The sequence below is a fragment of the Phascolarctos cinereus genome, unplaced genomic scaffold (genome assembly GCF_003287225.1).
Source record: "Phascolarctos cinereus isolate Bilbo 61053 unplaced genomic scaffold, phaCin_HiC Scaffold_4;HRSCAF=312, whole genome shotgun sequence".
Classification (NCBI taxonomy): domain Eukaryota; kingdom Metazoa; phylum Chordata; class Mammalia; order Diprotodontia; family Phascolarctidae; genus Phascolarctos; species Phascolarctos cinereus.
In genome coordinates this window covers 450,625,322-450,769,500 of record NW_027555847.1, presented here as the reverse complement: position 1 = coordinate 450,769,500, position 144,179 = coordinate 450,625,322, and positions in this window count along the sequence as shown.

Sequence of the window (144,179 nt, the reverse complement as noted above, 5' to 3'; positions counted from 1 at the left end):
TAGATCTCAAATCATCAAAACTTTGGTACTGGTTAAAATTAAAGAAGTAGATCAGAAGACCAAATTAGTTATATAGCATAGAGAAACATACAGGCACAGTAGTATTTAATAAACCTGAAGACACTAGCCACAGGGGTAAAGATTCAGCAAAATTTCCTGAGGAAACTAGATAGCAATCTGCCAGGAACTAAGGATATACCAACATCTGCCTCATATATCAAGATAAAATCTAATTGAATATATGATAACATAAAAAGTGACATTGTAAGCAAATTAGAGAATCAGAGGTGGTATGTAGGAGAAGAGTTCATGACCAAACAAGGGACAGAGAAGATTACAAAAGATAAAAAAGACAAGTTTAATTATATAAAAGTTTTAAAAGTCTTTGTATAAATAAAACTATTTCATTTAAAATCAAAAAGCAAATAATTAACTGGAAGAAAAAGTTGGTACATCAGATTTCTCTGATAAACATGTCATTTCCAAGATACATAAAGAACTAATGTAAATTTATAAAGACAAAAGTTATTTCCCAACTGATAGGTGGTTAAAGTTTCTGAACAGAGAATTTTCAAAAGAAGAAATAGAAGCTACCAAATAACCAAATCACTAGTACTTAAAGAAATGAAAATTTTAAAAGCTCTGAAGTTCCAACTCACACTGATTAGATTGACAAAGATGACCAAAAAAGGAAAATGGTAATTGTTGGGGATGCTGCAGGAAAATTAATTAATCCAGACATTTTAGAAAGCAAAAGCCATGCCCCCAAAGTCATCAAACTGTGTGTAACCCTCAACACAGTTATACTACTATTCACCTTATGCCCCAAAGAGATGAAAAAGGAATATATACAAAAGTATTTATAGCAACTCTTCTTGTTTTAGCAAAGAGCTAGAAACTAATTAGTGGATGGCTAAAAAAAAATAATATGTTATGTGAATTCAGTAAAATATTATTATATATAATATAACATATAATATATAATATATTATATATAATATATTATATATTAAATATTATATATTATATAACATATAATATATTATATATATTATATATTATATATTATATTATATATTATATATTATATATTATATATTATATATTATATATTATATGAATCATTTCAGCACAATCTGGGAAAACCTATTTGAACTGAAACAAAGTGAAATGGATATGAGCAGAACAAAGGGAGCATTTTATACAATTCTGACAATATTTTAAACAAAAACTATTTTGAAAGAATTAGAACTCCAATTAAGGCAATGACAAACTACAAATCCAAAGGTCTAATGATGAAGAAAAGTATTTACTTATGCATGGAAATCTGGTGAACCTAAAATGTAGAATAAGACACGTATTTTTGGACACAGCAATAATTTGCTTTGCGTATTGTTATGAGGATTTTGTTGGGGAGATTTTGGGGGATTGTTTTATTTTTTTCAATTGAGGGTGGGATGGAAAAGGTAAGGAATAGAGATGGGATAGTAAAAAGAAAAGTGCAAAAGACAGAAAAGAGTCATGAAGCAGAAAAATGTGCACAGGAAAGAAAGTAAAAAAAAAAGAAACAAAGTGAGACAGTTTTTAAAGTTACATATAGAATTTATTATACATGAAAGGAAAATCAAGGTGTATGTAATAAAGATCCACAGTTTCACATACAATCTGCTTTTTCTTCTGTTGTACTATCAATACAGAAATGCCCACTTTATTTGATGTCCATTAAGTACAGAATAAAAATAAAAGGAAAGAAAAATATAGTTGTGTAGGTAAGATCAAACCTCTTTTCCTTATTTCTGGGATGTCTCCAGATGTTGTCTTTAGTGGTGGTGGTAGAATTGAGTGGGGTGTTGAATGGGCAGTGTCTCTCCAATTCCACAGCTTCTGGGGTTGAAATTTCTGCTTGCCCAGAAGTGGATGTAATTATGTAATTCAGATGGTGGCAGACTAGCACATCTTTACTCTCATGCAAAAAGTAATGGGTCCCAGATCTCTAATAAATGCATACACACACACACACACACATACACACACACACACACAACACACACACACACACACGGGTTCCACATCCTTTCTGAAAGACAGCTCTGTCATAGGCACTCTGGTTCTTAAGCCTTCTCTCTGGAGCTTTGTCTCAGGGCTGACTAACAGGGGGAAAGGATGTTAGCTTAATCAGCACAATGGTTTCCTGTAGGACCTTAGTGTTTCCCCAGAGTGCAATGAACATAAGCTATTAAGACATGTCCTTGCAATTAGCATTTCTCATCTCATCCCAAAAAAGCAACCTCTTGAATATGCTAGTGTCTTCTTCTCTCTTATCTCTTCCTGTACAAAATAAAAGGCACAGATCAGCATCTTCCTTCTCAGATACAAATAACAGCCTACTCAGCTGAGCACAATTCATGTACATGCTCAGCCAGACAAGGAGCAGCCTATTCTGCTATTTTAAGAGGACATATCATGGTTTATAGGGGAAAAGTACAGGATTCAGAATCAGAAGAGCTGGCTGTAGCACCAGCTCCCCCTCTTACTAACTACTTGAACACAAGCCAGTTCCTAAGTCTCTTTAGCCTCAGTTACCTCTTCTATAAAATTATGAAAAGAATGACTTCACAAGATGATTATGAGAAAAGAGCTCTGTGAACTGTAAATTACTGCATAAATGAAATATATTAGGATTGAGAAGGAACATAGTGACAGTGGAAAGAACACTGAATTGGCTGGTAAAGGATGTGAGCAACTATCTCAGTTCTGCCATTTACTATCTATGTGATTTTGACTCTGGAAGAGAGAGTGAGGCTGATGACTTTGCACAATTCTGCTTCACTTAAATCTAATTCACATACATCTCCATGATGTCATTGGTTCTCTTCAAAAAGAAAGGACAACAACATGAGAAAATCTTGTGAAAAACATTTAATCACTTTAGATCTCAATTTTCTCATTTGTAAAATGAGAAAGATGGCCTAAATTAGTGGTGTTAAACTCAAAGAAACATGGACCACTACCTTTCATAAGAATCCCTGCAGGCTGTATATTGCTTTAGAAAACCACATATTAATATTATCTATGTTCTATTGTATTTTTATTTATTTTGAAAAATATTTACCAATTATATTTTAATATGGTTTGAGCTGCACTCAATAGGGTTGCAGATGGCCTATTGGCCAAGTGTATGGCACCTCTGAACTGAATGATCTTAATGGTCCTTCACAGGTCTAGCTCTATGACCCTATTAAGGTGTATTAAATTAGGCAGCCATTTGTCACAATAAATTTTCTTCTGTCTTTACCAACCCACCAAATGAATTTATTTTGTATGGAAATATTCATTTGAATGAGCATTATTTAACCAAACTCCTTCTCATTCTGTGTGACACATACTCAAATTCATAAACAGAGCTGTCCTGCTAATATCAAGAGATCTCACCAGGTTTGCAGCATTCACTGTTCCTCTGCATATTGATAAGAGTAAGTCTGTCTTTTCAAGTTACCATGCTTCATTTAGACAGTGCCAAAAATAGAGCTCCCCAAAACACTTTGGATAATGAATTCTCCCAGGGATTTAGAAACTGCTTCTAATCAATGCTTCCTCACAGTGTGGGGGAGGAAAAAAAAGACATTCCTTTTAACATCCTCCCCTTTGCTCTCCCTTCTTATATAGAGATGGTGACCACTCTTACTGTCTCCATTATGCTTGAATCTAAACATTTCCCAGGTGGAAGATATATTGCTGTGCAATGCTGGAACACTGTGCTGTCAAGATAGATACTGTGCTTTAATAAACTCAGCAGGGAAAGTGCTTTGACTGAATGTTTTTAATATTTTGTGCAAAGATTAAAACAATTTTGCTGATGCTGGAAGGAAATCCTATACCAGTACTGCAGCTAATGCTTTTTTCTGGAACTGGACTTCAAAAGAAAAAAAGAAAAGAAAATAGATAAATGACAAACCAGGTTGAATATGGAACTGTAGTGATAAGAGAGGATCTACACTGTTAGATGCTTTAAAAATGATAATATGGGGCTGCTGCATGATTTAGTGAAGGGAGGGGCTAGTATGGAGGGGGATAACCCTTGCTTTCTGTTTATTTTATTTTATTTTTTGATTTCTGTTTATTTTTAAAGTGTAGGTGTATGAAAGGGGAAAGGGAGGGAGGGAAAAAAAACAGAGAATGAAAAAGCAAGAAAAAATCCTCCTTCCATCTTCTCTGTCTGTGTCTTTATTTCTATCTGTGTGTGTCTCCCTCTCCATCTCTCTCTTTCTCTCTTTCCCTTTCTTCCATCGAGTGTCTTTGGGATTTTATATAGATATAGATATAGATATAGATATAGATATAGATATAGATATAGATATAGATATAGATATAGATATAGATATAGATAGATATAGATATAGATATAGATATAGATATAGATATAGATAGATATAGATATATAGTGTGTGTGCATGTGTGTGTACATGTATATGTATATGTATATATGTAACATATGTATGTATGTATGATTGTGAATCTGGCTTTATTTTCAAATAGAATGACAAAATGTCAGCAAAGATGTGAGTTCAGGTCCAGTTCTATCACTCATTACCCATATAACTATATATTACATGATATCTATATTTTAAGACATGATTTCTTATGGATCTTACAACTCTATGATTTTATGTATTCCTTTTATGTTTAAATACCAAGTTGAAAGGCAAAGGGGAGGAAACATTTCTGATTATAAGTATAAGTCATGTTGATATTAGTAATAATGCCATAACATTCTACTCCAATGCCTTATCATGTTGTAAATATGACCCTGGGCTAGTAGGGCTTAGAAACTCAAGTTTTGCCAGGGTCTACCATGCTAGAAAGTTTTCAAGTACATTCCCACCAATGAACTGTGTCTGCTATTTAAGGATCAGGATGTCAATCAATCAATAAGCATTTATTAAGTGCCTACCATGTACCAGACTTTGTGCTGGACAATAGAGATATACCAAGTGAGACAATGCTTTTCTTCAAGGAGCTTCCTTTCTCCTAGTAGGATACAGCATATTCCCAGGTAAGTAAATACAATATGTACCCTAACAAATTCATAGTAATAATTATTAGATATAATAAAACTAGGAGAATCAGTTAGCCTAGTACAAAGGATCTCATCAGTTGGCAATGAAGTCTTTGGTTACAGAGATCTGTGATAGAAATAAAAACAAGAAACAGACATCATAATATATTAACTTGAGAGCTCTGCTTCAGAGTCAGGAAGACCTGGGCCACTGCTACATAACTAATTGCCTTTGTGACTCTAAGGAAGTCTCTTAAATTTCAGTACTCTAGGCAAGATTCAAAGCTGCAGAGCAGTTGCTGGTCAATGCAATATCAGCATTTGTTGTAAAGAAAATATGTGCAATCTATTATGGTGGGCACTGAGAGTACTGGACTGAAAATCAGTTCCTATCCTAAAGTAGTTCAATAAATTGGGTACTAGATGAAAAAGTCTAAATGTAGTTATTCCAGTATATTTGCTCATGAGATTAGATAACTATAGAAATGAAGCAGATCCATGCCATTTCACATCTGTTTGATGTCCTACTTCCAACTTCATCTACTAATGCTCTTGGAATGTTTTCTCTTAACTTGTTCTCACACTGAAAGGTCTTTAGGTTTGCTTTTATCTTCCACTGCTTTTTAATTTTTTTTTACTTAATGCTGCTCACAATCTTCTATATTCCTCCACTCTAGTCTCTTGTTAATAATAAAATGTCTCTTCACTCAGAAAAATGATTAAGAATTTACTGGCTGAGGTTAGTTCCATGTAATACTAAATTCTTAAGGGCAGTCACTGTCTCACTTTTGAATCTGTATTGCCAGTAATTAGTAGTGTCTGACATAGAGAAGGCATTTTAAGTGTGTTTATTGATTAATTGGTTTCAATACTCCTTTGGCCTTCTTATTGTAACAACTATTTAGCATCAGCTAAACTTCTCTAAGAAATTACTATAATCAAAGTAAATGATAGTACTTTTGTCCATCCTATAATTTTTTATTTAATAGATTGTTTAAACAGGCAAGTTGGAGTTGTTATATTCAGGCCAAGTATCTTCTCATCTTCAAATTCAGAATTGATTTTGACCTTTGCTATACTTAATTATAAGACTACATGTAGACAGCTGATTCTAAGATAGCACTCCCACTGATAACTAGTCATTTCTTGTCCAGTAAGATAAATTAATTTCATTTTTGTGATATTACTTGGTTCTTAACATGTCTAATGTTTTCTAATCATATTCTTCCAGGAAATATATGTAATATAGAAGCATAAGGCTTCTAAATAATCAACATGGTTTTGGCTACTCATTTCTTGATCCCAGACAATATTTTCAATGTAATTTTCATCATTCCTCCATGTTGTCACCATCACATTGAAGATATCAAAGCATGTATTTACTTTGGAGAATCTTGTCAACTTCTTCACACACTTTCCCAATTTCTCATCCTTTAGAGCAGATTTTGGCATATAGGTAAACTTCAAGTAATTTTATGTGGCTTACTTGTTTATACATATAGGGATTAATGTGTTTAGATACATATAGGTGACTAATAACAATTGGTTTGGAATACCACAGGACTGATGGTGAGTGGAGCCATATTGGGGTAGATTAATATAGTCTTTCCAGTAGCAATATGATGCACTGATTTGACTATGATTCTATTACTGGAAAATTAAGAAGGATAGAGGTACTCCCTTACAAGGACAAAAGGATCTATTTTCCACCCTGTCTTACTTGAGTAGAATGGTGAGGTTATGGTAAGAATTCTACCTAGAGGGGGCAGAGCCAAAATGGCTGAGTAAAAGCAGTGACTTGCTTGAGCTCTTCCCCAAACCCCCTCAAATACCTGTAAAAAAAAATGGCTCTAAACAAATTCTAAAGCAGCAGAACTCACAAAAAGACAGAGTGAAACAAATTTCCAGCACAAGACAACCTGCATGGTTGATTGGAAATGTATATTGCTCCAGGCTGGTAGAGGAACGCAGTTTGGTGTGGGTGCACAGGCCTCAGCGAATCTGGAGCAGGCCTCAGAGGACTGAATTGTGCACAGCTATGGTGGTGTCCAGACTTCTCAACCCATGAATGCCAAAGACAACTTAGAAGGTCAGTAGGAAAAGTCTGTGTATACGGTAAGAGAGAAGCATGTGCAGGCCCAGCCCCAGTACCTGAGCTTGGCTCCAGGGCAGAAGCTGTCTCCTGAGCTTCCTGTACACAGACTGAAGGGAAATTGAGTGGCTGATCAGAGGGGGATTGCAGAGATCTCTTTGCTGGTGCAGGATTCTCTTCCTTTCCCCGTGCTTGGATCTGGGTCACATTTCTGGGTGGCCGTCCTGGGGCAAGGAGGAGTGCTGGCATGGTGGAGCTTGTAGGGGTGATAAAGACAAAATCCTCCTCACAGTTCCAAGACAGAAAAGAGTACTTGTGTTCATTCATAGACCAGAGCACAGACCAGGAAAGGAGTAAACACTCCTCCCTTGGGTATAGCACCTTGGAAGAACTGAAAATTTACAGGTCCCTAGAAGCTGAAAACAGCTGCACAAAACCCCAAAGCTTGGGACAGTACATTCTCCACACTGGAAACAGGCCTCTACCTTAACAAAGAGTTTATAACTCAAGTAATTCACTGGGATCATGAGCAAACAGCACAAAAAGAGTCAGACCATAGAATCTTACCTTGGTGACAAAGAAGATAAAAACATACAACCAGAAGAAGACAACAAAATCAAAGCTCCTACATCCAAAGCCTCCAAGAAAAATATGAATTGGTCCCAGGCCATGGAAGAGCTCAAAAAGGATTTTGAGAAGCAAGCAAGAGAAGTAGAGAGAAAACTGGAAAGAGAAATTCAAGAAAATCATGAAAAACAAGTCAACAGCTTGCTAAAAGAGACCAAAAAAAATACTGAAGAAAATAACATCTTAAAAAATAGCCTAACCCAAATGGCAAAAAAGGTCAAAAAAGCTAATGAGGAGAAGAATGCCTTCAAAAGCAAAATTGGCCAAATGGAAAAGGAAGTCCAAAAGTTCACTGAAGAAAATACTTCCTTAAAAATTAGAATACAGCCATTGGAAGGTAGTGACTTTATGAGAAATCAAGACACTGCAAAACAAATTCAAAAGAATTAAAATAGAAGAGAATGTGAAATATCTCATTGGAAAAACAACTGACCTGGAAAATGGATCCAGGAGAGAGAAATTAAAAATTATTGGACTATCTGAAAGCCATGATCAAAAAAGGAGCCTGGACATCATCTTTCGAGAAGTTATCAAAGAAAGCTGACCTGATATTTTAGAACCAGAGGGCACAATAGAAATTGAAAGAATCCACTGATCACCCCCTGAAAGAGATCCCCAAAGGAAAACTCCTAGGAATATTTGTAGCCAAATTCGAGAGTTCCCAGGTCAATGAGAAAATATTGCAAGCAGCCAGAAAGAAACAATTCAAGTATTGTGGAAACACAATCAGGATAACACAAGATTTAGCAGGGTCTACATTAAAGGACCGCAGGGCTTAGAATATAATATTCCAAAAGGCAATGGAGATAGAATTACAACCAAGAATCACCTACGCAGCAAAACTGAGTATAATCCTTCAGGGGAAAAAATGGATATTCAGTGAAATAGAAAACTTTCAAGCATTCTTGATGAAAAGACCAAAGCTGAATAGAAAATTTGACTTTCAGATACAAAACTCAAGAGAAACAGGAAGAGGTAAACAGGAAAGAGAAATCATAAGAGATTTATTAAGGTTGAACTGTTTATATTCTTCATGGAAAGATGATATTTGTAACTCATGAGTCCTTTGTCAGTATTACAGTAGTTGGAGGGAAAAATTATATGTATGGATGGGTAGATAGATAGATAGATAGAAACACAGGGTGAGTTAAAGATGAAGGAATGATATCTGGAGAATAAAATTAAGGGATGAGAGAGGATTATACTGGGAGAAGGAGAAAGGTAGAGGTAGAATGGGGTAAATTATCTCACATAAAACAGACAAGAAAAGGCTTTTGTAGTGGAGGGGAAATAGGGGAAGGTGAGAGGGAATGAGTGAATCTTATTCTCATAGGATTTGGCTTAAGGAGGGAATAACATACATACTCAATGGGGTATGGATATCTATCTTACCTTCAGAAAACAGGGGGGAAGGGGACAAGAGAGTTGGAGGATGATAGAGGGGAGGGCAGATTGAGGGAGGGGGTGATCAGAAGCAAACACTTCTAAGGAGGGACAGAGTCAAAAGAGAGAATAGAATAAATGGGGTACAGGATAGGATTAAGGAAAACATACTTAGTTTTTCACAACATGACTATTATGGAAGTGTTTTGCATGACTACACATGTATAACCTGTATCGACTTGCTTACCTTCTCAATGAGGGTGGATGGGGAGGGAGGAAGGGAGAAAATTCGGAACCCAAAGTTTTAAAAATAAAAATTTTTTAAAAATTGTTTTCACATGCAACTGGAAAATAAGACATACAGTCAATGGGGTAAAGAAATCTATCCTGCCCTACAGGAAAATTGAAGGGGATGGGGATAAGAGAAGGGCAGGGAAGAGATAGAAGGGAGGGCAGATTAGAAGAAGAGGTATTCAGAATGCATACCATCTTGTAATGGGGAGAGGGATGATATGGGGAGAAATTTGGAACTCAAATTCTTGTGGAAGTGAATGTTGAAAACTAAAAATAAATAAAGTAATTAATATATATGTATGTATGTATGTATGTATGTATATATATATATATATATATATATATAATTTTTAAAAATAAATAATAAAACATCAAAAAAAAAAGCACACTCTACCTAGAGAAGATGGTCTTTACCCTTTAATCAGAACTAAGCTTTCCCAGTTGGGTGGGGTCCTGCCAAAATTTCAACCCAGACTTATCATCAGCCCTGTCCTTCAGAGACTGCCTTGACCTGGTAACTAAATGAAGAAATAGAAAGGGGAAAAAAAACCCTGGATTCCCCAATATTAGTAACTGGTTATTAATAATTATTTTTCTCAGTACCTTGCACATAAGAGATACTTTATAAGTGGTTGTTGAAATGGAGTTGAATTATTTGGGTACACAATAAAACCAATGCCGCTAAATCATTTATTGATGTTTTCGTATTTAGTATAATTGAAAATGTATTTCCAGTGCCCCCACCAATGTGTTGATCCTTTATAATCAGAGGACACAATTAGTTCAAAATAAATGTCCTTAGTGAAATGACATAGTAAGAAAAGTAGCAGCAAAAGATTTCCACCATAAACCTGAGACATATTTTCCCATAAATTTACATGGTATCAGGTGAAAGAGTAGGTACCCATATGAAACATGTGAAGGGGTACATGTGTAGGGAACATACATGACTAGGACAGATATCTTGAAGGACATCTCATGCCTCTGATACTGAAGGCTCCCTGATGTCTTCTAGTGAAGCCTTGCTTCCTTTATATCTGTACTTTGCTGATCTTTAGGATGCTTCTCAGTTGGACATGTAGTTTTCACAAGATGATGCTGAACTAAAGTCTCTGACAATTGTTGTTCTGTTGGACGCAACTCCACCAGACAATAAACTGCCCATATCACCTAGAGCAGTGGTGTCAAACTCAAATAGAAATGGAGACCACTAAACTATACATAAGGTTCCCAATGAGGGGCATAGTGACTTAGAAAAACACTCTTTAACATTATCTATGTTCTATTGGATTTTTATTTTTTCTAGTTTGGTACATTCTAGAGTGTTGCCAGATGCAATGTGGGCTGGGTTGTTACCACACTTTTTCATTGTAAAGTCCATACACAATTTTCCAGCTCTCAGAAAAAGCAGAAAGTCCTGACCTAAGGATTGGCAAAATGTCTCCCCTTTCTTCTTCCTCAGCCTTGGATATGGAGGCCACACCTTTCCCCAATAGGATATTCTTACCCCATGGTCAAGGTCTTTTACACAAAAAGCAGGGTTCTCTTGGATAGCTAACCCCTCTCAAACTTAATTTTATTTGGACTCATTTTTCTGGTTGGGGAATTAAAGGTTACCTCTGTCAGAAACCTTAATCTAAATCATGGTGAACATTCCTTACACTTCCCAATTTTCAGTCTCTGAAGTCTAATTTAAAAGATAATAATTATTTTCCTAAAAACTTCCAAACAGGTTTCTGGTTTTCAAACTCCAGGGATCTACCATCCTCCTACATATATAAAAGAGTAGAGATTGTTTAGAGACAAGCTAAACTAGATCACTGCCTCTTCTGCATGACTAGACTTAATGCCTGTCCTTTTCATATGCAGATATATTCAATTAAAGTCTGAAAGATGCTGTAGATCACCCTTTCAGACAATATGATAATGTTTTAGTTATTCTAGTAGTACATCTACTTAAAGAATGTTATTGGATTCGATAGCCTCACATTAGAATTCCAGAGGTTAAGTTAAATTTTGCAGTTTAAGAACTATGTGGTCCTTAGGGCCCTCAGACATCATTATTGCCAGTTTACTACTAAAGCAGTAGATGGAGTTGCAGGACAGAGGCAGAGAACCACTTTGCATTTTTATCTGTTTCAAGAATTTTCATAGCCAAAATTCATCTCCTCTTAAATATCCAACTTATTGAAGATGAACTTCCCTATACAGAACTCAAGGAGTCCTCTGGTAAATAATGTGGTCTCTCACTTGGTCCATACACAATTTCTCTGGTTTGTATGCACTGTCAGAGTTGGCCCTTCAATGCATCTCCTTTGATAATGTTAGGATTCTCAAAGTAGGACTTTTATGGAGGAGGACACATGCTAGTCCACATATTGCTGGAAAAAATAATTCATAATTCTCTAATTCATAAACCCAGACTCTCAAGCCATATGGTGTACTGGATCAAGTGATAGACTTGGAGTCAAACACACCTGGGTTTGAATCCTCTCTTATATACTTAGTATCTGTGTGACCTAAGACAAGTCATTTAACCTCTCATGACTTCAGTTTCTTTGTCTGTAACATGAAGATAATGTTAACATCATCTCACTGGATTATTGTAAATCATAGACTTTGATCAGGAAAAGACCCAGTCCAACCTCCTCGTTATTAAAAAGGTATTGTTGATCCTGACAAATTGAGAAAAATAAAGAAAATATAAACTTGTGCCCCCCAAAAATAATTTCCTCACAAGAAGATATACTATTATCCCATCATGGTCCACTAAATCTTAGTGGCCTCATCCATGTTTAAATTAGCTCCCCAATATCTTCTTGCCTGTCACCTACATGTACCTCCTCCCTTTTCCTACCTTTCTTAATTTTCTAGTAATAAAATCATGATTAAATCAATACTGCCATTGCTAGTGGAAAGGTAGTGTTAATCTAGTTCCTAAAGGCACCACTCACTAACAGCCCTGTGACATCCAAACCAAAGTACCCTTCCTTTGTCATTATTAGATGTATTCTTTCCTCCCATAAGAATATATGTTCCTTGATGGCATGGACTATCTTTGCATTTGTATTTATTTAAATATTTGTGTGTGTGTGTGCGTGTGTGTGTGTGTGTGTGTGTGTGCTTGTATGTGTCTGTGTGGTGTTTAGCACATTAAAATGCTGAACAAATGTTCTTTTTCATTCATTCATTCCATTTTACAGATGAGGAAACTTATTCCAAGAGATGAGATGTTCATTTGCCATTATCACACAATCAGTGATTCTATAGCCGTTAGCAGAATTTGAACCAAAATCCTCTCTGTTCCAAATCCATCACTCATTTAATTGTACCGTACTGCCTCCCATCAATAAAAATGGAAGGAATCTTAGATATTATGCATAACAACTACTTAATTTTACAGATAGTGAGGAAACTGCAGCCCAGAGAGGAGAGCTGACTTGTTTGAGTCCACCTGTGAGAATAATTTTGATACCTCTACTCAATTTGATCAATACCTACTCAACTGATTGTCATTTAAAGGGTATCAGTGATTGTATTAGTGAATTTTGTAGGATAAGATTAATTTTGAGTAAGTTCTGATAGTTAATGTTGCTTGGACATGAGTTATAATTAATTAACCCACTATGTAATGATGATAATATCCATATATTGGTTATTACAACTGATGGATTTGTATCATGAAGATTTATAGTTCTGTTGTTGTTTTTTTTAATTTAGACCAGTACTAATCTGTGTTAGGGAAAGGGATGAAGATTTATTGCACTACCTTCCTCACTCCTTTGTACCCTAGAAGCTGCTGTATACCCAAAAACCACAGCTTCCCTGTTCTTTTTCACCTGATGTTTATAACAAACAAGGAAAAAGCCCCAGAGTTCTGTTGCCTAGTCAGTGACTAAACACTCATGATTGATTACATGTGGAAAGCTTGATGACTAAATTTTGGTGATTGACGGACATCTCTCTTGACCAAATGGAAGTGCCTTCCTGATGCCAAACATGGAGGTCCACTTCCTCTCCTTGACCAATCATGTGGATTTCCCCATTCTGGAACTGACCAATCAAATAATTGTACCACTTCCATCTATCTCTGGCACTCCCTCAGTTGTTACAAAAAAAAAAAGCCCAGTACTGGGCTAGAGGGATCCATGTCAGCAGAGGTAAGTTTCAGATCAAATTACTTACTGGTTTCCCTAATAAACTGAAAATACTCAATGTACCTTGATGTCCTTTTTTTGCACACTAGATTGAAATTTTGGGTTCACACATCTAGGTCTCCTGAATTCTATTCTGGTGCTCTTTCTGTGATACTACACTAATACAGAACTATTTTTCAAATGACAGATATCAACTTAGCTGAGTTTAAAATCAACTTTATTTTTTATTATACTATCATCATACAGAATAAATAATTTAAAATGTCAAACTTTTGGAATCAAAGTAGCTACTTATTGATTGGAGAATGGCTAAACAAAATGTGTTACATAAATGTAATGAAATATTATTGTGCTCTAAGAAATGATAAATATGATGAGTACAGAGAAGCAAGGAAACTTTCATAAACTGATGTAGAGTAAAGTAAGCAGAGCCAAGAAAGCAATATACAAAATAACTTCAACAATGTAAATGGAAAGAACAACCACATACCAACTGAAAAGGAATAATACAAAATTACAAAAAAAAAAGATTTTTCCAAAGTAGAAATATGAGAAGCCATTTTCCTACCCACTGTGTTGTAGAGGGTGGAGGGGGGAAAGTTCCACATGTGTGGAACACTGCCAATAATGTTAGAATTTTTTTTATACGTACAGATTGATTTTCCTCTTTTTTCCCTCTTCTTCCTCTTTCATTTTTTTAAATAATTCTTTAGAATTATTTCCAAACCTCTCTAAATGATCAAATGATCCTGTCTTCTGCAACAGATTGCCCCCTCATTCTCACCTACTGTCCAATTAAGCTTCATTCCCTATCTACTGACTGCTTCCCTACAGCTTACAAACACATCTGTATCTCCATCATCTTCCAAAAACCCTCACTTGATCTGTTCATCTCTGTTACTTATTGCAAAGTCATCTACAATTAAGACATTAATTTCTTTTCCTTTTCCTAGCTTTCTGCAATCTGGCTTCTGATTTTATTATTCAACTAAAACTACTCTCTCCAAAATTACTAATGATTTCTTAATCATTAAGTCTAATGACCTTTTCTCACTTATCCTTCTTGATCTCTCTACAGCTTTTGAAACTATTCATCATCTTTTTCTCCTTATTACTCTATTTTCTCTGAGTTTTCATGGCAATATTCTCTCCTTATTCTTCTCCACTCTGTCTGATCATTCCTTGTCAGCTTCCTCTATTTGATCTTCATCCCGATAACACCTGCTTACTGTGTGTATCCCCAAAGGCTCCATCATGAGCCCTCTTCTCTTCTTGCTCTCTATTATTTTGCTTGATGATCTCATCAGCTTTTATGGATTCAATTATTATCTCTATGCAGATGATCCTCTGATTTATTAATTCAATCCTAACTGGTTTTTGCCTTTTCTGGCATTCCCAGAGCTTAGGAAAATGTCTGACATAGTAAGCTCTTAATAAATGCTTGTGGACTTGCCTTTAAACATTAAGATCTAAATTTTTATGATAAAGGAAGTGATCAATGTTGGGCAACTCTCATTGCTTAGCTAATACAAAAGGAAGATTTTTATTGAGTCACAGTGAAAGCTGTGATTGTACCTGGTCTAATCAATATAATAGCCAGGTCTGAGAAGCTCTAAATAATGCTGACACACACTTTAAAGAGGTCATCATGCATTATACAGATGGCTATATATAGCTGATATACCTGGCAGAATTATGTTACCAGTGGTAAAACAGGATTTCTTGAGTGTGTCTATCTTGCTATTTTTCTGATAAATCATGCTGCTTCTTGTTCAGTTACAGAATCACGATTGGGGTACTATTGCAGATGGATATATAGTCTTCAAATCCAATATTTTTATTCCTCAATATTATATTATAATTTTAATCTTTTCCATTAAAAAGGCCAAGTAATTGCAGGTGATTTTAAAGCCCTGATTTAGCTACCTTTCAGATAATGCTTTAAATGTTTACCATTATGCTGCTGGGAGGCAGCAACTGGGAGGGAGAAGAATATATTTTACATATCTTCTTCAATGACGTGCAATTAAATAAGCTGGCATATTCTCAATACACTTCATTATGTACAATAGCCAAAAAAAAGTGTTCTGAAAGAAAATCACATGCGAATATTCAGTAATATGTTATCTCATGTTTATATATCACTTTAATAGATTTACATATAACTATCAAATAATAGTTCGTGTTCTGCTCAGAATTGGAAGTTTAGTGTGCCTTTAATGTAATACAAACCAATTTCTAAGACATTTCTCTGAGTATTTGTCTTATCTGATTGTATGCATGCATAGCTAACATTTGATGAATATTAATCTTGATTTGAAAGAGGAAAAATAGATTATTTTCAAACCTAGTTCTTCCTGATTACTTTTCAAGACGCTTATCTAAAATAATTTTCTTTACCAGAGTATGCCAAATATTAATCTCTTTGGGCACAGGTTAACTGGGTGAGCTTCTTCATTTACTGTTAGTGGGAATTTTATATTACTATTTATAAGCTGTCTAAGGCATTTATAGATTGTAAAAACTGCAAGATGGGATTTGAGTAGTAATTTTACTATGGACTAGAGCAAGTGTCAAGCACCTTGAGGACACAGGAAATTGGGTGGAGCTATCAGTTAGGCTGGGATTAGCTAGGAAATATTCATCATCAGTTTTTGGTAGGGGAGCAGAAACACAGACCTGTGCTTTGTTTGGTATAGGGAACTCCTCATTGGGAAACTCTCTGCACAATGCAGATCAGGAAGTTACCTACAATCTGGAGTCTCAAAGAGTCGTTTTTGCAACACTATGATTGATTATCATAACACAGCTAGTGTGTGTCAGAGGCATCTCCTGACTCCAAAGTCAGCCATCTATCCACTACTCCAAACTGCTTCTAATACAATTATGAAAATAGCAAATCTTAAAACTAGGAGGAATTTCAAAGGTATTTAATACAACTTCTACATGAAGTATAAACCCTCCCCACACAAGATGGAAAACAAGTGGTTAACTAACCTTTATTTGAAGACATCCTTTGAAAAGAAAATCACAGCCTCTTAAGTGCATCCTAAGACAGCCATTTTCTTTCTTTCTTTCCTTCTTTTTTCTTCCTTTTCTTCCTTTCTTTTTTCTCCCTTCCCTCCTTCCATCCCTTTTCCCTCCCATCCTTTTCCTTAACTTCTTCATCTTTCCTTCTTTCCTTCCTTCCTCCCTTCCTTCCTTCCTTCCTTCCTTTCTCTCTCCACCTTCCCTCCCTTCTTTCCTTTGTTACCTCCTTTCCTTCATTCTTTAACTTCCTTCTTTCTTTCCTTCCTACATACTTTCATTCCTTCTATTATTCTTTCCTTCCATTTCTGGACAGCACTAATTATTAGGAACTACTTCCTTAACCACATCTTATGAACTTAATCATATCTTGAACTAAAAATCCACTTTCCTATGTCTTCTATCACTAATCCTAATTCTACTCTTTCAAGCCCAGCAAAACAAGTCTAATTACTCTTTAAGCATATCTTTAAAATTTAAAAACATTTGTCATAACACATCCTACTACCACCTCTTCCATTTTCTAGGTGAAACATCTAGAAAATTCAATTAAATATTTTTTAAGCATTTGTTAAGTCAGACTTAAAGTCAGGAAACCTGGATTTAAGTCCTATTTCAGACACTTTCTAGATCAGGCCTGAATAACAGAGCCCACCAAAGGATTTCAGGTGGCCCCCCAAAAATGTAGGGTTGCCACTATGCATGCACTGTCCTGTTTGTCACGTCACCCAGGCAACCAACCATCATCAGTCTGTCTCTAGTCTAATCTATCTGCAGCCAAAAAAAGTTTACAAGTTTTGCAGGTCTGTTCTATATGAATAACCATTGAGGAGTAATTTAAAATCCATTTTAATTTATCCATTTGTGTCAATTTCCTCATTTGTAATCAAAATCCTGGACATTTTCCACCATCCCCCAGGAACTGGCCATCCAAAGCCCACTTTGAAGATTGTACTATCTTATAAATACTTCAAACAGAAAACAATAACACCATGCAATTTCTGTCAATAATAAAGGAAAGAAAATTTTATGACAAATCTCCTTATGCTTCATTATATTTTTTTCCTTCCAGTTAATATTCTGCTTGACTTTTTCATGACCTGCTGATGTCAATGCAAGTCTAGAACATTTTTTTCCTTTCTCTTTTTTTAAAAGCCTGCATACAATGTTTGAAAGATTAGAAACAGTTTTATTATTTTTAAATAAGCCATTTTATTATTTATTGTATGATTTGGATCTCACCATGTCTACTGTTTAACAATTCTTTTTTTTAACATTCTTTTTAAATTTTAAATTGTCTCTCTCCTTTTAGCCCCTCCATCAATAATTGAGAAGGCAAGAAATAAGATACCCATTAAACATATGAAATAAAGCAAAATGTATTTCTATATTACCTATTGCCAAAATGCAAGAAAAAATTTCAAGTGAAAAATAGTGTGCTTTAATTTGCACTCAGTAAGTGGATAGCATTTTTCATTATGAGTACATCAGAATTAACTTGGCTCCCTGTATTATTCAAAGTAGCTAATTCTTCCACAGTTATCCTAATTACAACATTGATGTTACTCTGTACAGTGTTCTCCTGGTTCTGCTTACTTCACTTTGCATCAGTTTAATATATGTATTCCCAGGTTTTTCTGAAACCATCACCCTCATCATTTCTTACTACACAATAGTATTCCACAACAATCATACACCATTTCCCAATTGCAGGGTCCAAATATAAAGCAAGGACTAGATTTAGGGACCAATTTTGAGAGGATAAAATATCCTTAGCTCTGTTTGGATTCAGATAATTCAGTTTTCCAACCATGCAGTATCAAATCCACCTCATAGCCAGACTCAGGAATAGCCAGGTGAGTAACATTCCCTTTCAAAGGAACATAATGGGGAAACTAAGCCAGGAGGATCCCATCTTAGACTGAGGCTAAAATTGTCCTCTCAGCTTTTCCCAATGCTGACTTACCACCAGTATCACCTTCTCTGAGTAGCTTGTGGCATGTCTCTCAGGGGCTAGATTATTGATTATTGATGGATTATAACCCATCAGACAACTCAAAATAAAATCTTATGAGCTTCCACCTCAAACAACAAGTTTTACTAATCACAGCTTAGGAAAAACTTTTCCAGGATTTACATCTCAAACTTAAATTTGTCCTGGTGTAAAAAGACAATTATTAGAGATTTCTATACACTTGCAAATTCTCAACAAGCTATACATAACTCAAACAAGCTTTTTGGATAATTTACACATTAAAATAATAATGAACAATAGCTACATTATTTTAGTGGCAACCAAATTATGAAAAGTTGCTTGACATAACTGATACAGAAAGTTCACCAATTTAAAACTTGAAACAAACCCATTACCAATCACATGACTTCAGTTTGGTCAAATGCACTTCCAAATTACTTTCGACATCTCATCATTAACAGTCAAAACTACAAATTTAAAAGAGCATGCTTACCCAAGTTTGGAGGCTAGCTTCATTACCTTGAGCAGGATGTGCTGAACCTGGGTGATGCTTCCAGGCAAAGGTTGCCCTAGAGCCCAAGGCCATTGCCAGAAGGGGTCCATACCATAGCTTCTGCCCCTCCCCACTCCTTCCTTTCCCAGGTGGGGGAGGGTAAAATCAAAGGTGAGGGATAAAGGGTAAAACTCTCTTCTCCTATTAGAGGGGTTAGAAGATACCCTCTTGACTCAAAGGAAGGGAGTGACCAAGTTGTACAGGTGTTTCAAAACTCTTTAATGATCAATTACAAAACTTCCAGCATATGCCAAGATATTTTTAGTTATTCTAACTTTACCTGTAATCTCCATGAAGGAGGATTCAGATGTGCAGAGGGAAGGGAGTAAGTAAGCCTCAGGGAATCAAAAAGCAATTGCAGTTTTCCCCAATTCACTAGCAAGGAGGGAATTAACAGAATTGAACATACACTTCCAGATAGGGTGTCCGTTCTTGTCCTCTATGCTGCAGAAGGTGTACCCAGGTCCACAGCCTTGGACCGACCCAGTGGACTGAGAGCCTGAGGGTGTCAGGCCAAGTGACAGACAGCCTCATAACTGTCTGCCTGAAAAGCTCCTCCAAGCCTTGGTGCTTGGAGAGAGACCCTAACATCAGAGCAAGAAAGGAGGGAGGTGAGGCTTACATACCTACCAGTCTTGGCTGCAGAAGGATTTAGGGTTAGGCAATTTCCCTGTACTGGCCACCAAAATGATGCAGTTCAGAGGTTCAGGGGTGCTGGTACCCAAAAATCACAACACATGGGTCCTACCCAAAAGAATTTGACCCAAGCCTTCTTTCAGCCAAAGACAAGGTTTATTAGAACATCCATCATATTGGGCAGACTCTTAAGGAGCCTGAACATTAGTAAGCTACTGGCTAGATTTTAGGAATCTGAGTTGGTCAATGATTCTTACAGTTTTCCTAATATTGAATCAGCCCTGCATTCCTAGTATAAACACTACCTGATCATAGTTTATGATTTCCATGATATGTTGCTGCAATTGTGCTGCTAGTATTTTATTCAAAAATTTTGCATCAATATTCATTAGGGAAATTGTTCTAGAGTTTTATTTCTGTTTTTCTTTTCTCTAGTTAAATACTGAAATCAAATTTATGTTATAAAAGGAATTTGGTTGGACTCCTTTAACTATTTAAAAATAATTCATATAGCATATTGTGCTCTAAATACTTAGTAGGATTCACTTGCAAATCCATCTTTTTCTGGGGCTTTTTTCTTAGAGAGCTCCTTTATGTCTTGTTCAATTTATTTTTCTAAGATAGAGTTATTAAAGTATTCTATTTCCTCTTCTGTTAATATGGGCAATATATACATATATATATATATATGTATATATATATATATATATATACACACACACATATGTAAATGTTCTTCCATTTCCCTTAGAGTGTTAGATTTAGATTTATTGGCATATAATTGGGCAAAATATCTCCTAATAATTCCTTTAATTTCAACTTCATTGGTGGTGCATTCATCCTTTTCATTTTTCATATTGGCAATTTGTTTTTTTCAATCAAATTAATCAATGGTTTATCCATTTTATTGTTTTTATTATAAAACCATCTTCTAGCTTTATTTATAAGTTCCATGGTTGTTGTTGTTGTTCTTGTTTGTGTTCTTGTTTTCTTTCAATTTTATTAATCTGTCCTTGGATTTCTATTTTGGTAATTAATTGATAATTTTTAATTTGTTGTTTTTCTAGTTCATTTAGTTGCAAGCCCAATTGATTGTTCTGTTCTTTCTCTTTTTTATGAATGTAAAATGATGCAGTAGATAAAACACTGGGCCTATAGTCAGGAAAACCTCAGTTCAAATTCAGCCTCAGACACTCAATAGCTATATGACCCTGGGCAAGTCATTTAACCATTTGCCTTACCTGTAAAATGTGCTGGGAAAGGAAATGGCAAGTCAATCCAGTATCTTTGCAGAGAAAACTCCAAATGAGGTCACAAAGAGTCAAACATGACTGAAATGATTGAACAACAACAATGAACAAAAAGCATTTAGATGTATGAAATTTGCCTGAGGTACTGCTTTGGTTACCTACCATATATTTCTGTATATTGTCTCATTATTATTATCTTTAATGAAATTATTGATTGTTTCTATGCTTTATTCTTTGACCCACTAATTCTTTAGGATTTGCTCACTCTTTAATTAATTTTAAACTATACTTCTATCATCCTTTATTGTAATAATTTGTATTACATCATGATCTGAAACGAGTACATTTAATATTTCTGGTTTTCCGTATTTGTGAGGTTTTTGTGCTCTAATATGTGGTCAGCTTTTGTGAGGGTGCCATGTGAAGCTGAGAAAATATGTATCCCATTCAATCCCATTCAGTTTTTTCCAGAGGTCTATCATATTTAACTTTTTTAAGATTTAATTCATGTCTTTAACTTCTTTCTTATTTATATTTAGACTTATCTAGTTCTGAGAGAGGTGAATTGAAGTCCCTGACCAGTATAGTTTTATGACTACTTTTTCCCTATAGCTTATTTTTTTCCTTTAAGAATTTGAATACTCAGTCATTTTATGCATATATATATATATTTAACAATATTATTACTTCATTGTCTATGCTACATTTAAATAAAATAGTTTCCCTGATAATCTCTTTTGCTTATGTCTATTTTTGCTTTTGCTGTTGCTCTATCTGAGATCACGATTGCTATGATTGCCTTTTGTACTATAGCTGAATAATAATAGATTCTGCTCTATTCCTTATTTTAACCATATGTCTTTTTGTTTCAAGTGTGTTTCTTTGAATGAAATATTGTTGGATTCTTGTTCCTAATCCATTCTGCTATCTGCTTCTATTTTATGGATGGGTGCATCCTATTCACATTCACAGTTATGTTTGCTAATTACGTATTTCCCTCAATCCTATCTTCTTTTGTTTATCCTTCACTGTCTCTTTTTCAGCTGTCCCTCCTCACAAGTCTGTTTTGCTTCTGACCACTACCTCCCTTAAGCTATTCAGTGTTACTAATTCCTTTACTTAACAACTAATCCTAGTGGATGTTGTAATGTCAGTTGGACATTCTGTCGTATTTCCTTTTGGCTATTTCTGAAAGTGGTTCATAATGGCGTTAAATTATTGAATAGTGTCTTCCTTAAAACACATGGATTTGCAGCTTACTTATATAGTGATTAGAGGAATTTATGTTAAGCTGTAGGCATGCACCCAGAGAGCACTCTATTATTGTCTCATTGTGGGGTTTTTTTTATTATTATTTCTTTGAAAAGAGTTGAAACAATGCAAGTTAAGGATGTGACTAGAATTTAACTATAGAAAATCAGAAAGGAAGTAGGGAGCTTAAGAGTTAATCCTAATTGAACAAATCTTCACTAAACATACAGCTTACACAAAGATTGAGAGGAAAGTTCACCTAGGAAGAGTTGGAGGTGGGAGAATAGAAGAATATCCTCCCTGAGTACCATAGCAAATTGGACACTAGCCCAATATTTTCTCTAGAGCATGACTTCTTACTCTGGAGACTGAACTTGGTTTTTAAAAATATATTTCAACAATTATATTTCAATAAAATTGTTTTCCTTTGCAATCCTAAGTATGTTATCTTATACATTTTAAAATATTTGTTTTGAGAAGGGATCCATAGACTTCACTAGATTGCCAAAGAGTTTCATGAAATAAAAAGTGTTAAAACTCCTATTCTAGAACAAGATAGAGAGAATAACTACTAGAGGGAATGTGGGGCTTTCCAAGGTCATGATCCATCTTTATTTTCTTTTTTAGTGGGGAGAGGGGAGAGGTGGGGAGAAAATTTGGAACTCAAAATCTTGTGGAAGTGAATGTTGAAAACTAAAACTAAATTAATAAATAATAACATTTAAATGAATTTTACTTTTAATTAATAAAAAGCCATATTCTTTCTCTCCTACCCTCTACCCCATTAAAAAAATAAAAACAAATTGTTTTCAACAAATATGAATAATCAGGCAAGACAAATTCCCTCCTTGGCCATATCCAGAAAAAAATGTCTAATATAATCTCTGTCAGAAGGTAAATAACAGGGGCAGCTGGGTGGCACAGTGGATACAGCACCGGCCCTGAAGTCAGGAGGACCTGAGTTCAAATGTGGCCTCAGACCAAACACTTGACACTTACTAGCTGTGTGACCCTGGGCAAGTCACTGACCCCCAATTGCCAGGTGAATAACACACTTTATCATTGATCCTCTGGAATCATGGATGGTCATTGTATCGATAAGAGTTCTTAGAGCTTTCAACCTTGTTTGTTTTTAGAGTGTTGTTGTTGTTATTAGATAAATTGTTCTCTTTGTTCTGTTAATTATATTCTTCATCACTTTATGCAAGTCTTCAAAATTGTTTGTTTTTTGTAATGATGTTATAATACCAAAAGTCCTTCTAAATGTTACTTTGTTCTGCACCAGTTCACTTGGGAGTAGGAGAAGGAGCTGAGGAAGCTTTTCACCACTTCCTTGCCTCTCAGAGGTAGACTGCATAAAGAATGAGTCCACACAGCACGTACAAATGGGAGGGAGGAAGTTGGCTGCTGAAATTTCCTTATTCCCTCTGAGAAACTATAGAAGAAAAGTAGAAAGAATGAGTAAATGGTAAGTACCCTCATCCTCTTTGTAAGGAATAGTAAAAACCTTTCTCTTGAGGAAAACAAAATAAGACCTGATACTTCTCATTTAATAAGATCTGGATAAAGGCTAGCAATATCACTTGAGGGTTAAATATAGATGAGGTAATTGAGACCAGATTAATAAAGGTACTTCTCTGACATAAGGAGACCAAGATCAGAATCTAGATCCTTGAATTTCTATTTGAGCACTTATCTAACTCAACACATTGCCTCTATACATGATCCTGACTCTTCTGTGGCAAAGGAGTACTTTTATTACTCTTGCCATGTGGAGTACAACCAGATATATATATACCTGGGGATCATTTCAGTGTTACGCAGTGGCAGCATTCCATATGCAACAATGTACCCAGGTGATCCTTGGGACAGCAAGCATGAGTGTCTTGTACTTTATCTTTCCTTTAAAGATTACTTGAAGATTTTTCCGTTATTTCACATAAACTATGATTTGATGAGTCATGTTATAACTAAATCTTCATTTTTAAAACAAAAGTGCCCATTTTTTAGTGAGCTATGGACATATCTGCCAATTGGAATTAAGCAGACTTTTATGATGAGTTCTAGTAGGTCACCAAAGTTCAGTTTCTAAAAGTAAATGCTGTACCTTCCCTCCCCATAATGCCTAAGAGGGAGCACTGCATTTTAAAGAAGGGAATGCCAATTCATTAAGACCTCTGAAGAATTATTTGCTATCAGGGAAAATGAAAAGTCTTATTTTTGGAGGAAGAAAAAAAGGAAAAGAAAAAAGAAACATTTCAACAGCTAAACACACTTACTAAGTTTTTTAATAAATGACTTAATTTTCTTTTTCATACAATATTAAATTCTTGAAAATAGTTAATATTTCTTCTGCCCTTATCATATGACTCTAAAATTCTCTGGAGTTCTTAGAACACAATAAGGCCTATGCCCCCCATAAGCTTCATGCATACATTTCTTTGGCATTTTCATAAATGACAGCTTTCTTTCCTGGGCTTTCGTTGTTGTTGTCGTCTTCTTTCCTCCTATCTGTAATCAGACTCTAGAAACCACCTTCTTATGTTCTACTTGACTCTCCAGGTTGTTTGTTTAATGTCTATTTGTAGAAGGGCAAGAAGACAAAAGGAAAGATTTCTTCCATGATACTAGGGTCCACTGCCATAGCCCTCTGATTCAGTGATGGCATCTCTGTCAAGATGTTTCCCTTTTGTATTGTGGGTCTCTTCTGGTGCATATACCTATTAAATACAGAACTAATTATTGTGTCTGTAATGTTTATGGAATTGAACATTTTTTAAATTTACATTTATGACTAAAGTGTCATTGGGTTCTTTTATTGGGGAAAATACCAATAAATTACTGTTTTGCTAATGGTTCCAGCACTTTTAACAACCTTCATTATAGTTCATTTTATAATTCATTGTCTACATGGTATACTGGAATGGCAGCTGGAAAACCTGAAGCTACTATGTAACTTGAGATAACATTTTTTTTCTTTAGCAGAAATCAATCAGAGCTGCATGAGTTAGAAAGTAATGCAAAGAGCACTTTGGAAGATATTCAAAGTTCAATCATGGGCCATAATACTGTGATTTATTACCTCTCCTGCTTGTCAGTTTTCTTAGTTAAATGACCTATGCATCCTTTTCTTTTTCAAGTTAATGCTGGAAAAATTTCAAATACAAATAATATTCAGAAAGCAACATAATATAAACAAGACCCAAATGAGTAATTGAAATGCTTATTGCACAAACAAAAGGGTCAGAGTTCTTTAGGTTATTTAATCCAGCCATGCAAATTAGATTGTGCCCAAGACACAAAATAAATCAGGCTAAGCCTAAAGGATATTAAATGGAAGCTGTAAAGGAAATGTAATCAACTTGCAGCACATTTCCAATATTCCTTTTTTAATTTTTCACAGAAGTTTTCCTATTGGAGGGGAAACTGAGGCTTTAGCAGTCAGAAGAAAAGCACCAGACAAGTGATATGTAGAAAAAAGAATCACAGTGAGCCAGTTCCTCCCCCAAATGTGGTCTGGATAGGGAATAGTTGTGCTGCCATGTGCTTGAACAGAGTTGAAGAGTGAGCCTGACACTGGCCAATAATACTATTCTCAAAATATAGAACAAAAGGAGTGGGCATATGCTGAAGAGATTTCAGAAATGGTAAAATGTAGGTGTAGGGATCAAGGAAGTTAACATCCCCACTTTCTTTGCATAGATAAAACCATCCTCTGAATACAGTGCTTCTAGAATATAGCTCATTTGCATTGTGCTTGAATATTTTGATAATGCTTTCATCCCAATTACTCCGTAAGGAAACACCAACAAAAAAACATTCAAAAGAAAAAGAACAAGAAAGCAAAATAGCTGTCTGATGAAGCTCTATTCATAAAGCTTCAGGAAGAAAAGAAGGAAAGAAAAAGGGAAAGAAGAAAGGAAAAGAAAACCCAATGAATGCAGAATTCCAGAGAATAGCAAGGAGATATAAGAAGGTTTTCTTAAACAAGCAGTGCAAAGAAATAGAAGAAAACAATACAATGGGCAGGGCAAGGGATCTTTTAAAAATTAGAGATGCAAAAATGGTCATGACAAAAGACAAAAATGGTCCCTACTTAACAGACGCAGATGAGATTAAGAATATACAGAAGAATTATACAAGAAAGATCTTAGCATCATCAATAACCACATAACGTGGTGATCTAGAGCCAGACATCCTAGCAAATGAAGCGGTCCTTAGAAGCATTGCTAACAATGAGGCTAATGTTCTCTTTCTTGTGGTTCCTCGTATTGGTTCTAATTCTTCCTTACGATATCACTAATGTAGAAATATGTTTAATAAGAATGTATATGTATAGCCTATATAAGATTATGTGCTGTCTTGGGGAGGGAGGTGGAGAAAAATTTAAAACTCAAAAGCTTATGGAAGTGATTGTTAATAAATTAAAATAAATTAATTTTAAAAAAACTATAAGGCTAGTAGAAGTGATAGAATTCCAGCTGAGCTATTTAAAATCCTAAAAGATTATGCTGTTACAGTGCTGCACTCAATATGCCAGAAAATTTGGAAAACTCAAAAGTGGACACTGGATTGGAAAAAATCAATTCATATCCCAATTCTAAAGAGGGTGCAATATTAAGGAATGTTCAAATTACTGAACACTCAACTCACACACCAGTGAGGTTATGCTTAATATTCTGCAAGCTAGGCTTCAATAATATGTGAATTGAGAATTACCAGAAGAGCAGGCTGATTTTTAAAGAGGCAGAGCTAGAGATCAAATTGCCAACATTCCCTGTCTTATGGAGAAAGCAAGGAAGTTCCAGAAAAACATCTATTTCTGCTTCATTGACTATTACACTAAAGCCTTTGACTGTGTGGATCACAACTAGGCAAGTCCTCACAGAGATGAGAGTGCCAAATCAAATTACTTGTCTCTTGAGGAACCTATATATGGGTCAAGAAGCAACAGTTAGAACCAAACATGGGACAACTGATTGGTTTGAGATTGGAAAAGGAGTACAACAAGGCTCTATATTGGCACCTTATTTATTTAACTTACATGCACAGTACACCATTCAAAATGCCAAGCTGGATGAATTAAAAGCCAGAATTAAGGATGCTGGCAGAAATATCAACAATCTCAGATATGAAGATGATACTACTCTTATGACAGAAAGTGAAGAAGAATTAAGGAGCCACTTGATGAGGGTGAAAGAGGAGAGTCTGAAAGTTGGCTTGAAGGTTAACATAAAAAAAACTAAGATCTCAGCAACTGGTCCCATCACTTCTTGGTAAATAGAGGGAGGAGAAATGGAAGCAGCATATGGTAACTGCAGCCATGAAATTAAAAGACCTTTGCTCCTTGGAATTCAACCTATGGCAAATCTGGACAGCATACTAAAAAGCAGAGACATCACCTTGCTGACAAAGGTCTGTATAATCAAAGCTATGGTTTTTCCTGTAGCAATATGTGGCTGTGAGAGTTCGTCTATAAATAAAGTTGAGTGCCAAAGAATTGATGCTTTCAAATTTTGGTGCCAGAGAAGATTTTTGAGAGTCCCTTGGATAGTAAAGAGATTAAATCAGTCAATACTTAAATTGACTCAGACAATTCTCTGGAAGGTCAAATACTGAAGCTGAAGCTTAAATACTTTGGCCACATAAGGAAAAGACAGTAATGTTAGGAAAGATTGAAGGTAAAATGAAAAGGGGATGGCAGATGACGAGATGGATAGATGGTGCCTTGGAAACCACAAACATGACCTTGGACAGACTTTGAGAGATAGTAACAAATAGAAGGGCCTGACGCACTACGGTCCATGGGGTCACAAACAGTCAGACATGACTAAACAACTAAACAACAGCAACGACATTGTGCACATCATTTTCCATGTAAGGAGACTAGAGAGTCATGGAGATTAATTGACTTTATCATAGTAAAAAAAAAATCAGACTCACTATCCAATTTCAGGTCTCTCCTGATTTCCTAGATCAGCTTTATGTCCACTGCACCACCTTATATCCACATTTTATAAAAGTCCATAGTGGTAATATAGTCCTATAGTAATATAGGTAATATAGATTATTAGTATATTAGTATGCTATATTAGTATATAGTATTTAATATAATTTAGTCTATAATATAGTCCATCTAATCTCACTCTACATGGGACTGTTCTCATTAATAGTCAATTCAATTCATAACAAAACAAAATTATAAGTACCTGTTTTGTACAAAAGACTGTGCTAGGTATAAGTTGCCTATTGTATAAGATAACCAAGTGTACGTAAAACAAGTTGTTCTCTTCACAATACTTCACATACTTTGGTAAGGAGGCAACATAAATATAGTTATAACGCTAATATATGATAAATTCGTGAGATATAAACAAAATGGCATTGATGTTGTAGGTTACAAAGAAGTCTTGCTTTCTAAGTGGTAGAATATGAATTTGATTCCAAAAGTTGAGGATATTGAGATGAGCAAGAATATTATGGGCATAATGATCAGTATGAAGAAAAGTACAGAGACATAAAAGTACAGGCTGTATAAGGTAGATGGCATTTAGTCTACTTCAACTGGAACATAGTAGACTGAATACGTTTACCCTTGTTATGTAGACTCATACACAACCAGTTTTTAAGAAGGTAACATGAAGCATTAAGATATATATATATTCCTTTTGATTCCCATTGAGCAATTGTTAGAGATCTATCATAGTAACTTTATACATTTCTATTCAAGTATTTAATTTCTATCTTATTTATCTTTTCCCTAGATTTATCTAAGTATGAAAGGGATATATTGAGGCCCACAACTATTATAGTTTTGCTACCTATTAATGATCCATTTTCCCCCATAGAATTATACTCAGTTTTGTAGGATTGTGTTCTTGTTAGGAACAACTCTCTTTTATTTCCTTTTTGAGAATCATATTACAAAATTGCCCCTTGTTTATAGCAGTTGAAGCATAGTCTTCTGTGATCTGAACATAATCATTTGGTTATTGAACTCTTTCTTTCTGGAGGTTTGAAGCATTTTTTCTCTGACTTGGACTCTAGATTTTGCTTATGGATATTTACAGTTTGGAATTACCTTCAGGATGTGACCAGTACATACTTTCTATTTTTTACTTTGACCTTTGGTTATAATAGAGCTGAACAGCTTTTTGAACTGACTTCCTTGTTTGGTCATAGTTTCCAGGTGACCTGATAATTGTTGAATATTTTCTCTTCGACCTGTTTTCTAGGTCAGTTAATTTTGTTAACTGATAGCTACATTGACTAGTAGTACCTTTAGTATCAACATCTTAACTCAAATACTGCACATCTATTTTCCAAGGAATAAAATAGCTAAGTTTGGAGAGGCTTATCACCAGGTTGTTTTTAGCATAATGAATTCTGTGAACAGAACAATTCTCAAAGATATGCCATTAAGTTACAAAGTGGTTGAGGGAAGTATCTATTCTAACAAAATCACAGATTCTTGAAATTTTTAAGTACATTAAAAAAAAGATCTAGTCTGGTTGCTATAGCCAAAACCTTTACTATGTAAAGATAAACAGTCACTTGAATAAGGCAGAATCCAGATAGGCATCAAAGAACCACATTGTCAAGTGTTTACATCTCATCCATAATCGACGGACCTCCCTGATCTGTAATTTTATTTTCTTCATTGATACAGCTCGTAATAACTCTATACCTGAGTAGACACTATATATGAGTTTCCATGTTGCCAATTTTTAAAACATCATCACTTGGTGCCCAGTATTTTGAAGGAGAGGTTCTTTGAATTTATGCAGGATATGCATCAAATAATAACCATATAGTACATCACCAACCCCCTACTTGAAGTTTTTCCAGGTTGTTAATACCTGTCAAAAGCTGGGTTACAATATATAAACCTCTGAGAACCCAAATAGCATCTCTAGTCCACGATAAGACATTAAATATGAACTTCAGTGGAGGTAATGTAATAAAATTCTAAAACAAAAAGGTAATATGATGCATATTAAATGTATCTTTTAAATGTATGAGCACAAACAACATCCCTGAAATATATCTTCAAAAAATCTTTAAGCAGTAATAACCCTAAAATATTTAAATGAATTCCCATATTTCATGCAGTGGTTCCTTTGTTAATAAGGTGTGCTTTTCATGTGTTTATATGGTAATTTTTTAAACACAACACATTAGAGATTTCCTGTTACATCCTGGATGGGAATCAAACTTGTGAGCTGCAATGAAATCCATTTCTACTTAGTTTTAAATTATAATTTTTAAAACCAAATGCACTTCCTGGAAGAATTCAGTCAGCAGATGCATGACAAGTGAGAATTTCATAAAAGTCTAGAGGTCTAGACTGGTCAAAATTTATATCTAGTAGAAATGCCAGGTGATTAATGAGTCTATGTGGAAGGTGTATTTCTAAATGAAAGCAACTTCATAAACCTGGTTAAAAGAGGCTTCTCAAAGCTGGTGCTCAGGAGATATTTACTATAGCTAATAAAACAGGTTATAAAAGGAAGAATATTGGACTTGGAGTCTGAAGACTTGAGTCTGGGTCCTGCCTCTGTTCCTTAACTAGCTGTGTGACTTTGATAAGTGGCATAGTAGATAGAGTACTTTACTTGGAGTCAGGAAGAGCTAAGTTCAAGTCCTGCCTCAGACCCTTTTTAGCTGTGTGACCCTGGGAAAATCACCTTAGCAGTTTGGGGCACAGTTTCCACATAACTAGAGGATCTCTTAGGTCCCTTCAAACCCAAATATATAGTCTCTGTAAGCCTCAGTTTCTTCATCTATAAAATGGGGATAGTAATAGCATCTACCACATAGGGTAAAGCATTTTGTGGATTGTTAAGACACCATATAAATATTAGCCATTTAATGTTACTATTATTATTAAATATAATTTTAATATTAGATCAGATAAGTCCATTTATTGTAGATGAGATATAAACATTTGACAATGTGATTCTTTGATGTCCATCTGGATTCTGTCTAATTAATTTTAATATTATTATTATTATTATTATTATTATTATTAGATTGATCAGGTCCTCAGTATAACTCATCTGTCCAAATGAAAGGGATACACTAGGTAAGTTTATAAAATCTTGATTTGGAAGTATAAGGGAACTTGGAGATATTCTATCCTAATTCCTTCATTTTATAAATATTGGAATTTCTTTACATAAAGGGAAGGAAAGGGAGGGATAAGCAAGGGGAGAGAATAAATATTTATATAGTACCTATTACATGCCAGGCACTGTGCTAAGCACTTTATAAATATTATCTCATTTGATCCACACAAAAATCTTGCAAGATAAGTACTGTCTGTTACTTTACTCAGTCATAGTTGAGGAAAACTGAAACAAAGGCTAAGGGCCTCGCCCAGAGTCATACAACTAGTGTTTTACACTGGATTTGAACTCATGTCTTCCTGACTCCAGGTCCAGTGTACTATCTACTGAGCCACCCAGCTGCATTTCAAGGAAGATAAAGGGATTTGTCTAAAGCAATTTCAAAGATTCTTATCCAGCTTTAGCTGACACCAGTATACACAATGACCTTGAAGGAAAGCACAATTACCATGATACTCTTTATTCTCAGTATTCATTATTATCTCATTATTCAAGAAGTTAAAAAGTAAGCTCATAATTATTAAATACTTGGCTTCTGATCATATAGTCTTTCCATTGCAATTCTATGACATCCAATCAGGTTATCTAACAGCAATGGTTTTAAATAATTTTAAATAGGCAATGTTTTATCTACAATTACTAAAGCATTTTGTTTCCTGTAAGGAAAAATATGAGTTAAAGTATAAAGGGAGGAATCCACTTAAAGGGTGGTGTTAAGTATTTTGACTGTGCAATATAAATATTGTGTTAGGTTCAAGGATCTCAAGGAATCTAGACATCCTCACATTCAGTTAATTTAAGAACAAGCTTTACAAACATATCCAGTAGACATACTCAAGCAAGGGGGGGAAACGGCATAAAATATATAAGCTCACTTTGTCACTGCCACCTTAAGCCACCTTTTTGACCTAGTTCCAGAAACAAAGTTATACAAACCCATAATTGAAACACATCCAGGGAGCTCATAGGAATATAGATTTAGAGCTGGAAGGAACATGAGGGGCTCAACTCCAATTCTCTCATTTTATAGATAAAAAAAAACCCCTGAGTTCCAAAGGTTAAGTGATTTCCCCTGGTCACACAGCTGGTAAGCATCCAAGGCAAGATTCAAATTCAGGTTTTCTTGATTCTGTGAACTGAGGCATGAATCCTATAGGGCCCTGGATCCCTCTATCCTGAAGGAAAGGAAACTAGAGGGCTTATAGGCCAGCCCTATGGGACTCAAGTTCCTCTTTTCACATAGGAAGTAAACCATTGGGAGACTGCTCCTATAAAAGTTAAGAATGATCTTTATTAATGATATATACATCATCTTATGGATGAAACAGCCTAATGCTGGAACAGCTCAGGTCAGGCAAAGCAGGGAGTGGTTCATATATTTTTCCGTAAAGAGAGGTGGGAAATGGGCTGATCTATGGAGAGAACAGGACATATTATGGATGAGAATTCCAGGCACAAGGTGCACTGACTTCCTGGTACATTGAACAATAAACAAGATAAGCATGATGAGGAAGAGAGTCCAAGGCTTGAGTATAGACAAGATGAGCCAGATATTTAGAAAGTCCTGATCAAGGTCTTGCATCTGCAGCCCCTGCCCAAGGTTGTCCTTGTGCTGGCTGGTTCTGTGCATCTCCAAATTCAGCTAGAGTTCACTTGCAAAGGATCACTATCATGTGATCACTATCTGAACCTCAGAAATCCTTCTAGTTGGCTGGTTATTGTATAACTCCACTGCCCTGTTCCCCTGTGAAGAAGGGAAGTTCTAACATATAGTATAGTCATTACACAGCCCATGTTTAAAACTTCTAAGTCCCATGGTCTTTTCATACACCCTAGATGACTCACTGAAGAGTTCTAGGTGGCTTCCAACTATTAAATGGTTGTGGTATTTATAATAAGGTAGACAAAGTCTTTTAGAACTGTAGATTAGGAGGATGGAGCCCAGATGGTGGAGTAAAAGCCTGAGCTCTCCCACAAACCCCTCCAAATAACTTTAAAGATGACTCTAAACAAATTTTAGAGAAGCATAACCCACAAAAAGGCAGAGCAAAACAAATTTCCAGCCCAAGAAAACCTGGAAGATTGACAGGAAAGGTCTGTTGCAGCAGTCTGAGAGAGGAATATAGTCCAGCACAGGCTGCACCAGTGCAGACCAAGTCCCAGCAAACTCAGAGCAGGCCTTGGGGTGACTGAATCAAAGGCAGCAATGGCAGTTTCCAGACTTCTCAGCCTACAGAGGCCAAAGACAACTTATGAGGTCAGCAAGAAAGGTCTGGTAGACCTGGGTGAAAGGAGCACAGTCCAGCACAACCTGCACCAGCATAGCCCCAGGCATAACAAACCAGGAGCAGGCCTTGAGAGTGACTGAATCAACAGCAGCAGTGGCTGCTTCCAGAGCTCTCAGCCCAGAAATGGTAAGGGAGTTGAACAGCTGGTCAGAAGGAGATTACAGGGGTCTCTTTACTAGCACAAAGGCAGGACTCTGTTGCTTTGTCCATACTTGGATCTGGGTGACAGTCCTAGGTGGCAGTCCCAGGGTAAGAAGGAGCATTAACAGCAGAGCTTGTAGCCACAGAGGAGGGAAGACCCTCCTCACAGTTCCAAGGCAGAAAAGAGTACTTGTGGTCACTCACAGACCAGAGCACAAGCCAGGGGAGGAGTAAACACACCTCTCCTTAGATCACACAACCTTGAAAGAACTGAAAATTTACAGGTCCCTAGAAGTAACTCTGAAAACAGCTGCACAAAACCCCTGAAGCTTGGGACAGTTAGCCCTCCACACTGGAAGCAGAGCCCTTCCTTAACAAAGAGTTAAAAAAGCCAAGTAATAGCCTGGAAAAATGAACAAACAATGGAAAAAATTTCTGATTGTAGAAACTTACTTTGGTGACAAGGAAGATCAAAACTTACCTTCAGAAGAAGACAACAAAGTCAAAGCTACTACATCCAAAGCCTCCAAGAAAAATATGAATCAGTCCCAGGCCATGGAAGAGTTCAAAAAGGATTTTGAAAATCAAATAAGAGAAGTAGAGGGAAAAATGGGGAAGATAAATGGGAGTGATGCAAGAAAATCATCAAAAATGAGTCAACAGTTTGCTAAAAGAAACACAAAAAAAATACTGAAAAAAATAACGCCTTAAAAAACACTGGGACAAATTGTAAAAGAGGTCCAAAAAGCCAGTGAGGAGAAGAATGCCTTTAAAAGTAGAATTGGCCAAATGAAAAAGGAAGTCCAAATGCTGACTGAAGAAAATAGTTCCTTGAAAATTAGAATGGAACAAATGGAAGCTAATGACTTTATGAGAAATCAAGAAATTATTAAAAAAAAAAAAAGAAAAGAATGAAAAAATAGAAGACAATGTGAAATGTCTCATTGGAAAAATAACTGACCTAGAAAATAGATCCATGAGAGATAATTTAAAAATTATTGTACTACCTGAAAGCCATGATCAAAAATAAAAAGCCTAGACTTCATCCTTCAAGAAATCAACAAGGAAAACTGCCCCAATATTCTAGAACCAGAGGGTAAAATAGAAATGGAAAGAATCCACAGATCACTTCCTGAAAGAGATCACCAAATTAAAACTTTCAAGAATATTGTAACCAAATTCCAGATTTCCCAAGTCAAAGGGAAAATATTGCAAGCGTCCAATTCAAATATGGTGGAAACACAATCAGGATAGCACAAGATTTAGCAGCTTCTACATTAAAGGATCAGAAGGCTTGGAATATGATATTCCAGAGGGCAAAGGAGCTAGGATTACAACCAAGAATTACCTACCCAGCAAAACTAAGTATAATCTGTGAGGGGGAAATACTGATATTCAGTAAGATAGATGAATTTAATGCATTCTAAAAGACCAGAGCTAAATAGGAAATTTGACTTTCAAATACAAGACTCAAGAGAAGCATGAAAAGGTAAACAGGAAAGAGAAATCATAAGGGAATTATTAAAGTTAAACTGTTTACATTCCTACATGGGAAGATGATATTTGTAACTCATGAGACCTTTCTCATAATGAGGTTAGCTAGAAAGGGTACATCTAGAGAGAGGGTAGAGGTGTGAGCTGAATATGAAGGGAAGATATCTAAAAAATAAAATTAAGGAGTGAGAGAGGAATGTACTGGGAGAAAGAGAAAGGAAGAAGTGGAATGGAGTAAATTATCTCATGTAAAAAAGGCAAGAAAAAGCTTTTAAAATGGAGGGTAAGAGGGAAATGGTGAGGGAGAATGAGCGATCCTTACTCTCAACAGAACTGGTTCAAAGAGAGAATAACATGCACACTAAGTTAGGTATAGAAATCTATCTTACCCTACAGGAAAGTAGGAGGGAAGGGGATAAGAGAAGGGGGGTGATAGAAGAGAAGGCAGATTGGGAGAAGGGGTAATCAGAAGCAAAACACTTTTGATGAGGGACAGAGTAAAAAGAGAGAGAGAATAGAATAAATGATGGTGTAGGGAATAGGATGGAGAGAAATACAGTTAAGTCTTTCACAACATGACTATTATGGAAGTGCTTCACATGACTACATATGTATAACCTATACAGAATTGCTGCCTTCTCAATGAGGGGTGCATGGGGAAGGAAGAAGGGCGAGAATTTGGAACTCAATATTTTTTAGATGAATGTTAAATGAGGCAACATACCAAAACTTATGGGATGCAGCAAAAGCAGTTCTTAGGGGAAGTTTTATGCCTTTAAATGCTTACATGAATAAAATAGAGAAAGAGGAGATCAATGAATTGGGCATATAACTAAAAAAAAAAACTAGAAAAAGAACAAATTAAAAATCCTCAATTAAAAACCAAATTGGAAATACTGAAAACCAAAGGAGAAATTAATAAAATTGAAATTAAGAAAACTGTTAAACTAATAAATAAAACTAACAGCTGGTTTTATGGGAAAAAAACAATAAAATAGATAAAGCTTTGGTTACTTTATTTAACAAAAGAAAGGAAAAAACCAAATTATCAACATCAAAAATGAAAAGAGTGATGCCACCACCAAGGAAGAGGAAATTAAAACAATAATTAGGAACTCTTTTACCCAACTGTATGCCAATAATTTGACAATCTTAGTGAAATGGATAATATTTACAAAAATATAAATTGCCCAGATTAACAGAAGAGGAAGTAAAATACTTAAATAACCATCTCAGAAAAAGAAATTGAACAAGCCATTGATGAACTCCCTAGGAAAAAATCTCCAGGGCCAGATGGATTTACAAGAGAATTCTATCAAACATTTAAAGAACAATTAATTCCAATACTATATAGACTATTTGGGAAAATAGGTGAAGAAGGAGTCTTACCAAATTCTTTTATGATACAAATATGGTGCTGATACCTAAACCAGGAAGAGTCAAAACAGAGAAAGAAAATTATAGACCAATTTCCCTAATGAATATAGATGCAAAAATTTTAAATAAAATATTAGCAAATAGATTACAGCAACTTATCACAAGAATAATACACTATGACCAGGTAGGATTTATACCAGGAATGCAGGGCTGGTTCAATATTAGGAAAACTATCAGCATAATTGATCATATCAACACCAAAACTAACAGAAACCACATGATCATCTCAATAGATGCAGAAAAAGCTTTTGACAAAATACAACACCCATTCCTATTAAAAAACACTAGAGAGCATAGAATAAATGGAGTCTTCCTTAAAATAATAAATAGCATCTACCTAAAACCTTCAACAAGCATCATATGTAATGGAGACAAGCTAGGAGCATTTCCAATAAGATCAGGAGTGAAACAGGGATATCCATTATCACCACTCTTGTTCAATATCATATTGGAAACATTAGCTTTAGCAATAAAAGAAAAAGAAATTGAAGGTGTTAGAATAGGCAAAGAAGAAACAAAGCTATCACTCTTTGCAGATGATATGATGATATACTTAGAGAATCCTAGAGAATCAAGTAAAAAACTACTTGAAATAATAAACAACTTTAGCAAAGTTGCAGGCTATAAAATAAACCCACATAAATCATCAGCATTTCATATATTACCAACAAAGCCCAACAGCAAGAGATAGAAAGAGAAATTCCATTTAAATTACTGTAGACATTATAAAATATTTAGGAGTCTACCTACCAAAACAAACCCAGGAACTATGAACACAATTACAAAACACTTTTCACACAAATAAAGTCAGATCTAAATAATTGGAAAAACATCAGTTGCTCATGGGTAGGCTGAGCTAATATAATAAAAATGACAATTCTACCTAAGCTAATTTACTTATTCAGTGCCATACCAATCAAACTACCAAAAATTATTTTATAGAGTTAGAAAAAATAATAAGATTCATTTGGAAAACAAAAGGTCCAGAATATCAAGAGAACTAATAAAAAAAATGCAGGGGAAGGTGGCCTAGCCATTCCAGATCTTAAATTGTATTATAAAGCAGCAATCATCAAAACTGCTTGGTACTGGCTAAGAAATAGAGTGGTGGATCAGTGGAATAGGTTAAGTATAGAAGACACAGTAGTCAATGACTATAGTAATCTATTATTTGATAAACCCAAAGACCCCAGCTTCTGGGATAAGAACTCACTTTTGAAAAAACTGCTGGGAAAACTGGAAAAGTATGGCAGAAACTAGGCATAGACCAAATCTCACACCATATACCAAAATAAAGTCAAAATGGGTTCATGATTTAGATATAAAGGCTGATACTTAAGCAAACTGGGAGAACAAGGAAGTTTACCTATCAGATTATGGAGAACAGAAGAATTCATGACCAAACAGGAGATAGAGAACATTATGAAAAGCAAAATGGATAATTTTGATTACATTAAATTGAAAAGTTTTTGCACAAAGCCAATGCAATAAGATTAGAAGGAAAGTAGAAAATTGGGAAAGAATTTTTACAACCAGTCTCTCTGATAAGGGCCTCATTTCTAAAATATATAGAGAATTAAGTCAAATTTATAAGAATACAAGTCATTCCCCAATTGATAAATGGTCAAAGGATATGAACAGGCAGTTCTCAGATGAAGAAATTAAAGCCATCTATAGTCATATGAAAAAATGCTCTAAATCACTATTGATTAGAGAAATGCAAATCAAAACAACTCTGAGGTACCACATCACACCTATCAGATTGGCCAACATGACAAAACAGGAAAATGATAAATGTTGGAGAAGATGTGGGAAAATTGGAACACTAATGCATTGTTGGAGGAGTTGTGAAATGATCCAACCATTTTGGAGAGCAATTTGGAACTATACCCAATTGACCCACCAATAGCACTCATAGAGCTGTATCTCAAAGAGATCATAAAATTGGGGAAAGGACCCAAACAAAATATTTATAGCAGCTCTTTTTGTGGTGGCAGAGAATTGGAAATTGAGAGGATGCCTGTCAATTGGCAAATGGCTGAACAAGTTGTGGTATATGAATATAATGAAATACTATTGTGTTATAAGAAATGATGAATAGGCAGACTTCAGAAAAACCTGGAAAGACTTTTATGGACTGATACTGAGTGAAGTGAGCATAATGAGGAGAATGTTGTACATAGGAACAGCCATGTTGTGTGATGACTAACATTGATAGACTTAACCCTTCTCACCAATGCAAGGATCTAAGATGTCTCCAAAGATCTCATGATGGAAAATGCTATTCACATCCAAAGAAAGAACTATGGAGTTTGAATGTAGATTGAACTGTACTATTTTCTATTTTTTTCTTCTGTTTTGTTTTGTTTTCTCTTTCTTGTGGTTCTTCCTATTGGTTCTAATTCTTCCTTACAACATCACTAATGTGAAAATATGTGTAATAGGAATGTATATGTATAGCCTATATCAAATTACTCACTGTCTTGGGGAGGGAGGTGGGGAAGAAGGGGAAGGAAAATTTAAAACTCAAAAGCTTATGGAAGTGATTGTTGATAAATTAGAATAAATTCATAAAAACATTTTCACAGAAAAAAATGAATGTTTTAATCATTTTTACGTGTAACTAGAGAGAAATAAAATACTAAATAAATAAATTACATATTAAAAACACAACTGCTACCAAAACAAAAACCTACAGATTAAGCTAAAGGGCAAGGCTGATCAGAATTATTTCCAATGTATACTTTAGATATTTGTTAGGCACTCTAGATGTCTCTGTCTGCATATTGTTCTCCTAATCCAACAAGCCTGAATCTAGGACAGAGTCTATAAAAACCATAATCATCCTCATGGAATATTTAGAATACTAATAGCTGGGAGTGGTGGATCACACTACAACCCCAACTCCAAGAGAGGCTGAGGCTAGAGGAATCTCTTCAGTTTGGGAGTTTTTAGCTTCAGTGAACTGATGGTGAGCCCCAGGTGGAAAAGCAGACCACCAGATTATCTGAGGAGGGACTAAATAGTACAGATCAAAAACAGAGCAAGTCAGAGCTCCCTTGACAAATCAGAAAGGAAAGTGCACAAGTGAGAAGCCCTTGCACTTCCACACTGGGTGAGCTAGGGGCACTTAGTCTCTTTTAAGTTTGCATTTCCAAGTGGTTCTGTTCTGCATATATGACACAATAAATTAAGCATGCATGTTTCCAAATGTATGTGATTAAATAGACAATATGAATAACTATTCTCATAAATAAATATCCAGCATGTTGAAAAATGGCTTTCCCTTCTCATTCATTCATTTATTAATTCAACAATTATCAGGCATCTGCTTTGAGAAAAGTGTTGTGGTAAGCTTGGGGAAGATACCAAATATAGAAAATAAATAATTCCTACCTGTCGGTATTGATAAAATACTACAGGGAATAAAACTCCAAGACAGAGAGGCATAATATAAAGTTTGAAATGGTTTGTTTAAATTTTATTAAATTCCTTTATTGATAAGCATAGTACAATCAAGAGAGTTAGCCTAAAAGCAAAGAAGACCTGGGTTTAAGTGCCGTCTCTGACACATATTGTCCATATGACCCCGGATTGGCCACTTAGCTTCTCATTATTCTGGGGAGCTGAGACTATAAACTACATTTCTACAGGGGGTTTACTCAGATGAAAGTTTTCCTATACCAATTAAATCACAGGTCTAATATCTCTCCTTCATTCCTTTAAGTTACAATGTGCATAAAATAGCTGACATTTATATAGTGCTTTAAAGTTTGCAAAGTACTCCAATCATTTTATCTTATTTGAATCTCACAATAACCTTGTCAAAATGTCAGGTATTAGTTTCACTTTACAGATGCAGAAATGGAAACATAGATATTAAGTGATTTGTCAGTAGCTGTATGGCTAACAACTTCAGCAAGAGGATTTGAACTAATGTCCAATAGGCCTTACACTGTGCCCTCAATGTCACTCTCTCTATATATGGACATAAAGCCTTGTTTCTGGAACTAAATTTGAGTAAAGTTGGATTTTAAAGTAAATGATGCCTCATGTGCAATATTTTGCACAAGGATTTCACTACATTTCAAAAAACTCAACTAGATAGGATTGCTTAATTTAATGCTTGAAAGATAACCCCATTTCATATGATGAAAATCTGTTGGCAGGTTTACATTTCCCTGCCAAGGCTGGTCAGAAGGGTGGTGCATCATACACTATAGTGTCAAACCAAGGGCTAGAGGATGACAAATGGTAAATACTAGCTCTGACAAGAACAGCTTTGTCTTGATGTGCCAGTATGCCCTGTTCAGCCAAGCAACAGACTAAACAAAAGCTTTTAGGAGTTAGGCTTTTGAAACAGATTCACAAATGTTTGGCTAATGATCATCAGCAGAGCTCATCCACAACAAAATATCCACAAGGGGCTATAATAGTGTTCCAGTGGATGCTCAATAGTTGACAGGGGATAAAGGATTGAATGAAAATATATACAAGACCAAAGCCATGGTTGCTTAGTATCTGGGACATAAGTAAAACCAGTAGATAGATACATGTGATCAGGCTAACTTGGGGGAAGAAGAAAGAGAAAAAACTAGGCAACAAGGAAGTTATATTTCTGTCTTTTTTGCTTATGTGTATGACTGGAGAAATGCCACTGTATGTTGCCAATCATAAATTTTTCAAATCTAACTTTTTCAAATCCCATTTCAAAATTATGGAGATGTACAGCAATGTGTACATTGCTGTCAATGTTCATTTAAAGACAATGTGGATTGTCTTTAAAATGAATGTCATTTCTTTTCCTTTCATGTCTATCCTTTTTTTTCTGTTGGTATCGATGAACAGTTTAAGCTATAAGAGGGTGAAGACAATGGCAAGGCAATATTAATCAAAAATCCTTTATCAAGGATTTACCATACCAAGGAAAAATGAAGAAGACAGGGGATGGGCAAAAGAAGAGGATTTCTTTCTTCCCTTTAGTGGCCCATTCTCTGGAACCAGAAGGGGTGTGTCAGAATGAATACCAGATAGAAGACAAAACTGAATATGAAAATTCAATATTGGCAATAAGCAATTCAAAATGCTGTTGTCTTTTTGTACAGTAAATATTGGAAAGTTTTAGATAAATATAGGAACTGTTTAAATGAGGAATGTTCCCCACCATACCCCCTCTTCCAGAAACAAAAAACAATTGATAAAACAAGGAAGACAGACTAAGGAGTTAAAGGGAAGAAATCAAACAAGTCTGATTGCTAAAAGGGCATCATCAATAATGATTTGAAAACAATGGACAAGTAGAATGACAAATGAAGGAGCAAAGAGAAAGAAATAAAACTAGTACAAAATTATAATCTCTAATAGAATACAAGCTCCTTGAGGGTAGAGGTTATTTCATTTTTTTCCTTTGTATCCTAGAACCTATAATGGGTCTAGTACATAGTAGATGTTTAATGAATACTTTTTGATTGATTAAAGCACAGGAATCCACTCCTGAGAATTAGTGAGAGAGGCTACGGTAGGAATAATTCAAGATCACTCTAAAATGAGTAGCTTGAGGCATGTAGTAAGCATTCAATAAATAAGTGTTAGAGAGCTTAATAAAAAGAGATGAAAAAGCAGCAGCTTATAGGGAATGTTAGCAGAAAGAAATGAAAAGGTTGGATTGGGATATTTTTTGCCAATCAAAAGCATAGAGAAAACAGATGAGAATATTGCCACTCTAAAATTTAACTATTTATGAGTTTCTCTGAAATACAAAGTGAAGAAAAATGTCAAATATTCAAATATCCAGAGTACAGCATTCAATTAGAATGGGGTGGGGGTGGGGAGCAATAAGTATTTACTAAGTGCCTACTATGTGCCAGGCACTGTGAGAAGTGTTTTACATACATTATCTCAACAACAGCCAATTGCATTAGCACAATGAACCAAAAACACAATTACACAGAAAAATATTTTAGGTGGATATATAAAATTATTTAAGCACTTAAAAATCCCAAGCTATTTGTAACTACAAAATTCCACTTACTTTAATAGCCATATTTTTGGTAATGCTACATGGATGAAAATCATGGAACACCATGATCTTAAGGAACCAAAACTGCAGGTCACCAAAATAGAAATTGAAGGATGTATGTTAGGCATAAATAGCCTGTGACATGTTACCAATGATATCTTGTGTGTGAGCAGCAAATAGGAAAGTATTCTCACTTAACAGATGGTCTGTTCATCCATCAAAATGAAGGGTGACAAAGTAATTGCCCAAGCACTACACATATATCCTCCAACTATCACAAGAACAAAAAGAAGACCTCTAGTGTATTGGGTAGATCTTTTATGGAGTATTTATGAGGAAATGAATACAAGAATCACGCAGCATTAGGGATAGAGAGGTCTTCAATGTATGCCCATGGAAGAAGTACCAATCAAGAAAGATAAAGTGATGAATCTCTCAATTTGTTTAATAACATCCTAGTCATCAGTGCAGGATTTACTTAGATAATGGATCAAATCTGTTATAGATTTGTATCATGTTTATACCACATACATAGTTACAAAAATGCATATTAAATGTTTTTCAATTCTTTATGAATTGTTCTTGTCACTTCCTCCCAAACTGATAATTGTGCAATTTTTTGTAAACCAAGTGCAGAAGTCTATACTGGCACCCTTTAAATTTCGTCTTATCAATTTTGACCCATATTTGTGGTCCATCAAAAACTATTTGATTCATATTCTGTCTTTCAATGTATTAGTTAACTCTACCAGCTTTGAGTAATCCATAAATTTGATGAACATTCTATTTTTTAAAAAAATCTAAAACCAAAATGCTGAAGCGGATTGAAGAAGTAATTGCTAAATGTATTTAATAGCAGGACCAAGAAAAGAACCTTTATCTCACTTAAGACACCTCTTTAGGCTGATATTGATCTCTACTTTCATAAGTGGCTGCAGTGAAAGTACTAATTCCAACTTATAAACAGAGACAGGTAGAAGGTGACTAAGGTTTAGAATGAATGATTCCATCTTTTAGCTGTATCATCTAATAAACAATCCTAGCATCCTTTGGGGAAATGGGAAGAAATTGAAGTCCATGAGACTGGTCCAGTGACAGAGATAGGATGTATGTCCATGGTTCACTCTAGAGAGCTTCTTGCCAAGAATCAATTTTTCTTTAATGCATGAACAAATTTACCTTTACCTCAGCCAAATTTCAGTTAAATCAAGGACTAATAAATGGGTACAAATATTGTAAGTTATATTAATGGTTAACTAACTTTTGTTGTATGAGGTGGGTGGACTCTTGGGTGTTGATGGATAATCAAGTGCTTCAAATCAAGAAGTTGTGAAATTTGCCATATCTGATGTGTCTTTTCTCTGGGAATAGGTGTGGCTCACTTAAATTGCTATGCTGGGAAATGTGAGACTTCTATTTTTCTGTATTCACATTGTTCAGTTTGCTTATACTAAATGAAGTTTGAATTGGTTAATAAAATATGGGATAAAACTCAGAAAAATCTGGGTACAAATCTGTCTGCAGCACTTAATACCATATGGCCCTGAGTAAACCAATTAACTTCTATTCACCACAGGTAACACCGAAATCATAAAGGAATAGTAAATTACAATGCTGGAAGTACTTTTATACATTAACAAAAATCACAAACATTTAGTACTCTGAACTGTTGAATCAACATACCCTCATTTATTCTAGGCCAAGTCTTTGATGGAATTGATGAAACAACTTATATACATGGCTGTGTGATAGGTACTTTGCAAATATAAACCCAAAATAGTACAGTTCTTAATGCTTAGATATTAATTCCTTAGCAACTTTTTGAGATGGTGAGAATGCAGAACTATTTTCATTTGGGGAACTATCACTATGGAAAACCCTTCTACCAACTTAAATCCTTATCTTGTCTCATAGCTACACACTTGAGAATTGCCTGAAGTTGAAGCAACTAGGTGGCACAATGGAAAGAGTTTTGAGCCTGGAACCAGGAAGATCTGAGTTTAAATCCAGCCTTAGACACTTAGTAGCTGTGTGACCCTGGGCAATCACTTTAAAATGAAAGAAACTATTTGTCTCAGTTTCCTTAAATATAAAATGGAGATAATAGCGCTTACCTACCAAGGTTATGGTGAGGATCAACTGTGATATTATTCATACAGAACTTTTCAAGGGGTTGGATACATAATAGACATTTAATAAATGCTTATTTCATTTCTGAAGCTCTGAGGTTAAGTGATTTGTCCATGGTCCTGAAAATATGATGTATAAGAAGTAGGACTTATATTTCATATCTTCCTAGTGATTGGAGTAAAGAAATTATATTTTCATTTACATCCTAATATAACAAATATTTAAATGATTATATATAAAAACAATTCAAAGTGAGATGATACTATATGTCAGGAACTGTTCTAGTCAATGAGAATACAAAGACAAAATCAAAACAGTCTTTTCCCTCAAAGAACTTCTATTGGGGGTGGAGAGGGAGAATATAACATATTCACAAACAAATAAATATAAAATGAATGCAAAAAAGGAAATTTATTTGGGGAAATGAGGTTCTGACAATTGGGGAAATCTAGAAAGTCTTCTTGAAGGAGATATCACTTGAATCAAGTCTTAAAAGAAGCTGGGGGGCAACTAGGTGGCACAGTGAATAGAGCTCTGGCCTTGGAGTTGGGAGGACCTGGGTTCAAATCCAGCCTCAGACACTTAACACTTACTAGCTGTAGCAAGTCACTTAACCCCGATCATCTCACCAAAAAAAAAAAGAAGAAAAGAAGAAGCCAGTGGTTCCAAGGCATGGGGGATAGCCTGTACAAAAGAACAGAGGTAATGATAGAGTTCCATGTAGTCAGATAATCAATCAACAAAGATTTATTAAACACTTACCAAGTGCTAAGCACCTGTAATGGAAATGCAAGCAAAAAAAAAATGGTAGTCTGTCCTCAAGGAGCTTACACTCTAATGGAGGAGACAATACATAAAAGGAAGCTGAAAAGAGAAGGGTTATGAAGTAGAAGTACTGAGGAGTATAGTCTAGTGGTTAATGAAGAGATGGTCAGCCTGGCTGCCTCCCTTAATTAGTGGGAGGGGTGCTAGGAGTGCAGGGTACTTTTGAGGTATGAGTTCCAGGCCTATAGTGATTTTCTAAGATAGATATGGGAAATGAAGGGAAATTTATTACCATGGAGTACATGAAGATCATCACTATAGAAAGTTAGGATTGTGAAGGATTAGGGTAATATTCAACAGATAAGTTTCTATTTTATCTTAAAGAAGATAGAGAGTCACTGAAGCCTGATGAATCAGGTAATGGCATGACTAGATTTATGCTTTAGGAATCTAAATTTGGCATCTGTGTGGAAAATGATTTTCAGAAGCAAAAGACTGAATGAATGGAGACCCATTAGTACATGATTTAGAGGAATCCAGGCAGGAGATAAGGAATTGAGACAGGTTGGTTATGGGAATGGGTAGAGAGGAGGGGAAAGATGCAAAAAATGTTGCGTAAAAGTAGAAATGGAAAGATTTAGTAGTTGGTTGGATTTGGGAAGTGAAAAAGAATGAAAGGTCTGATTGTGAACCTAGGCTACTAGAACAATGGTGGTTTTCTTGACAGAAACAGGACAGTTAGCAGGAAGTGTGAATTTGAGAGGAAAGAATGACCAATGATAGAACAAGGGGTCAAGAGTTTCAGAACAGAGGTGATTGTGTAAAGTTGGACTGATTAACTATGTAATCAATGTAGCAAAGGGAAGAAAGTAAGGCCAGAGTGGGAGTGAAAGCCTGGGAAATCAAGAAGAGATAGAATGACTAGAGTGAGTATGGAGAACAAGTTTAGAAGAGATAAGGCACAGAGAGAGGTAGAAGAGCAGGAAGTAATTGTCAGAGAGACAGACTTCTAAGTTATGGATTATAGGGGTAAAACACTTGTGTTTTACTTGTGGGTGTTAATGAAATCAGTGGTGTGATCATTCCTATGTATAGCTGAAGTAGAGTGAAGGTGAAGATCATAAGTGTTGAGAAAATTAGTGGACTGGGAATGATGAATATTTGAGGATACATACACAAATGCAAATTCAAGGTCCCAAGTACAAGGGCAGGTGTTAGGGTGATGAGCTAACATTCCTGAAGCTATGATGATATATCTCTCCTCTCTTCTTCAGTCAAGCTCCTAGAAAGAGTTGTCTACGTGCATTGCATCCACTTCTTCATTTCATCTCTTTGCAATTTGGGTTCTAAATTCATCACTCAAGTTACCAACAATCTCTTAATTTTTCAAGACAGTCTTTTCTCAGTCTTTACCTTTCTTCACCTCTGAAGCATATGACACTAACAAGCACCTTCTCCTTCTAGGTATTCTGCTCCTCCCTCTTTTGTTTGATTTTTAAAGCCCCTTTTAAAGAAACTTGACTTTAACCAGTCTTTCTGGTCTCATTACATATTATTTCCTTTCCAGCCAAACAAGCCTCACATGTGGCCCTCCATTTCTTACACCTATGTCTTTGACTGAGTATACCTGAAAGGCACTCACCTCTACTTCATAGAGTTCCTCTCTCTTTTAAGACCCACCTCATATTTATTTTATGTACAACTAAGTTACAATTAGCATAACTATTAAATCCCATGAAGTGGTCACTTTATTAGAATTTGCACTGTATATTTCTAGGGGGCTAAAACAAAAAAGAAATTATTTCAATATAATTATAATTTCAAATTGAATTGAAACAATGGGATCACTTCACACTAATTAGTTGGGACTTCACGATTTATTTAAAAAGGAATATACACACACATATACATGCTTTAATATGAGGTACATGCTAAGGGGTTAACAAATGCCAATTGATAGATTAATTGTTGTTGATTGATTAATTGATTGATTGAAGAGGAAGATTATGAGTCATAAGAAAGAAAGCAGAATGATATGGGGAACTGATAGTTAAGTGTCACCAGGATCTAGATAAGGTGATATTCTTGGTTTAACTGAATCTCAAAGAAGAATTTACTTAGGCAAATTTACTTAGAGAAGGCAAAAAGTATGCCTATTCCTTCTCCCTGTCATGTCCTTCGGGAATCAATGTCCATTGGCCAGTGATCTGGGAAGCCAGATCTACGTGATTTCAAGGACATAGAAGATTTGTGAAAGGAAACCTAATACAAAGAGAAATTTGTTACCAATAATATAGACTTCTCTAAGGCACAATAGAACAGGAAGGAAGACAGAGATAAAAACAAAAGAGGCATAGGGTTGATATGGATGGGTATGATAAAATGGGGAGAGGCAGCCAAGGAAGAGAGCTTCTGGCCAGGAAGTGAAAGGTTCTTTATGACAGAGATTCTAGTAAATAGTTATCCTTTCTACTGATTATGGCAATGTTGGTTTGATTATTCAAGATTGGGTTGGGGTTCTGGGAATTGACTGTATTCAATCTGTGTCAGGGAAGAGAACAACGTGATGCTGATGATTAGGTCATAGTCTTGGCCAGGGGCTAGAGGCTTGATAGAATTAGCTTTTAGATTACAGCCTGACTGATTATATATAAGTTGATGTTTTGTTGATTTACTCACTCAGTGATCAATAGCAAAGGTAGCTATGCCCAGGGGTAGCTCCAAAATGGAGTCGGTTATTATTGTTTTAGAAAAATGTGGGGCATGGAGGAGATAAAAGCAGAGTCTCTGATCTTGGTTTTAGTGCTAAAGAGTAAGATGTGGCAGATCACTGTTAAAAGATTGAAGTACATGATTTACACACACACACACACACACACACACACACACACACACACACACAAGCAATTAAGAAAGCTCTAATCAGCATTAACTCTAAAGCTGAGCTGATTGACTCCCTGATTGTGAAACCAGTTTATCTGGGGTTCTTAATGTATTTCAAAGGGTCTGTAAAATTCCATGGGAAAAATACATTTTTGTCTTCACTATCACCTACCTGAAATTTAGCATTTTTTTCAACCATGAACAAATAACTAGAGTGACAAATTTCTGACTTTAGTAGACTGTCCCTGACAGTAAAAATGTTAAGAATCCCTGCTTTAGCAGATCCTGCTTCTAAAACAGATAGAATTTAATTTGCTAAGTTAATGCATCTTTTTTCAGAGCCCAACAGCAGTTAGTCTAGAAAAAACTGCATGAATTAGGTTAATGACTTTAGGTTCCGTTAGTAGCTCAAGTAAATATCCAGTCCTGCTTTATCTTTGGCACTAGGATTGTTGTAGTGTGTGTGTTTTGTTCTATGTTTTAAATTAAATGTTAATAAGATAACCATGCTTTACATTGGATAACTACAAATTGGTTATTTAGGTGTTCCTGTGGTTCAATAACTAAGCACAGATGAATATGCAATTGGATTTTAAAGCCCAGCCTAATAGCCAATACACAATTGCTGGTCTACAGAACTTCATTTAGCATGTCACTAAGTATTTTAGGAAGCTAAATTGAAAGTATTACCTGGAATTTCTTTCAACACAGTGAATTTATCCTCCTACAACTGAAGGCACATAATCTATACACTTATCTGTTAAGTACTATCTAATGTATATAAATGTAAAATGGGTACTGGAGAAAGGAGAATAGGAAGCATTTAGAAAATTAAGAGGGGTGGCCAAAGATTGATCAAAGACAAGCCTGACAGCCACAATGGAACAACCTCCATAAAATTTAGCCTTCTGATGAGCACACATAGGCAATGAAGCCTATCATTTTTAGAAATATCTTAACAGTAACAAGATGCTGTTTTGTAATTCTAGTCATCCTCAGAGAGTAAGTAGGGAACTGTTTGACCTTTTAATGAATTATTTGTGGTTTTCTCAGGTTACCTAGAAATGTTTTAACTGTCCCTAAAGCTAATCCCAGGGGAGTTTGCCCAAGTACAGAGCTATAACTGAGCCAAGGCAACCAGAGCTTTATCCCAGTGCACAGAAGTTTGGAATATTGAGGAAAGCTCTTATAGTCTTTTAGCAGCAGAAAAACAGTTGCACTTAGCAACCAGTTGTTAAATATAAGTGGTTACAATATAAAGTTGCCAGAGGAAAGCTACCTTCCCCTGGTAGTCTCACCCCAAGTTAACTCCTCTCTGGCCCAACCACACCTTGATGATATCCTCCCCAGCCTCACACTGTCCACCCCTGAACACAAAATTGCACTAAGTTCCCCTTTTGCCAACTGTACCAAACACACACAAAAAGATGCTAGTTATCATCTTTTTTAGTATCAAAGTAAAGAAGAGAAAATTGTTGAGAAATAATACAACACATCCTACAAATGTGTCAAAAGGCTCTGGTGGGAAAATATATGCTTTCTGGAATGCTACAAAAGGAGCCAATTAAATGAAAAATGAACAATTTTTGCTGGCTGCCCAATAAGGTGCTCAGATTACTGCTTGAAATTGCAACCTCTCCAACATACCAACACAGCGTTGACAAATTCCAAGAGATTTTGATATAGTCATTAAACAAAGATAAATAGCTTATGTACATGTGTTGACTCTGATTTGTGGTCACAAGATAAAGCAAGTAGCTTTGAATGACTCTTGCCTTTGCTTTTATATAAGCATTGCCCTTGGAAGCCATAAAGAAAGAAAATTGCTAGTGAAAGAATATTTATCATTACATTCACTTAGTTTTTCCTTAAGATGACTCAAGATAATAAAGTACCTGTTGTTTTAGTCTAATTATTTAAGAATATTTTGAAAGGATATATCCCAGTCCTTGAAAAACCTTACTTTTTATTTTTTTATGAGCTCATTCTTTGTTTTCAACTGCTAAGAGCATTTTTCCTCTGTTTTTCATAGCAATAAACTAAAAGACAGATGTGCTTTAAAATTTAATAAGACAGACATTTTGTTTTAACTTGTGTAATGTGTAAGTAAGGTTTAACCCTGCACCAGGTAAATAATGCAAACATACCAGTTCTGTAGCAATACATTGAAAAATGTATATGCCTAGTAGTTGGAAGGAATAAAAGTACAAAAAAGGGATGGGAGTGGAGGAAGGAAAGTAAGTGGGCAGAAAAAAAATGACCAGGATGAAGGGAAGAGAGGAAGATAAAGAAAGGATAGAAGGATAAAAAAGAGAAAGGAAAGAGGGAGGGAAAAAAGAAAAGGAAGGGAGAAAGCGAGGATAGAAATGAAGTGTTAAATGAGGTAAGCAATGAAAGAAAATAAGGATTATTAAATTCTTAAATGTTCAGAGAGTGAGGTTATAGACTCCCAATATGGGAGAATTTGCATAACCTTTGTACAAATGCAGAGGCCAGAGTTAGCCAAACAAATTCAGAGAACAGTACTGCAATAGCAGCCTGGATGGAATAGAGAGTTTATGAAGAGCTCTACATAATGTGACATAAGTCTGGAAAGGTAAGCTAAGAACCAGATTATGGAGAGCTTTGAATGCTAACTTCAGGAGTTAATATTTTACACTACAGTCAACAGGGAACAACTATAGAGCTGTGTTATTGTTACGGAGGTAGTGGTGGAGTTTAAAGCTGATCCATCATCAGATTTGTCTCTGAGGAAGATTATTTTGACAGATGGGAAAAAGATGGCATAGGGAGGGATAAGATGAGGCAGAGAAAACAATTAAGATGCCACTAAAATAATCTAGGCAAGAGATGATAAAGGCTTGAATTTGGGTAGTTGACAGTGTGTGTGGAGATAAAGGTACTTATGTGTGAGATGTAGAGGCAGCTCAAATAGGAATCAGCACTGGTTTGGATGTTAGAAATAAATGAGAAGGAAGTTAAAGTTAACTGAGGTTTTAGGCTGGTTTGAAGGGGAGGGTCCAAAATAAGGAAATCATAAAGAAGGACAAATTTAGGGGAAATTATATTAAGTTCCATTTTGGCAATGTTGAATATGAGATGTCAGAAAGACATCCAGATGCCAGTTGGCAGCACTAAACTGAAATCAGAGATAGTTAAGACTGAGTATACAGAGTTGAGAGTCATCTGTACATGTGATATTTGGACCCATGAAAGTAGAAAAGATCATTGAGAGAGAGAGTGAAAGAAAAAACAAAAGGGCCTAGGACAGAACCTTAGGGAATACCAACACTTAGAAGTCAGGAAGAAGGTGAAACAACAAAGGATACAAATGAGAGGAAGTCAGACTAGTAGGAGAAACAGGAGAGACCAATGACTTGGCAATAAATCATCTCTTCTTGCAAAGAATAATAAGAGAAGGATTTGGTGGATGCACTGGTTAGTTTTACTAATGTTGGACACCTTTAGTCTACCACCTCTTCAAAGAAGGGAGGAAGATATATTTTTTTCATTTTATAATTATACAGAAGCTCAAGTTACTACTGTTATTGTTCTTCTCATTTACATTACCATTTCCACTGGGAATATTTGTATAATATTTCTATTTCTTATACTCAATTTCCTTTCATCTAAGTTTTCCAAAGTAACTCTGTATTCTCCATATTTATCATTTCTTACATTGCCCTGAAACCATTACATATACCATGCACTATAATGTATTTAGCTATTCTCTAAGCAATGGAGACTGACTTAGTTTCCAATTCTTTGCTATTGTGAAAAATGATACTGTATACAGTAACAGCAATATGTTTTAAGAACAACTTTAAGCAACCAAGCATTTTCATTATTACAAATATATAAATTAAAAATAAATGACATATGAAGAGAGAACTATCTGCATTCAGAAAAAGAACTGATAAATAGGAATATGTATAGAATAACTTTATGTGTGTGTGTGTGTGTGTGTGTGTGTGTGTGTGTGTGTGTAATGGTAGCCATCTCTAAGGCAGGGGGGAGAAGAGTGAAGAAAAAAAGGAAAAAAAGAAATTTACATGATGATTTTATTATGTATTTAAAAGGAATAACAAGTTGTACACAACAGATTTGCAGTTTCATGTGCAATCACCTTTCTTATTATATTAAATTATGGAAATGCTGTTTTATTCCATAAATTAAAAATAAAATAAATTTTAAAATAAATTAAGAGCATTACAAAGATATATAATAGCATGAAAAAAGGGGGAAATGCTACTATAAGACTTTCGATGCATATAAAACCCTTCTTTATGTCTTTGAATGACTGTGATAGGTGTCTAACAATGGAATTTCTAGATCAATAGACCTGGACATTTTAGACACATTATTGGCACAATTACAAACTGTTTTACAGGATGTTGGTCCCCAGAGACAAAGATATTTGATAAGATCTATCAAGCATGTGGGGCAACTAGGTAGCACAGTGGATAGAGTGCTGGGCTTGGAGTAATGAAGGCTCATCTTATGGAGTTCAAATCTGGACTCAGACATTTACTAGCTGTGTGACCCTGGTCAAGTCACATAACACTACTTGCCTCAGTTTCCTCATCTGTAAAATAAGCTGGAGAAGGAAATGACAAATCATTCCAGTATTTTTGCCAGGAAAACCCCAAATAGAGTCATAAAGAGTTGGACACAACTGAAAAATGACTGAACAACAATCAAACATGTGCCTAGAAAAAAATTATCTCTGATGAGTGTATAATGTACAGTTGGAACACAGGCAAATAAATATAATATTTAGGGGAAGGGAAAACAACTAGGAGGGATCAGAAAAAATATTCTGGAGAAGCTAGCACTGGAGTTGAGTCTTAAAGAGAGTTAGGGATTTGGTGAGAACATGTTGAGAAAATAGTATACTCTAGCCATGGGTGACAGCTTATGCATAGGCATGGAGATGTGAAATGAAATGTCATATACAGGACACAACAAGTAGTATATATTCATAAGAATGTAAAGAATGTGAGGTATATATCTCTGCCTCCATCCTTCAAAGACTTCCCTGACTTCCTTTAAATCACAATTAAAATCTCACCTTCTACAGGAATCTTTTCATGATTCAAATATTTCTAGTACCTTTCCTCTGTTGATTATATCTAATGTATCCCATATGTAGTTTGTTTTGTACACACTTGTTTATATGTTGTCACTGTCATTAGACTGTGAGCTCTCCGCAAAAGTCTTTAGACTTTCTTTATTTTACTGGTGCTTGGTACAGTGCCTGGAACATAGTGGGTAATTAATAACTGTTTATTGACTAACAGCAATATGCAATAATCCTAGAAAGTAGGCTATAGCCGGACTGTGAAGAGCTTTTAAAGCCAATCAGAGAAATTTGTATTTTGTTCTAGAAGCAAGAGGAAGATACTAGAACTTTTTGAGCAATTGAGTAACATGGTTTGACTTGTGCTTTATGTCTATCAGTTCTGGCAACAAGTTCTGTCTCCTTTCTGAGAACAAACCTAGCTAAGTGTGGTGAGACTCATCATCAATAGGCTTGTCACATAATGAAGAATTTTTTGCCCATGGCTACCCATGAAACAAAAATAGAAAACAGCCGTTAGTCCTACACCACTGCAGAGTTGGAGGCAAAGTATTAGAAAAGGAAGCAGAAATCACGGTTATTAGACCATCTATCAGAATCAGCTCTCATGCTTCAGCTGTGAGATCCTTATCTGGTGACTAGTGAGTGGGCATAACATTGAAGGAAAGGAATCGTATCAAGCTTCACAATCTTATTATAAATGAAACCAGAAGGAAAAGGGACTAAATAGAATGATGTCTCATAGGATTTCCTTGAAGATGCAAAAAAAAAAAAACAGTTCATAAAATCAAGAAATTTCAGACTTAGGAGAGCACTCAGTGTCTTTCTAGTTTAATCTGAAAAAATTATTCCATCTAGGCTTTCAGAGTTGGTTTTATCATATGTCTGAAATCAACAGAAGAATTCTTTCATGGGACACTCGGTCACCTTGAATTTCAGTGCCCATGATAAGTATTTGCAAAAAGACTACCATGAAGATAATTATGGCTTAAGGGCAGATCAGGAGGCAGAGAAATTTGTGAATACCAAAATAAGACCCTTTAAGTTAAATCATAATTTAATAGGGACCTCAATTCAAAGATAATAAGAGAATATGATGGAAAACATAATTCAGGGTTAAGAAACAAAAGCAGAAAAAGCTAACATGTTGAGAATTTATCTCTATATAAATATCTATATATTATAGATCATATATATCATATAGCATATATATTATATATGATATGTATTATCTATGTAATAAAATGAACACTTCAAGAAGAAAATTAAGAGATGTTAAAAATTACATGTACCAAATAACATCACAAAAAATCGAGTTGATTAGATTTTCTTGGACAGCAAATAATTGATTACCAAAGTGGAAGTATTTTATAAATATGTTGCATGTATACAATCCAACCTGTTAGAACAAAAGTCAAAATGAATGCCAAATTATATAAAAGAATAAAAACTGAGGTAACCAAAATCTCACCTAAATAAAATTTTCATGCTGAAAATAGTGAACTATTTTTTTAAAATAGATATTCATTGTCAATTATGGACTAACACTAATTCCTAAATAATCCAACATAAAAATAATCCAATGTAAGCTATCAATTAACAAGCATTTATCAATGGACTATTCACAACCTATATACACTGTATGAATCTTGTATGTTGTTTTCACGTTGTTTCTCCCTTTGTAATATGAGTTCCTTGAGGGAAGGGACAATGTTTTTTCCTTTCTTTGTCTCCCCAGTGCTTCGGCCAGTGCATGATACACAGTAACTTCTTAATAAATATTTGTTGTTGACGTACAGGCAGTGCCAGATGCTGTAGATATTAGGATAAAAACAAACTATCTATTCCATCAAGAAGCTTAGTTTCTATGGGGCAGATAATATGTATACATGTAAACATGAAATATAAACAAAATAAATAAAAGTTATTTTTATGGGTGAGACAACATCATCGAGGGGATCAGGAAATGTTTCATGAATAAAATGTTCTTGAGTTGAATTTTAAAGGAAACAGGATTCTAAGTGGTTTAAGTAAAGAGTGAAAGCATTCTAGGTATACAAGATTGTATGAAAAAAAGGAGATAGAAGATGGAGTGTTGTGTGTATGAGAGAGAAAGAGGTGGGGTAGAGAAGAGAAGAGACAGAGAGGGATAGAGACAGAGACAGAGACACAGAGGAACAGCAAGAATGCTAGTTTGCTGGATCATACAGTGTATATTGGAGAGGAATACATAACAAAACTGTAAAGATAGCTACAAGTCCAGTTTTAAAGGGCTTTAACTGCCAGAAAAGTTTGCATTTAATGGTAGGTATATTAGGGAGCCATTAAAATTTATTGAGTAATGGGTGACGTGTCCAAACTAGTGCTTTATGAAAATCGTTTAGGTAGTTGAATGGAAGATGAATTGGAGTGGAGCAAGACAAAAGCAGAGGGATGAGTCAGTGTTATTAAAAGTCTAAATGAGAGGTAATAACAGTCTGGACCAGGATGGTAGTTCTATAAGTAGAAAGGACAGACGTAAGAAATGTTGTAGCAATAGAAATAACACTCTTTGCATTTGTCAATTGATTGGATGTGTGGGGTAAGTGAAAAGGTAAAGATGACTGCATTTGTTAATCTTGATAGCCTTAGAGATGGTGGTGCCTTCTAAAGAGGAGGGAAGATTGTAGAAGACTAATGAGTGAATCACCACCTCAGTCTGAAAACCTTTGAACTTCTTGCCTACAAGAGAGAGAAAGACAGAGGCAGAGATGTCAGCAAGGGACAACATCTCTTTACAATATCAGTTTGTTTGTAAAATCATATAGAGGGGGGAGGTGGATGGTTACTAACAGTATCTTATGAAACAGTGAGAAAAAATGGAAAAAAAATACAAGTTTATAGTAAGTTTGTCAAGGTATCCAACAAAGCCTGAGGGCATTTAAGGACAAAGATGGAAAAGGGACAAGAAACAAACAAATACATGAACAAAAAGTATAAATTTAAGTAACAAAAATGTTTCCTCCATCAATGACAGTGGAATTATCACATGTGTCATCTAATGTCACCCTTATTATTGTGCTGCATAAGGTAGTAGAAATGGTGCTTGAAAAAAAATAAAAGCAAAGAAGAGCAGCCAGGCAAGGCCAACTCTACATAGTACAGGTCCACAGTGGAGATCACATAGTTCTAAAACCATCGAGAGATAAACTCTCAAGATAACTTTAGAACAGGGGATGAGGGAGGTGGGAATCACAGGTTTCATTATTAGCAAAAATAGCAGTTGCTAACATATTAATAATTGTTGAACCATATGCCTACTATTAAATATTTATAAAATCTTAATGAGAATGATCTACATCAAAGATGTCTTTGATTAAAGCAAGAGAAGAGAACAGAAAAGCACTGGCATTCAACAACAGACCACATATTTACAGTCACACAACTGAATGAAAGGTGTACAGAACAAAAGATTACATTTTTCCTTATTATGGATTGGTTGGTTGTAAAGCATTTGATTCAGTAGAGCAAAACACCACCTTAGAAGCTTTCTTAAAACAAAGTGACTCTCAAGTATATGTCAAAATCATACAAGAATCATTATAAAATGTCAACTTCCCATCTTGGCATTTAAAGACTTTCATAGTACAGCTCCAGCCCAACTTTCCAGACTTATTTCATATTGCTCCCTTTAAGTAATTATGTTCAAGACAAGAGACTCTTCTTTACATTTTAGAACCCTTAGCTTACCTCAAGATTTAATTTGTGTAACTGCCTACAGGAAGTCTGACCATCCCTCAGTTAGTCATGTTCTCTCTCTTCTCAAATCTTATTGTATTTATTTATCTATTTAAATGTCATAGCCCTACTGCCTCTAGAATATAGTTAGTTTAAGTGAGGAGAATATTTTTCTTAGTGCCTTTATATTTTTGGTATCTGCCACAGTGCCTGAACATTATAGGCATCTAATAAATTGTCATTGATTGAATGAGTATCATAGGTAGAATTCAATTAGATCAGGGTATTAAACTAGGGTCCAAGAAGTTGCTTTTTAAAATATGTTGTTGACAATATTTTAATATAAATTGTTTCCTTTGTAAATCTATGTATTTTGTTGTATACATTTAAAAATATTACTGTTCTGAGGATTTTGTCCATAGAATACAGAAGATTTCCAAAGATATCCATGAACACAAAAAAGTTAAGAAACCCATAACACTACCTTTGGGTAGTGATGTCCTCCAAAACACTTATTTGAGGACGATGTTGTGTTAATCAATTCAATCCTTGAAACAATGTAGATGATGTTTACTTACATCCATAATCATTCAAAATACTTCAGTTTAAATCTTTTCACACGGAAAAAAAAGCATATGAACAATTTCTCTGGTTCAGAATACCATGTATGATTGGAAGGAAAACTCATAGAACTGGTTCAATGGTATCATATTTCTTGGGAAGACACTGGGCGTGGATAATGTGAAGGACTTAAAACTGAGCAGGAAGTAGCATGAAAGATTGTTTTGTGGAAATGGCAGTTCTTGTAATAACTTTCTCCCTGAATCACATATCTTTTTCTTTAATTGTATTCAAATCTTCTGTTTTTATGTTACTTAATTCTTAATATTAATATTCATTAGATTATAAATTCCTTGAGGGCAAGGACTGTCTTTTGCTTCTTTTTGTTTCTTGCAAGGCAGTTGGGGTTAAGTGACTTGTCCAGAGCCACACAGCTAATAAGTGTTATTTGTCTGAGGCCAGGTCTGAACTCAGAACCTCCTGACTCCAGGGCTGGTGTTCCATTCACTGCACCACCTAGATGCCCTCTTTTGCCTCCTTTTGAATCCCCAGCCCTTAGCATAGCACCTGACACCTAGTGGATGCTTAATCAATGTTAATTGATTGATTGATTAACATATCATACCTTTCCTACTAAGTGAGTCATCCTATGTAAGAAAGAATGGGGGGAAATGGTTCAGCAAAACTAAACAACATACCAACACATCAGCAGAGTGAGAAGATATATTTAATGTTTCTCACCCATACTTCTTGACCTCTCCAGAATAAGTAAGGACATGAATTTTCTTATCTCTTTACTGGGGTCAAGTTTGGTCCTATTATTTATAAAGCATTCAGTTTCAGTCTTGTCGCTTGCATTTACTTTGTAGTTATTGGGTACTCTGTTTTCCTGGTTCTACCTACTTTAATCTATATAAATTCATAGAAGTCTTCCTATGCATCTACGCATTCCTCATATTAATTTTTTCTTATGGTTCAGTGATATTCCATTACATGCAGGTATTAAATTTTTTTATCCATTTCCCATTTTATGGGCAAATACTTGGTTGTACTTCTTTACTACTACCAAAAAAACCTGCCTCTGAATATTTTTTTAGTGTATATCTCTTGACATTCTAAAGGATATATACTTCAAAATGGGTTTGCTGGGTCAAAGGGTATGAATATTTTAATCCTTTTCTTGGTAAAAATTCTAAATTACTTTCAAGAATGATTATGCAGTGACCTATATTTTTTAGCGTCAATTGATGTTGTGGGTCTACAGGTCATCCCACAATATCCAAAGAATTAAAGTTGCACAATAATTAAAAGACAATAAATGAATAAAACAATTAATGATTTTTAAAAAAGAACACCTGGATTAAGTATTTGCTATCTATTAAGTACTATACAATAGAGATACTACTAGGCAATAGAGATACAAAGACAAAAGTGATAAAGTCCTTATTCTTGAGGAATTTATGGTAAATACAAAACACAATACAAGGTAAATAGAATAGAAATAAATAACAGCAATGTAAAAAGGAGAAATGGTAGCCAGGGAAGGGAGTTTTCTTGTTGGAAGTTATATATAAACTGCAAGGAATACTAGGGCAGTTAAATGACCTTTCCTTTTCAGAATACATGGTAATATTGATTTACCTACTGTCCTGGAGCAAAAGGTAGAGATCCAGGCCTATGAAGAAGGGAACATACTTATGTGTGAAGTTAGATGGTGAGATGTCCTAAGATTTCTGGAACAGGTAAATGTGAAGCATGGTCTGGGAACAGATTGTATCCACTAATTAGACAATCAAGCTCAGTTCCATGGCTGAGTTGTAATTCACCCAAGGATGGTAGCATTGACTGTGATTTAAATAGTATTATTCCAGGGTAAGGGTGGGATATTGTGATGTGTTACAGTTACAGAATTGATAGTAAAATGTACCAAGTGGAAAAGTGTATGGTACAACATATTAGCAAAGAGCAATTATAGAGGAGAAATGGTACAAAGAATGATGTCAGAGAATGTATTACCTCCAAAAAGAGTAGGTTGGTCATGAAGTAAGATCAAAGAATGTTTAATGGGCAACCTGTTTTTCAGTTGCCCTAGGCAACAGAGCAGCAATGCATCAATATTTCGGTATCTATGTAATATTTAAAGATTTGGAGGACAGGTCTCAGTACAGAGTAAAATCTAAGGGATTTATAGTGATACATGGACAAAGTAACATCGGAAGTGGAGGTATGGATGAGTTATGACATTCACTGTTGGAGATAAAACTCAATTTGAGATTAGAGGTGACTGGAATATAGAAGTACCAAATATGTGGACTATTGAGGAAACTTCTAGCTCAACAATGAACAGACAAATCAATTAAAAATTATCTTTATAAATTGAAAATATAGTCCTTAAAATTTACTCTGAAGATTTGAGAACATAAATATTTCTGAAACCAGTCTGGAAATGGTTTATCAACTAATACCTCTTATAGACTTAGCACAAAGCCACTAAAGATGAGTGGCAGAGCCAAGGAGTGCTTCTTTTCCCATCAGATATAAGAAAAGAAAAATGCCATTCTCTTCTGTCCAACGGGAAGGAAAGATGGGGAAAAGTATCAGAGCCCTCAGAAGATCATCTCTAAGCTCTAATCACTATTTCTAATCTGGTTGAGTCACACATTCCTAGTCCTTCCTTTTCTACTCAGCCTAATCCTAAACTACTTTCCAACTGAATGTAAAAGGAAACATGGTATCTTCTGATTTCCATTCTTTAAGGGTTAATGTATAATATCCACCATTACTATTTTTAAGTGTCAAATCAGATTTGACTCAAGGAGTTTTTGCCCTGTTAAAACAGAAAAAACACTTCTTAATCCTATCAACTCCTTATTTCTATCAGTCTTATGACATTGGAGCCTATCTTTTGTCCTCACTGAAATTAGATACCCAAGGAGTGAATTATGATTCCCATATTCCAAAGAGTAATTCAGTATCAGCTGAGAACTATGTCACTAAAATTGCTAAGTAGGTTAGTACCTAACAAAATATGAAAACTGGAAAAAGATCATTGGATTTAGCAATAAAGAAGTCATGTGCGACCTTTGAGAGAACTATTTCACTAGAGTAGTGGCTTAGAATATATATTGCTTTTTTATTTTTTGTTTTACATAATATTTATTGAATTTTTTTTTTCTTTTCAGATTTCCTAATATGTCTACTTCCTCTTCGGCCTGTAGAGTGCCACCACTTATAGCAAAGAAGAAAAAAAAAGCAGTTCACCAAAATTAAGTGCCACGTAGGTAAAGTCTAACATTATTGCCTGTGTTCTACTCCTACAATTCCCCATATCTGCAAAGAAGGTAGTGAGAAATCTTCTTACACCTCTTCTTTGTGGCAGAGTGTGGACATTATAATTCTATTTCATTCAGTTTCAAATATTTCTAGTTGAAATTTCCATTTGCATTGTTTGGAGTCACGTATGTATTTGTTGAATTGGTATAAACCTCCAGTGAGCATGTCCACAATCAACCTTCTTGGTTTTGGCCCTCCTAGTTGGGCTCAGCTGACAAAATAATCCCCTCATAGGCCACTGAGCTGAAAGAGCTACTGACTCAATGGAGACTTAAAATGGAATGAGTCTTTTCTCTTTCGAAGATCAGGTAAGTACTATTGGAGCCTATCTCTTGAATCATAAGGGGAGGAGGCTACTACTTTTTCTCCCACACAATAGCATGGTGACTGTTCCTATGTAGCAGAGAGGCTCAACCAAGGAATCTCAAGCCAGAACCTCTGGCTACCTCATGTTTTGTATTTCTTTGCCTGATTGTATGAGACCCCCATAACAATCCTGATGTAAGCCCATTAAACCTTGGGGACAAACTTGGGAGTTTGAGAGATTCTACGTTTTGGGTCCTTTAGATAGAGCTGACTGACTGACTGGTGGCAAGTAATATTTCCAAATCGGTGAACACAGTCACTAAAAAGAGGACAAACAGAAGCCCTATGCTGACTTCATAGAAGATATGGAGCTGGAGTGAATTGTTTGGGCACTGTAGAGATGAGGTATAATATAAATATCCATTCAGGAATCCCACAAAAAGCTTTTTGTTTTGGTGGTTTTAAGTCACAAACTTCTGGGAGAAAACAGCAGGACTTATTATTGTCACTAGGGGGGTTTTTTTGTTTGTTTTTTATAGGCAATTGGGGTTAAGTGACTTGCCCAGGGTCACACAGCTAATAAATGTGAAGTATTTGATCTGAGGTCACATTTAAACTCAGGTCCTCCTGACTTCAAGGCCGGTGCTGTGTCCACTGCACCACCTAGCTGCCCCTTGTCACTAGTTTTAAATCATTGGTAATGTAACATTTGTGAAAGCTTTTAATTTCAAGCAACTCTTTCGTGTATAGGAATATATAACTGTTCCATATATGATGCATAGTATGCATCCCCTTTTGGGGAGGCCCTAAAAGATGAGTCAAACCCTGATCTTCAAGTGATTTTCCCAGAGAGGGTCCACTGAGTGAAGAGGAAGAGGGCACAGTTTCCCACCAGTATCACCTTAATCAGGATTTTCTAAATAATCCATCATGTAATCATCAAATGGAGATACTTTTGTCTCCTCTTTGACTCTCACGTGTTTATTTTTATCTTAACACTATTCCTAAAATTTCTAGAACTACATCAAATTACAGCAGAGAAAGTATATTCTTGCTTTATTGGGAAAAGATTCTAGTATTTGTATGTCTAGTATTTAAAAACCACTTGGCTGAGGTTTTAAATAAAATTTCTTTATCACACTGAGAGACACTATAGTTTAGTGAATAGAGTATACTTCTTGGAATTAAGAATATGTAGATTCAAAACTTGCCTCGGGGAAAAAAAAATCTTGCTTCAGGCACTTGCTAAATATGTGATCCTGGGCAAGTAACATACTGATTCTGAGCCTCAGTTTCCTCATCAGTAAATGAGGATGACTAGTACCTTACACAAGATTGTTGTGAGGTTCAAATGAGATAAAATATGTAAAATGCTTTGCAAACTTTAAAATCCTTTATAAATCTTAGCTATTATTATTATTAACTCATTTTTTAAAAAAGGTCCTTCTATGTCTATGCTTTATAAAGTTTTTAGCAGAACATGAAAGTTCAACTTTGCAAAAAGTTTTCTTTTCAGTTTCTACTGACAAAATATGATTTGGGGTATTTTTGTTTTTGATGTGATTATATTAATTGTTTTCATAATGTTGAACTATTTTTATATCTTTCATCTAAATTCAACTTGATAGTCATTTTTCATAAATTTCTATACTATTTCTGGTTATAATTCATCTAAATTGGATTAGAAAGCCTATTAATTCTTCTACTAATATGTTACATATTTTTAGATAATCCTCTATTTCTTTTGAATCTTCAGTTTTGCTGGCAGATTCAGGTAGTTAACTGTAAATTCACATAGTTTTCTTTACAATTTCTTCTCAGTTGTGATTTTACCTTATCTCATTTTTTGTTTCATTAATTTGATTTTCTTACCCATTCTTTTTCATCAGAATCACTAAAAGCTTACCATTTTTATTTGTCTTTCAAAAGAATCAGCTTTTAGTTTTGTTAACTGTTCTATATTCTTTTTTATTTTGAATTTTTCTATTTCATCTCTAATTTTCAAAATTTCCTTATTTGTGTCTCATTTGGGGTTATTTATTGATTTTCTCATCTCAAATAAACATTTAATCCTTTAATTATCTTTTATTCTATTTTGTTAATATAGGCACTTGGTATAATAGTTTTTCCTATATTGACTGCTTTAATTGCATCCCAGAAATTTTATATTGTCATATCATTTTGACTATCTTTTTTAGTTATTAATTATTTCTACAATTTGATCTTTAGTCCACTCATTTTTAGGATAATACTATTAAGTTTTATTTAGATCTCTGTTTTGTCCTTACTATTTGTGGTTATTCAAATTTTATTACAATATGGTTTGTAAAGGATACATCTACTATTTCTACTTTTTTTAACATTCATTTACAATTTCTCTGTTCCTAATGCATAGCATATTTTTGGAGACTTCCATATGATTCTCAAAAATATGTGTAATCTTTAATGTCTCCCTTCAGAAGATATACGATTTTCAGCTCTAAGTCTTCTAAGAGTTGTTCAATTCCATATTTTTATTTTTTAATTTATCTTTCCATTGGATTTGTCTAGCTCTGAGAAAGGAACAACAAAATATTCTATTATGATTACATATGTATGTATTTTATATGACATCAGAATACTTATTAGTATATATGTATGCCATATATGTGTATATTATCAGAATAGTATATTTTAATGATCCTTTCACAGAGCTACAGATACACACACACACACACACACACACACACACACACTGATAAAGGAAAAGTTAACCAAACTCTGTATGTGCGTATACACATAAAACATACTGTAATATATAATATATCTATGCATAAATATTAATTACATATACAATTCAGTTAATTTTTCCTTTATGAATTCAGATACTAAACCATTTGGTGATACAAACATGTTTTACTGTTGATACTGGTTCATTATCCATGGGTCCTTTAAGCATAATATAATCTTGTTTATCTTCTGAAATTATAAATTTTTTATTTTTACTTTGATAGCATGTTTAAAATGCCTATTTTTTTATTCACTTCATGCACAGTAAATCTTGTTCCAGCATCTTATTTTTAATTTCTGTATATTTTTCCTTTGTAGATGTTTCTTATATACAACAGATTGCTTTATGTTCTCATCTTATCTGCCACCCTTTTTTAATTAGATTTTTTTAGTATATTCACATTTACACTTGTGAGAAATAGGCACATATATTCCTCCTTTTTTCATTGCTTTAAAAAAAAAGGAATATTCTTATTCCCTTTATCTTTTAAGGCATTAAATCGTCCCCGCAAGTAGTTTTCTTCAAACCACTTTGATGCCACTGTTCCTACAGGTTCTCTCCATCCTTCTCTTTTGCCATTTGCCCACCTTTTCCCCTAATTTGGTGATCTTACTTAAATTATTGATTTATTTTTCATCCTTTTAAATACATTGAATTAACATACCTCTCAGTTAGGTGGTTAGGTCAAAATCTCTTCTGACTTCTTAAATTTCTTAGTTTTATTTTTACTATACCTTTTTTTCATAAGATTTGTTTTGCTATGTACTCTTTATCAATTCTCTTTTTCCCAGTCTATTCTGAAGTTTTATTCTCTAATTCATAAAGCATACCATTATTTATTCCTTTTTAATTTCTCTGAATTCCTCATGGAGTAAAACTTCTAAAATATTAGAGTTAATCTCCCTTTTTTAACCAATTTCCACATGACTGTTTTACAGATCTTGATTCCTTTTTTCTATTATGCCTCATTTTTTTTCTTTTCTTTTTTTTTTTAGGCAGTGGGGGTTGAGTGACTTGCCCAGGGTCACACAGCTAGTATGTGTCAAGTGTTTGGTCTGAGGCAGGATTTGAACTCAGGTCCTCCTGACTTCAGGGCCGGTGCTCTATCCACTGCACCACCTAGCTGCCCCTTATTATGCCTCATTTTTAAAAGTATTAATTTTGTGAGGTGAGCAATGCTGGAGAGAAGCTGTGCTACTTGGCAAAAATCACTCTCTGTCCCAAGTATGATAGGTTAGTCCTACACTTTCTTTTCTCCATGAACATTTTCCTTCACCAAGGCAAGGGCATCTTACTTATGTTTCCAAGCCCAATTCCTACTAATTCTAGGTGATAATTATCTTTCACAATTAATACTTACAAGACCAGGATGTTTGTTGCCCAAGATTATGTAACATTTTCAGGAAAAAGGCTACCCAATTTATTAACTGCCCCTAGATTAAGGCCATCAGTTTGAGCAGCAACTTGGTTTAGTAGATAGAGTTCTGGTTCTGAAATCAGGAAGACCTAGATTCAAATATGCCCTCAGACACTTCCTAGTTGTATAGACCTAGGAAAATCATTTAACATCTGTCTCAGTTTCCTCAAATGTTAAATGGGTGTAATAATGTACTTACCTAACAGGGTTGTTTTGAGGATCAAAAGGGATGTGAATGTAGAAGATAGTGTAGTGTTGAACTGATTCACCAAGGAGTCAAAATGAGTATGGGAGGAGAGGGCAAAGGTAAAGGCCTGGGAAAGAACTGAGGTTCAAAGGAATTAGAGTTCACTGAAAGGATGAAGAACAGGGTTAATGGTCATAAAATAGAATACATGGAATGATAAAAGATTATAATTTTTTTAAAAAAGAATTTTGAAACTCATGAGCACCGAAGTGGCACACTTAAAAGTGATAGTAAGATCAAGAGATTGCTAGCTTTCCTAGATAGCCTCAAATCATTTTGAATTTGAATATTCTCAACAATATTTTTGAAGCTCCACAGCATATTTTTATATTCCTCCTCTATTGCTTTCCCTTAAAAAATCTTCTGTATATATCATTTAAAAATTGAAGTTAATTTAAAATGAGAATGATGGTTAAGTGCCGCTAACATTTCCATCATTTCCCCTTCAGTCACCAGGTCCTCCTTATTAGTGAGAATTAGATCCAAACTATATAGTGACTTACCTTTTTAAGAATTTTTTATTAATGTAAGAAAAGTATTGATAAGTCACTGGCAGTAATAGAAATAGAAAGCACCACAGATGTTCAGATAACCAAAGTCTCTTATTACTATTAAGCAAATAACTACTGAAGAATTATGAATGGCAAATTATTGTAGATAAGACAAAAAATTGATGTAACAACCACAAACATAATAACTAGCATTTATATAACATTTTAAGGTTGCAAAGCATTTTACAAATATTTTATCATTACATTCTCACAAGAACCCTGGGAAGTAGATGCTATTATTTTAATTTTATAAATGAGGAAGCTGGGCTAGAGAGAGGTAAAGTCAAAGTCAAGTCAAAAACCTAGGAAGTATCTGAGTTCGTATCTGAACTCAGGCCTTTCTGACTCCAGGTTCAGCCCAGTGCTCCACACGTCCTTCTGAATTTCACCTCTAAAAAGCTGACATTTGGCCTTTTTCTAAATTCCAAATGCCCTTGAAATAACCTTCACAATTTCATTTACTCCTTGTTTAGCTAAAATTTTTCTCCTGTTCCTACACAATTGTCCCAGAAAAGGTAAAAGCAGAGCACAGAAGGAGATTCTATATGACAACCGGTAAAGAATATTTTATAGGCAATTCCTACATAGTATAGATATGCCATCAAACTTACAAAACTTTCTCAGAAGTTTCCCTTGACCCCAAAAGGCCTGCTATGCACAATATGAAATTCATTTTCCTGCACGTGGGCACATCACCTTTCTAGTCTGAGCAGTAAAAACAAAATGTGCAGGCCAGCAAGAATTTTGGCAGACTTGATTTCTTAAATATGTGTGCGTGTGTGTGTGTGTGTGTGTGTGTGTGTGTGTGTGTGTGTGTGTGTGTGTATTGAAGAGCAAATCAAATCCATTTTATTTTACTCAATTTTCACATATAGTAATTTTCACATTATCATATGTATTATACACACACACATACACACAGACATATATATGTGTATATATATGTATATATACACATATGTGTGTGTATATATATATATATATATATATATATATATATATATATATATATATATATGTACATATATATTTCCCACTACCTTGCTCTCACATTTCTTCACTCTTTATTATCCATTGAAAAGTTATATCTCAGGAAAACTTGCAATTAAAAAATTATATACTTGGCTAATGTATATAGTTACAGCTTTCTTCTCCAAAAATAATTCTACTTACATCATTGCTATTGAAGCATTTCTAGAGTAAAAATGAATTGTCCTATCACCTTTTCTTTAGGATGCAGCATATCTTTCTGTTTCTCTCACTATCTCTATCCCACTATCTCCCTATAGGTTATTAATGCATTTTCATCACATTTTATTATCTTGAAAATGGGGTTTTTAGTGTAAATATCTTATGGTCATAATCATTTGATTTTCTAGAGGTACATTTAAAATTATTTTAGTTTCTTTTCTTTTGAGCTTTTACACATTGTACTGTACTGGTCCTAGATAGTAAATGGGGAAGGAAGATTATAGGCCTGTCTATCAGTCATTATCATATCATATCATATCATTTTCTAGCCCTAACACAGAACCAGAGTCAAACAGGAAGTCAATGAAGCATTTCCCATTCCTGCAGGAAGCTTTGCTTGAGTAATGGCTTAAAGAGTGAAACAGTGAGTACTAAACCACTTTTTTTTCCCTGCAAATTCTAGAGTGAAACATCTTGAAATCATTTTTATAGTCACATATAAAAGCACTTGTTGCCAACAAGTAGGTTATGGGGCCTTAGAGAGAGACTTTTATAGACCAAAGTTTGAGTTACAATAGCAATAGCCTTAATATAATCCATGAGAGCCAAGGGAAAGAACTAATATTCTATTTTTATCCATTTGCAGAAAATTCCCATGAACTGTTCTTCATATGAACTTTACAAGTCCTTTCCATCTATTTCGAGTGTAGAGAAACTGAGAAAGCACCCAAGATGAGACTCCAAATTTAGAACATAATGACAGTGAGGCACACATGTAATGGATACATACAGCCAAGGCTACTTAAGGCTAAGATACTACAGGACCTGGAATTCCTTTACTTTCTAGTCCTCCTGAAGTCCTCATGAAGTTCTTCCTCAGATGCAGTATTTCTGCTGTACAGGTCACTCAGCTAGGCTCTCAGGTCCAGATTCTCTCTGAGCTTGATTCTCAAATACTTGTGCGCTCTCTCTCTCTCTCTCTCTCTCTCTCTCTCTCTCTCTCTCTCTCTCTCTCTCTCTCTCTCTCTCTCTCTCTCTTCCCCCTCCCCCATCTCTCTGTCTTTTTCATTGCCAAAGACCCTGTTCTTATAATCTTCTTCCTCCATAAAATAACTGCTTTTTATATCTGTGCCAGTCCAGAGTATGCATCTCAGATCCTTGTTGGTTAAAAAGTGTTGTGTTGGTCACATAGCACCTGATATTATCCTTCTGCATTGTTGGCCTCTGGTATGAGGCCAGGGGTCTCCTCCATACCTGCCTCAAAATCACAAGCTATCTTTTAAAGGTCATCTAGGGGTATTGTCATTTTAGTCTTAGAAATTGGAATTGCCCCCTTTTGATTCACTCAGAGAAAAGTATTCACATATCATAAAAGTATCAGTGCATAGACCCTTCTTTCCAGTTATTTCAATACCTCATTAATACCTTATGATTACATTCTAGGCTTTCTGAGCTGAGGCATGGGTAATTAGTTGAAAATCAACTTCCCTACACTGAGAAAGTAGAGATTCTGTCTTCTATCCTGTTCCATATCTCAAAACATCATCTCCCATCCTTTCCTACTTTATTCTACTCTCTGATGAAGTTACCTCATTCCACACTAAAATTATCACCACACATGCCATGTATCCTTCAGTTTATTTGCTGTCTGCTTCAACAGATTTCCCTGGAAATTATCCCCTCTTTCAATAATCATCAATTACTCCCTAAAGACTGAATCCTTTCCTGAGGCTCAGTCCTCACCCATTAGTTACAACATTTTAAAAATAAAAATAAACAAAAAACCCTATCTCTTGACAATACTTTCCTTTCTTTATTTCTACTTTATCATTTTATTTCTTTTCACATTCTTGGCTGAGCATCTATAAATAGCTGTCTATACATATTGCCTCCACTTCCTCTCCTTTCACTTATTTCCCAATCCCTTGCAACCTTGCCTTCTCATTCATTGTGCAACTTAAACTGTTCTCTCCAAAGTTACAAATGATTTCCTAATTGCCAATTACAAGTCCTGAGTCTTTGGAATTGAACTCAGTAGAACTAATGCTATGTAGAAACCTGAGCTGAGCTTGAGATCATAGTTCCTCCTCATCTTCCCCAAAAAACCAAGGTCATAGGAGCAATTATACCCCCAAGATGTTTGGGAAATTTTTTTTTCTTACATTCCTTTCTAAGAAACAATGCAGGTCCTTTTGGAAACAGAAACCACAAAAAGCCCTCTTTCTCATTGACCACAGTAAAGCCCAGTTACAATGCAACCTGTTGATTCACTTATACTGATGGTCAAATCATGTGTCCTGGATGCACTGTGAATTGTGCTGCCCCTATAATACCAAAATATCAAAAAGCCGTAAAGATGATATTATCCATATTCCATTGGCACAAATATGATGAATAGAGCTCTGCTACATTTCTGTATTATTTCCAGTCAAGAAGTGACTTCTGTCAGAGGTCACAGAGTTTCAGAGTAGGGAAGTGGGAATGGGAATAAATATGTCTATGGTTCCTGCTATATGCCAGGCATTGTGCTACCCACATTACAAATACCTCATTTGATCCTCACAATGACCCTTCCAGGCAGGTGCTTTATTATGCCCATGTTAAAGTTGAAGAAACTAAAGCAAACACTTTAGGTGACTTGTCAGGGTCATGTAACTGGTAAGTGTCTGAGGTCAGATGCGTACTCAGGTCTTCCTTTTACAATCCCATGGCTATATTCATTTCATCACCCAGCTGCTTCTGTGCACAGTTTAACATATGTAGTGAAGGAAGAGGAGCCTTGGGTAGCATGGGCAAGTGGTGGTGGTGATAGTAGAAAACAATTGATAAACACACAAAACACATCCAGGGATAGAAAGCAAGATGCCAAATGCTTCTAAATGTCTAGTCTTTTCAACCCCCTCTCGTGATCCCTTATCACATTTCTCCTCAGCACTTAGCACAGAGTTCACACTATATTAAATGACTAATAGGCATTGTGGCTCAATGATTAGAGAGCCAACCTGAGGCAGGAAGACCTAGATTCCAATGGGTACTCTGACACATGCTGTCTGTGGGACCAACCCTGGGCTAAGTGCTTCTCCTCTCAATATCCCTGTAATTACAAATTCTAGAGCAAATGCCTATTTACATTGAGAAGCTGTTCCTCTCTGGAAGCTCCCTCCACCAATGAAATCACAGGTCCAAAATGACTGCACTTATTGCTATAGTTTCTTTCCAAGAATCCTTATGTTTTATTCATTTGGAAGGTAGCCTAGCATGTAGAAAGTATCAGACTTAGAATTAGGAAAGGCTGCAATCAAATCCCACAGTGGGCATTTGCTCGCTCTTTGACTCTGGCCAATACTTGTCCTCTCTGAGTTCCACTGTAAATTGAGAATGAGAATACCTGCAGCATCCTTTTTACAAGGATGTTGTAAGATTTGTAAAAGGTGTCCTATACAACGTGCTTTGCAAACCATAAAGGCCTTATAAATGCATCCATTATCATCAATTTGTAAAATTAATTTTAAGATCCTAAAGGTGGGACCTTTGCCTTTTCTTTCACATACAATCCTCTCCTTTCCTACATTCTCATAAAATGTCACTTGTCCTCTACAAAGAGTGTGCTTAATACATATTGTTGACTGTTTCTCATTTCCTGGGGTTTACCAGAGGGCCAGAGCATTGGCCCTTCCACAATGACCTAATAACAAAAATAAGTATAGATCCAATTTCTGTAATGCCTTTCAAATACAAAGAATTTCACATACATTAACTAGCAAGGAGAAGAATTTTTAAAGGCAGAGAGGAAGGGACCAAATATAAACTTTGCCTGACTCCCAATTTTGCCACAGTGGATACTACTGACATCCTTTCGTGTATTTTACGCTGGATGGAAGGAAGAGTTTTCAATTAACAATGTTCCCACCTTCAATAAAGCTCACTAGGTAGAAAGCATATTTCAAATCTATAGCTATCACATTCATTTTAAACTCTAGATTAGCTGTACAAATGGTTCTGAGGAATCATTATCCCTGCAGAAATTGTTTGGTCCACAAAATTTATAATAGAGTTCCCCACATGTATAAGGCATTTCCACTTCCTCCACAGAAACCAAGGCTAAAAAAATAAAGGCACCTGCCTCAATAGGCCTAAATCCCCAGACATAGGGATTTCCAAGCAAGAAAAATGAAAGGGAATGAGGGGAAATGTGACCAAAGTGAGACAGTATTTTTTAATGTTCTTATTAAGCACATCTGTGTTTTCATTAGCCCCATCCTGAACCTCCACCTAATATGCAGAGCTAATGAGAGCAGAGTAAGTTCTGCCCCCAAATATAACCAGAGCCACAATCTGTCATGAATATCTTAGAACCTTTTCAAATGTCAGGCAGGCTTCAGTGGGGGCAAAGGAAATGTGGTCTAAGGTCAAGAGCAAAGCATAAAGATTTCTGACCTCAGGCAGGTAACTTGCCATCAGTGGCTTCAGTCATACCACCTGAAACAAAGGAATAGTGATGCCTTTGACCTGATCATAGGAGGACTCCTTTCCCCATTAAAGGAAAGAAAAGAATACTGTGATGTGTCTGGTCCTGAGTTTATGGTATGGCAACTGCTGAGTTCAAAGAAAAACTAGACCTACCATCCTGCAGTGTCATAGCTAGAAATTTTGGCCCCTCACTCCCACCCAAAGGAAAAATAAAATAAAACAATACAAAAAAGCCCCCTACTTAATTGTCAAATGAGCATACCTCTAAGTTTTCCTGTAATACAGGCAGAAGCATGGTAGTAAAATGAATGGAAGGCATGCTGAACTTTGAGTCAACACCTGGGTTTGAGACCCACCTTGGACACTGACAAAATTTGTGACAATAGGTAAGTCACTTAACATCTCTGAAGCTCAATTTGCTCATCTGTGAAATTGAAGACAGTATTATTTGTAATACCTACTTCATGTGGTTGTTAAGGTCAAACAAGGTAAGTATGTAAAAGTATATTGTAATCATAAAGTACTATATAAATATGAGCCATCATGAATACAAGAGCTAATAGAGTGATGCTTTACTGTAAAGTTAATACAAGAGCTAATAAAGTGATGCTTTACTGTAAAGTAAGCTATTAAACCTAGGAAGAGAGAAAAAGAGAAACAGTACAAAGAAGCTAGATATGAGTTACCTATCCACCTCCTTGGAGAGATCTTATCCCAAAGGAAGAATGTGAAGGCCTGCTCCAAGAGTGAGCTAGTAAATGTTTAACAACCATCCCTATAAAAAAGTACTGCCAACACATTTTAAAGTTTCAGCTGCATTATTAACATTTTCATCAATTTCTGAAGTCTAGGCAATCAACAAAGCAATATATCAAGTTCTAATTTGTAGCATTTACTGATTTTCAAGTTCTAAATGCATTGGAAATTTAACAACCAGGTCTTCTAGCCAGCATGCCCTGGCTCTAGTACATCACTGCCCTACTCTGAGTTTTGCTTAGTCCTGTGCTTTTTTTTTTAATTTTTTGGGCTCTTCCCCTACACAGACCACAGCCCAGTGAGCAATTAAACCTCAACAACTAAGTAAGTGCTTTTTGATAAATTGGTAACTGGTACAAATTTAGGAGATTTATTTGAAGTAGATATTTGTCCATTCATTGAATAATAATTTATTAAATGAGCAAAATGATGTGTTGGACAATAAGGGATATGTAAATGGGAGGTTAAACATTTTTATAACACCTACTTTGCCAGTCATTGTGCTAAGTGCTTTACAAATATTATTTTTTTCCCTGGCAAGAATCTTTCAAGTCAAGTGCTATTATTATCCCTATTTTACAGTTGAGCAAAATGAGGCAAACAGGTTAAGGCCTGAGGCTGGATTTTAACTGAAGTTTTCCTAACTCTGGACCCAACTCTTCATCCACTGCACCACTAGCTGCCTCAAAGATACTTAAGATATGGTATTACATGGAAATAGAGTCTTAGTGCCTAGGATAATACTCAGTACATTCCTGTTTTTGAATTAACAGAATATTTTCAGCAAATAACAGTCATGTACTTTCAGGCTGATCTCTGTTGCCCTTTCAACTGGTATCCAGGCCTTATAGGCACTGATTGGGCAATAGCTATACCTATGCTTCTTCTCTCTTACAGTTTCTTAAATTATATTTTCAACAAATGATCAGTCACTCAACCTCTCCTTTAATATCTCCCATAACTGGGAAATTGTGAACCAATAAAAAAGCCCATTCTATTTTTAGATGTCTTTAGTTGTTAAAAATTCTTCTTCATATTTAACCAAAACTGGCCTTCTTAGAATGTTGACCCATTTGTACTAGTAGTAACTCCTGGTTAGGTCAAAGGAATGCCTCAGTTTGAAGGAAGTCTAATAATCCCTCATTATATCTTTCAAATATTTGAAAAATGCTTTTTGACCCATGTCTTCTCTTCCCCAGGGCAAACATTCAAAGATTTTTCACTAAATCCCATGTGATTTCATTTCCTCATTATCAATGTTCTTTGTAAGATAAGATACAGTGCCCAAAGCCGAACAATGAACAGTCCCATTCTATTTGGAACTGATCAAATATCTGTAGTATTATCACCTCCTTGTTTTATTCACATCTATTAATGAAGCCTAAGGACACTTTACCTCCTTTAGCAAATACACAAAGCCATTGACTTATTTGGAATTTGTAGTCCACTAAAACCCACAGATCTTTTTTTCACATATATGGTGTTCTCTATCTCTCCCTACTACATCAAAACTTAGCTGTCATGTCCTATTCCCTAGAAGAACTTAGATAAATAAATAGGGAGAGAGTCAATCCACAGCCACAGTCCTTAACAGGAAGTTCCTGATTGTGGCCAAATTTTCTACTTGGGCCCAAAAAGATGTAGGAGAGTTTTCTGATAAGAATCCAGGGTACAGATCTCTGGTTCTTTTGTAGGTCATTAGTTGGGATGAATAAAAACCCAAGAGACAGAGTTTCTGGGTAATTAATAATCATTTTATTAATTAGGCTAGCTGGCAATCAATAAATTGATAGTCAGTGGTTTCTCTTGGTAACCAAAGATACCACTGGAGACCCCGAAGCACCTTAAATACCTTCTGAAAGTGAATTCCTCTGACAAGTGAAAATCAACCCTTATTGGTAGATATTTAATGAGGAGGTGGGCTAAAAGTCTTTAGCTCCTCCTGCTGAGGACTTGGCTTGATCACGAGGCTCAGCAGCCTCAAGGCAAGGGAAAGTCATCTCTACCTGGACCTCTCTAGCTAGTTTTCTCCTTCGTGTGTTGGGTTGCCCTGGACTCTAATAGAGGGAACCAAGAACAAGGGATTCTTCCTCTAGACAAAGTTGGCCCAGACTGGATTTTTTTTTATACTGTAAACAGAAATTAGGTCTCTCAGTTGGGTGGGGTCTGGCCCCACTAACAAGCACATACCTTGAGGGCTAGAGGCAAATCTCATCACTCAGCCACGCCCTTCAGAGGCTGACTGACCCTTTCAGGAAATGAATTTTAACAGAAATAAGAGGAAAAAAGGTGGATCACAAATTGGTAATTAATTATTAATATAATAGTATAATATTAATTTATTTCAGGACTATTCACAGATTTCCAAGATTACAATTAGCTAATCTGATAGACTCATCTGTGCCATTGTGGTAGTAGTGTTAATAAGTAGGCTGCTATTTTCCCTTCAAGTTCCCCAGCTGGAGACATGACACTTTAATCTGAAGAATACTGTAAAGAAAAATTGCAGCCCTATGGCAAGGCATAGGGTAATATATCAGGGCACATAATTTCCCCCCAACTCATAACACAGAGAAACTTGCCTATTCTGCCCAGATGTAAAGCTAGCCCTAATTCAGCATCTGACAACTTGAAATTCTTTGTTCTGAAAAATATTCCTCAGTACATTAGTAAGAAGTTATTATACCAGTAGGAATAGAATTTAGAGAGAATAGCAACTGTTAGGTAAGCATTTTCTATAAAGACTTTTAAGTCATTGAAAATTTTTCCTATCCTAAAAAATTATATGTATGGATAGATAGATAGATAGATAGATAGATAGAGATAGATAGATAGATAGATAGATAGATAGATAGATAGATAGATAGATAGATAGATAGATAGATAGATAGAGGGCACATCGTGAGTTGAAGATTAAGGGGTCATATCTGGAGAATAAAATTAAGGGATGAGAGAGAATGATACTCGGAGAAGAAGAAAGGGAGAGGTAGAATGGGGTAAATTATCTCACAAAAAAAATCAAAACAGAAAAGTCTGTTACAGTGGAGGGGAAGCAGGGGAAGGAATGAGTGAATCTTATTCTCATAGGATTTGGTTTAAGGAGGGAATAACATACACATTCAATTAGATATGGAAATCTGTCTTACCCTACAGGAAAATAGGGGGAGAAGGGGACAAGAGATCAGGGGGATGGTAAGAGAGGAGGGCAGATTGGGAAAGGGGGTAATCAGAAGGAAATACTTCTGAGGAGGGACAGGGTCAAAAGAAAGAATAGAATAAATGGGAGGGCAGGATAGGATTAAGGGAAATTGAGTTAGTTTTTCACAACAGGTCTACTATGCAAGTGTTTTGCATAACTACACATGTATAACCTATATTGAGTTGTTTGCCTTTTCAATGAGGATGGGTGGGGAGGGAGGAAGAGAAAAAATTTGAAACCTAAAGTTTTAAAAACTTATGTTTAAAAAAATTGTTTTCACATACTACTGGGAAATAAGAAATACAGGAGATGGGGTATAGAAGTCTATCCTGCCTTACAGGAAAATAGAAGGGGAAGGGGATAAGAGAAGGGGGGAGAGATAGAAGTGAGGACAGACTAGGGGAAGGGATATTCAGAATGCATAACATCTTGGGGGGGAAGGGGGGAGATGGGGCAAAAATTTGGAACTCAAAAACTTGTGGAAGTGAATGTTGAAAACTAAAAATAAATAAATTTATAGTTAAATTTTTTTTTAAAATAGCACAAAAAAAAGAAAAAAAAGAAAATTTTTCCTATCCTATCCTATTGGTTATGATCCAATTAAGAAATTAATCCCTCAATATTACCTGGTTCCATGTTCTCTGTGGTTCTCTCATCAGCTGCACAGCAGACATCTTTCTTTTTCATCATTCCTTTATCAAACTTTGCTCAGTTATTGTCCATGTTACACCACCCTAGGAGATCCAAAGTGCTCTCAAATGCTATTCATATGGACGTACCATCAGATCACCCCTTTGAACAGAATTTTTCTTTAAACTGGCCTATGTTTTGCCACTTTATAGACTGAATTTATTAATTAGGCATTCTAATAGATGCAGGCCTAAAATCCAAGTTTCAAAACCATCGGGAGGCAGAATCTTTTCCTTCCTTTCTTAATTTGTCTTCTCTTCCCCCTTTCCTCCCTTCTCCTTGTACTCTCTTTTATTTCCTTCTTTATTTTTCTGTCCTTCCTTCTTATGATTTCAGCAATGATTTCATTTTCTCATAATATGCCCTTTGAAATCCTACTAAATATGTTGCTCTGTGTTTAAGAATCTGCAAATATGCCAATCTCGATTACTCTAGTTACTGAACATTGAAAGGTAACAGGAGCTAATTAGTTCCCAAATTGGCTTTCTTTCTTTGGACTAGGTTTATTTCTTCCATTCTAATTTCTCACTGCATTTGAAATTCTTGCTTAGTTTTCTAGTTTATAATACTTTTGGCCATGTTTAGTCATTATATCTCCATCCTCAGAGGACTAGAAATGTTTCCCCTGGTCTTTTTTTTTTAAACATAAAACCATTTGTCCCTCATTTTAGTCTTTTATGGGGGCTATGTGAGGAATATCCTAATGTTCTTCTTTCCATTTTGAATGATAAAATCCCTCATTCCACAATCTGCACAAACATACTCACTCCTGGAGTCATTTTGCAAACTCCTTGTCAACTTCTTTTACAATTCTGCTCATAAAAGGACTTACAACTGGGCTATTAATTCTTTGTGGTATTGGAAAAGTAATAATAATGTTGATAACATAGTTCCCTCAGGCTCTTGGGCCAGTACTTATGTTTTTGATCTGATATTTCAGAGGAAGTTGCTGACACTTCTCTGGGGTAGAAGCAGTGATACAAAGAATGTCTGGAAATGAAGATGCTTAAATTCCACTTAGCACCTTTCTTCAGATGTAGCCCAAGTGCTTTACACTTATTCAGCCCCACATGACTCCCTGGGACTCAAGCTGTTGCTATGCACTCAGAAGCTGAAAAATTATAGAATCATCAGGACCAGAAAGAATAGGGTGTAGGAAATTGTTTGGAGTAGAATAAAGCTTTCTTTGGCTTCCTCACACTTCTCTTTTCTGCACCCATTTTTTGATGTCCCCTTCATCAGAAGCTCTCAAAATACCCTCTGGAATAAGATCCATAGGGGCAGAGATGATATCTTATTATACACAAGTATGGTCCCTATCACAATGTAAAATTCTTGACAAATACTCTTTGTGCTTCACCCTGACTTGCCCTTCCCAAACAGCTTTCTATTCTTTCCACTAACAGCATTTATCCCTCTTCTAATTTAGTTCTTCTTAGCTTTTTTCAGTTGCTGTTCTGTCATATTTGACTCTTCATGACCATATTTGGGGTTTTCTTGGCAGAGATACTGGAGTGGTTTACCATTCCCTTCTCCAGCTCATTTTACAGATAAGGAAACTCAGGCAAACAGTATTAAGTGACTTGACCAAGATCACACAACTAGTAAGTGTCTGAGGCTGGATTTGAACTCAGAGAGATGAGTCTTCCTGCCTCCAAGCCCAGCACTCTATCCACTGTGCCACCAAGCTGCCTTTTAGCTTAGTGTTTGGAAATAATCTAATAAATATATTTCTATATCACTTTCAATGGATCTATGACCTCTAATGATGTAGATTGCAAGCCATAACTCTTATCCATATCTTTCTGTAGACAAATTGAGCCCGCCCAACATATCAGGGATCTCCCTCTAGTTGCCTGTATCCTGCATGGATAACAGGTGAGCGTATGAGTTCTGCACTACTGTAAACTGATCATCACATCTTCTTTTCTGCTCATACATGTCTCTGACAATAACTTTTATGAAATTTCTCTTAGTATCATGAACTAATCCCTGATCAAATTTTTATGATTGATAATACTGTTGATTGAATCTGCTATGAATGCATGCCATCTAACTTCCTCATACTCCCAGAATCTGGCACAGTTGACCTTTGCTTTCTTTATGAAACTCTGTTCTCTTAAAATCCATGATATTCTTCTCCCTGGGTTTTTTCTCTCTCTTTGACCACTTTTTCTCCTCTTCACTGTTTTTTATTCATTTTTTTTTCTGTTCTTGACTCTACATCCTCTTTGTAACCTTTGGTGATTTTCTTCACTCGTGACTTCACCTTTTATCTCCACGTGCCTAATTCCTAAAGCTGTTTTTTTTAGCCCCCATCTCTCTCCAGAGCTTTACTACCATATTGAACCACCTGATAATTCCAATTGAATGACCTCAAAACTATAATGTTCTTGAAGTACTGGACTCACATAGTACCCAAAACATAGTAGACATTTAATAAATATTTATAGACTTACTATTAATATCTTACTTTCCCACATCTACTCAGTTTCCAAGCTTTGTTAACTCTACATCCAAAATGTCCCTCACATCCATGACCTCTTTTCCATTTCTTTGCTGTCACTGCTGGTTAAGTTATTTGTTACCTCATACAATTTACTTGAACTATTCTAATAGCTATACCTGATCTCCATGCTACCAGTACCACCCCTCTGTCTCTATTCTCTGTCCAAATTATTTTTAAAATCCTTTCTATATGTTGATGTCATATTCATCTCATTAAAACCCAGAAGACATATTCATCATGTCTCTCTACATCATCTTTATATGTTGGCAATAAACCACACATCAATAGATGGCTGAGGTTCTTACCTAAAACATCAATATATTAGAGATAAATTCTGCAGTATTATTCCTGGTGTAGTTCCCCTGCTCAAAAAAATTTCTGGGGTTTTCACTGACTACCAAAATTAGTGCACATCCTTTAGCTTAGAATTCAAGATTCTGCACAATTTAGCCCTACCCAAATTTTTCCAGCTTTTCGTTATCTCACTTTGGTCAATCTGCACTATTCACCATTCCCAGAACATGCCCAGTTTCCTCAGCCTCATCCCTACATGTCAAAATCCTACACATGTATCAATTCAAAGCTGAAATGCTTCCAAGAAGCCAACCCTAGTTTGCTCATCTGAATGTGATATATTACTCTGTAAATGTCAAAAATCTTCATTTGTACTTCTTAATAAATCACTACTGATTTTTTTCTAGGATACATTCCAGGTATTGTCACCCTAATAACAACTTTCATCTCAAAGATTTCATCTTTAAATCTTAAACTAGAAGTTTATGTTATATCTGGGGAGGTCTCACCCCTCTTCCAAGCTGTTGTTTGATTCCTTACTTTCTATCCAAGAGGCAGCTATTTCTAATCTTTCCTCAGCACAGTGGCTGGCTTAATGGCAAATATTTTATAAATGCTTGTTGACCTCTTGACTTAACTTGCATTTTCTGCTTCTCATCTCCACTCCATAACTGTAAACTCAGAAATGCTAATCATGACAGTGTCAGATCTCCACATTTCCAGTTTCTTGACATATTCAAGTCTCAGATCTCTATGAAGACACATTCTAAGCTCTTGTGTTTCTAAATGTATTACATTGTTGATAAAGGACTATTACTTGGAAATGTTATTTTACCTAAAGAACTGTTTTCAGGAAACCAAGTTTAAAAGTTAGGTTGGATATTCCTGGATAGATACTTGTGTAAGTCTTATGTCCCATACCAAAAAGTAAATTTCTTGATATCAGGTACAACATCAAATACAGCTACCATTCATGGTAGCTAGATGGTAAATTGGATAGAGTGCTGGACTTGAAGTCAGGAGGACCTAAATTCAAATCTTTCTTCAGCCACTAATTAGCTGCGTGACCCTGAATAAGTCATTTGACCTCTTTTAGTCTTAGGTTTTTCTTCATCTTTAAAATGGAGATTTTAATTGTATCTTCCTCATAGAGCTGTTGTGAAGACCAAATGTGATAACACCTGTAAATCGCTTTGCTAGCCTTAAAGCGCTACAAAAATGCTGTTTTTATATATTATTTGATTTAAAGAGTACTTCTTAAAACCCAACTAAAATCTTATCTTTTATAGGAAGCCTTTCCCACCTCTTATTTCTAGTATCTTTCTTCTGTTAATTATTTCCTATTTATCTTGTATGTAGCTTGCTTTGTATATATTTGTTGGCATATTGTCTTTCATTAGATTGTAAACTCCTTGAGGACAGGGACTGTCTTTTGCTTCTTTTTGTATCCTTAGAACTTATCATAGTGTCTGGCATATAGTCAGTGCTTAATTAATGTTTATTGATTCATTGATTGACATACCTTGCTATTATTAGGCACATAATAATGAAGGAATTAATCTTTAATATTTTTACTGTTTCTAAGAAGTAACAGAATAGAAGTAGGTGTCTGAAGGATGAAGTAAAAACAACAAAGAGGTAAGAAATGGCCTGGAAGTTGGATTTCTAATTGAGGCCTCACAGACAACTGTTGAGGGCAGCTTGTGTTTATATTAGAGATCTGGAGAGAATCTGCTAAAATCAAAAGCAAATGAAAAACAGCTAAATAAACCAGTTCCATCTGTGAGAAAAGGCAGGGGAGACTTAACTTGGGATGATATCCCATCTCCCTGCCCCCGTTATGGAGCAATTACTATGGCCAAAGAAGTAGGGCAAATAGTTCAGCTTTGTTTTAGGAGTTAGCAACAAGAACAGCCAAAAAAAACAAAACAAAACAGAGAACTGAAAACCCTCAATTCTGATAAATACGGAGGGCAAAGGAATTTCGTCTTGTTGGACAAAATGAGTTAGTTTTGTATTCCTATCAGTATCAAGCAGTGGTGTCCTGGGAAATGTTCAGCAAACAGTTTTCTGAAAATGCATGACACACTTTTAAATCAAATCTGCATTATTAACACTTTTTTCAACACTTACTTAAACCTAGATCATCAACAAAACAATGAATCAAGCCCTGAGTGGTAGTGTTTGATCATTTCCAAGATGTAAATGCTTATGCTGAAAATTTAACAATTGGGTTTTAATTTCTTGAATATTGCTTAAAGTATGGGAATAACAGAGTCTTGGCTCTCTCCAGTCTCTAAGAGCTGGTTCCAGCACAACCCTGGTACCAAATGACAGCTATGGAGATAGAGGGTAAGGTTGTGTGTGTGTGTGTGTGTGTGTGTGTGTGTGTGTGTGTGTGTGTGTGTGTGTATGTTTGCACTTCTATTACTAGAGAACATAAAAGTGATGGAAGAATGCCTCTCTATTTTCCATGGCTAATGAATTGATCACCTTGAAAGAATGGGTAAGGCATTTGGAAGAGGAGAAAAAAAAATAAAAGAATACTTAACGGCAAAAAAGTGAGTTGTAACTTCTATCAAGAGGTTAAGAAGAAAAGAATGGAAATAAATGTGAAAGGAAAGCAAAATAAGGTCATTTGGAGCTATATAGCAAGCAAGAGGAGCTCCTCTTATGTTACCTTGTATCTACTCTGTGTATAGCATTGTGTATAGCAAATATCCCAGATCCAAGCTGCCATGTCTGCCTGTCAGGTTTCTAGAATTAGAAGAAGAGAAAGGGAGGAGAGGGGAGAGTCAGGAAAGGGAGGGGAGGAAGGTAAGCTCTCTCTTCTCTAATGACATTGGTTTGAGTCCGCACCAACTGTATTTCCCTCTGCTACTGATAGGTGCCAATGACTAACACCCAGCTGCATTTAGCCACTTAACATTATTTAGCTTTTAGAAAGGGATGTTTACTTCCAAGATATAGCAAAAGTATAAACATTCCCCCCCACCACCATTTCTTGAAGACTTAGTCTCCCCTACTCTCTTCATCAACAAAATGAAGCTACAATTTGCTGACTTAATGACCAGAGGATCAAACTTCCCTATTCGCTGTTCCAGGACATCATCCTTCTCAGTCATCCAGATTTTCTAAATCTGCTGTGCACCAGTACTGTGCATATTGGGATACAAAGAGAAAAAAAAAGAAAACCTGCAGAAAGTGGGCACAGGTTCAAATACTACATTGCTGTGAGATGAGTGCCTATCTCAGCTACCACTGGGATGGGTGCCAAAAGTCACTCCCTACTCCTTAAGCCATCAATATGGAGCTCATTGCAAAACCCAGATCCTGGAACATTAGAATAGTGTACTCCCTTCATCTTAAATGAAAGAACCAACGTTAGGGCATGCAAAGAACCCAAAATTGCATTCTCAGGGCTATGTGGCAGCATCAATGAAGAGGGCCCAAGGCTTCTCCCCTTACAGCATTGTCTCTCACTGAATGCCATCAACCAAGGAGGCCAAAAGATCTACCAGGAAGAGAGCCAAAGAGAACTGGACAAAGAGAATAGGCTGAGGCTGACTCAAGTATTTTTGAAGACATCTCCAGTTCTTTCTACTCAATCAATCAAAAACGGTTTCTCCTAAGCATGTGGTCAGCAGACTGGAACCAGTTACAGAATGTCTGGACATGCTCAAGTTTCTCAAACATGCTTCCATTACACACCATTACCACTCTCCAAGAAGCAGTTTCCTCAGTCTCTCCATGTGGGGAATCAAGTATGTTGATATACTCTGAACATGGGCCAGCCCTTGTTACACATTTATATATCAACTTCCCCTTACCTTTCAAGGGCAGGGACTCTTTTTCAGTTTTCTTTTTATCATCAGCTATTAACACAGTGGAGATAAGTAGTAATTTTTTAAAATAAATGCTTGTTGATAGTTTGAATGATTGTCAAGGCTACTGTCTCCTGCAGCAGGCCACTATACTTTGAGACAGCTCTAATTTTTAAGAAGTTTTTGATCCTCTGGTTAGATCAGATCTAATAGCAATGAATGGACATTATAGAGGGGCTAATGTTGGGCTCAAAATAAAGAAAATTTTCCTAATAGTTGGAGCTCTCTTATAGCCAACTGTGAAGCCCCAGAAGACCACAGGCTACTGGAGCCCTTACAGAACAGATTGAGTTACCTCTTAGAAAAATTTTCTGAAAGCAATAAAAGGCCTGTGCTTAAGGGGACTCCCATCCATCTGAGATTTAGAGCCTCAATGCATCACAGCTATGAAAGGCCTTTCCTGATACTCCCTAAAGTTACTATTTCTCATCCCTGAAATGTCTTTGTATTTGCTGTATATAATCTACATATACTTATCCGTATATCTGCTATTTCTTCCAACAGAATGTAAACTTCTTGAGGGCAGTTTTTTTTTCTTTTTTGTCTTTGTATCCCAAGATACATAGTGCCTGGCACATGACAGACTCTCAACATAAAGTTTTTTATAATATTTTCAAAGTCTAGAAGAATATTTTGGGGGTGAATCAAACTATATGTTGAAAGCATTGAAATCAGTAGTCATTCCTCAATCTGCTGTAATTGAGTTGTAGATTCTGAAAACTGTCTAATGGAGCTTGCCCCCCCAATTAGTGAGGTCTGGGCATGAGGCTATGAGACATATCCACAGAAGCCTAACTCAGAAGATGGAAAAAAAAATTGTCAGTGTGGATTAATTGTACTGAACTTAAACATTTTGACTGATATCTGGCTAACCATTATTTTCTTCATCTCCTTTTGTTGCTCCTAATAGGTTTGGAGGTTGACTGGTAAATTTTGGCTTTTGTCCAGACCTATAATTTTAACATTTGGAGCACTCCTGGTGTGAACATGGAGGTTTCATTCACCTCTGATTCTACCTGAGAAATATGAAGAGAAGAAAGAAACTAAGGGTCCTATTGCTATGTATAAGAATAAAAGATACTTTAGACACAGACTATCCCTACTTCACAGTTTTGACAATAATTGAAACTAGTGGGATCTTCTTAGAAGAAACATGTACCCAAAAGCTCCTTTGACTTCTGATTTGGCTTCATAACTGATTCCACATTAAATTTCCATCTTTCTCTCTCACTATTGTCCTTTGACAACTCAAAGCCAGACTGGGCTACTCAACATTCCCTAAACTTAGTTTACTCTCTCCCATCCTATATGACTTTGCTCATGCTTTCCCTCTTGTTTAGAATGGTGTTCCCCTAATCTTGCCCAATAACATCATAGTCCTTCTCTAAGCCCCAGTTCATGTTGCCTCCTTCATAAAGCCTCCTCTATTCCTACTGTTTGTCAAGTCAAATGAACAAGTATTTATTAAGTGTCTGCTATATGCCAGGCATTGTACTAAGTACAGGGGATACCACTCCCCAGTCTTCCTGGTCTATCCCTGCTCTCAAGAAGTTTCGTGGTCTAATAGGACCATGTTAACAGCTATATACAAACAAGGTAGATACAGGATAAATTGGAAATAATCAACAAAGTTGTAAGTAATTCCTCCCTCAGTCAGGTCACTTAGGGTACCACTAAGTAACTGCAACCAATATCTACACAGCATTTTAAAGTTTGTAAAGCATGTTATCTTTATTATCTCATTTGAATAGTAATTCATAATAATCCTGTCTACCAAGTTCTATGACCATTATTATCCTCCTTTTACAGATGAGGAAAATGTATCTCAGGAAGATTGAGACTTATCCAAGATACCAAACGGTGCTTTCTGTATAAGGTCTTTCCTAGTCCTGCCTCCCCCCTTGCTAGTGCCTTCTCCTCTGATGTTAACTTGACTTTACTCTATGTGTGCGATTTGTAGCAAGTACCCTCTGGCTCACTGTCCCAGATCCAACTGTCAGAGTTCTAGAGCACAGGGAAGGTGCACAAGGGAAAAGGGGTCACTCTTCTTTAATGCCATTGATTTGAAAGAACAAATATCAAAGGCAAGATCTGAACCCAGGTCTTCAGGATCACAGGTTCACCACTTTAGTTGCTGTAGTGTGCTACCATTCAGCGTACGAGGAATGTAATTACATAGTGATTTACTAAATAACCTCATGGCATCTGGTAGAATTAACAGTTTCCAAAAGGTCTTAAATGACTTACGAAGTCTCTGGTGCAGGTTAATCTGTTTTTACCATAAAGGCTTCATAAGATTATGATTCCTTGCATCTTTTTCTTCTTTTATGCCCAATACTTCGTTTTTTGTTTTTGTTTTGTTTTGTTTTTTCAGTTGGGCAATGTGGGTTAAGTGACTTGCCAAGGGTCACAAAACTAGTAAATGTTATGTGTCTGAAGCTGGATTTGAACTCCTGTCCTCCTGAATCTAGGGCTGGTGCTCTATCCACTGCACAACTTAACTGCCCCATGTGCCCAATACTTTAAATAAAATATTCACAGGCTTTAATTTAAACAGATTTGGATTTCAAATTAGTAGATTTTAATGCTTTCCAGACATTTATTTACCTACCTTGAAGCATCCTCACATGTTAATGGCATCTAATTTGGGAGAGAAGTTATTCAATTACCTGGTAGCCTTTGCTTGAACATTATGAACAGCACTTGGTTAATAGGAATGTTTATAGGAATCAGTCAGTGATGTCTTCTTGGGCCTGACATGGCAACAACAACAACAACAACAACAACAACAAAGATTTCTGGTACTTTGGTTCTAAGATAGTATGCATTGACTTAATGACCATTCCCCTCAGCATCCCCCCAAGGGAGTCCTTTATGCTAAACGCAATACATCAGTGAACATTTACAATAATTTTACCCATCCTTGGAGCATTTAATTGGTTCCCTTCAATAGCTTTAATGTTCAATTTCATATTATAACATGATATCCTCTGTGATATCTTCCTTAAGAATGTTCCGAAGTGGGGCAGCTAGGTGGTGCAGTGAATAGAGCTCTGGCCTTGGAGTCAAGACGACCTGACTTCAAATCCAGCCTCAGACACTTAACACTTACTAGCTGTGTGACCCTGGGCAAGTCACTTAACCCTGATTGCCTCACCAAAAAGCAAAAAAAAAAAAAGAATGTTCCAGAGTAAAAAATCCCTGAATACACCCATTCTCTTTGTCCACCTATAGACCCATTCTCTTTGTCCACCTATAGCTGAAATACAACATCCAACTTTTCTAAAAGTTTCACGGTAAGAAGGGGATATAAAGGTGATAGATAGATCAATAAATAGATGGTAGATAAAAATAAGGATAGAGATAAAGATAGAAACAGGAAAATAGACTGATAAATATATATATATATATGTACACACATATATATATGTACATATATATATATATGTACGTATACATGGATATTTAAATACATTTATTAAGCACTTCTGTGCCAAGCACTGTGCAAAGCACTGGGGATACAAAAATAAGCAAGCGTGGCAGTATCTATTTTTAAAGAGCTTAAATTCTAACAGGGGGAAGAAAATACATATAGAGGTGCTGGGAAGTGAAGGGGAGAGAAAAAAGGGTATCCTTGTGGACAGTGCAGCCAACAGGCAGTCAATGAGAAGTAGATGGAGTCCAAAGAGAGTAACAGTGAGAATGAGGTGAAACATGGTTGGTCCTTTCCAAAATGATGATCTTGGTGTTATAAAAATAATAGGTAGCAATAAAAAAATATTTTTAAAAAAAGCATATCTCCTGAGTAAATAAATAAATAAGCAAGCAAATAAATAAACAAGCAAACAAACAAACAAATAAATAAATGTTTTAAGGTATAAATTCTTGGAAAATTTGAACTAGAAGAGATCTTAGGAATCATCTAGTTGAACCTACCAATTTCACATATTGAGTAATTAAGGCCCAGAAAGGCTGAGACACTCACCCAAATTTATATTGCTAGTTAGTGACAAAGACAGGACTAGAAGGCAGATCTCCTAACTCTTCAACCACTGTTCTTTTTCCTTACAGCTTTGCTCTTGCTATTTTCCCCTCAAGAAGTTATTACCCTGAAATGACCCTACAATTTGTTACATATGAAGAGTTATACCTTTTCATGTCCCATCTTACTATCCTATTGTGGCCCTGTAAACTATTTAGCAGTGAGTAGCTGGATCATACTTCTAAGCCATCTACTCTATCTGGGGATCATCTAGTGCAAGCCCTTCATTTTACACATGGGGAAACTGAGGGCAAGAAAGGTTGGTAAAAGGAAGTGAAAATATGAGGGTAAAAACTTCCAGTTTAGAAAAAATTCTGTACAGACTTATTACAGATATTTTATAGGGAAGTTAATGCCACTGGTTTATACTGATAGCAGTCATTATTAAATATTTTCCCAAATGACTTGAATATTAATACATTCAAAATCTTCAATAAAGGCTATGAGTGAATAAAGAGTATAGGATACAGGAGAAAGGAATTTTCAATGGTTTAGAAGGCCAAAATGTCGTGTTTCTATATGTTCAGTTTTTTATGCTTGTTTGTTCTCCATGAAGAATGATACAGCACACTTGGCAAGGGTGATCTTGTCCAAGATCTGTCTTAGACATGTGTTTACTCATCATGGCCACTGTCATGGTGTTATTGGAAGAGATCTGCACAAAGATCTGTCCTTTCCCTAAACCCTCTTAAAGCCTGAAATTCCACCATTAGAGATGGAATCCTTTAAATTAATTCATTATTAGATTAGGCAAAAAGTCATATTTTAAAATGCAAATGTCCCTGCAAAAGCAACATATTCATTGGCTCAGAGAATATTTATTGATCAAATGCTACTGAAAAGGGAATGGGCTAAGTTCTGTGGGAGGACACAAAGAATATGCATCATAAAGAGGCTTAGATTTGGTATATAGGGGGGCTAAAATTATTTTTTCCTAAGTTATTCATTTTATTTTTATATTAATTTTAAACTTAAATACTAAAATTTAAATACACAATAAGAAAATGAAAAAAAGCATTACTATGTGCACAGGACGATGTAAGAGAGCATTTAAAACCTACATCAATAAATTTCCGTTTCAAGAAAGCTTGTATCATAAATACTATACATTGTGTTCAGAGCTATTCTTCTTTTCTTTGCTTCCTTGTAAATTTTCTTCCCTGCTTTTTTAACTCTGTTCTTTTTTCTCCCTTCCTCCCCCCACCCCAAGAAGGCTACAATTAAGTATGTATGTATTTATGTATATATACGTTTGTGTTTGTATGTATGTATGTATGTATGTGTGTATATATATATATACACACATACATACCTATTTACATATACACACAAATATACACATACACAGATATACATACATATACACAAAGATATAGACATATATGCACTTACACATACTTTGCTCCTACCCTCCTATTAGTTAACTTACCCCCCTCCAAAGATCCTTCCCTTATCCTCTCCCTCCCACCCTCTCCCCTTACCCTCTTGTTTCTATCTGAATTTAGAAGATTTTTACAGCCTTCCATATATATATATATATATATATATATATATATATATATATGTTATTCCCTCTTTATTTATTCCTGTTAATCTAGACATCCTTCTATACCCTTTCTTTTATCCTATTCCCCCACCCTCTTATTTCTTAATAAATTTAGAAGACTTTTATTACCTTCTAAATGTATATATTGTTTTCTCTTTAACCCAGATCTGATGTGAATAGGGTTCTCTCCGAAAATCCCTCCCTTATATTCCCCCCCATCCTCTTAGCCTTTTATTTCTTTCTGAATTTAGTAGATTTCTATACCCTTCTAGATATATATGTATTGTTCCCTCTTTAACCTATTGCCATTGAGAGTAGCCACGCCTACCAACCCTCCTCTACCATCTAATTTCTCTGTATCAGTTCTTCCTCTCACACCACATTTGTATAAAATAATTACTCTTTTTACCTTTTGCTAAATGGTTTTACTTTTTAGAATCACATCATACTCAGGTCTACCCCAATCTCTCTTTTGAATTACCCAATTACTAATAACAAGCTTAGACTGTTTTTAGACAGAGACATTTTACATTTCTTCATATAAAAAGTAAAGTCTGTCTTTTTTGAGTCCCTTGTAATTAGTCTTTAATGTGAACCTTACATTTCTCTTGGATCTTCTATGTCAAATTTTCAATTAAGTTCAGAGTTTTGCTTTGTTTTTGTTTTTGTTTTTGTTTTTTGCTTTTTGGCAACAAAATCCTGAAAGTCTGGCAATTCACTGAATATTCATTTTTTTCATTCAAGATTATGCTTAACTTTGCTGGGTATGATATTTTCAGCCACAATCCCCATTCTTTATCTTCAATAAATTGTGTTCCAAGATCTTTGGTCTTTTAGGGTTGCTGCTGCTGGGTCTTGTGTGATTCTAATTGTGGCTCCACCATATTTGAATTGTTTTTTTTTTCTTCTTGTTTGTAATAACTTCTCTGCAAGCTGGGATTTTGGAATTTGACATGATATTCCAATAAGCTTTCCTCGTAAGATCTCTTTCAGGAGGTGATCAGTGGATTGTTTCTATTTATACTTTCTCCTCTTCTAATGCTTCAAGACAATTTTCTTTAATTATTTCTTGTATGATTGTATCAAGATTCTTTTTTTTTGATTGTAGCTTACAGGTAGTCTGATTATTCTTATGTTTTCTCTTCTTGATTGGTTCTCCAGATTAGTTGTTTTTCTCATGGAGTGTTTCATATTCTCTTCTATTTTTTCATTCTTTATATTTTGCTTTATTATTTCTTGATCTCTTATAACTTCACTGGCCTCTCTTTGCCCAATTCTTATTTTCAAGGAGTCATTTTCTTCCTTAAGATTCTGGATCTCCTTTCCCGCTTGGTTGACTTTCTTTTCATAATCTTCTTATTTTTCTTGGATTGTTCTTATTTTTAAAAACATTTTCCTCAATCTCTCTCATTTGATATTTGAAGTTCTTCTATGAATTCTTTTTGGGCAGATGACCATTTGATGTTACTCTTTGGGGTAGGAGGAGCTTCTTTTTTGCTTCAGTATCCTCCTCTGAAGATGAACCCCAGTCTTCTCTGTTCCCATAGTAACATTCTATAGTTGGGCAGCTCTTTTTGTTTGTTTGTTTGTTTGTTTGGTTTGGTTTGGTTTGGTTTTTGTAGCTGCTTATTGTTATAATCACCTCTAGTCCTGGGGTCTGGGGAATGGTGCCTCTGGCCTCAGATCCTCCTTCAGTTCTCTCCTCTGGCCTAGAATAGAGACCAAGAGCTCCACCCTCCTGTAAGTGCCCAAGGCCAGGGATGTCCCTACCCCAAGGCTTCTGCACTCACCTGGCTGTTCTGTTTCCTTCTTGTCTAGGGCCACATCTCAGCAGCAGAGCTGGGCTTGGCGTCTTTTATCAGCAGAGGTTCCCTGCTCAGATGCCCAACTCCCCACACTATCTAGGAGTTGAAAATTCCTGTAGCTATGGAGGAGGCTATCTCCCAACCCAACTAGCCCCAGGGCTCATACCTTGCTGGTTCAGCAGAATTAACCTGGAAGTGTTTATACTTCACAGGGACCAAACCTAGGTCCTGGGATTTTTTTTTTCAGATCTCCATTTGTCCCAGGAGACCCACTGTTCTGCCTCAACTCTTGTTTATTTTTACTGCTCTACATTCACCCTGAGGTGCTATTTTGTCTTGCTTATAGGGGAAATCTGGAAAGCTTGGAATTTTCTGACCTACTCTGTCATCTTCCTAGAGTCCTCCCTTAATAAAAATTTTTAACTATAGTAAAAGAAAATATTAGATAAATTCCACAAAGAAATAGCAGTAAAGTGTTATGGGAGTTCAAAATTCAAAACTTGCTCTTCTCACTGAGGGATCCACAGAAGGCTTTAGAGAAGAAGTGACATTTTGTCTGGGTCTTGAAGGAGGAGTGGGATTTGGGTAGTTGGAGGTGGTAGACAGGAAATAAGGGAGTAGATTAATAGAGTAGAAAGTATTGCAGGTAGAAGTATCTATTCAATTCAGTCAGCATTTCTCAAATAATTCCTGAATTTTTGGAACATTTTGAAATTTATTACAGAACTTCACATTTATTATCTAATTTGGAACTAACAGCAACTTTGTGTGGTAAGTTCTATAGATATTATTATCTCCATTTAATAGATGAGGAAACTGAGGCTCAGCAGTAATCAGCCTGTGGGGACTCACATAGCTTTCTCATCTCTATGACACTCAACTGAGATTTGAACCCAATTCTTTCTTACTTCAAATCTAGCATACTATACAGAATGTTATGCCATATTGCTTTTCACTGAGTTCCTACTTATGAGAAAGAGACATGCTAAGTACTAGGGGAGAGAAAAAGATAAAGACACAATCTTTACTCTCATAGAGCTTATGACCTAAAAAAGAAAGCAAGTATACACACAACTTTGATGCAAAACAGAATAACATATACAAAAGAGATGTGCAAAGTGCTATGAGAAGGCAAAGACTAGAGAGATTGTTTGAGCCTAAACAAAGGAACACAGCTGAAAAATCTAGGCCCTGTCCACAAAGGTGGTTTGTCTGGCTGGTAAAAGCCATCAAGACTTTTTAGTGTTTTAGTTCATCAGATTAGCTAACAGTTCCTGAAGGAATGAGACTGAAGAAGTAATTTTTAATGATGGAGAGAAGGGTTCAAAACATAAGGCACACTGGTGAGCCGAAACCTGAGGATGGCCCAGGTACCAAGCTAGAATAGAGATCCCGAAACCAATAGACAGAATGAGAGTATTGGGCTACTGAATGAATAGGTAGGAGGTAGGTTGAAAGGTAGGAGAGGGACACAGAAAGAGAAAATGAAAGGGTTACAAATATATGCATACCTAAAATTTTGCCTAGATTAGGTCCCAGCCACATCTTTGTGGAACAAACATAAAGATAGGCATCTCATTTCTTTTTCATTACAGAAGTCATGACTGGATAATCATATCTTTTCCAGCTTATCTCTCACATTCCTTTTCATGGATTCCATGGTCCACCCAAATTGTACTCTGCACCCCATTCCCTGAATTTGGCCTTCCTTCTCCCTCTTTCATGGTTTTCTCATGCTATTCTCCCATGTCCAGAATTACACACACACACACACACACACACACACACACACACACACACATTTGTGCCTGTCAAAATTCTTGGAATGAATTGAATTAAACTGAATTGAATTATGGAACATTTCAGAATTTTGGAGAGTCTCCCATATCTCCCACTTCCAGCTTCCACTTCTACCCACTCTTCTGTTCCAGTCAAAATAGCTTGAAAATGTTTTCAGTAGAAGAATATGCTCGTGGATGAATAATAGAGCTGGTAACACTTCTGAAATAAATATGAAGCCAATCACATGTGAGATTTTGTATAAGGCTGGGCTAAAGAATATAAACGAAGCCCATACTGCTTTCCTTTCTTCCTGACCACCTGTGCTATATTTCCACTTAGCCTCAATGTTCTCTGTTTAGTATTCATGGACCTTCATTTATTATTTGCGCCCACCCTGCTGGGTACCTCTCTCTATCTTTCCCCAGTTGAATGCAATTAAACAAAAGGCATGGTCTTCCAACAGAGTGTAAGATCATGGTCCTGAGAGTCAATGTGGGCCAATTGTTTTCTCGTGTGCCATTCACCTAGTTTGCCTGAAATATTCCATTATTATGACAAAACATAGGGCAAGAGTAGCATATTGTATATGCCTAGTCCTTGAGTTAAGAACTCCAGTCACACAGACAAATGCATAGGGTCTAAGAGTCTGTCTTTCTTGTGGCTAAGTTTTATGATTATCATTACTTTCCTTTTCTATAATATAATGCTGCTAGTGATTTCAGGTTTGTCCTACCACATATAGCAACAGAAACATTATAGATCCATTCCAAATCCAATTTGTGGCAGAACTGACTTTCTACAGTCCTCTTGGTAGCAAAACCTGATTGAAGAATGCTTCCATTTGTCAGTCAATCATATGACCAGTAGAATAAAATTGTAGGGATGAAAGGAACCTTAATCATCCAGTTCACACTATTCAGTTTACAACTGGGCTATCTAAGTTTCAGAGGAAGGGAAATGACTGACCAAAGGTCACACAGCTCCTAAGTGGCCAGGTCTTCCATCTCTAAAGCAATCTCTTTCCCCTATCCTATGTTGCTTCTTACTCTATGCTGGTTATCCACTCTGCCTCCAATCAGAATATTCCAGTTCTACTGACTACCAGAGAATCAGAACTTTGAAGCTCTAAAGCGAACTGTTATATCCAGAGATAATAAACTTCATTGATATTCAAACACTCCAGAGTCCTTCATCACAATCTTGTCCAAATGTTAATGACACATCTTACTATGTTTCTAAGCAGTTTTCACAGAAAATGCCAGGAACTGGTTAGAGATGAACTTCCCTTGTCGAAGAGAAAAATCAGCGTTTTATTATTCCTCAGCCAAACAAACATTGAAAGAACTCATCTTTATTCTACCCTTGCTGTCATTGTCAGACATCAGCCAAGTCAAATATAAGAAATCTCCTCACAAAGAGAAAAGAAGGGAAGGGGAGGAGAGAGAAGGGAAGCTGAAAGAAAAAAAAATGAAAATTCATAGTGCAATTGTGATTTAGGTCACATAAATATGAGTTACAAATTCTTAGCTGAATGCCACTAGCCTCTGGAAAAGTATGAGAAGGAAGGAAAAAAGGATGAATTGATTTAGAGAATACCACAGCTTGGATATCTTCTTATCTCTCTCCTTACCCTTGCAGTCTAGAGACTGCCTATTGAATTAGGAGATATATCCCATTATCCAGGGCTATCCTGCAATTAACCTCCCATGTTACACCACAGCCACCAGTCCCATTTTCTTCTATTCATACTGCCTCCCCAGAGAGGCCTCATGGGACTTCATATTTGCTAAATTTGCTCTAGTATGACCTAGAATTGAAAGTAAACCTTGAATCAATATCTTCCACTGTAACAATCAAGAGTGTTAAACAGTTTTTACTTGATAGGAGTGCATTCTAGCAATTCGCAAGTGAACTCCTCTTTAAACATATGAAAATATATACTGATTAGTGATACATATAAATAAATGCCATATAATGTTTTCATGTGTTACTGACTAATTCAGATAGTTTACTACTAGAGCAGGAACTGCTGCTAAGGTCTGCAGGGCAGATTCCTAAAGATCAGCTTCATTTAGAAATTCACATGCTAGAAGAGGCAGGGTAATGCACAGGCTGACATCAACATCCTAATGTTTTCATTTATCCTATGAATTCTCAGTGGCTGTGAATACCAATTCATACTACATCACAGTCACCAGTAAGGGCATTTTTAAAAGCTCTTAGCGGGATAAAGTTTGTCCCAAAATGCCAACTGAAAAGCACATTATATGGTTTCTAATATGCCTTCTAGTTTTTAGATTCGGTGAGTCCATCAAGGGAAATATAATTTTCCAGAAAAGAGATGTGCATGAGTTTTCTAGAAGCAAGAGGTGACCTTTTTAATGTAAAATATGAACCAAATTTCAATATCTTGAGTGAACACATCCATCAACTGTGGACTAGAGACTTCAAGTGGAGAAATCTGAAGTTGCTACTATTTGCCAGGCACTGTGCTAAGTGCTGGGATATAAACTGAATCAAAAGACAGCCACTGCCCTCAGGGAATTCACAATCTAATGGGAGAGACAATTAAACAAGCAAATATGCATAAACAAGCTACAATACAGAATAAAGAGGATCTAATTAAGAGACTGGAGACATTAGAATCAAGAGAAGTTAAGAAAGGCTTCCAGTAGAACATGTTATTTTAGTTGGGGCTTAAAAAAAAAGCAATGGGCAAAGATGAGGAAAGAGAGCATGCCAAGCATAGGGTATAGCCAGAGAAAATGCCCAGAGACTTCTTCATGAGATTCACCCTCCATTCTACCTAAAAGGGAAGATGTCCAAAATATCTTGCTGAAGATTTTCTTTTTTTTTGGGGGGGGGGAATTGGGGGTTAAGTGACTTGGCCAGGGTCACACAGCTAGTAAGTGTTGTGTCTAAGGCCGGATTTGGACTCAGGTCCTTCTGAATCCAGGGCCGGTGCTCTATCCACTGTGCCACCTAGCTGCCCCTGAAGATTTTCTTAATTCTACTTTCAGTTCCTTGGCAGTGGAAACTAGCTAGGAAAATTATATTTCCCTTGATAGAATCACTGAATCTAAAAACTAGAAGGCATCTTAGAAGCCATATAATCTAATCCATACCTATGCAAAATGCCCTTTACAACATTGGATCTTTCAGTTTTTGCTTAAAGATCTCTGATAAGGACAAGACCACTACATTCCTCATTTTGATAGCCCTCTTTGTTAGGAAGGTTTTTTTCCTTCTTCTCATATGTAACTGAAATCTGCCTTTCTCCAACTTTCTCCCATTGCTCTGCCCTTCCGGGCCAACCTAAATAAGTCTAATTTCTCTTCCTTTCAACATGTAATTGTTTTCATAGAACATTCCCCTCCCCCAACCCTCAAATCTTCTCTTCTCTACATTAAACTTTCCCAGGTCCTTCAAAAGACCTACTTCTAGCTTTTTTCTTCTCCAAAACATTCTTTACACATCTTCCAAAATAATCTTCCTAAGACATGCCACTCTTTTGCTCCAAATGTCTCTTGAGTCCCTATTGCCTCTGGAAAAAGTTTTAGCCTGGCCTTAAAAGCCACCCACAACCCAGCTCTCACCTATCCTTTCCAACCTTACTTAATGCTTCTTCCCTAGATATAGGTAGCTGGTATGGTAGAAAAGGTGCTGGGCTTGGAATCAGAAAGACCTGAATTCAAATCCAGCCTCAGACACTTACCAGATGTGACCCTGCACAAGTCACTACTTTACTTCCATCTGTCTCAGTTTCCTCAACTGTAAAATGGAGATAATAGCACCTACCACCCAGGCTTGTTGTGAGGATTAAATGAGATAATATTTATAAAATGCTTAGCATAGTGCCTATCAAGTAGCATGCACTTAATAAATGCTTATTTCCTTTCTTCTTGAAGGTTTATGTTCTATCCAAACTGGCCTACCATCTCTTCTATGAACTTGATCTTCCATTTTCCACTTCCTTGCATTCACACGAGCTGCATGCCATGACAAGAATGCATTCCATCCACATGTCTGCATTTTGGAAACTTTGCTGTCCTTCAATGCTCATCCCAGGTTCCATTTTTGGGAAGCCTTTCTTTATCTCCCTGGTTGTTAATGAATCCTCCGTCCTCAGTTATTGTGTAGGATATGCTTGTGTGTGTGGTCCACATGTAGCATGGATTGATATGTGATCTAGGATCTAGCTGATTCTATACCTATCTCTGTTTGTGGACAGCAAAAAGAAGGAATAACAGCACTGCCAAGGGTCTAGTATATAAGGGTCAGGCAAGATCCAAGATTTCTATAGCTCCTTCACTCTGCTCTTCAAAAGAGATATTGGCTTAGAGTTATATCTACCTACCAGATGTCAAATGGCTATAGTCTAAGAGTATAATAAACTTACTTTCTATCACCAGCTTGGCTCCCTTCCCCAGAAAGCAGGTACACAAACAACAATTAGTAGACTTCTCTCTCAAGGTAAGCAGGAAACAGAAATTAAGTGATTTATACATGTTAGAGTAGGTGAATAAATATTTGAGTAGATGAGTTTTGGGGTGGGGAGTAGAGAGAGAAATCTCTCAGTTCCCGAGGAGAGAAAATGAGCTCACCAGGAGAAGTCTGCTTTTAACAAAAGTGTCTAGGATTGTAGCCACCCAGAAATCAAGGAATATATTAGGGACCAGCTTCCCCACATATCAGCCACTCCAAGGAAATCTTATGTCCTTTTGGCCTCAATCTGTCAAATTCCTCTTCCTACAGTCTGCCCTAAACTAAAGAAAATCTCTTCTACTCTTAAGCACTTATCAGTGCCATTATGTGGTAGCTCAATACCTGGGCATCTTGTTTCCGGCCTCCTATACATGACTATGGCAGGGAATTGGAAGAAAATACTGAGGTGGCTGAAGTCCTTCTAAGAGCAATAAGGTTCAAAGACTGATTAAATACCTGGGGGAACTAAAAGATCTCGGTTACTACAAATGGAGATGCTTTATCTTGAGAGAAAAATACAGCCAAGCTGGGCTCTAGGAACTAATAGATTACCCTCCTAAGGGGGAAACACAGTTGAGGATTTTTTCTTAGTGTGATGTTATGTTTCAAAGACCATCTTCCTCCCAAAAAAAAAAAGAGCTGAAACTTAAGCCTTTGGTCACAAAGCTGAAAAAAAACCCAGAGCCCAGTCTGTGTATTAGGACAAGGAGGTATCACTTCATCTAAAGCCGGAAACTTGAAACAGAAACAAATTCCACAACCATTGCTCAGTAGAATCACACCTACCAGTAACCTGGAAATCAGTAGAATACTAACCAGTGGCAACCTCAACACCAGCAGAGTAGCACCAAGTAGAAATTATATGATATGTAAGAAAAGTAGAGAGCAGACCCGAAAATATCAAGCAAGATGGCAACATTAGAAGGTTGGTGGTTCAGCAATATCAGAGGCATGAACTGCTTCTCCATACAGATGACCTACATGTTGCCAACATATATGCCTTTCTGTGTGCAATCCATATATATGTGTGTGTGTTCTTCCCAATAAAGACATTTATGGAAGAGTATGCCCTAGTTTTCTGAAAGAAATGCTCTATGGTTATTTTTCTTTTTACAATGTAATTTCATTAAATTATTTTGCTTTGATCTAACCATGTTCTCTGACTCATGAGTGAAAGTAAGAATATAAGTGGGGGTTTATAAGCATTGATTTTGAGTATTTGGGGACTCATAGATTGTCTTTACACTGAGTAGTGAAAGCCACATGTGAGTGAGGGTGCCACAGATGATACACATTAGATGAAGTAACATTCTCCAAAAGGAAAGTGGTGAAAGGATTGAACAAGACTATTTCTTTGTTCAAATTTTATTTTATTTTTTAACTAATAAGTATTCATTTTTTCCTGCTTTATCTCCTGAATTTGAAAGGAAAAACAACTTATAATAAACATGTATAATGAGACAAAACAATTTCCCACATTGCCCATATCCAAAAATATGTATCTATTTCAGTACCCTAAGTCCATCACCTCTTTGTCAGGAGGCAGGTAACAGAGATCATCATTAGTCCTCTGGATTCATGATTGTTCATTGCGTTCAACAGAGCTTTTAAGTTGTTCCAAGTTGTTTGTCTTTACAATATTGTTATTATAATATTATGTAAATCAGGGGTCAGCAAACTACAGTACTATGCCCCCTGCCTGTTTTTGTACAGGCTGAATGCTAAGAATAGGGGTTTTTTATACTTAAAAAGAAAGTTTTGTCATATTTTAAAATGCAAAAACCATTCTTAGCTCTCTGGTATACAAAAATTGAAGTGAGGGGGATAGATTTGGCCCACAGATGTGGTATAAATGGTTCTCCTGGCTGTACTCTGCATCAGTTCAAACAATTGTTGTTTGTCCTTCATACTCAAAGAGGAACAAAGACATTACAATGTGGTAAAATAGTGGATGATGGGTGACGTTTTGACTTTCACGTGAATTGGATTTGTGAGGAAGAGTTGCACAAAATCATCAGCCTCATGCATTCTCTCTTCTAGAGTCATCAAAGTCCAGCTGCGAGGCAAAAGTCAGATTGACTGGTAATGGTCTTGGATGCAGCTGATAACCTTGGTGGCTTGGATGTCTGACCAACCTCTAAGCACTCCACAGTGCCTACTTCCACCACTTCAAACAAGTCTCCATGAAAAATGCCAACAGACATAAAACAATCACCACTATGGCGGGGGGGGGGGAATCTGAATCACTAACAAGAGAAATGCACGTTAAAATAACCTTAATATTTTTACCTCATACCCATCAAATTGGTAAAGACAATAACAAGACAGAAATAGTCAATGCCAAATGTTCTCTAGGAATATTTATACACACAAAGACACTATCCATAGAACTGTGAATTAGTCTAATTGTTCTAGAAAATAATTCAGAACTCTCTACAAAAATACTGGCCTATTAATATTCACCAAGAGAAGTCTGCTTTAAAAAAAAAGTATTTAGGATTATAGCTATCCAGAAATAAAGGAATATATTGAGGACCAGCTTCCCCATATATCAGCCACTCCAAGGAAATCTGTCCACCATGCAAAAGTATACACTTGCCTTTTGGCCTCAGTCTCTCAAATTCCTCTTCCTACAGCCTGCCCAAACTAAAGAAATGGATGAATTAAGGAATGGATGAATAAACTGTGTTACATGAAAGTAATAAAATAATCTTGTGTCACAATAAAAGATTACTGAAAAATTCAAATGGACATTGGAAGACTTATATGATCCATTATGGATTTAAGAAAGCAAACCAAGAGAGCAATACGTAAAGTAATTAGAATAATATAAACAAAAAACAATGATTAAAAAAAACCTTTGAAGTTCAGCTTATATGCAATGGTTAATCTGGGTTCTAGCTGACTGATGACTAAACACACTTCATTCCTCTTAGTAGAAATGAGTTACACTATAAATTCAAAGTTTAGTTTTCAATGATTTTTTTTCTTACAAAAGCAGTTTATGTAGGGAGGATATATTGGTGGTATTGGAAAGTAACTTGTGTAGAAAAAGCAAAAAAGCATCCATACAATTTTTTAATACCAAAAATGTTCTCCCCCTCCTTTTTTTTTCTTTTGTTTCAACTTGCAGGGGGAAAAATGGTAGCAATAAGCTCCACAATTTAAAAAAAAATTGCTGGTGATAAAAGTCTCAAAGGGGAAATATGATTAGCCTTACAGGGACTTTTCAGCAATAAAGATAATGACTCTGACTAGTAAACACGTTCCACTACTTTGAAGCACATAAAACCTTTCCCATGAATAGATTGTAATCTTCTATTTCCCCCTGTACTCAGAACATATTCCTCAAGTCTAAGCATGTAAGAGCAATGACTCCACATATATTTCCATTTGACTCATTTTCTATGTCTAGAATCAAGTCAAGAACAGACTGGAATTTCTTCCTGGCACCATTATTTCCTTCAGAGGTACAACATTCTAATAATCACTTGCTTACAAAAATTTGGAGTCATTTTTAATGCCTTCATCTCCCTTCCTGCACATACCTAAGTAGTGACCAAATCCTGTTGATTCTATTGATTCTACCTTTGTAGTATATCTCATCCCTTTCTTCTGTTTCCAGTGCCCAGCATATTAACAAAAGTCCTTATTACCTTTTGCCTACTGTAAACTATCATAAAAGCTTTCTAACTGGTCTGCCTCCAGTCTTTACCTGCTATGATCTATTGTGTCCACCGTGATTAAAAAATCATGCTGAAATATTATTTCGTGTCACTCTAGTGGAAAAAAAAATTCAATGGCTTCATTCTGCAATTCAATTTTTTTATTGGAAAATACTACTTATGAGAAAACTTCTACATGAAAAACAAAGCTTGAAGCTCTGAGAGAAAAACATTTATGGCACCATATTTTCAGACATCATGAAGTAAGATCTCTAAATAGATATAATTGGGTTGTAATTGGTATCTATAGGACCATTTAGTAAGTGAAAAAGACGTTGAAGGATCCAGACCTGCCCAATTAGCATGAATAATTAAAAGATGATTATATATAAATGTGTCAGGAGTAAGGATGGAATTGTAGCTAAAATTAACAGCAATTTTTGTTGTTAAAAAATCATTAGTTTGTTTTATGTGAACTATCCTTCCTTCATGACAGAATGACAAGAATTGAATTTGAAATCTGAAGATCTGGTTTCAAATATTGTCTCTGCTACTTACTATCTGTATGATCTTAGGCAAGTTACTTGACTTTCATATACTTCAGTTTCTTGATCTGTAAAATGAACTCAATGAACTCTAAGATCAATTTCAACTCTAAGTCTGCTTTCAGTTAAAAAAAATTTATGATTCCTCTTAGACATAATGAACACATCAAGAATGGTCAGCAACTATCCTGAATCTAATGAAAAATGAGTCCAGTATCTATCTTAAGTTAATGTCCATTATCCTTAAACCATACATAGGTCTTCCATGCCTAGGGAGCCCCTGAGAGCAGGCACACAGATCCCAGAACCTGGTCCCTCCAGGATCTGACCTTTCCCAAAACTCACAGTATTTTCAGCGAATGAATAAAATAATTGAAAAACATTTATAAGTGTTTGCTATGTGCCAAACCTTGTACTAAATGTTATGGAATCAATTACTAAAAGCAAAGCAAAGAACATCTCTGATCTATAATCAGGAGACAATACCCATCGGAGAGTGGTGGATAAGGAGGGGCATGTTTGTCAGGAAGATTACCAGGCTTGTGAGAGGAGCCTTAGGGAACCTGAGACTCCTACCCCACCCCCATCCAGGAGCAATGGCAGAATTGATTTGATCTTGGTTCATAGTTACAAAACTGAGGGGTGAGAGAAAGAACAAGTACTATGCAGGTGAAAGGTAGTTGGTGAGGAATAGGGAAAGACCACAGAATTGGGAGTGAAGTGATGCATGACTGCTGCTGTTTTTCTGAAATAGTGATTAAGGAGAGGCATTCACCAATTAAGATAGTGTGACCCCATAAGCCCCGGGGTGGAAGTTTTTTAGAGTCAGAAGGCAGTTAGAGAGAAAAAGTACAGAGAGTCAGGAATAAAGATCCCAGAACTTAACCCCTCTATAAATTCCTCCTTCACTATGGTCTGAGTATTTTCAATAATTATGGTCTATAATATGACATTTGCCCAGCAGGCATTGCCATCTCATACTGTGTACTCTAACCTGAAATTATTTCTATTTGACACTTCTGTTGCTGTAAAATGAATCAAGTTCCTACTTTATCAGTTCCTTAATTGTCTGCCTAAAATAATATCTACTTGGGTACATATGTCTAACTTTAGCAAATAGCTACTGGAACCAAAGATTTTGGACCCTGCACTCTACCACCATTAAGAGCCCTTCTGGTCCAGGCCCACACACATGGGTGAACTAAAGTCAGTCCTAGAGGAGCCTGACCTCTAATTAGAAGAGTAATTAGGGCCCACTTTCTTATACTCTTTGACTCATTAAAATCCTCCCCCTATTTTCCCCAGGAGATAAATTATTTAAAGCTTGTGTTTAGGTCCACATCTATGATTGATATGATGATATGATATGACAAGGAGGAAGCAAAAAGGTACTCAATATAAAATATGAACTAGGCACAGAGCAAATATTTATTTTCTACACACAAAAGAACTTGCAGAATGCATTGACAGAACAACTAAAACAGGATTCAGTAACTTAACTTATTACTATTACAATCTCAAAAGGATTCACATACCTCATCTGACACTAACCAGCTCTGAGACCATGAATGAGTCACTTAATCTTCTAAGCCTATTTCCTCACGTGTAAAATGGGGATAATAATAGATATAACACCTGGTTCTTGTGATCATAAAATGGGATAATGCATATAAAACACCTTGAAAACCTGAAGGTGCTATAAAAATGCCAGCTACTATTATTTTAAATTGGAAAGCTTGAGTGGTTATTTAATCTTTCACCTTTGTCAGCTGGACTCTGATACTGCTCATAACATCTTCTAAATTTTCCTCTTCCCAAATGTTATGGTAGTTAGCCTTACAGGGTTATAAATTCACAATTTGGGTGTTAGAGTGAATCACTCGAAGCAGTCAACTAAGAGATAAGTGTCTTCTGACAGACATTTGATGTAGCAAATAATGAGAGAAACATAGGAAACCTATGATATCCATCCAGAATTATTTCTAAATCAAAGGCATGTAAACATTTTCCATAAAGCACTTGCTCCTTTTTTAATTTTTGTTGTTCAGTCATTTAAGTTGTGCTTGACTCTTTGTGACCCCATTTGGGGTTTTCTTGATAAAGATAATGTAGTGGTTTGCCATTTCCTTCTCTAGATTACTTTACAGTTGAAGAAACTGAGGCACATAGGGTTAAGCCCAGAGTCACACAGTTAGTAAGTGTCTGAGGCTAGCTTTGAACACAGATTTTCCTGGCTCCAAGCCCAGATCTCTATCCACTGAGTCACCTAGCTGGCCTTCATTTTTAATACCTCTGGTTAAATTTCAAATTGAGAGATAAGAGAGAGGGAGAACTGGATAGGAAGAGAAAGGGAGAGATAGTCAGAGAGACAGAGACAGAGAGATAGAAAGAGGGAGAGAGAATGCCAAGTTGCAAGGTGCTGGAACCTAGCTTCATATCCTAAAAACTACAAGGATTTCATGTAACCTGGGCCTACTTCCTCTAAAACACTGCTTTCTTTTGTAAATCCCTTCTTTTGGGGAAAAAAAATATCTATTTCTCCTACTTTTACCTTTTTGCAGAGGTTTAGTTGAAGATTTGCAGTATGGGGTAGTAGATAGATCACTGGAATTGGAGTCAGAAAGACTTCAACTTCAATCCCTGCCTCAGATGTAGGTGTGTGATTCAAGACAAGTTAACACCACTGGGCCTCAGTCTCTTCATCTGTAAAATGGATCTGGGGTTGGACTGTATGACATTTGAGGTCCCTCCCAGTTCTAGATAAATAATTCTATGATTAGAGGGCTGGTAAGACCCTTTTTAAATAAGATTCTATAATTCTATAATATCTCTAATTTAATTTCATGTTACCTCCAGGCTAATCTTCTTTATACACAGACTCAGTTTTGACAGTGATCTGCTAAAAAATCTTCGGTGATCCCTTGAATTGATGCGTATTTGCTCAGCATTTAAAATCCCCCACAATTTGACACCTCCTACCTTTCTAGCCATCTCACAATTCTCTTTGTTTAATCTCCAGTCAAACTGTTTTATTCCTTTACCAAATGTGCCTCCCACTTTCCTGTCTGTGTGCCTTTGCTTTAGCTGTACCCTATGCCAGAAATGTCCCTCCTTTGCCCCTTCACCAAGTGGATTGCTATTCATTCTTTAAAGCCCAACTAAAAAGCTCTTTTAATTCCAGTGCCTTCCCTCTGTTAATCATTCATATTTATCCTATAAATTGCTTGCTTTCTATATATTTGTATGTTGTCTCCTCCATCACACTGTAAACTTGAGGGCAGAGACTATCTTTTACCTCCCTTTATGTCCCCAGGGCTTAGCACAGTGCTTGGCACATAGTAAGTACTTCATAAATGCTTATTGATTAACTTGGAAGTTTTCTATGATTCCTCTTAATTATTGATGGCTTCTCCACAGACAACACATAGATAACGTGTACTTCCCATATTTTGTACTGACATGTTATTTTGTATTATAGTTATATGTGTATGTGTAATATCCCCATAATAGTATACACTGCATGTGCTGTGAACTGAGTTGAGTCACACCTCAACCTAGAAATGAGATTCAGAGCTTTAAAACTTCATGGAGGTTTTTTTTTTTTATGGCTTTTGTTTGCTTTTGTTGTTTTGGATCGAAGATAAAAAGAAAAATGGGTTACTGTTGGGCAAGGTCACAAAGCAAAAGCTTTACTAAGAAGAGAGTGCCTTTAATCATGATCACGTGTTTGGGGTCTGACGAAGGAACTAGTAAGTAGTTGCATCGGAGCTTTTCTTTAAATTGCTCCTCCATTTCAAGAGACGATGTCTAAGCAGGACAATAAAGAATCCAGGGTATTTGGATATCCACTTCATTTGAGAAAGCCTTGTGCCAGCTGCAAGTCCCCCACTCCCACACCGGTAACTCATTTTCTCTGCCTCCTGATTTCTTCTGGGGCTCTACTGCAATTCTATTCCATTCAATATGAGAAGCAGCGTTTGGTAAGGGCTAGAAAATGGGCAGCAGAGAAGACCTCATTTCAAGTCCTGCCTCTGATACATACTAGCTGTGTGACCCTGGATAAGTCATTCAACCTCAGTGTTTCAAGTAACTCCAAGACACTAATTGCAGTGAAGGTGTCACCTTGCTCTGTAAAGGGAGTTTTGTTTTGTTTTGTTTTTGTTTGGCTTTTTCCTTCTGGGAGTTTTCTATTCTAATTAAATCATATATCCAGTCCCTAGCTCTATCAATTAGACAAACATTCATCAATTGCCTATTGTATGCTGGGTACTGTGAGAGGCAATGAGAACACAATGATCAAAAAATTGAAAGGGGAGAGGGTCGAAACTAGGTGGCACAGTGGATAGAACACTGGCCCTGGAGTCAGGAGGACCTTACTAGCTATGTGACCCTGGGTAAGTCACTTTAACCCTAACTGCCTCAAAAAAACCCCCCTAAATTGGCTCGATTTCAAAAGTTTACTTTCTAGTAGGGCTGAGGAGCATTTATACAGATAAGTAAACACACATATATGCAAAATGAATACCTAATAATTTTAGTTGCAGAGTGGATTACCAACAACTGGAAGAATCTTAAAAGACTTCCTAAAGGAGAAGGCACCTGAGCTAAGCTTTGAATGGATCAGAGATCTCAAAAGGCAGAGGTTAGGAAGGAAAGCATTTCCAGCATAAGGGATCACCCTGCTAAATCTTGGAGGAAGGGAATGGAATGTTATTTATGGGCATCAGCAAGTAGGCCAAGTGGGTGGGAATACAGTCTTTGAAGACAGGCTAATGTGAAATCAGTCTGGAAACATAGGTTAGAGGACTTTAAATGCCAAAGACAGGAACTAGTATTTTATCCTAGAGGCAATAGAAAGTCATTGGAGGTTCTTGAGCAGAGAAGTGACCTTGTCAGACCTGTACTTTGAGATTATCAATTTGGCAGCTATAGAAAGGCTAGATTCAACACAAAAGAGACTGGAGGCAGGACAACTAATCAAAAGTCTATTACAATGTTCTAGGCTCAAGAGAATAAGGGCCTTTGACAGGCACTGAGCCACTTACAGATAGTTTTGTTATGAGAACAATAAACTCTATTTTGCCTTAAAAGGCTAGGATCACCAGAAACTCATAAACAATTTTCAGGATGCTTTTCTTTTTCTCTCCCTTTCATTGATAGTTGAATGATCATCATAATTGGTCATCAAAGACTAGGTCTTTCTCTAAATTCCTACAGTGTCCACAATGAAAACCTTGGTTCATATTCAATAATGAAAAACACTGAGACTTATCTTTAACTGGACTTCTTTATCTTTCCCCTCAAAAACCGCCTCTCTTCTGAACTTCCCTAATGCTATTTAACTTCCCAATACTAACACCTCCCTTATTTAGCAGACCACCATCCTTCCAAGTCACCCAGGTATACAAGTTCAATGTTATCCTCAACTCACTGTCATTTACCCTACATATCCATGTATATCACAAGGCAGCTAGATGGCACAGTGAATAGAATAAGGAGTTGTTGTTCGTCCTTCATTTTTGAAGAGGAGCAATGATATCATGGTGACATCTTGACTTGTGTGTGAATTGGATTAAACTGATGCAGAGTTACACAGCTTGGTCAAACTCACTCCAGCTTTCTGAGTCATCAAAGTCCAGTGACAAGACAAAAGTAAGAAGACTGACAATGGATTAGGATGCAATGGATTACCTTAGCATCTTCGATGCCTCACCAAGCTCTAAGCACTCCACAGTGCCTGCTTCCACTGCTTTCATGGCCAATAGAACAAATTGTTCTCAACTATCCATTCTACTAGGCAAAGTCATCACATGCTTGGGGTAGACATCCCCCTAACTCACCAACAGATTTGAGGCCTTTCAGTTACTTTCAACCTGGTTTAGCCCATCTCCTGGAATAATTTTGCAGGGTGAGAGTTGGGTGAATCAGATGGACACCAAAGGTAGATAAACAGCCCTCAAAAGGGCTTGGCACTGGGAATCTAGAAGACCTGAATTCAAATTCTGCCTCAGTTACCAACTAGCTATGTGACCCTGGGCACTTCACTTAACCTCTGAATGCTTCAATTTCCTTCCATAAAATGCAAGGATAAAATGAGGTAAGATTTGTAAAGTGCTTTGCAATCCTTAAAGTGCTATCTAAATGTTAGATGGTTTTATTGCTGTTAAACCTTATCCTATCCATCTCTTTCATATCTTTTCCTTTCCACTCACACAAACACCACCCTAGTTCAGCCCCTTTTATCCAATTTTATTTCATCTTATTTTATCCAATAACCTCCTATTGGATCTTCCTACTTTAAATCTCACTAAACTCTAATCCATCCTTTACAGTTGGTAAAGTGGTTTTCCTAAAGTATATGCCTAATCATGTCACTTCCCTACTCAATAAACTCAATAAATAGATGATTTCCTATTACCTCTAGGATCAAATATAAACTGCTCTGTTTGACACTTCAAGCCTCAGATAATCTGACCCCAACCAACCTTTCCAGTCTTTTTGCATATTATTTCCTTCCCCACACACACTAGCCCAAGCCAACCAGCCTTCCTGCCATTCATTATGCATGGTATTCTAGCCCCACTTTCCATGTCTTTATATTGCCTGTCTCCCCTGCCTTCTTGAAATGCACCCCCTACTTTCTTGGAATCCCCAGTTTCTTTCATCTTTCATCTCAAGTGTTCCTTCAACTTAATGCTTTTTTTATGATCAGTCCCTACCTTCTAGTGCCTTCACTCCCAAATTACCATACGTCCATTTTGTTTACACTTATGTGCATGCAGTATCCCCTGGACAAACTGAAAAATCTTGAGTTTTCCAACTGAGAACAGTTTTCACCATGTCTTGCACATATGCTGTGCTTAATGGATTCTTGTTCATTAACTGGTTGAAGGAAGAGGTTCTGACTGAAATCAGGTGAGTCAATTCACTAAAATCAGTCAAACCAATTCTGACCTACAAGCAAACTAAGAATATGGTGAATGAGAACAGACCACTCTGCTCTGAATACAAACAGTACCCTAAGGGTTAAAAAGAATATTAAGGGTTGCTTTTCCAGTACTGTGCAGGCCCCTCCTGAGCTTGAAGGTGTCCTAAAGTCCTTTTCCCCTTATCTTGCAATACCATAAAATGTGTACCAAAAGAATTTCTTTTCTTTGTGTCCACCTGTCCTTATTTTTAAACCCTATAAAACTCCTAAAACTACGTCATCATCCTGAAAGCTCTATATAAGCATAACTCCCCCAAATATCAAGGTCTCAATTATTTTCTTGCTAAAAAAAAAAAAGGACCCATGTGCTTTTTCATGTAAAATAAAAGCAGCTCCTGATGGCTAAGAGGAATGTTGTCAAAGTTAATTCTTTCACACTCAGACCTTTCTCCTGAATCTGACCTCAACAACTCCCTCATTAATTTTCTTTTTAAAATCATGAACACTAATTTGAGAGTGATTGGATGGGTGAGGGGGACACTAATTATGCAACTCCCTTACCTCTACTCATTCCTGAGACTGTTCCCTTCATCCAGGTGGAAGTCTTGTAGTATCCTGCACGTATTGCAAAGTCTACAGGTTGGGGCAGATAGTCATGAGAGGCATGATCTCTTTGAAGTAATGTGGGGAACAATAGAACAGCTAGTCTTGCCCATGAAGACCTCATTATTGCCCGATGAGCCTGAACAATTTTCTGCCTTGCCGGGTTAAAGGTGCTGGGGGAGGGAGGCAGGAGACTGTTAGAAAATAAAATCTCTGCAGCAAGGATGCTGAGAAAGGAGGCTTTAAATTACATTCCCACCACAAATTTTTAAAAATAGAAACAATTAGCACTTTGACAGCTACAGTAAACAAGCTCTGTTTGCTTTGAGTCCTTAACCTTTTCCTTCTTTGCCAGTCCCAGAATAGATCGTGCAAGAGGAATATATGTGATCCTGAAGGTGGCAGAGCAAAAATGGAGTAGGTGCTGGTGGGGGGGCGGGACAAAGGTGAAAAAGTAAAGGAGGTAGGTGGAAGAGTTGGAGGACTAGGCCTATGATTTTATTGCTACAAGGAACATTCAATAAGGACGTACTTCTGCCAGTGGAGGTCAGTACCTTTACTGCAACTTAGCATCTTCAACACTTCACTGGGACACAGAGAGATTTAAGTGGCTTGCTAGAACAGGGTCACATAGTCCCTGTGTGTCAAGGGCAGGACATGATCTCAAGTCTAACTCCAAACCCGGATCTTAGCTGTCAAGGCTATGACTGCCTGTCATTCAAGTCACTTTTTCCAAAATTCTGGGGAAAAGTAAAGAAGACACTGCATGTTCATGTCTCAGGCCATTTGTGTAATCTTAGAGCTGATAACTGCTATTGATATTGTTTTCCCTCATTTTATCAGTTTGGAAATTGAGGTTAAAAGGGGTTGTCAGTTCTTTGTCCATGATGATGCAGGTATAAAGGGTCAAAGGTAGGACTTTAAACCAGATCTCAACTTATTCTGAATCCAGTGTTCTTTGCCATAAACCAGACTTCCCCCAGCCCAGTTTTTATGCCAAATAATGCTATTTCTATAAGTGTTCAATATTAATTATCTTAATAATTTGACATATTTGTTTTGTGATTTTGAGTTTGACACAGGACATTATTTAATGTGTTTGTGTGTTGGAACTAAAAGAACACCATCTTCAAACTAAATTTCAAAATGATTTTGGAGATAATACAAGAATATCCCAGAGTATAAAGTCAGAAGCAATTGGCTAGCCAGATATATATAGAAAGATAACTGAGATCTTCCTCCTAACCTTAAAAGAACAAGAAAAGTACCACATAAAATGAAAGTAAAACAAGTAAATAAACAAAAAGGGAAAGTAACTAATTCTTCATGAGGAAAATTTCACAAAAACTTATGAAGACATTAATTTTTTTTTATTTGTAGGGGGCAGCTAGGCGGCACAGTGGAGAGAGCACAGAAGTCAGGAGGACCTGAGTTCAAATCCAGCCTCAGACCAAACACTTGACACTTACTAGTTGCATGACCCTGGGCAAGTCACTTAACCCCAATTGCCTAAAAAAATAAAATAAAACAATAAAAATCATTTGCATTTATTTTGTTAAATATTTCCCAAATACATGTAAAAAGTGTAACAATTTTTTAAAAATTTTAGTTCCAAATTCTTTCCCTGTTTCCAGCCCCTGTCCCTTCCTTGAGAAAGCAAACAATGTGATTTCAATTACACTCTTGAGGTCATGCAAAATATATTTCCATATTAACCATGTTGCAAAATAAAACCCAAACAAAATAAAATAATAAAGGTTTGGTTTTTTGGGTTTTTTAAAGTATGCTTGAATCTGCATCAAGAGTTCATCAATTCTCTCTCTGGATGTGGATAACATTTTTCATCATGAGTCCTTTGAAATTGTCTTGATCAAAGTAACTAAGTCTTTCACAGTTGATCATCCTCACAATGCTGTTGTTACCATGTACAATGTTCTCCTGGTTCTGCTCATTTCACTTTGCATCAATTCATATGTCCTCCCAGCTTTTTCTAAAACCATCCTGCTCATCATTTCTTATATCAGAATAATATTCCATTACAATCATATACCATAACTTATTCAGCAATTCCTCTGGGTATCCCCTCATGTCCAATTCTTTGCCACCATAAAAGATTTCCTATAAACGTTTTTAAATAGGTCCTTCTCCCTTTTCTTTGATCTTTTTGGGATACAGACCCAGTCATGGTATTGCTGTGTCAAAGGATATGCACAACTTGATTACCTTTTGGGCATAGTTCTGAACTGTTCTCCAAAATGTTCAGACTAGTTCACAACTTCACCAATAGTGTACTAGTGTCCCAGTTTTTACACATCTCCTCCAGCATTTGTCATTTTCTTTTTCTGTTGTGTTAGCTAATCTGATAGGTGTGAGACAGTATCTCAGAACTGTTTTAATTTATATTTTTCTAATCAGTAGTGATGTAGAGTATTTTTTCGTGTGACTATTGGTAATTGATTTCTTCTTCTGAAAACTGCCTGTTTGTATCTTTGACCATTTATCAACTAAAGAATCACCCTTATTCTTATAAATTTGTCTCATTACCTATATATTTGAGAAATAAGAACATTCTTCCTCTCCCTTCCCCTTTCTTACCTATCCATATATTTTTACATCATACCAACATAATTGACTCACTCCTGCATCCTTTTTTAGGTGATGATTTGTGTATTCTTTGTCTTCTGGTTCTAGAATATCACAGAAATTTTCCTTGATAAATTCTTGAAATATGTCTAGACTCTTCCTTTGATCATGGCTTTCAGGTAATTTTGTTCAGTCATTTCAGTTGTGTCTAACTCTTTGTGATCCTATTTCAGGTTTTTTGGCAAACATACTGGAGTGGTTTGTCATCTCCTTCTCCAGTTCATTTTGTAGATGAGGAAACTGAGGCAAACTGGGTTCAGTGACTTGCCCAGTGTCACATAGCTAGTAAGTGTCTGAGGCCAGATGTGAGCTCAAGTCCTCCTGACTCCAGGCCCAGAGCTCTATCCACTGTATCACCTAGCTGCCCCAGATAATTCAGGTAATCTAATAATTAATAATGATATGTAATTATACAATAATTAACCAATAATTATGTATAATTATATAATAATTAATAATCTAAGGATGAGCTGATCAAATAATTCTTTTTTATTTGAATTCAGATCTATCCTGATTCCACACTCACCACTCTATCTACTGTACCACCTGTCTGCCTAAGGCCAGAGTAGCAGAATAATTCTACGATTAACTACAACCCCACAAAAGAGAATGAAATGGCTGTACCATCCCATGAATGTTTAAAAAGCTCAGTGCCTGTCATATAGTCAGTGCTTAATAAATTGATAGACTGACAAAAAATTAAAGGAAAAAATAAGATGAGATAGTAGATCTCTTAACAAAAAAAATTGATGATGGCTTAGAAATGAAACTATAGAATCAAATGACAAATTAATCAAATGATACACTGAAAAATAAAATGGAGGAGACATGACTAAAATGCAATGACAGAACAAGAATTATAAGAACATATTTAAAATACAGCAAAATCAGAAGAATGCATGTAAAAGTTCCTACAATAAAAAGTAATTGATCTGAAAGACAAGGCTCAAAATGATAATCTAAAGGGAAAAAACTGAGCTCCCAAGGGAAAAAAATGAAATAATAATATGAATTAGATATTTGAGGAAAAATAAAGGAAAATTGTCTGGAAATATTAGAAATACAGGGCAAAGTTTATAGAAACCAAATTATTCTGGGCAATTTAATTCCACCCAGAAGTGTTATTGTCAAGTTACAGGGATTCTAGGTTAAAGAAAAAAATGTTTCAAGTAGCCAGGAAGAACTACACCTTGGATTATTATGGGGGGGGGAGATTGAATATTATATATGAAAAAGCAAAGGAACATCTCCTGTGCCCAAGGCTATTTTATTCCATCAAATGGACTATAATCCTGTGGGTGGGTAGGCTATGAAGGATAAGTATAATTCTCACAGTTAAATACTGCCAAAAATTCCTTGGTCAAGAAAATTGAACTTAATCTCATAAGTTATAAGGTGACATTGATGCATTTTAAGATAATAGTTTCACAAAAAAAAATATTTGAGGGAGATATCTATGTTGTACAGAATGGTTTAGAAAGGAAGTAGTTAAGCAACTGTTGCTAAAATCCAGGATTTGTTACAACAGTCCGTGGATTTCACAGGATTGTAGAAGCATAGGTTTAGAACTAGAAGGATCCTTAGAAGCCAACTAGTTCTATCCCCTATCTTACAGGTGAGGAAACTAAGTCCCAGAGAAGCCATGATTTGTCAAGGTGACACAGATTACAAGAAGCCAAATCAGGATTCAAGGCTGGGCTCTCTTGCTCCAAGTCTTCCCAATATGTCATGCTAGGGTGGTAACAAAAGGTTATTTACATGAAAGAAAAATTGTTTTTGAAGCTACAAAAATGGTAACTATTGTTAGAGGGTCCAATCTTTTGACAGACTCACTTTTGTCTGGTGAATATCATCCCCAAACTAAGAAAATAAGTTGTTTTTGTTTTTGTTTTTGTTTAGCTGTTGTTAATTCTTCAATTCAACAAATATGGAGTTTTCTTTTCCTTTTGTCCAATACTAGGTACTGGATGGATATGTCATGAATCTTAGGGTCAGGGAGTTTATAGTCATGTACTTGAGAAAATGAGGAAAGGAAAGGAAACAAATATTTATTAAGCACCTACTCTGTGCTAGGCACTGTGCTAAACACTTAATAAATATTATCTCATGTGATCCTCACAACAATCTTTTGATATAGGCATTATTTTTATTCTCATTTTACAGTTGAGAAAACTGAGGCAGATAGCAGTGAAATGACTCACACAAGGTCATAAAGCTAGTAAGGTTAGCAATGACTGCATTTGACCTGAGGTCTTCCTGATTCCAAGTCTAGTGGTCTATCCATTTCACTATCTAGCAGCTTCTAAACAAGGGTGACTAAATGATATATATAGTTCCCTGTAGTTCTAAGTACTATGAACAGGTAAACCATTTTCTAGTCTTGCTGAAATTTCCCTTGATTGGATGATAAGTGCAACTGAATTGGCTTGAGCCTCCATTTCAGAAACGCCGAGAACTTCTGAAATCATCTAAACTCAATCACAGCACCTTTTTTCAAACCAAGACAAGAAGCATAAGTTTTTCAAACATTTAACTGGAATTGAAGTAAACATTTTTTGCACAAACACTTCAGATTTTTCTAAGTACAAACACTCCTTTGTGTTTATAGTATCATTCTGGGTCAATGCAGATCAAGGACTTTTAATCTTTTTGCGTCATGGATTCCTTTGGCAGATTGGCAAAGCCTATAGACCTTCTCAGAATAGTGTTTTTAAATGAATAAAATAGATTACAATGGAAACCAGCTGCATTTAAAAAAAAAACCCAGCAAAATCAGTTTGCAAAATATTTTTAAATAAGTTCACAGACCCCAGATTAAGAACCCCTGGACTAGTGGTCACTAACTAGCTCTAAAACTAGGATCTCAATTCTGCCAGGTTAATTATCCTAAAACATTGCTTTTACTGTTAATCATCAGCTCAAAAGTATTCAGTGAGTCCCCGTAGCTTATGGAACATAATCCACTTTTCTTAGCCTGACATTCAAAGCTCTCCATAATTTTTCCCTACTCTATTCTTCCAAAGAACTAGGCAGTGCAGTGGATAGTGTGCTGGCCCTGATGTCAGGAAGACCCAAGTTCAAATCTGACCTCAGACACTTACTAGTTATGTGACCCTGGGCGAGTCGCTTAACCTCTGTTTGCCTCAGTTTTACCATCTGTAAAAACAGGCATAATAACAGCTCCTATCTTCCAGAGTTGTGAGGTGATGAAATGAGATAATATGTATAAAGTGTCTAGTACGTAGTAAATAATATATAAATGTTAGTTATCATTTTTAATCTTGTTTCCCTGTATTCCACATTGCAAAGTTTATCTCTTTGGCCAAGGTTCTCCCACTGCATCTTTGCAATCTCATGTTGTTTCTAGAAGAAAGACACCATCCACCTCCTTTCTTCATAACTGAGTTTTCTCCCTAATCAAATACTAGAAAACTACAAAAGCAATCCTTGGAAAATTTCCAGTGCTGGAGTGAGGAAAAGTATGTACTTGCACAGATGGACAAGTGGGGACAATCCTTCTTTCCACATCACCTGTCAGCCTAGTCTTGTTTGGAAGCAAGAAAGCCATCAAACAGAGCTTACTTCCTTCATGAAAAGTTAGTCTCCTTGGTTCCCTCCCTCTCCAGTCTCTGCAATAAGAATGTGGTGAGTAGACTGTTATTGTAGTATCCCTTGCTCATCATCCCGCAACATCAGGCTAATCTTGTTCTCCCATGGTAGAAGCAACATAGGGTTCCACTATGAGGAATAGGCTACTTTTTCCCCTAAAAAGATGAGAAAACTGAGCTCTTCTTTGCCCAAAGAACTAGAGATTGAATTGTTGGCATGACTTCCTGGTAGCCTAAGAGTATAAAAAGACCAATCCGTGAGTAGGCAATGATCTTCTGACTTGTTGGATGTTTGCAAATCACCACACTCTGCCCCTGATGTGTTTCAATATCTGAACCAAGGTTATGTCCATCTTGAGCATCCTTTCATGCTCTAAGTCAACCTTTCTTTCTTCACTTTTACAATAATTTCATTTCATTCCAGTCTGAAACCTGAAACAAGGCAGTCCTGTATCATCTCTCCATCCTTAGAAATTTTCTCTTTACTTAGGATTTCAGTAACACATCAAGGTTTGTAGATACCTGGAAGACACCATTGAAAATTTACTCCAAAAATTCTCTTTTCAGTCCTCTCTCCCCACTCCAATTCCCAATTCATAGATTTCCATCTCTTTCTCTTGCCTTCCTCCCTTTTCAGGCACCATGGATCAACACCAGATTTAAGTCCTGGGAATTTCTGCCAATGAGCCATCACTCTCCAGAATAAAACAGGTCAAACATGGCCAATGGGGTAATTCATTTTGCTTGGATATACTTGTTTATTACAAGCAAATTTTACATCCATGTTAAAAGAAGGAGATATACATACATGTATGTATGGTTGGATCTGTGGTTTCGTTGATTTCATCTACCAAAGTAGATGAGTACTTGCTCTGCAATTTATAGTCTTATAGAGTTGTCTGAAACACTGAGAAGTTAATTGACTTGCCAGAGTCAGGCTGCTAGTAGGTTTCAAAGGCAGGACTCAAACCCATTTCTTTCTGATTACAGAGATAGCCTCTCTATCCCTTATGCCATGCTGCCTTAGACACATGAAATGAAGATTTCTTTAATTCAGGACTGAAACCAATATAGTTAAATACTCGGAAAGTAATGGATAGGTAATAACAAAAAAAAAAAGCAAATTCTTTGTTAAATGTTATTTAGATTGATGAGGCAACGTGTTATAGTGACAAGAACACTGCATCTGGCATTCAAATCCTGACTTTGCTAATGACTTTCTGAGTGACCTAGGATGAGTCACTTCATCTTCCTGAGATTCTGTTTCCTCCTCTGTAAAAGGAGTAGTTTGGACTAGATAAGACTTCTTTCAGTTCTAAATGCTATGGGAATAACCATCTGGAGCAGTAGGCTATCATTTTGTGGAGCTACTTTGAATATAATTTCAGAAAGTTGTGACTAAGTCAACATTCAAGATTATGGAGTACTGAAAAAACTCTCCAATTTGTTCAGAGTAGAAACAAAACAAGTCTTAAAAAACTACCAACTTCCATTATTTAGATAGCTGAGAATTTGGAGACTTGAATTATGTGGATAATTGATCCATTCTGCACTCTAGATTCACAGCATGAGTTGGAAGGAACTTCAGACATCATCTAGTTCATCTCCTCCTTAAAGCATGAATTTGCTCTTTATCATTTCCTATAAGAGGTGTAATCATTTTGAAAGATAGATAGTTTTACTGATAGTATTTAATTTGAATTAAGTTTAATTCACATTTCTAAAATACTAGGAAATAAAAGAGAAAATGCTCTATAAATTTTGACTTGTCCTTCCTTCCGAAGTAATTATATACGGAGAGAAATTTTTTCCATTTGTTTCAGTGACAATTTAGTGTAATAAAAACTACATTCATCTCAACTAAATGCATATTGCAAAACATTTTGATACTGCATTAAAAACAAAAAACAACTGCAGCAGTTTCTTATGCTAATAAAAAGTCCTAGTGTTTTAGAGTTGGGAGGTTCAGAGGTTACGTAGTCCAACCTTGTTGCCAAAGTATAAATACCCACTAGAAATTTTCTCTATCCCTGAGTGAGGTTAAGTTGTCCTTCCACTCATTGAATATTTTCATGACAGGAAGATTTCTGCCTAACAAAATACCCCATTCCTTTTAAAAAAAGAACAATTATAGTTGTTGGAAACTTCCTTCTATTAAGTCAAAATCTGCCTTCCTTATATTCTGTGATCTTATTTTATATATATATGTATATATATATATATACACACACATACACACATATATGTATATATGTATATACATATGCATGTATGTACATATATATACATACATACATATATAATGTATGTGTATGTGTGTGTATAGATATAGATAGACATAGACATAGAGATATAGATATAGATATAGATATAGATATAGATATAGATATAGATATAGATATAGATATAGATATAGATATAGATATAGATATAATCTCCAGTGTAATGAACTACATTGAATCCCACTTTTTGTGACTGATAATCCTCCAGGGATTTGAAGATGGCTATCCTTTTTCTGTTACCTCCCCATCCCAAGTCTTCTCTTTCAGGGTTAAGCATCTGTATTGACTAGAACTAAGAGCTTCCTTGCCGCTCATACAATTATGATAGTCCTTTCAATCAAGTGAAAAATCACTGGGAAATTTATTGGTTTTCCCTCCCTGAGGTTTTCTATAATGCTTTATAATTATACCTTGGGTAGCTTCTTAATATTGAGGGTAGACTTCACACTCCTCCATCTCAGGCTATTTGTGTTGGCCTCATTTTTAAAGTAAGACTGCTAGGATTTTTCTACCTGACATTCCAGACATGATATACAACTTGCTGTCTTTATTCTGATCCTTTCCCAATTTTTACTCATCTGCTGAAGGCATGAAACCAGCCCATTAAATCATGAAGTATACCTTTCTTTGTGGATTTGTTTTTTGAGGGTGGGCTAATTTTAGGACTCTCCTGAAGACCCAATTAGCTAGATTTCTTCTTAGCTTCTAATTTCAGATCTTATTTCAAAGCTTCCAAAACATGAACTCAGAATTCCATTAAGGTTCTCTGATTGGCTTTAAAACTTTCTATGAAGATAAGGGAGGTAGTGCTTGGCATAAAGCCATGTTCTTTGTTGATTCGAACCTGCCCTTCCCCAATCCATTCCCCAAATAAATAATGATCCTACTTGAGTGTAAATTTGATTTTTTTAAAAAATTGAATCAAAGACTCCCTGACCTTTGAAAACTGTTAGTTGTATCTTCATATGCTATAAGTTGTTTATTGACTGCCTATTACTAACATCCCATTTTGAAGGGGTTTAGATATCATTTATAGATGGTCATATTAGGATGAAAGTAGCACCTGGGGACATGGTGAAGAACATCCTAAAAATCAGGAATGGATCCCAGAGAAGAATGAACACATGGCTGACCCAGGCACTTTCCTTAAAATGGAGATTCTGGGAAGAATTGACTAATCAACTTAAGGGCTGCTAGGGTAGAGCATAATTCCAGTGTGAGAAGGCCAGGAAGACAGGTATTCAAATCTTACCACTGTTTCATATTCATTGTGTAACACTGAGCAAACTAAACTTCTCAGTGCTTCAGGTAATTCATTAATGCTATAAATTACAGAATAGTTGCTTATATGCTTTGGTAAAAAGAGTTTCATACCCATGAAATCACTCCCAGATTTACCTAATAAATATTCAGATAACAAGAAATTTCTGAATTTTTTAAACTTAGGAAGATGTCTTCCTGAGGAAGCTAGGTGGTGTGTGTGTGTGTGTGTGTGTGTGTGTGTGTGTGTGTGTGTGTGTGTGTATGTACATCTCAGGCTATTTGTGTTGGCCTCATTTTTAAAGTAAGACTGCTAGGATTTTTCTACCTGACATTCCAGACATGATATACAACTTGCTGTCTTTATTCTGATCCTTTCCCAATTTTTACTCATCTGCTGAAGGCATGAAACCAGCCCATTAAATCATGAAGTATACCTTTCTTTGTGGATTTGGTATTTTTTTTTGAGGGTGAGATAATTTTAGGACTCTCCTGAAGACCCAATTAGCTAGATTTCTTCTTAGCTTCTAATTTCAGATCTTATTTCAAAGCTTCCAAAACATATATATATATATATATATATATAATATATATATATTATATATATATATGTGTGTGTGTGTGTGTGTGTGTGTGTGTGTGTGTGTGTGTGTGTGTGTGTGTGTGGATGGGGGAGTGCAGGGCCTGGAGTCAGGGAGACCTAAGTTCAAATCCGGCCTCAGATACTTACTAGCATGTGACCCCAAGGAAGTCACTTAACCTCTTTTGCCTCAGTTTCCTCATCTATAAAATGAGCTGGAAAAGGAAACAGCAAACCACTCCAGTATCCTTCCCAAGAAAACCACAAATGGGGTCACAAAAAGTTGGACACTACTGAAATGACTAAACACACACACACACACACACACACACACATACACACACAATGTCTTTCTGACTCCAGGTCTGGCACTCTATCCACTATATCACCTAGCTGCCCAAATTTTGTATATACTTATCTTCATATATTCCCTCCTTTCCTCTACCTCATAGACTTTATTTAAGCTGTTAGAGGAAAGAAACTATTCATTATGATTTGTTTTGTTTGTTTTGTTTATTCCAGTCACCCAGTGTGAGGCCTAGCACATAGTAAATATTTAACAAATGCCTGTTGAATTATATTTAATCAAATTAGGAAGCAACATGGCACAGTGCAAAGAACAACGGAGCCAGAGAATCCAGGTTCAAAACCTACCTCTGCTACAACTTACCTCTGTGACCTTGGGGCAAGTCACTTAAACTCTCTAGGCCTCATCTTCATCATTCTTCATTAAAAAAGGAGATGAGATTATGTGGCCCCTGGGGTCCTTTCCAGCTCTAGAAATATGATCCTATGAATTTCGGTCATTATGATGATAGCTGTGAACTGTGTTTATTCCTCCATGTTATTGTGGAGTCTTCATCTCCATTTTAGGCTCTAATTCAAATGAAATATTAGCAGTAAAATACTAATTTTAATTATAATTAAATTTTAATCTGAATTAAATATTGATTTGCACTTTAGGCAGAAAGCTTCTTTAAAGAGCTTTGGATTTGAAGTGCATGATGTTGGGGAAGCCCTTGAATAGAAAGAAGGAACAAGGCTGAAGCATAGACCTGTAAAACTTGATAGCATGAGCTTTATGGGAAGTAAGAACAACACTATATTTGAAATAAGACAACTTGGGTTTGAATTTTAGCCCTTTCACATATTAGCTGTGTGATTCTGAGCAAGTCTCTTCACCTCTTTATAATACAGATTCCTTCTCTTTTATAGAACTGGAAAAGGACAAATATAATCCCTATTTTCAGAAGAAGAAGGAAGAAGAACAAGAAGGAGAAGGAGGAAAGGAAGGAGGAGAAGAAAAATAAGAATAAGAACAAGGATAAGAACAAGACAAACAAGAACAAGATGAAAAGTGATTGAAATCTTTAAATTACAGGCTGTAGTAAATTTGATTTTGTTTCTTATCAAAATTCTAGAATGCATCATTTTACAAAGAACATTTATTTCATTCTCAACTATTTTTAAATATTAGTTACTAATACTAGTTAGTAGTTAAATAGTAGTTAAATACTAGTTGAATAGTAGTTAAATAGTAGTCATTAATAATTTATTTATTCTTTAGGTCTCGGGATGTAAACTCTGGAAAATGTCCCACATGAAGGTAAGCACAGTGAACATTGTGAAACAGACATGAGAAGCTTGAAGAACCATAACCAAATTCTAACTGAACAAAGAGAAATCTTCAGAAATTTTCCATAAAAGTGAAAAAAGGGAGGAGGGACAGGGAATTCTGATAGAATAAGAAAGACACAATCTGCTAATACCCTCAGCCTTGGCTCAATGTAACAAAATAGAAACAGGACACCTATAAGATGATGCTTCCTTTTTTCCAAGGCCTCTCCCGGTCACTCCCCAATGCTGCCACCTCAGTTACTTGCCAACAGAGAATCACATAAACCTTCTCTTTGATCCAATCTTAGTTGTAGGGCTGATATAGCTGAATGTGGGCTCAATAAACAAGGTAGCTAAGATCTGTGAGATCAGAGGTATCAAACAATCTGCAACACTTCTGAGTATAGTCTGAACCAGAATAAAATATAATTTGGAAATATTTAGTAAAATAAATGAAAAAATACAATAAAATATAGTTAAGGTTAATATGTGGTTTTGTAAAGTCAACATGTGACCCACAAAGATCCTTATGTACAGTTTGGTGGGTTCATTTCTATTTGAGTTTTATTTACATCACTGTGCCAGATCAGCAGTGAAATCAAAGAATTAACTGATGTCATGTTGATGAAGAGACTGTTGGGATTCATTCTTTTCAGATTTTAATGTGTGTGCATTTATTCTCTGATTCATGATCAGCATAAGCTTGGCCTTTTGGGTGTGCGACCTCCTGCCAAGCTCCATCACCACCACCACCACCAAAGTCACTGCACATGAGTTAGACCACAACATCACTAAAAGCCAATCCCCCTCTAAAATATATGTAAAGGCACGGTCACTGAGCATCCAGAAAAGCAACCAATGTTCACAAAGAGACAGCACGGCTTCATCAAGAACAAATCATGCCAGGTTAACCTCTTTTCACTTTTGGAAAGGGTTGCTAAACTGGTAGAACAGGGGAATGCTATAAATATAATTTACACAGAGTCATGTGAAACATTTGATAATAAATATCTCGTGCTATTCTTGGGGACATCATAAAGAGATATGGGCTAGACAGTATGGTTTAAAGCCATCTTGGTGGGAAATCTCCAGGGATGTTCCTCACAAAATCTGTCTTAAATCCTGTGCTATTTAACATTTTCATTGATGCCTTGGACAAAGCCCAGGCAGGATCCATAAAAGATTTGCAGATCATACATAGCTAGGAGTGATTGTTAATGCATTAGATTTGAGTCAAAATTAAAAAATATCCTGTCAGACCTGAATATTGGGCTAAATCTAATTAAATAAAATTTAGGGTTAAATGTAACGTCTTATATTTGAGTTCACAAGTACAAGATAGAGGAGGCATGACTGAACAGTGGATGTAGGGTGAGGGGGAAGATACATGGTCTTAATGGATTGTAGCTCAAGATAAATCAAGGTTATTATATGTTAGCTGCAAAAAAAAAATTAATATGTTCTTGGAATGCATTAAAGTAGTCATAGCTTCCAAGGACAAGACAGGCCTTCTATATTCTGTATTGAAAGATAAAGTACATGTGCAAGTATACTTGTATATGTGTTACCTTCTATGTATATGTGTATATTTCTCTCTGTGTGGGAGTGGGAGTGTGTGTATGTGTGTGTGTGTGTGTGTGTGTGTGTGTGTGTGTGTGTGCACCTAAAGTTTTGTACTTGCTTGTGGTTGCCAAATTTTAGGAAAGATATTAAATAGCTAGAGAATAAGCAGAAGGCAGCAATTAGAATGGTGAAGGACCCTCAAGTTCATGTCATATGAAGATTGACTGATATTATATAAATGAAAGAACACTTGTTTTAGAATTAGATGTTGTTTAGTTTTTCAGTTGTGTTCAATTCTTCCTGACACTGTGAACCATAGCACAGCAATACTGTCTGTGGGGTTTTCTTGGCAAAGAGTGGTTTGCCATTTCCTTCTCCAGTGGTTTAAGGCAAACAGAGATGGTGACTTGCCCAGGATTACACACCTAATAAGTGTCTGAGACCAAATGTGAACTCAGGTCTTCCTGACTCCAGGCCCAGGGCTATATCCACTAAGCCATCTAACTGCCTCTTTAGAATTAGATATTGTTCAGTCCTTTTTCAGTTGTGTCCTATTCTTCATGACCCCATTTGGGATTTTCTTGGCAAGGATACTGGAATAGTCCACCATTTCCTTCTCCAGCTTATTTTACAGATGAGGAAACTGAGGCAAAAAAGGTTAAGTGACTTGCCAAGGGGTCACACAGCTAGTAAATGTCTGAGGGTCATTTGAACTCAGTAAGCTGAGTCTTCCTGACTCCAGGCCCAGAACCCTATCCACTGTGCTACATAGCTGCCCTAGAATTATATGGCTTGAGTTCAAATCCTATTTTTGACACTTACCACCCATCTGACTTTGGGCAAGTCATAGAACCTCTCTGTCTCTATTTCCTCTTCTGTGAAATGGGGAGCATCATGCAGATCTACATTTACTATATTATGATCTTATATGAATGAAGGATATTTAGCCTACAGGAGAGAAGAATTGAGGGAGGGAAAACACACTAGTTGTTTTCAATATTTAAAAGGCAGATGACAGCTTAAATTTTTTTTTTCTGTTGGACCTAAGAACAAAGGTTGGAAATTGTAAGGAGGGGAATCAATCAATCGACAATAATTTGCTGTGCATTTATTATGTGCCAAGCACTATGTGAAGTCCTGGGATTTAGGCTTAATTTCAAGAAAAACACCATGTAATGACAGCTATCTAAAAGTGGAGTAGGCTATCCTGAGAGGTAGTAAGTTCCACCCCACTCCTCTGCCCCAGGGAAGGCCTTTAAGGAAAGAATAGATGGCTATTTGGTGAGTTTGTTATGGTCACCACTGAGATCTCTTCCAGTTCTGAAACAAGTATGTTGGACTAACACATAACACTATGTGCAAGGGACTTTACTAAGTGTTTTACAGTTACCTCATTTGACCCTCACAGCAACCCTGCAAAGTAGATGCTATTATTATCCATATTTTACAGATGATGAAACTGAGACAGATAGAGATTAAGTGACTTGCCTGGGATCACACAGCTAGTAAGCGTCTAAGCTCAAATTTGAACTCAGCTCTCCCTGACTCCAGAGTCAGCGTTCTAACCATTATACCACCTAGGTGTCCTGATCCAACAAGGACTGGATTAGCAGGAAATCCTCCTCTTTCCATTTGCCTCAGTATCCCCCCCTTCCCTATTTTTGGTGCCTTTCCTCTCTGCAGCTTGTATTTCCATTCCCATTCACATTTCCAATCTCACCCAGCCTCCAACCCATCCTTTCTTATGCCTGGCAAGAAAAGAAGAATCAGAGAGAAACTTTCCAGCACTTAGGTAAGGCGAGGATTGGTCTAGGGGGATTTCATGTTCTCTGTAATATCAACAACTCTATTAGGAAGGGAATGGACATTGACTAGAGAAGAAGCATTGATACTCTGAACCAGGGCCCAGGAAGCACTCTTGCTACAACCATTTTTTTTTTATTTTAACACTGCATAAGCAAAGTAACAGAAGGATCAGAACAATTTCCTAGATAATTTAGCCTTCCCCACTCTCAAATTAACCATTTAAAATATGCAGATGATTGCCTTAATCCTCTGTTTCAGTTTGCCACAGTGGGAGATTTTCTAAAGGTTTTTTTAAATTACTATGTAAATATCACTTCTTTTCATACTCTTCTACGACCTAGAGGAAGATTCAAAGGATAAGCTGAAAAAAATGCATTGTTTCCAATCCTCTCAGTTATGAGGTCGGAGGTTTCTTCCTATAAGATCATAGCACATCAACTATAGTTTGTAATAGAGGGCAGTAAACGCTGCAATGAGAGGTGACCTATAAACAGTACAACCTAAAAGGTGTGATGGGTATTTGTCTCAATGCCAATAATGTCTGTGACTTATTCTGGAACACAATCATTGACTTCTGTGCTTTGTATTCTTAATCAATTAATTCATTGCAATTTACCTCTTGGTGTCAGCTTCACAAATGCTAATTAGTAAGTGTTTTCCCCTAAGTGATGTCTCATGAACAGTTCAGACTCCTCTTATTTCCATTAGTACATCACAAAATAGGTTATTGCATGAACTTGAGAACTCAACAGCTGGCTTCCTCTGATCAAGGCTCAGTGGTAGTCTGGAATAAAGAGATGTCCCTATCACCATCATCAATATTCATTTGCTGAGCATCTTCTGGCTATAACGCACAGTGGTAAGCTCTTAAAATGCAAAGATGTAACAGTCCCCATGAGGCAGGCAAGAAAAATATAAACAATAATAATGATGAGAGAGAAAATGCTAAATACCAAATTAGAATAGTACCAACAATAGGTTCTATACAAGTTCAGATGAGTCCAATTCAGATCAACCATTTGTTAAGCAATGACTATATAGAGAATTAAGTATAGATAAGAACAAAGTATAGATCAAACATGTCCTTGCCTTCATGCAGCTTATAGTTTAGTAAGAAAGAATGGTATAAATATTTATAATTTCAAAAAATACTTGATAAAAGGAGCAGTTTAACATGCAAAATTTGAGAAGAGAAACATTGTTGCTAACTGAAGAATCAGGGAAATTTTCCCGGAAGAGGTGGCAGTTGGGCTTTAAAGAAAGGATAGGAATTCAATAGATTGAAGGAGCAGACCAGAGGAAGGAATCTATGCAAGTAGTCTATGCACAGGACACTTAGAGGAAGGCTTCATGGTGGAGGTAACAGCTAAGTTCAACCTAGAAGGTCTAACAGGATTTTAATCAAGTAGGGAGGGAGGTATTTGAAGCAAGGGGAAAAACAAGAGTGAAAGTGGTAGGAATACCCATAGCCTAGCTGAAAAACCATAAGAAGAGCAGCTTGATTACAGTTTGTCAGTCTAATTATGAATTTGTACTGTATGTTGTGAGCAGTAGAGAGCCATGGAAGTTTGGGGTGTGGGGTTTAAGAATAGCATGATGTGTGCAAAATCACATTCATTCCTTCAATAACTGTTCACTAAACATCTACTGCAGAGCATTCTATAGGCCCTGTGATAATACCAAGTATGGAAATGACAGTATCTTCCCTTGTGGAGTTTACAGAACAATACGTGAATAAAATAACTACAGAAAACTCTAATCCATAACATTACATGATAAATATAGTTAATTATAAAACAAAGTTCTTTGTGTGAGATTATATGAGAAAAGAGAAGTGTGTGTGTGTGTGTGTGTGTGTGTGTGTGTGTGTGTGTGTGTAAAAGCTGGTTGCTAAACACTTGGCCACCCTTGTGTTAACACGTGTTAACACATGCTAGTGTTACTAATGGGAGAGGGAAGGCAATGCTTGCCTATTCTTCCAGCCTACTTCCTGTCTTCAGACTTGATGTTAGGATTGGGCTTTGCCTCACTTCTGGAGGAGAGGTCCAGGCTGGTCTTGTTGTAATTTTTCTTGGGATATTGAACATTGTGTTATTCCAAAATCTCAAGGACAGGTTGGGGGCTTGCAAGCTTTAAGTGCTCCCCAAATTATCTGACCCAGGCAAAAGTCTGATTGCTGCCTCCCCCCACCCCGCCCCTGTCTGAGTTCTGTAAGTTCCTGACCTGGCTTTGGGTTTGAGGGAAAAAAAATAGACTGTTGCTGGTTTGTGCCCTAATTCAACCAACTGGAAAATTCTATTCAGAGTGACAGAATTAGAGGCTCCCTTTTGGTCGGGGATTCCTGCCCTAGTATTATTCCTCTTTAGAATGGGCCAGATGGTGAAACTGAGCCACACCTACTGCTGCTACTACTGCTGCTACTGCAGCTAGCTTCTAAAATTGCTACTTTTTCCATCCACAGCCCAGGGCCTCTTTCCTTTGTAATGTTGTTTTCCCATACAGGTCCCTTTCTCAGTCTGCACTGAATCTGTGGCTTGCAAATTGGTAGGGGCAAAAAAGCTGCTAGTTTGCACTTGTCCCCATCACAGTGACTAGTTTGGGTCTGGTGGTCCCTATATGCTTCTGGAACCTCCCCTTAACCTGGTACACAACCCTTCCTTGGGCACTGTAGTGCTCCATATGAGAAGCTCCCCTGGTCCTACTCATCTCCAGTGTCTGCAGACCTCCCAATCTGTCTGCCTTTGCCAAGTCAGGCTGTACAAAGGACTCACTGTGATTTTTGTGTGTGTGTGTGTGTGGATTTTCCCATCAGGATCCAGTCTGGCACATCCTCTTTGGAGGAGGAGATAGAGGGAAACTCACTGCCCTACTTCCTACCACTCTGCCATCTTGGTTCTGCCTCCCTTCCTGTCCCCTTCTAAATTATTTATTTTAAAGATTTTTTTTATAATCCACTCATTAAGTACCCATTCTTTCACACAGCTTTTAACGAGAATATTAGTCTCAAAGTCATGGAAACTTCGAGTTCAAGTGCCAGTTTCAATATTTACTAGGTAAGCAGTCACTGAACCTCTCTATATCTCAATAGTTTTATTGGTAAAAATGAGGTTTATGCTATTTGTATTACTACCCTTTCATAGTTATTGCAAAGAAAATACATTGGAAAGATTTAAGTGCAACAGATATATGGACTGTTCATTTTATCATTCTTTGGTGTTCAGTCTTTACTGCTAAAAGCCTTTCTTGTACTATTTTAGTACAATTCCAGACAGTAATAATTATAGTCATGATAAACAGTTATTAGGCCTTCCCCTGTTGTAACTGTCCTCTCTCCTGAATACTTTTCATTCTCTATTTATGTCTGACTTGTATAGACAGTTTAGCATCAAAGCTGCCTTAAGTGTTGTCCTTCCTGAAGGCCACAAATAGACCAAATGACCCCTCAAGGTCTCTTCTACTTTCATGGTCCTTCAGTTAAATCATCTTGAAATTAACTATAATCTTTTCTGCATTATTGTAGGCACTTAAAAATCTGAATAACAGTAGTCTGAGCCGAGAGGTGATATTCTAATGCAATAACCAAATCTTTTCATTTAACACATTGCAAAGGCCACAAGAATTGATTAGAAATGTCATATACAGGCATATGAAATAGACAATAACTGGTTGCCAAGTCACAGGCTGTAGTTCACCAAGTCCCCTACTTCATAACCTAATTTGTTCAGCAATAAAATAAAATCAGTTTCTGAACATTACTGGGAACTTATAATTTAATTTACTAATAATGATGTTTTTTCCTTTATACGATATCAGTCTTTTCTTTCAGTTTTAGATATCTCATACTATTTGGAATGCAAAGCTTCTTTCAGTGATTGTTGCCATTGTATGGGTCATTAGGATTTGATATCTGCTCACTTTTTGAAAAGAGATGGTGACAACAATTTGTATTAACACAGCTGTTGTTCTCCAGCCATCTAGCATTTGAATAATGTCTCACATTTTTTTCATGTTGAAATTATCCATTGTTTGTTTCTATGAATGTTTTCTATGAATTGTGTCTTATTTCTAAAACTATGTTATTATACAAAGGGTAAATTGGGATGAGGTCTGAGTCTGGGGAGGTTGATGATTTTATTAAAAAAAAAGATACTTGGGAATAAAGACAAGGGTCTGAATATGGGTAGTGTGTTGAAAACTATTAAATATCTTAAATGATTTTGCCTTCACAGCTGAATTCAAGAGCATCTAGGTAATAATTCTCTGTAATCTTCTTCCTCTTCTTATCCCCTGACTCCTTACTGATTCTCAATCACTGCATACTAGCTCATCAGAAAATTCAACAAATATGTATTAAACGTTGATTGTGTTAGAAGCCAAGTGATATTGGCCTAGTCAATAGAACATTGGGCTTGGAGTGAGGAAGACTCATCATCATGAGGTCAAACTGGCCTCAGATATTTACTAGCTGCGTAACCCTGGGCAAGTCATTTCTCATCTGTAAAATGAACTGAAGAAGCAAATGGCAAACCCCTCCAGTATCTTTGCCAAGAAAACCCCAAAATGGGGTCACAAAGAGTTGGACACACCCAAATAACTCAACAACATAGTGGATAAAGTTCAGGACTTGGAGCCAGAAAGAGCTGAGTTCAAAACCTCCCTCTAACCATTTACTCTAGCTCTGTGATGAAAAGTCATTATTTCACCTGTCTTACCTTCAGTTTCCTTATCCATAAAAATATACTAGCTGCAGATGTAGCATCTTCTGTCCCTCACAGGCTGGTTATAAGGCTCAAGTTAGATAAGTTGTGTTTTTTTTTTAATGAAGCACTTTGTAACTTCTAATTTTTATATAAATATTAGTTATAATGGAGGAGAAATAAAATTGAGATGGCTAGGTGTCTGTCTTTAAGGAGCTTGAAGGGGGATAAAATGCTAACAGAAAAACATAATGCATGTGGCTTTGTTTGAAGACATGAATGAAGGAATAGTACTTTTAAATGTTTGGTTTTCCCCTGAGGTCTGCAGGATCACCAAAGATCATCAAGACAATCAGTTTAGGGGAAAAAAACATTAATTATAGCAAATCCAAAGGTCCAATTAATTTCCCTTTCTCTGATACCAGCAATTAATTGCCCAGATGCTAAGAAGTAGATAGAACATGGAATACATTATTATTCAACAACTGATCTTTGCATTTGTAGGATATGTGTGTATGACATTTTTGTCTCTTTTCCAATGGTCATCCTGTGCTAAGAATTAAGCTCCATCACTTTCTGTGTAGGCATTTAATAAATTCTTGTTTGATAAATTAATTCTGCTAACAAGGTAAAAGTTGTTGAATTCCAAGAACCTTCTACAATTATGTCAAGGCTAATTCCGTACCCCTTCCCCCCACTCATTATGTGTGTCACTCAGTTGTCATCCTTAAACCACTTATGTGGTTTCTTGCAAAGAAGAAACTAGCACTTTCTTCTTTCTAAGATAGTTGGTAACCTTTTAAGCTTTCAGTGCACCCAATTCCAAGATGATAGTTCATATTTCCATTTTTCTGCTCTCATCAAAAGTGAAATCCAGTTTTTCAAATGAACCTAATCCCTCCTCTATTGTGAGGTTGAGAATTGTCTTCTTACTGAATTCTCTGCAAAGCATGAATCAGATAATATAATACATAGCAGTCTTATGAATGATTTAATTAAATTTATTCAATAATAAGAAATAATAGTATCTACCCAACCAATATTCACAAATTACAAAGACTCCTATGGTTGTTGTGGCAGGAAGGATATGGTTTTAGCATGTCAATCTACATCTAAATTCATTCCCCAATATTCATTATCCTTGCTAATCAGAAATAAACATATTTTGGATTTGTAGATTAATAAAAAAAAAAAGACCCATATCACTCCAAACATCTGTACATAGCAAAACATGTCTTGACAGGCTTCAAAAGCAAATAAATGCAAGAAATTGACCTAACTCGATTTTGATCCATATCATCTTAAAACAAAAGTTTCAAAATCTCTAAACTACCTGTGGCTGTTTCTCTTTCTTCTGAGGTCTCCATATTCTTATGTACTAATATCTCAATTCCTGCACTTCCTGGCAAAGTAAATGGAATTTTTAAAATGCATGTTTGTTATCAATGAATCATTTTAGGCTGTAACCTCAAACCCTGCAAATTGGAAAGTAGAAGACTTTCATTCCTATATGACTAAAATGGGCTAATACTTCACAGTTTGGACTTTCTTCACAAAGATATTAGTTACATGCACAAAACTTAAAATATGAGCATCAAACAACCAGCTATTCTTTACATTTTGGGTTACTGCAAAATAAAAAGCTTCAGCTAAGTTTTCCTGGCCAGCCTCCAGATTTGTAGTGATTTAGCTGACTGTTAGTCTTTCAAACACTTACTAAAAGACCTATATGGAAAATAAATTGCTCAGCAACTAAAATACATCACATAACGCCTCAGATCTCTTTTTGGTGTGAACTTCATAAATTTAATAACTATTCCCAGTGGCCTCATGCATACTTCAAAAATGGATCTTAAGAATAAATAAATAGGTTAAGAGGAAATAAATACCTGTTCAGGGAAAAGTCCCAATGTGTTTCTGGAGAACACTTGTATTAAGAATAATGTGCTGAGAATGTCCCATCAGTGGCAAAAATACATGCAATTATCCTTTCAAAAGCATAATACAATTTTTATCGGTAAATTTTGCCAAGCTTAAGTTAATTTTCTTTAAGAATTTACAATATATGCATTTTTAAAACTTCCTATCTTGTAGAAGCACATAGTTTAGGGATAAAAGTTAAATGAAATATATGATGAATAAGTGAGGGGAAGAAGGAAGGAAAATCAGCTTTACCATAATAATAAAATAACCCAATTAGAAAGACATCCTTTTGTCCTTACAAAAGGAATACCACATCAAATTGAGATATGATTTATTCAGAGTTAGAGGAAAGTGAGATCAAAGCACTATCTTTTTTTCTTTGATATCTCAGTGTTGTATTCCCTCACTGCCATTGTTTCAGCTGATTAAAAAAGTACATATTGTTGGCTTAAATTTACAAACCCTTACCCTCCCCCAAAAAGGACGTATATTAAAGGTATAGACTCTGAGGATGTGTTTCAAGATAAGTAGTAAGGAGATAAAGAAAGGGTGACTGTGGTAACAGTCATCTAGAGTAGACCAAAGAAAATATGTGTTCCAGTCAGCTCAGCTGCTAACGGAATTTATTAAGTGGTAGCAGGATACAGTTGAAAGAATGGCTGTGGAGACAGAAGAGACCTGAGTTCAAATTCCACCTCTGACCCGTACTAGCTGGGAGAAATTAGATGAGCCATTAACTCTCCCTGTGATAGGTTTCTTATCTGAAAAATGAGGACACTAATAGCTATAGTTTAATACAGTGTCCTCATGTCTTAAGGATAACATGAAATGATGTATATAATATTTCTCAATTTACCCTCTTCCATGCCATTGCACAACAGGTCAGTATAGCTATGGAAGCTGGAGTAGAAAGGTAGGGCCATGGAATGAAGAGGAAAAGAGTCATCTGGATACTCAACTGGCTGGGAGGCATCAAAGGAAAGGATATCAGAATGGTGTGAGACTGGGTAGAATGGCATAAGTTTTGGTAAAGATGAAATGGCATGGGGAGAAATGTCAACTGGCCTAGAATTAGCCAGTATCTCTCCTAGTTATTTTCCTGAGGCTTTACTAAGACTTCAATAAGGAGTTTAAATGTTTGCATGAGACAGACCCAAATATGCAAGGAATGCATATGTAGCTCAGCAATAATCTAGAGGAATGGCCAGAGTGGAATGACCAGTAGCCATGGCAGCAAACAGAACAAGACCAGATCAAAGACAGGCTAAGAGCAGTAAGTAGTGTAGCATGGCCAAATCCATCCGGACTTGAACACCTAGACTAGCAGCAGAAATCTATGAGTGGCTGACGCCTTTCTCCCACCAGAGCAACTGAAAGGGGAGGTTAGGATATAAGTACTTTTTGGGCTCATGTATTTTGGCTTGCCTGCAAAAAGGGATTTAGAACAGTTCTAAGCATTATACTAAATGCTGGGGATACAAATATATAGGAGAATGTGGACCAGAAAGGGATATTTTGTTTTACAAATTACAGAAATGGTGAGTGGAGCCACAAAAGAATAAATTGACAGACCCTTTCCAGTAGTAATGGAAGCATTGATTTCTTTATGGTTATAGAACTGCAAAGGTAAGGGAGCATGCAACAAAAAGTACACATATGACACCAAAACAGTTTGTAGGAAGACGGGCCGGGAATTGGCTGGAGCCAATCTAGATGTAATAGCCCAATTTGGCACCCGCCAATCAGGAGATTGGGTACCAGGGTGGAAATTCTGGAGCTGAAAGTGTTAGGTCCACCAGACCAGTTATGGTCTCTGGGCTGGGGGCAAGGCATTTGATGAGAAGATAGCTGTATTTTCAATGTTAGGGTACTAATTATCAATGCTTGCCTCAATATATCAATACATATACGTATATATACATACATACATACACATACACACATACGCACACGCACACACATATATCAGTGCTTCCATCAATGTGCACTTTAAGTAGATAAATTTGAATAAGAACCGACCTTGGAAATTAGTCCAACTCCCCTCATTTTACAACTGAGGAAAGTGAGTCACAGAGAGGAAATGACTTGCCCAAAGTTAGACAAGATAAGTTAGCAAGGAGTTGTTTGTTCTTCTGACTTTGCCATCCTGTTTTCAGTGATACATTGCAACTTTGGCATTAATATAATATTAAAATGCTTGCTATGCTAATAACTTATTAATTTAAGTAAGTAAAACCTAACACTCTGCAGGCTCAGTGAAGACAGCAGTGATTCACAGGTTACAAGCTGAGACAATCTGCTTGCCTAACTCTTCCTCCCCTGCTGCCTCTCCTCACGATACTTCCTTATTTCTTGGTGAATTGGGACAGATTTCTCCTTATATTCCAATATTCCTCCTGTGCAGCCCACACGCCTTCAAAATGCCTTGTGTCAAAGTAGATATTATTGGAACTACTTATCAAGTGGGGTGGGAGAGAGGAATTAGCTTCAACAGTCTCAGGGTTAATGGAATCTGTGCACATTATTTCCACCCACTGCTTTAATAATAGAATTCATAATGCCCACTCCATGCTTTTCCCCCATACTTCCTATCTTGAGTTCACTACTTCAAGAGAGGAATCTATTTATCTTTCTCCCACTCATCCTTTTCCTAACACATACATCTTCTCTGCTTAGAGAATATAAAATATATACATACATATACGCATCATATTAGCATGTTTATCTATCTATGTGTATATTTACAGGTACATTGGCATGTATTTGCATTTGTATGACAATGCTTCTTTTCCATATCTTTTGTCTAGTTCTATTTATTCTTATAAAAATATTATGTACCACATAATATATTTTAGATTTGCTTTGTACCAAGCACCTAATATGTCAAGAACACTTAGGATTTCTACCGATTATTATAATTCACATATCTATAATGTTACAAAACATTCTGTTCCACTCAGAAATTTGCTCTTTCCTAAGCCAGTATTGATTATCCTATCAGAGTCCCTTCTCATTCTTATTATCTATCCACAGCTTATTACCATCAATAGTGTTGACAAAGGAAACCTGTAAGTTGTTATTTAAGTGGCTTCTCTACTGTGTACACAGAAAAGAGATTTAATAATAACAAATAAGCTACTTTCTTCTGATCTATGAAACACAAAGCATGGGAAATTTCAGCAACACACACTAACAAAAGATCCATCAATAGAAAAAACCTGATGCTGTGAATAAATACAACACCATACTAGGACTAGGACACCCCAAACTGACCTTTATTCTAATTGCACAGCTACAGTATGCAAGAGCCAAGCACTGATTCAACATACTAGAACTTTCTTAGAGATTTGTTACATTGTTACATTTGTTACATGCATGGTTACTTAAAAGATACTTTTATATTTTTAATGATTTGTAATTTCATCAGCATGAATACTGATTTTATCAGCATAGATTGTAATAATCCCTAATCTCTCTTGGGTTGATCTGCCAAAAAAAAATTCATCACCCGGTATCCAACATGGTGATGAGCATCTTCACACTAAAATCGGCTGGTTCTCCATGGGCAGGCAGATACATGGGCCGACACAGGGCCCAAAATCAAAACAATATCGTTAACAGGTTATATTTATGTATCACGTTATAGTTTTTAAAGAGCATGCCATAAGAATGCTAGTAATTCCAGAGTTATATAAAGGAACATTTGATCCTCACGACTCCCCTATGAAGTAGGTGCTATTGTTATCCCCATTCAACAGTGACAAAACTAAGGATGAGAAGAGATTAAGTGACTTGTCTTGAATCACACAGCTAATAAGAATCTAAGGAACAATCTGAACCCGTCTTCCTGACTCTAAGTCTAGCACTCTATTTAATGTGCCATCAAACTGCATTAATGTCATAACCTTAAATCCATCATCATGTCCAAGCTAAGAGTAAGAGTAGGGCTTTTGGAGAGGTCTTAAAACTACAACATATAAATATATATATATATATATATATATATATATATATATATATATATATATATATATATATGATCCATAAGCAGTGAAATATTAGGAAAATGTAATCATAGCTTAATACAAATTTCAGAGCTGGGGAACGTATAGATGTAACATGTAATATGTAATCACACTCAAATAGAAAAACATCCCTAAAAATGCAAACTGCTTATTGACTTTGAAAATCACAAATTAACATCATCTGTGTTTTATTGCACGTTTAATTTATTTTATTAGATATTTCTCAATTACATTTTAATCTGTTTAGGGCATCATTCTTCAAGTTACACCTGTGAATTATAATTTAGACTTAGTATTTTATTGATGAGGAAACTGAAGCCCTTGTAATAAATAGCAATTAAACATGCTAATTAAAATCTTGATAATCAGACATATGACAAAATCTTGAGGCTACTCATGCACTGTGAGCATTTAATAATGTTTAATTCCTTTCCAAAAGTGGTTAAGCTGGAATCAAGAAAATAACTTTCTGCAAACACAGAAGGGAGGAACCAACCAAGAGTAGGTAATGAAGGGAGAAATACATTGGGGGAGATGTGGAACATCACGAAGGGATATTTAAGAATACTATTAATGCTGCAGCTCCAGTGAAACTGTCATTTAACTTTTTAGAAATGCCTTTTTAATAAACTGGTATTGGACAAATTCAGGAACCCATGTAGCAGTGAGCTCACAAAAGAAACCAATGAACGATAAGTGGAATTGACGCAATAAGATGGTATATTTTAGAATGAGATGAGACTCAAAGACAACAAACTTGGAGTTTGTTTGTGAAGCTCAGGGGTAAGAAAGATATTTGTTCCCTTGACGAAACAGAGAAGTTCAGAAGATGGGTAGGTTGGGTTCAGAAGAGAGACAAAGGGCTACGTTTTGTCCATGTTGAGTTTAAGATGCCTACAAAACATCCAGTTCAGAAACAGCAAATAGGCAGTTGGTGGTTGGGACTGAAACTCAGAGGAGAGAATAGAGCTGAATCTGGGAGTTATCTGCATAGGCATGATGTGACAAAATAAATAAAAATACAATAGAAAATAGGCGTTAATATGTGGCTTGCTAGGTCAATATTAGGCCCCCAGGGGCCTTTATGTAACATTTAGTGGCTTCCATTTCTATTTGAGTTTGGCACCACTGCACTACAACTTGTTGCCTCCTATGAAGAAATAGTACAAGCATTACTAACTACGTTTTACAGATAAGGAAACCGAGATTCAGAAACACTAAGCAACAAGCCTGTAATCATTACAGCTAGTGAGTGTTGCAACTGGAATTTGAAGCCAGGTCTCCCTCAGTTATAGTCTTTGGTGGCGGGTAACATTCATTCTATTTTTCCCAGCTTAAGAAGCATGATGCAAACAAAATCTAACATTACAGAAAACTCCCCCAAAGAGAAGTGTCATATAAGGTTGCTCTAGCTAAAAGAATGAAGAAGACAACCTTAATTAATGCTAAAAAATTATTAAAGCACTTTTTCAAGTACTGTGAATGGCAGTCTGTTGTGATTAATAAACCTTCAGATGTAGCCTGCATTCACTGAATGTATAAATTTGCAGCTACAATAAATGAGTTCATTTCTGGAACCTTTTGTAGTGAAAACAACTTTAGGAGGAGGGATGGTTGATTAATTATTTTTAAAGGCTTTTGCTGCCAAAATTATAATTCAGCCTACTTGTGTTACGTTTGAGTCCAAGATAATAGAACCAGAGGAAGAAATTAGAGTGGTGTTTTTCTCTCCTTTTCTTTTTGAAGACGCAGTTGTAGTGTTAGCCTGAATCAGCAGACAATTAAAAAAAAAATCTGAGCCGCTACAATTTTCTGCCCACATGCATAAAAAGAATCATGACCAATCATGTGTCATATTGTCAAGTTCAATCATAGATCATTCCATCTTTAGCTACCTTAGCAATTTTCTTTATTCTCCTCTTCTTTCTAATGTCTTTTTTGAAGTTGGAAAAGCATAAAATCACTTTGATTGGTGTTAAATGTCAACATGATGGTTTGACAGAGGGACATTTTACAAAGAGAGAGATGGGGGAGAAATGAATCATAATAGGGGTAAAAATAATCTACTGACAATTGCTTATAGAGTTAGTGGCATAGGGAGATATGGAACACACAAGTCAGCCCCACAAAGACTGGTTACCCTTAATAGGTAACATTCTCACAACTAATGCCTCCTAATCTCCACGTGTTCCAGAACATATGAAAGAAAAAACATACTAACTCGCCCTCAGAGCTGCCATTCAGATTAGTGAAGCATTATACTTTTTGTCCAATTTTCTTGCTTGATTTTTTCAAGATTTATAGCTAATGTTTCTGTAATGTTACATGGTCAAAAAAAATACAAATGAATGTCAAAATCACATTGAATATAAATAAATACAAGAAATAAGTGTCCCAAAAGTAGAAAAAGGTCACTAAGCTGGGTTGAAACCAGAGGCAGTTTGCATTTTCCTTTTCAGAAGCCCATGACTTGAAATGAAATTGACCTACATTATTCATCTTACCCTCCTACCCTCAAGAAAAACCCATCAAGGAGAAGGGATAAACCAGATGGAAAATAAAGGTTTTTCTGTATTTTATATTTCAATTTAGCCTAAATCTATATAGATTCAATGCACCAATTATGAATCAAAACTTTTTTTCAATATAGAAAACACTAAAATTGCCACTTGCCTGTCAGAAAGTGATATCTCACAAACATATGACACCTTGTACACATATAAAAATATGGAATATGTCCAGAAGAGGGTGACCAGGATGGGGAGGAGGTTGAAAACTACCCATACACAGATTATCTGAAGAAACTAGGGATATAAGCATGGCAAAGAGAAAATTAGGAGAAGACGTGATAGCTGTCTGAATATTTAAAAATTTGCCATACGGTTTAGGCATTAGACTTAAACTTCTTGCAAGGCAGAACTAGGATCAATGATTGAGAAGTTTAGGGAATCAGATTTCAATTGGATATAAGAAAGGTTCCTAACAATTAGAGCAAAAATACTGAATAAAATGAAATCTCCCATCATTGTATGTTTTCAGGCAAAGAGTGCATAAAACTGGTTGAGGAGGCTATAGGTTAAACTAAGGTTTCTTTAAAATCTATGATTTTGTGATAATTTATTTTAAGACTCATAGGCCCTTTTTGTCTAGTTGACTTACAATTTATGATCCAAAGAAAGCCTTCTAAATATTATTCAATGCAAATCTAGTAATCTAGTTCAAATAAGGAGAATATACATATGTATATACACATACATATATATATACACATGTGTGTATCTTCTTACATATTTTATTTTGTGCTTTTTAAAATGTTATTCTAAGAAGGGATCTATAGGCTTCACTACACTGATGAAAGAGTTTATAACACACATACATGTTACAAACCCCTGCATTAGTTGTTGCAATACACATTTACCTTCTCACTTATGTTATTCGTGTCCATTTCCTCCCCCAAATCTTCCAGAGAAGATTTAGCCAATGTTTTTGTAGGCACCAATGCAGGATTAAGGTTTTCATTTGATATCTCTTGCTCATGCACAATAATACTTCACCATATTCATATGCTATAACTTGTTCAGCCATTCCCCAACTAATGAACAGCCCCTCAGTTTCTAATTCTTTGCCATCATGAAAAAAAAACCTGCTAAAAAAGTCTTTGTACATATGTGTACAAATTTTGCACAATTACTTTTTATCATTATCTCTTCTTAATAGCTAGTATATTCTAATTTCATGTTGATCACATTTCTTCTAACTGGTCAGTGGTATATAGACAAGCAATTGATTCTGAAGTGACTCCCATTGAAAACACTAAGTTTCTTGTCTGATAATTTTTGTAAATTTTTTTGGTACTCACTGTGCCAGAACCTACTGAGTTTCTTTTGGGGGATAAAAAAGCTCAGTTAACTAATAAGCCTTCAGTTATTTCACATTAAACTCAGTGAGGAGCTTCCTTTAGAATATTTTATGAAGTTCTTTGTAGATTTTCTCTACTTCCTCCTCCTATATAACCAATGTTGACATATAAACTGTGATTATATTCATGGTGGTCTTTTTGCTAGCACAAATTATGAGTACCACAGGGATACATATCTGAGGCACAGCTATGCTTAGGTATATACCCTAGGATAAACACTACCATGGGTCTCTCCCTTTCACCCGATAGTTGTCAATGAGTGCCAATGCTCTATTTGTACCTTTAGTATGACAAGTGGAGTAAGCTTAGATGACCAAGTACCCCATGAAAACATGCTTTGGGGCATATCAAGACCTACTCGGATAACCAGTCTATTTGACTCTCTAAATTAACTTGTGACTTGTCCTTCTGTTTATTTATAAGTTCTTTATATCTTCTGGTTTCATTTATAGTGGAAAAAGTCAATATGGATGTAGTTCATTTCTTCCAGTAGTAAGTCAATTTGTTCATATTTGGCAAAGATTTCACATTTAAAGTACTTGCAGTAAAACTAACTTTATAGTCAGCCTATAAACCATAATTCTCATTACTCTCTTCCTCCTACCTGTAGCATCACTTTATTACCATTACAGTGAAAGTGGGAAAAATTTGAAGAAAACTGAGAACCATTTTGTATTTCTCTGGTTTCATGATCAACATAGTCAAAGGAGTGACCACCTTCTAGCCAACCTCCTGGCAGTGATACTGTCCATTTTCAGGCTGGTTTTCAGGCGGTACATACAGGGTGTCACCAGAACCTTATTATCTTATATTCTTTTCTAGCTTAGTAATACTTGTTATTGGCACCGTCTTCTTGAATGTAGGGTCATCTCCTCACTGTGATCAGGTCAATAAGGCATTTAGAATAGGAATTTTCATTTCACAAACCATGAAATAGACAAAAAGACAAATAAACCTCAGTTCTATGTGACTCCTTTCTGCTTTTTGGTGACAATGCAGAAGGAGATAAAGTAAGGTTACTAAGAATGACTTGATTCTTAGATCATCTAGAATCATTAACGTGTGACATTTGTCTAGTGACCAATGCCAAAACATACCTATATTCACAGTTCTGCTATAAACGAAACCAGAAGATACAAAAGATGTTGCATACAGATGGAAAGAATCTTCACAGGTTCTTCCTAGAAAACCAATTCAATGAAATCCAATACAATTCAACAAACTTTACTGAGCAAGGCTTTATATTAACATATAGGATACACAAAATAGATTTGGCAGAGACTCTGCCTTTGAAAATTTTTAAGTTAAGTTGGGGAGGGGGTGACTATGTATGGATAGTTGATTCAATTGTTTGAACAAGGGCAATAAGAGATGTTATTCTATAAATCACTTGATCATCTCACCTTGTGCTGTTCATGATGAATAAAAGCAAACAGATCACCAAGAAGATAATGACAATTTATGTGCATGCATTCATTACAGATGACATAGAAGTAAAGATATTCTATAAAGAATTCAACAAGACCCAACAAACTGAATCAACGTGTACTTTGATACTTAGCAACTTTAATTCAAAAGTCAATAGAAATAAACACACCAAAAATTATTTTGGAAAATATGGAGTAGATTAAAAAAGAAAGTAATTAAGATTCGTGGGCTACCTAGAAGTTCAATGTCTATAAATTTTTAACACTTGCTTCAAAAGAATGCTCTGAAGGCAATGGATGATAATAATAATAAGGCAAGCAATAAACAATGTCATTTTTTAAAATTAGCTATATTTTAACAAGCAGTAAATGATTGGCTACAGACTTATTATTTACAAAATTAACTGTATGTGATTAGATCATCAACTGATTAGGCTGGATGGGCATATTGGAACCAGGATCTAAACAGCCATAAATGTTAAACAGAAGAGTTTCTATTTGATCCTCACAGTAATAGGGAACTTTGAGAGTTTATTGAGCAGGGGAATATGTGGTCATACCCATGTTTTAAGAATACTATTTTTGCAGTGGTGTAACTGATGGATTGGAGAGGAGAGAAATGTAATGCAGAGAATTCATTTAGTCGATTATTGCAACCATGTAAGAGACAGGTGATTTGAAAAAAACCTGATGTTTGGAGACAAGAGGATAGATGCAAAAAATATTATAGATGTATAATTAAAGACTTAAAGAAAGTTTTAAAACATTTTGAGGTGAGGGAACATATGAAGTGGAAGGTGATTCCAAAGTTACAAACCTATGTGACTAGAAGCAAGGTGGTGTCCCTGACAGAAATAAGTGAATGTGGAAAAGAATAATGCTTAAAGGGACACATGATGAATTCTATTTGGGACATGTAGAAGTTTTATTTGTTTGCTTGTTTGAATTTATTTATTTTTAGCTTTCTACATTTACTTCCACAAGAACTTGAATTTCAAATTTTCTCCCCATCTCTCCCCTCCCACACCCCAAGACAGCATGCATTCTGAATACCCCTTCTCCTGATCTGCCCTCCCTTCTATCACCCTCCTTCTCTTATCTCCTTTTCTTTCTATTTTCCTGTAGGGCAGGATAGATTTCTATACATTGCCCATATATCTTATTTCCCAGTTGCATGGAAAAACAAATTTTAACATTTTTTTTTAAACTTTGGGTTCCAAATTCTCTCCCTTCCTCCCTTCCCACCAACCCTCATTGAAAAGGCAAGCAACTCAATACAGGTTATAAATGTGTAGTCATGCAAAACACTTCCATAATAGCCATGCTGTGAAGAATTAACTATATTTCCCTTTATCTTATCCCACCCCCATTTATTCAGTTCTCTCCTTTGACCCCATCCCTCCTCAAAAGTGTTTGTTTCTGATTATACCTTCCCCCAATGTGTCTTCCCTTCTATCATCCCCACCTCTCTTATCCCTCACCCTCCCATTTTCCTGTGGGTTAAAATAGATTTGCAAATCCAATTGCATGTGTATGTTTTTCCCTCCTCAAGCCAAATCCAATGAGAGTAAGATTCATTCATTCCCTCTCACCTCACTCCTCTTCTCCCTCACAGTAAAAGCTTTTTCTTCCCTCTTGTATGTGAGATAATTTACCCCATTCTAACTCTCCCTTTCTCCTTCTCTCAATACAATCCTCTTTCACCCCATAACTTTATTTTTTAGATATCATCCCTCCATACTCAACTCACTTTGTGCCCTCTGTCAGTATATTCCTCCCAACTAGTTTAATACTGAGAAAGGTCTCATTAGTTACAAATATCATCTCTCCATGCAGGAATGTAAACAGTCCAACTTTAATAACTCCCTTATTATTTCTCTTTCCTGTTTACCTCTTCATGCTTCTCTTGGCTTGTGTATTTGAAAGTCAAATTTTCTATTCAGCTCTGCTCTTTTCATCAAGAATGTTTGAATTTCTTTATTTCACTGAATGTCCATTTTTTCCCCTGAAGGATTATACTCAGTTTTGCTGGGTAGGTGATTCTTGGTTGTAATCCTAGTTCCTTTGACTTCTAGAATATTATATTCCAAGCCCTCTGGTCCCTTAATGTAGAAGCTGCTAAATCTTGTGTTATCCTGATTGTGTTTCCATAATACTTGAATTGTTTCTTTCTGGCTGCTTACAGTATTTTCTCCTTGACCTGGGAATTCTGGAGTTTGGCTACAAAATTCCTTGGGGATTTTCCTTTGGGGATCTCTTTCAGGAGGTGATCAGTGGATTCTTTTAATTTCTATTTTACCATCTGGTTTTAGAATATCAGGGCAGTTTTCCTTGATCATTTCTTGAAAGATGGTGTCTAGGCTCTTTTTTTTTAATCATGGTTTTCAAGTAGTTCAGTAATTTTAAAATTATCTCTCCTGAATCTATTTTGCAGGTCAGTTGTTTTTCCAATGAGATATTTCACATCATCTTCTATTTTTCTCATTCTTTTGGTTTTGTTTCATAGTTTCTTGATTTCTCATAAAATCATTAGCTTCCATTTGTTCCATTCTAATTTTTAAGGAACTATTTTCTTCAGTGAACTTTTGGACTTCCTTTTCCATTTGGCCAATTCTGCTTCTGAAGGCATTCTTCTCCTCATTGGCTTTTTGGACCTCTTTTGCCATTTTTTTTTAAAGTTTCTCACACTGGAAATTGTTTATTTACTAAATTACAATAATCAGAATAGAAACACAAACATCTCTTCCACTGAAGTTTGAATCTATCACATTGAGTTGACAAAGGCTGTTATGAATAAAATGCAGGTTCTGCTATATTCTACATTAAGTTGGGTTAGGGTGATCAACCTGGCCCAGTGATAACTGCTAGTCATAAGACTAGCAGCCTAGTTTTGTAAAAGTCTGGAGTGGACCAGCCACAAAGTCATGGATTTTCAGCCAAATTAACTCTTTAAAAACTACATTCTTCAGGTTACAAACTCCATTTATGAAGGTAATAACCACATACAAAAATCACAGATCCTTGGAATAGAATCTCCCACTTTTCTTGCACTAAAAGGTAGCACCCATTTAAAATGTGATAAATTAGGCAGGCTGAGGTAAGACAAAGTGTGGAATTAGGCTATTTATTAAGGTGTTATTTTCTTCAGTATTTTGGGGGTCTTCTTTAGCAAGCTGCTGACTTGTTTTTCATTATTTTCTTGCATCATTATCATTTCTCTTCCCAGTTTTTCCTCTACTTCTCTTACTTGCTTCTCAAAATCTTTTTTGAGATCTTCCACAGCCTGGGACCAATTCATATTTTTCTTGGAGGCTTTGGATGTAGAAGTTTTGACTTTATTGTCTTCTTCTAATTGTATATTTTGATCTTCTTTGTCACCAAAGTAAGATTCTATGGTCTGACTTTTTTGCTGTTTGCTCATGATCCCAGTCATTTACTTGACTATTAAACTCTTTGTTAAGGTAGGGGTCTGCTTCCAGTGTGAAGAATTTACTGTCCCAAGCTTCAGGGGTTTTAATGCAGCTGTTTTCAGAGAGACTTCTAGGGACCTTTAAATTTTCAGTTCTTCCAAGGTGGTGTGATCAAAGGCGAGGTGTTTACTCCTTTCCTGGCCTGTGCTCTGGTCTATGAGTGACCACAAGAACTCTTTTCTGCCTTGGAGTTGTGAGGATTCTCTCTTTACTACTGCCACAAGCTCCACCATGGCAGTGCTCTTCTTCTCCCTAAGACCAACCTCTCAGGACGGCAACTCAGATCCAAGCACAGGCAAAGCAAAAGAATCCTGCCTCCGCACTAGCAAAGAGATCCCTGCAATCCCTCTCTGATCAGCTGCTCAATCTCCCCTCCATCTGTGTGATGAGAGCTCCA